General features: G+C 37.3%; 3 protein-coding genes across 3 annotated transcripts; 1 reads left to right on the top strand and 2 right to left on the bottom strand.

Annotated features, from left to right (window-relative positions):
• The first annotated feature begins 17,531 nt into the window (after positions 1-17,531).
• Positions 17,532-23,388, top strand: LOC130220693 (galactose-3-O-sulfotransferase 3). The gene is made up of 3 exons (XM_056452916.1): positions 17,532-17,650; positions 18,358-18,636; positions 22,479-23,388. The coding sequence occupies exons 1-3, from the start codon at positions 17,550-17,552 to the stop codon at positions 23,386-23,388; spliced, it is 1,290 nt and encodes a 429-aa protein (XP_056308891.1). The 5' UTR covers positions 17,532-17,549.
• A 3,215-nt stretch (positions 23,389-26,603) lies between these two features.
• atg4db (autophagy related 4D, cysteine peptidase b) lies at positions 26,604-47,348 on the bottom strand. The gene is made up of 11 exons (XM_056452915.1): positions 47,234-47,348; positions 44,362-44,650; positions 41,602-41,685; positions 39,214-39,387; positions 38,659-38,938; positions 36,114-36,175; positions 35,876-36,024; positions 35,723-35,801; positions 34,846-34,922; positions 31,779-31,898; positions 26,604-30,600 (listed from the first exon to the last, which is right to left on the bottom strand). Exons 2-11 carry the CDS (start codon positions 44,549-44,551, stop codon positions 30,433-30,435), a joined length of 1,383 nt encoding a protein of 460 aa, XP_056308890.1. The 5' UTR covers positions 44,552-44,650; positions 47,234-47,348; the 3' UTR covers positions 26,604-30,432.
• A 3,746-nt stretch (positions 47,349-51,094) lies between these two features.
• Positions 51,095-138,799, bottom strand: mast1b (microtubule associated serine/threonine kinase 1b). The gene is made up of 27 exons (XM_056452914.1): positions 138,657-138,799; positions 110,657-110,685; positions 96,413-96,498; positions 92,867-92,942; positions 91,087-91,156; positions 87,798-87,958; positions 86,976-87,051; positions 82,793-83,002; positions 80,448-80,549; positions 78,361-78,493; positions 78,191-78,258; positions 77,727-77,803; positions 77,386-77,594; positions 75,587-75,725; positions 75,026-75,158; positions 74,180-74,345; positions 73,918-74,019; positions 71,476-71,598; positions 71,283-71,392; positions 69,031-69,185; positions 66,959-67,203; positions 63,819-64,025; positions 63,394-63,623; positions 63,139-63,261; positions 62,079-62,215; positions 54,594-54,781; positions 51,095-54,101 (listed from the first exon to the last, which is right to left on the bottom strand). Exons 1-27 carry the CDS (start codon positions 138,693-138,695, stop codon positions 52,585-52,587), a joined length of 4,911 nt encoding a protein of 1,636 aa, XP_056308889.1. The 5' UTR covers positions 138,696-138,799; the 3' UTR covers positions 51,095-52,584.
• Between the last annotated feature and the right edge of the window lie 5,380 nt (positions 138,800-144,179).

The raw sequence follows: 144,179 nt of genomic DNA, 5'->3' as shown, positions 1-144,179 counted from the left end.
AGTTACAACCAACTATATAATTAACACAGCGTTCTAATTACTATGGTTACCATGGTAACACAACAATTAGTATAAATAATATGCTGTGGTAATTTTATATTAATCTGCTTCAATAATAACCTTATATCAGTAAAATCCAGTTCATATAACATTTAAAAACAGAAAGTCATTACCATACGCGTAAAGTCGCGCAAATATACTACAATCAGACAGAAACATCATCTAGTTTATGAACATCTGATCACGCCTGCTGTTTTTGTCTCCAGATGTCCTCAATGCTAATGCTCACAAACACTGAGGAACTGTTTTTTCTGTCATCCAGGACTAAACACACAGCATATGTAAAAAAAAGTGCAAAAACAAACAAGTTCAACACACCTGGGGGAAAATAAAAGTACAACAGAATCCAAAGGCTTAAACTTTATTTGAAGGTGTACAGTTGAACTATTAATTTAACTAGAGAGTAATATCAATTAATCACATGCTCTTACTATACGGTTAGGCTCACAATGTGGGTTAGGTTTAGTTGCATGTAATTACGCACAATTAATTGTAATCACTACAGTAAATACGAGGAACTTGTGTAACAAGGACATCTTTAAATAAGGTGTTACCCACTAAAGATTTTACGAACTTGTCAATTTTGCTTTAGAATCAGAATCAGAATCAGAATCGGTTTTATTGCCAAGTGTGCTTCACACACACAAGAAATTTGTTTTGGCTACAGAAGCTTCCAGTGTACATAAAGTGACAAGTGACAACACAAAATAATCTGAAAAAATAAAATAATAATAATAAAAAATGATGAACATTAAACAGATGCGGTTAGTGAAGAAACCTGGATGTTGAGTTGTATGTACAGATTGTTAAAAATATACAGGTTATAAGGTGCTGTGTACAAGTGCGAATGTAGAAAGTATTGCATTGTATATTGATATAAGGTGCTGTGTACAAGTGCGTATGAGAAAGTATTGCACATATTTATTGCACAGTAGGGGAATATTCAACTGTTCATAAGGTAGACAGCCTGAGGAAAGAAACTTTTCCTGTGTCTGGCTGTTTTTGTGCTCGGTGCTCTGAAGCGCCGACCAGACGGTAACAGTTGGAACAGGTAGTGTGCTGGGTGTGAGGGGTCCAGAGTGATTTTGCGAGCCCTTTTACTCACTCTGGAAGAGTACAGTTCTTGAAGTGTAGGAAGGGTAGTGCCAGTGATTCGTTCAGCAGTCCGGACTATTCGCTGTAGTCTACGGAGGTCAGTTTTGGCAGCTGAGCCGAACCAGACGGTGATTGAAGTGCAGAGGATGGATTGGATGACAGCTGAGTAGAACTGTACGAGCAGCTCCTGTGGCAGGTTGAACTTCCTCAGCTGACGAAGGAAGTACAGTCTCTGCTGGGCTTTCTTCACAATAGAGTCTATATGAATGTCCCACTTCAGATCCTGAGAGATGGTGGTGCCCAGGAACCTGAATGACTCTACTGCAGCCACAGTGCTGTTCATGATGGTGAGTGGGGGGAGTGCAGGGGGGTTTCTCCTGAAGTCCACTATCATCTCCACTGTTTTTAGCGTGTTCAGCTCCAGGTTGTTGTATCTGCACCATAACGCCAGCCGCTCCACCTCCTGTCTGTATGCAGACTCGTCACTGTTCTGGATGAGGCCGATAACAGTAGTGTCGTCTGCAAACTTAATGAGTTTGATGGAGGGGTCTTTTGCAGTGCAGTCGTTGGTGTACAGGGAGAAGAGCAGTGGAGAAAGAACACATCCCTGGGGGGCACCAGTGCTGATGGTGCGGCTGTCGGATGTGATTTTGCCCATTCTGACTAGCTGCTGTCTATCTGTCAGAAAGCTGGTGATCCATTGACAGACAGAGCTAGGAACAGAGAGCTGGGCCAGTTTGTACTCAAGCAGTGATGGGACGATGGTGTTAAAGGCAGAACTGAAGTCCACAAACAGAATCCTTGCGTAGTTCCCTGGTTTGTCCAGATGTTGTAGGGTATAATGCAGTCCCATGTTGACTGCATCATCCACAGACCGTCATGTCATGTCTTTCAGGCTACTGGAGCGGAAACATGCAAAATATTTCAAGCATTTAGGAAAGTTTGTGTCTGCAGGTTTACATTATAGCAAGCAGGATTCCGAGATAAGCATTTCATTCTCTATTTGAGCAGCACTTTAACCAAAATGAATAGGTTTAATCTTTATATTCTGAAGGTATTTACTGATTATTTTAGCCTGATTCAATTATAAAACATATCGTTAAATGCTGTTTTCTTTAAAAAATTGTATAAAAGTACAGCAAACATAGTAATTTTACTTGCGTCTATTTTCTGAACGCTTTTATCGAGAGGCTTGCAAATGTGCAAATTATTCGCGCACCTTTAAAATTGGAATTGTTTATCAGATACTTCCCAAGAGATGTTAAACAGAGCAAGGAGAATTTTTACACATTATTTCCAGCACGATCTCACGAGAAAATGGCTAATTCATATTTCAGTCATACGAAAATGTTCGATTTTAAAAAAGGAGGCGTGGCACCAAACTCACCTCAGAGTAAAATTCACTCAGTTCAGAGAGTATTTCAACCCAGGCTCATTCTGAAAACGTAGTCGCATGGATGTTTCTGGAAACCGCGAAATACGTAGCCGGGGGTACGTATGGCTGCATTTCATTTTTTTAAGCGAACGCTGTGGGGCGGTGTGACGCATTTCCTTTCGGCGCTTGCCGGCCGGCCACTCGCCTCCGTGTGGAGGGCTTTCCCGCCACAACCAGTTTGTCCGGTTAGCTCTTCGTGTACTCTGGCGGACTCGAGGCGCAGAGAGGGGCTGACCATGACAACGACGACTGGGTTCGAGTCCGGGGAAGAGCGGTTCCAGAAATTAGGTAAGAAACGAAAAAATAAATAAATCCCAAAAATAAAGCGAACAAGTTCATCACAAGGTGAGAATGTGGTCAAAATCCGAAAACGTGGTAAAGATCAGACCAGGGCTTTTCTTTTTCTGGATGGCTTTTGTGAATCGTCGTTGGTTGGGTTTAGGGAAGGAGGAGGTCAGCCAATTGGCCGGTCGCACGGTCAATCATTCGGTCAACTAGGCAGACAGGCAGCAGCCTGTCTTCGACAGCAGCCTCTGGCGGGTTTACGTGAGAACGGAGAGACGTTCGAGATGCGGAAAAAGCGCACACAGCAGCCTCTCGCAGATTCGCGAAAACAAAAACCCCAAAAATAGGTGCCTCCCGGGACGTATTTCGCAGTCTCCAGAAACGTCCACGGGACTACGTCCTCAGAATGAGCCTGGGTTGGAGTATTTGGCCCCTCTTTAACTAAAGGCAAACAGGTTGGTAATGAAAAAGCTGCTGTTTGTAGAGTTGCTTAATGATCCTCTGCTGAGATTTTGAGAGATTCAACATATTATATTTCGGCTGATTTCTGCTAAGGCTGTGACTGAAGTCAGTTGTAGTTGTGTGTTTCTGTAGTGTTCATCATCAGTGCTCAATCATCACCTTATTAAACCTTTTATTGTCTCATTAACTTGAGTAACTTGTACTCAATTTAGATAGGGACCAAAGACTATCTAAAGTGAGTACATTTTACTCAGATGAATTTGCTGTGAATGCTCAGAGGAGGACAGGCAAATAGCGTTGGTATTTCCTACTCGATCTTTTCTCTGGAGAAAGAAAGTCTTATTTCTTTTGGTTTGGCTCGAAAAACAAACGGGTTCTTGCACATTTGTAAAAGTCAAATATTTTCACTTATCATGCACTTTCAAACTTATCCAGCACTTCACAAACTGCAGATGTACATCTGAAAATACAGTGTACACGTCATCACATTATTTCTGCTCTTCAGCTCGGTCCCTTTATTTATCAGGGGTCGCCATAGTGGAATGAACCACCAACTATTCTAGCATATGTTTTACGCACCGGATGCTACAACCCAGTACTGGGAAACACCCATACACACTCACATTCACACACACACACACTCATACATTACGGCCAATTTAGCTCAACTAATTCCCCTATAGCGCATGTGTTTGGACTGTGGGGGAAACTGGAGCCCCCGGAGGAAACACACGGCAACACGAGGTGAACATGCAAACTCCACACAGAAATGCCAACTGAACCAGCCGGGACTCGAACCAGCGACCTTCTTGGTGTGAGGCGACAGTGCTAACCACTAATCCCTCATCACATTATATATGTTTGCCCCAAGTTGAGCATTTAATTAAGGTTATTGCACACTGCCTCCGAAAGTTTTGTCCGCATAAAAAATGAATAATGATAAAATAAATAAAAAAATAAAAAAATATATATATAAATAAATTTAAAAAAATAATAATAAAAAAATAATAATAAAAAATAAAAATAAAAATTGAACAGGTTTCGACTTTTTCCCGCTCTTCTCATCTGAAAAAGCCATTTGAGAGGGTTTTTACAAGTTCAGAGCCACCGTACAAGCTAAAAGCCTAATACAGAATGCCGTCATTTGAGCTACAGATAACTTTGACAAACACAGCGCATAAAATAAAGACAGAATGTGGCGGACAGCTGGGAACCCCTATATGCTGAAATCAAGGCTTTCATCGGCCCAATCAGTGCAGATTAGCTTCGCGCTAAGGAGGGGTATACACACACACACACACACACACACACACACAGTTGAAGTCAGAATTTTTAGCCCCCCTTTGAAATTTTTTTCTTATTTAAATATTTCTCAAATAATATTTAACAGAGCAAGGAAATGTTCACAGTATGTCTGATAATATTGTTTCTTCTGGAGAAAGTCTTACTTGTTTTATTTCGGCTAGAATAAAAGCAGTTTTTAATTTTTAAGAGACCATTTTAAGGTCAATATTATTAGCCCCTTTAAGTTATATATTTTTCCGATAGTCTACAGAACAAACCATCATTATACACTGACTTGCCTAATTACCCTAACCTGCCTAGTTAATCTAATTAACCTAGTTAAACCTTTAAATGTCACTTTAAGCTGTATAGAAGTGTCTTGAAGAATATCTAGTCTAATATTATTTACTGTCATCATGGCAAAGATAAAATAAATCAGTTATTAGAGATGAGTTATTAAAACTATTATGATTAAAAATGTGTTAAAGAAATCTGCTCTCTGTTAAACAGAAATTGGGGAAAAAATAAACAGAGGGGCGAATAATTCTGACTTCAACTGTATATATAATATATATAATAGGGACTTTTATTATATTAGCAAAATATTTAGCAGTGTTTGTTATGTCCTATACTGCATATAATTCATTAAAATAGAAGTAAAATTACATTCATTACAAGCTGATTTAAAAAAGCACCTCAATATTTGCCATTTGTGATTGATGTTTTTATATAAAATAGTTTTGCTTTCAACTTCCAAAACAAAACTGGTTTCTACTTGCAAAATTGTTTTCTTCCAACCACTAAAATTATTTTAAAAATTGCCAGGGGAACTTAGTATTTAAAATATTCTTTAAAAACGTGTTTAAAAAATAAATAATAATCACAAGATGCTGGTAACAACCAAATAAATCCATACATGCAAAGAAACCAAAACTAAATAGTTTACAAATGAAGTTCTGTGATGAATGAAAAATGACATGATGCAGAGAAAAAGTACTGAACACATGAAGAAAGGGGTGTGTAGTTTGGCAGGGAAAGCCCAGACAGCAGCTGAAATCTCCCAGTAGTTCTTCAGCAACCCTCTGCCCTTCCTCAGTGTAAATGAATATCAGCGGATTCAGTCCAACATCTACATTAGCAGGAGGATGAAGATGAAACCAGGGTGGACATTTCAGCAAGACAATGATCCAAAACACAGCCAAGGACACTCTCAAATGCTTTCAGAGAAAGAAAATCAAGCTGTAGAATGGCCCAGCCAATCGCCTGACTTAAATCCAATAGAGAATGCAAAATAAAGCTCAGATTTGATAGACGAGACCCACACAACTATCAAGATTTTGACACTCTGTTGAAGTCTGTGAGAAACTCACACCTGAGCAATGCATGTGACTTTATTCTCCGTATGAGAGGTGTGTTTAAGCTGTCATCACCAAAAAAGCCTGTTGTATACAGTATTAAATACATTTCAGTAGTTCAGCTCTTTCTCCTTCTGTCATCTCATTGGTATTTACACAGAACTCATTTTCCAGATTTATTTGTTTTGTTTTATTTTTATGTTTGTATTGTTTGGGTTTTTACCAAAATCTGCTTCAATTCCATGTCAACAGCTCCTTTAGAATTATTATTCCCAGGAAAAAACATGACAGTGTGTTCAAGACTTATTTTCCCTACAGTATTCATGCCTGAACTGTCAAAACTAAACTAGTTTCTATTGTTTTCTTCCAAACATTAAAACAAAATAATGTTTGACATTTGCATTCTCGTATTCGCAAGACAGACGTTGATGATTATTAAAGCGCTTCAGCGTCTGTCATCACAGTGACATTCATTATCAGCAAAAACCAACACACTTGAGTCTGAGGAATGCAGAGCTGCGAGTGTGCTGGAGGTGAAAGCGTGTAATAACATCCACAATAAAAAGTTATCGGCGATGCATTTGTGCGCATTTATCAGCAGAAAAGCGACTGATCTTTTATGACAAGAGGGTGGCGTTTCTCGAACTTATCAGCGCTTCAGATCTTGTCACTTTTAGTGTAAGCAAAGTCTGAAACACACCTTTCGGGCTCTGATCAGACAGGACCGGTTTCAGCGTTCCTCGCATATTTCCTGACGGCATTTACTATGGTACATGCAGATGCCTCACCCTGCAACTCCAGCGCAAGCTAAGAGGGAGAATCTCCAGAAAAACTGGCTGGTATTTAACGTGTAATCACAGAAAGAAGGAGAGGTTGCATTTTTGCATAACTCTGAAAACAAAGGCAAGAAGAGGTGGAAACGATTGAGCTCAAGTGAAAATGACATTACTATTTAAAAAATGAAGAGTGAGTAGAGTAAAAGTGTTAGATGGGAACTATATCATGGTTTATGGAAGTGATTTTTGGGAGAAAGTTCTGAGTTTTCTCCATGGTATTGAAGGAGAATGTTCCCAAAATGTTCAAATATTTTTCCTGCATTTTGTGATTCATGATTATATTTTTAATTTTCCCTGTTTATTTCGGCTTTGGAACTGCATTGTGGGATCTTGATCTTTCTTCCAACAACTCTTAACCTTAAAAAAGTGACTTCTATGAACATGTTTAATAGTTTGCAGTGCTGTATTTTCTGGGTTGGTGTTGGATATTACGCTGCAAACACCTTGTGATAAACTTTCAGTACATTTTCTGTTATTTTACAGACTTATTTCTCTAGATACTATTATACATCATATTATTATTTCAAACTACAACCTCAAATTAGAAAAAGACAGTATGGAAAACGCAAATAAAATAAAAAAGTGGTGATTTCTAGATTTACTTTGACTTGTATTTCACTGCAGACAATAAGAGGACAATATTTCGTGTGTTGTCTGGTCAACTTCCTTTGATTTCTAAACATACATCATTTCCTGTCATTCAGAGCTGCAACACACTCCAAAAACAGTTGTGGCAGGATCAGTTTAGGGCTAGTAATCTGGTAAATATAATGATGTGAAGTGAAGCAGGTGATGTTAACAGGTGATTGTAACTATGATTTGGTACAAAAGCAGCATCCAAAAAAGGTCTAGTCCTTTAAGAGCAAAGATGGGCTGAGGATCACCAGTTTGCCAACAAATATGTGAGAAATTTATTGAGATATATAAAACAATGTTCCTTAAAGAAAGATAGTAAGACATTTGGATATTTCACCTTTAACAGTGCTGAACATCATAAAAAAATTCAATTTATCTGGAGGAATTTCAGTGCGTAAAGGACAAGGGCGCAAGCCTAAGCTGAACAACCGTGATCTCCGATCCCTCAGGCGGCGCTACATCAAGAATCCTCATTCATCTATAAGCCATATCACCACGTTGGCTCAGGACTACTGCAGCATACCTTTATTAAGTGCCACAATACATAGTTATGTCCACAAATGACAGTTAAAACTGTACTGTGCCAAAAGGAAGCCCTATGTTAACAGTGTCCAGAAGCGCTGTCAACTTCTCTGGGCTCAAAGGCATCTGAAATGGACCATCACACAGTAGAAACGTGTGGTCAGATGAATCAGTATTTCAGGTATTTTTTTGGGGAGAAATGGATGCCGTTTGCTCCAGTCCAAAAGCCAGGGTCTGTCATGGTATGGGGTTGTGTCAGTGCCTTTGGCAAAGGTAACTTTTTGGAGCTGCCTTCTTTTCCAGGGACGCCCATGCAGATTTCAACAAGACAATGCAAAACCACATTCTGCACACATTACAAAGTCCTGCTGCGGAGGAAGAGGATACAGGCACTTGACTGGTCTGCCTGCAGTCCCGACCTGTCTCCAATAGAGAATGTGTAGTGGATTTTGAAGAGCAAAATGCAACAATAAAGACCCTGTACTGGTGACCACCTTAAGACTTGTTTGCAGGAAGAATGGGACACATTTACACCTGAAACACTTCATCACTTGGTGTCTTCAGTCCCTAAACGTCTTTTAAGTGTTGTGAAATGGAATAGCAACATTACAGAGTGGGAAATGCTTCACTGTTCCTATTTATTTTGAAATGTGTTGCAAGAACCAAAACTGGAATAAGTGTATATAATTGATAAACATCATGAGGAACGTGTTAAATATTGTTTGTTGTTTTGTCTACAATGAAATAAAAGTCAAAGTAAATGTAAAAATCACTACTCTCTTTTTTTATTTGAGTTTTCCATTCTGTCCCAACTTTTTCGGATTTGGGGTTGTACTAAAATGTCAATAAAAGTCTCTTTGTTTAACTCTAGAGTTGTATTTTTAACATCAAAATCCGACAGAGCAGAGATTAACATCCCATAATGCAATTCCCAACCATAAATAAACAGATAACGCACAAAACACTGAAACTGTTCATTAACAGATATATTTTATACAGCGTACAGAAAGAATGCGTTGCTCATTGTGTGTGTAAAGAGGTGTGATTATGCAGTGGTTTCTCTCGTGTCAGATATGATGAGTGTGTTCAGATGCCGGGGTGAAGTTCAGCCATGAGGTGTGGAGTCTGTGCTGATGAACGACACATTCATGCATGAAAGACGGACAAAAAAACGAAGCTTTACAATCCTTTCACTCACACATGCTGAGAATTCTGACCTTTAGAGGTGGCATGAGCTGTCACCAGTGCATGAGTCAATCTGCTCTCGTAGTAAACTACAATAGTAAAGCACGCATGAATGGCGGAGTCTTATCAAACTATTGTAAAGTCTCTTTTTTGCACGTGATTTTGAGGTGAAATCCAGCACATCCACGTTCTTAACAGGTCAACTGCTATCAAATAATATTGTTGCGTTGTTTGTTCAAATGACTTCTTTATAATGAGACAATTCTTTTCATTCATTTTCCTTCAGCTTCTTTTATTTATCAGGGGTCGCCACAGCGCAATGAACCGCCAACTATTCCAGAATATGTTTTACGCAGCGGATGCCCTTCCAGCCGCGACCCAGTACTGGGAAACATCCACACACACTCATACACTAAGGCCAATTTAGCTTATACAACTCCCCTAGAGCATGTGCTTGAACAGTGGGGGAACCGGAGCACCTGGAGGAAACCCACACTAACACAAGGAGAACATGCAAACTCCACACAGAAATGCCAACTGGTCCAGCCGAGACTCGAACCAGTGACCTAGCTGTGAGGCGACAGTGCTACCCACTGAGCCACCCCGACTTGAGGCCATACATATGATTATTGAGTATTACAGTCACGGAGATTGTTATCGTGCTAAAATATTATGAAAACAACTCAAAATGGGTCAAAATAGCTTTAAACACTATGTGAAATATGTTCTTTTACTCTGGGGTGAAAAACGCTGCCTTTAATATGTTCTTCAGAGGTAATAATTAGCCAGAAACGCTAAAAGACCTGGATTTCATCATCAAAGTCCACTGAATGGAGCTGGAATTCGGTTTCGACTGAAAGCCTTATTATGAAGCATCTGAATAATAGCCGTTTCAACGTCTTAATATGCATATATGCGCACTTGGCAGATAATTAGCTTATGTAATGACTGAGAGGAATGTGTGGCATGAGACCTGCCGTTCCTACTTTACAAAATAAACATGCACAGACTGAAAACAAAAGCGAATCATTAAGTGACTGATGGAGAGGAGAATGGAAATACTGTCACTCACCGCTAGAGGGCGCCCCCCATTAATATTCATCATGCTGGAGTCAATCAGAGATGCTTCTTTATGGCTGGTTTCCAGTCCACAAATTCACACACAATCATTCTGGAGATTTAAAATGATAGAAATAATCATGTATATGCAAGGAAAACTTAATTAAACACAATCACTATGCAAAGTATAGGGAAAAAAGATCTATTGGAACTATTCAATATGCAAATATTTGTATTGACATCACAAATTCACTCGTAATGCAGGAGATTCTGAAGTTATACACCAATAACATGAAAACTTGATATAAATATAAATATATAGCATAAATAGATAAAATAATAATATTAATAACAATAGTTTTTGTATCCATGGTTTAAACATAAAAATATAATTAAATCAATGAATTAAAATTGTATTCAAGAGTTCACACTTAGCTGATGATTGATTATAAAGTGTGTTTGGCATGCTTTCCCGGGGGAGAGCCCTGAGCTCATAAGATTCGAGCACGGGGCTCCCTCCCATTTGCAGGACAAGAGGGGAGTTTGAGCTTAGGTCTCGAGAACTCCCCCCTTTGTTAAGAGCAGATGACAGATTATAAATTGCTATATCTTGATATACACTGCTGGTTAAGAGCTCGACTATAGTGCTAATTTAGATTGATCAATTCACTTATGTCTCATGTTTTTGGACTGTGGGAGGAAACCGCAGAACCTAGGGGAAACCCACGCGAGCACGAGGAGAACATGTAAACTCCGCACAGAAAAGACAACTGGTTTTGAACTAGTGACGTTCTTGCTGTGGAGCAACAGTGCTAACCACTGGGCCACTGTGCCGCCCTATAGAGGGAAAGGTGGAGGAGTAGGGGTGGAAGAGGGCATTCTTCAGGTGAGGATAACTAAAGTAAGAAACTCTGGTTATTTATAGTGAGTTAGGAATGGTCTGATTGGTGAATCATGCATTAGTTAATGCAGGACCAGCCGTGTCCAATCACAATCACGTGCTCCTCTCGAAATTAGTTTATAAATAAACTTCACTCAATGTAATACGTGTGTAATCGGCACAAAATAACAGAGTTAAAACAAAACAAACAGCCAAATCTGTTTAAATCAGCCAAAAGGGGGAAGAAAATGCTTCAGCTATGCCATCAATTATGGGAAATTGTGGGAATTTTTTTGAGGGGGGTATTTATACAGTTGAAGTCAGAATTATTAGCCCCCCCGTTTATTTTTTTCCCCAATTCTTGTTTAACAGAGAGCAGATTTTCTCAACACATTTCTGATCATAATAGTTTTAATAACTCATTTCTAATAACTGATTCATTTTATCTTCGTCATGATGACAGTAAATAATATTTGACTAGATATTCTTCAAGACACTTCTATACAGCTTAAAGTGACATTTAAAGGCTTAACTAGGTTAATTAGGCAGGTTAGGGTAAATAGGCAAGTTATTGTATAGCAATGGTTTAAGTGGGCTAATAATATTGACCTTAAAATGGTTTCTAAAAAATGAAAAACTGCTTTTATTCTGGCCGAATTAAAACAAGTAAGACTTTCTCCAGAGGAAAAAATATTATCAGACATACTGTGAACATTTCCTTGCTCTGTTCAACATAGTTTGGGAAATATTTAAAAAAAGAAAGAAAAATAAATAAAATTCAAAGGGGGGGGCTAATAATTCTGACTTAAACTTATCAAATTTGTTAAAATGTGGCTTAAGGGCAGCAAAGTCAATGTTTTGGAGTGGCCATCCCAAAGTCCTGATCTCAATCCTATAGAGTATTTGTGGGCATACTGAAAAAGCATGTGCGAGCAAGGAAGCCTACAAATCTGACTCAGTTACACCAATTCTGTCAGGAGGAATGAGTAAAAATTCCAGCAAACTATTGTGAGAAGCTTGTGGAAGGATACCCAAAACGTTTATCCCAAGTTATACAGTTTAAAGGCAAAGCTACATAATACCAAGGAAATATATTTAAACTTTTGACTGAAAGTAATAATAAAAGCGATAAAAAAAGTAATAAAAAAAATTGAGAGTATTAAAAAAAATGTCTCAATAAAAAAAAAATGTAAAAAAATCTCATTATTCTGGCATTCAGCAATTATAAATAATTTAGGTAATCCTAACAGACCTAAAAGAGAAAATATTTAGCATGATTTCACATCAGACATTTAAACAAAATGTGCCTTTTTTGCATGTATGTAAACGTCTGGTTTCAACTGTATATATAAAAAATATGACCAACACTGATTAAAATAACTGATATATTTCTATTTTATTAGGCATTTTTGTAACAGACATGGGAGAAACGTAGAAAAAAAGTTGCAAATAAATTCAGCGATGGTTGTAAATTGTTACTAATTTTCAATATGTCTTCAGTGTTTGGACTCTCAGTAGTGATTATTAAACCACACTGAACTGAGCTCAACTGAACTGAACTTAAACACTACAAACTGAACTACACTGTTCCTATTTACTACGATCTTTTATGTGAAGCTGCTTTGACACAATCTACATTGTAAAAGCGCTATACAAATAAAGGGGAATTGAATTGAACTAATGTAATAATTACTGTAATACTTTAAGATAAAATAAAACGTACTGCTTATTATTTTCAGGTATTTAAATAGTCAATTATGATGTACTTGCCTTAAATACTGTACATCAATTCAGCAACTCCAAGAAATCAAACAAATTCAGTTCAGAGAAGCAGATTAATTGTATTATTTTGTTATACAAACATCTTGTGCAGAATAATTCAACTAAACAAGGTCACAGTTATCACGCTGAGGAATTGAATTGATGAAACTGATGACAATAAACGGTGTCATGTTTTATATTTGATGAACTTAAGTATTGCTTTCTTAATAAAGCTAAAGACCACGTTTTGACTCAAATGTAAAGAATAAAAAGAGCTTCGTTACCTTTGCACTTTGATTTATAAGGCTTGTATTGTTGCACAGTCAAATGATCACATCATTCAATTACTTTCAGACAAACTCATTTAATTACAGCTTCATTCAGTCATTTCCTTCCGCTTAGTCCCTTAATTCATCAAAGGACACCACAGCGGAATGAACCGCCAACATATCCAGCATATGTTTTACAGTGGATGTCCTTACAGCCGCAACCCAGTACTGGGAAACACCCATACCCACTCATTCACACACAAGCACACATACACACACAACGACCAATTTAGCTTATTCAATTCACCTATAGTGCATGTGCTTTGACTGTGGGGTAGAGCTCTGCACGGGCCTTAAATCTAAGCCCTAGCCCAGGCCTGGCCCAAGACGCACAGGTTGTAGACCTGTCCTTGTCCAACAGCTCATCAACATTTTTGGCCCGAGTTTGCCTTGAAGCCAGTCTTTTTTCCCGCCAAACAGCTTATCATGTTACAGCCTTTAAAATAGACCCGATTTGGATTGAATCTTAAGTTTTTCATTTCGTTTTGCTTCATCAGAATAATTGAGAGAAATGTTTGCAGTTTTGTTTGTTTGTTTGTTTGTTTTTAAATGTAAACTAAGATTTCTTAGTGGCATCAGTATCTAAGTGGTATGTGGTCCACAGTGAGTTTACTGAACTTACAAGTTGTGCATTGTGCATAACCAGTTGGCTCCTCATTTAAAGTCGTCACCATTTGAAAAGTTGAGCAGAAGTTTGGCTTTCCTCAAGCGTTTTTCACAGTTTTAATTCACCATTGCCAATTTTTCTCTTTATGTTCTCTATTGCATGTGGCTGGAAATCTCTTTGGGCAAGTTAGGCATCACCGAATCGCATGCATTAGATCTCATTAAACTGTTTTTAAAAAGTTTCTCTAAAGCAGGCCCGAAGCCCGATATGCGAGCTAACCATGACGTGTAAATGATCCCAAAGCCTGGCTCTAGAGGCATTAAAAAAAGTTGGGCTCTGACAGGCTCAGGCTCAAATGCAGAGCTCTACTGTGAGGGAAACCAGAGCACCCAGACGAAACCCACAGCAACACAGGGAGAACATGCAAACTTCACACATAAATGACCACTGGTCCAGCCGAGACTCGAACCAGCGACATTCTTGCTGTGAGGCGACGGTGCTAACCACTGAACCATCATGTCACCCAATTCTATTATTTTGTTATACAAATAATATTATGCTGCATAATTCTATTTATTTACTAAACAAGGTCTCGTTTATCAAGTTGATGAATTGAAATAATGAACTGAGGGAGAAAATCCTGACTACATTAAACATGTTTCATATTGTGATACATATAATAATTAACTTTAATAATAATACTTTAGTGTTCGTCTGCAAATAATTCACAAAGCAAAATCTAAATATGCTGTAAAACCAGTTGAGCTGAAATAAACATCTAACAAGAACTGAACTGTGGGAAATATCAGAGATACAGTCAGAATTATTGGCCCCCTTTGCATTATTTTCTCTTTCTTTTTTTAAATATTTCCCAAATGATGTTTAACAGAGCAAGGAAATGTTCACAGTATGTCTGATAATATTTTTTCTTCTGGAGAAAGTCTTATTTGTTTTATTTCAGCTAGAATAAAAGTAGTTTTGAATTTTTTAGAGACCACTTTAAGGTCAATATTATTAGCCCCTTTAAGCTATATATTTTCTCGATAGTCTACAGAACAAACCATCCTTATACAATAACTTGCCTAATTACCCTAACCTGCCTAGTTAACCTAATTAACCCAGTTTAGCCTTTAAATGTCACTTTAAGCTGTATAGAAGTGTCTTGAAGAATATCTAGTCTAATATTATTTACTGTCATCATGACAAAGATAAAATAAATCAGTTATTAGAAATGAGTTATTAAAACTATTATGTTTAGAAATGTGTTGTAGAAATCTGCTCTCCGCTAAACAGAAATTGGGGGGAAAATAAACAGGGGGGCTAATAATTCTGACCTCAACTACATCAGTTAAAAGATCATCAGAAATCAAAGATACATCAGTTTCAGTGTGTTATCATGTGTGATTAATGGTAAAGATGTATTAAATCTGTTGTTCTATAGAGGATGATTATATTCGCAGACATTTCCACACAATTGTTTAAACCCTTTATTGATAATCTATGCAGAAAAGGTCAATTATTTAATGGTATCATAAAAATAAGCAGTTGAAGTCAGAATTATTAGGCCCCCCAGTTCTGTTAAAAAGAAAGATGTTTTCCACACATTTCTAAACATAATAGTTTTAAAGGGCCATGAAACCCCCCGTCTCAGCAGGGTGTTTTCACACCTCTAGTTTGAAAAAAGTCAGGAAAGTGGGTGAGTCCAGCTCTGTTTTGGTGGGAGTGTCAGGGGAAGGAAAGAGGGAAGGGATTGCATGAAAAAGGGAGTTTCAGTACATGCACGTGCTGATTTTCACAGCAAGACTCAGAGGAGAAAGACACTGACTATGTTTACATGGACATCAGTGATCAAATTATTTGCCTTAATCCGAATAAGACAATAATATGATGAAGGGGTTTACATGAGTTGCTTTTTTAATGTTCCTTTCATGATCCTGTCTTACACGTTTTAGCACATAACTCGACACAGCGCTATCCACATTTCCTCAGGAGTTTCATGTAATTTCAGGTGTTTCATTCTTAATTTGTCGACTTTAACTGCAGTTTGGCACTTTCACTTTCATTCAGGAACATTTCATGCATGCCCCCCCTGACAAACGAGATATTAGATGCAAGGAACTGCTGCAAGAGTGTTGTTTTAATGCAATGTTTGATACCGCACACTGTATAGGAAAAAAAACTCTGCATTTCTCGGTAACTTAGATGCCCTCGGTATAGCGTCACAAAATGCGGTGAAAATCCAACACGATGGTAATAGTTTGATTAAGGTGTTTACATTCGGAGAGCAGCATTTACAGCAGATCTTTCAGTCTATAATATTGTTGTGATATTAACGTACTGTAAACTTACTAACTAAATCATTTTGGCTAAGGTATATCTTTAAAAACTGAAAAAGAACTGTGGAAACTGCGGCAGATTTATAAGTGCAACACTGACGATCCAATGTCTCGGAGCAATTCTTCTTCTTCCACTTATTTTACTTACGGTTGGCAACACAACGTGTTTACATTAGGATCTAATCGCTGTGACGCAGCTTCAAAATTCCTTTTTAAACCGGAAGAAGGAATTTGCTGGAAATGACGCAAAAACAATCAATTTTCCCTTTTTAGCTAAATATATGTGTCCCAACAGTGTTTTTAGCAGCGTGGGACAAAAATTAACGAAGTTGCACCTCATTCACAAAAGAGCGCGCTGATTGGTTCGAACCAGACTTTTTTTGGCGTAGTGGAAAGTGCACAGACACATGCACTCTGGTGTTCACGGCGACCCGAGTTCGATTCCCGCCTTGAGGTCCTATATGCCGATCCTTACCCTCTCTCTGCTCCCCCCACTTTCCTGTCAATTCTCTCTATGGTCCTGTCAAATAAAGGTGAAAACCCCTAAAAATAATTATAAAAAAAATAAGGAAAACTTAAAGTCACTTTGTACCCGCCGGTACAGACATCCAGTCTACATGCTGGAATTGACATAAGGATCTAATCGCCGTGACGCAGCTTCAAAATTTCTTTTCAAACCGGAAGAGCGAATTTGCTGGAAATGACGCAAAAACAACCAATTTTCACTTTTTAGCTAAATATATGTGTCCTAACAGTGTTTTTAGCAGCGCGAGACACTTATATGACTGTCAACAGCTCAAAACATGTGTTTTGGTGTCTCATGACCCTTTAACTACTCATTTCTAATAATTGATTTCTTTTATCTTTGCCCTGATGACAGCACAAAATATTTGACTAGATATTCTTCAAGATGCTAGTATTCAGCTTAAAGAGACATTTAAAGGCTTAACTAAGTTAATTAGACAAGTTAGGTTAATTAGGCAAGTCATTGTATAACAGGGGTTTGTTCTGGAGACAATCCAAGGGGCTAATAATTTTGACCTTAAAATGGTTTAAAAAAAATTAAAACCTGCTTTTATTCTGGCCGAAATAAAACAAATAAGACTTTCTCCAGAAGAAAAAATATTAGAGGAAACACTGAAAAATCCTTGCTCTGTTAAACACCATTTGGGAAACATTTGAAAAAGAAAAATTCACAGCAGGGTGAAAAATTTAGTTCAATTTGTCGCATTTTGAGAATCTACGAATCTCAGTGTGCAGATGGTGAGGAACAGAGTGTGTAGGAGTGTGTGTGTGTGTGTGTGTGTGTGTGTGTGTGTTACCTCCTGATCCAGCAGGATTAAACGCAGGTCATTGGAGGCCGTGAGACGCTCCTGAATCCCCAGACAGAGACTGGGACGGCGTTGGGTTCAGACTGGGGAAATGCGCTGGTTATGGAGACACAGAGTGACGGCTTTACTGGCGGTGCTGGTGATCTTACTGCTGCTGACGCTACTGGCCACACACTCACTGCACAACAACAGGTCAGACAATCAACTCAGCAAGCATTTTTTTTGTTTGTTTGTTTTAAAGGATGTCTAATCGTAGTCGTCTTGGCTAAAACAAGGCAAAACTTGGGCTGTCAGTGAAAATCTAATAGACGTTTAATAATAGGCCAAAACTAGACTATCAAATAAACAGAAATGAAAGACTACACATATAAAGTCTGTCTAATCTGTCTATTAGTCTGTTTTGGGCTATTCTTGGGCTGTCAGTGAAAATCTAGTAGACATCCAAGTTTAATAATGTTTTCTCCAAGCTGTTAACCTTTAGACGTCTATTAGACATCTATTAAACAAAACGGTTTGCTGGGAACTGTGTAAAAATATCCGTAAATTATTATTTTGTGATTCATTTTATTGTTTTATATGCTTAACCTTAAAAAGTGACTTTTAGGAACATGTTTAATCATTTAATTTGACATGTTGTCTGTGTTGGTGTTGTATATTACGCTACTAAAACCTTGTAATAAACTGCAGCACATTAAAATTAATTTACAGACTCGTTTCTCTAGATATACTTTATTATACATTGCATTATTATTTCAAACGACTAAAAGGTCAATAAAAGTCACTTTGTTAAACTGTAGAGTTGAATTTTCAACATCAAAAGTCAGATTTTTCCAATATCAGTGAGCCACACAAAAAACAAATAGTTATGACCAGAATTAACTTTTAATTTGCCCCTCCAGAACTCACGAACAGAGACCGACGGCGGACAGAAGAAACCAGAGAAGATCTGCGGAGAAACACACACACACTCCTCCGCACACACAGCATCCACTAAAACCCACACACGCTCCTCCACACACACCGCATCCCCCCAGGAGAGCACACCCACCCGTGGTCTTCCTGAAAACACACCGCACCGGCAGCAGCTCCGTGCAGAATATACTGTTTCGACTCGGGGAAAGAGAGAGCGCCACCTTCGCCTTTCCCTCTCGCACTTACCAGTTCAACTACCCACACAGGTACCTGCACACACACTTTAATGTGGCTTAGAAGAATAGTTCACCCAAAGATTTAAATAATCTCACGCTGTGAAATTTACAATAACTTAACCCTTGTGTGCTGTTGGGTTGTTTTCATCCACTCTGGGGTGATTTTGAGTCTTTATTTGCCCTCAACTTACTCTGTGTTTCAGCAAATAGATTGATTTTGGTGACAAATCTTATTTTGACACATATTTTGGGAAACACTGACAATTTTCAATAATTCAATACACTCTGGGCAAATTGACTACCCTTTCGTTATGTTTGGGATCGTTTTTGCCCCACTGATTTCCATTATAATGACATATTTTGATTGCAATGCCATGACAGCATATAATCATGCGTTCCTGATTGTTGCTGGTTTGGATGCGCCCAGTCAGTATCTGGATGGGAGACCACATGGAAAAGTAGGTTGTGGGTCCTAACGCCCCAGTATAGTGAAGTGGACGCTATACTGCTCAGTGATGAGACGTTAAACTGAGGTCGTAACTCTCCATGGTCATAAAAAAATCCCAGGATGTGCTTCGAAAAGGGCTAACCCCGGTATCCTGGCTAAATTTGCTCACTCACCTAGGCCATTTTCTATGGTGGCCTCCTAACCATCCCCATAACGTAATCGTCTCCTCTCCACCAATAAGCTGTTGTGGTGTGCGGTCTGGCGCAATATGGCTGCTGTCGCGTCATCCAGGTGGATGCTGCACCCTGGTGGTGGATTTTCGTATATAATTTTGTAATAAATATTTGACTTTTTAAATTATATGACTTGCAGCAGCGCATGACGTAATAACAATATTAATAATTTGTATACATCAGTCACGTGACATGGGATGTTTCTCAATATCCATTCTTTGGGTTTCTTTCGTCCTCGTGTTCAGTTACAAGATTCAAGACCACAAGAACGGAGGATGCGTGAAAGTTCCCGGGTTTGTGTTCTTGACATCAAAGATGCATCAATGCAGCACAGTACTCACTCCAGAAGTCCCAGAAGTCATTGCGGCTGAATAAAGGGAGTCATAAACATTTACATTAGATGTCGTTGAAGGAATGCGTCATTAGAGCTGCCATTTTAGTAGCGCTCATTTGAAATCAATGTGGGACCAAGAAGTAGTGGAGAACCGGCCATCTGGAGCTATGATATATACAACAGTTGTCTCGTTCTTTAATCTGATAGGCTGATAGCCGTGCGATATTCTGCAAATAGCAGCCCTCGTCCAGCCTCTTCACCTTTCACCCTTGTGTATTACTCCACCCACATACAGCAACAAGCAGAGGACACTCTACAGTTTGACGTTATTGCTGCTGTTGGGCAATATAATGTACTTTTGAGCCCTTTTTAGTCAAGAATGTAGTTGTTTAGATTGCGACTATGCAGTTTATTTACAAGTATAGTGCCTATTTTAAAATATTTATAATTTCTGAGAGACAGCACGTCGGCGGGCATTAGCTCGTCTTTGAGTTAATACGATTGACGATGTTCATCTACTAGATGGCGACAGAGATGCATAATAGGCCCTAAGAGAAAAACAACTTCATTTTCTACTGCTGATCAAATAATTATTGAACAAGTAAATGACTAAGTCGATCTCTCTTTTGTATGTTGTAGTGCTTTATTTATACCATAGTAACATTGCGATTTGCTGATTGCAATACTGGGAAATCACGTTGTTTTTCTAGACTGATGACATTTCAGGCCGTTCAGCCACATAATCTTAAAATGTGAGCCAAACCCCCTGTTTTGTAATCACTTTAGACATTACGCTAGAGAATCATTTAAATACTATAGCTCTAAAATGACGTTGGTGAAGTAACAGCGATTTCTGAATCAGCTGTAGATGTGAATCAGTGGCGGAAGAAAGTAGTTCCTGTCACAAAAAGATTTGAGAGACACTCAGTGTTTGATTTAGTTTTTTTATACACACCATTATCAAACTGTTGTATAAACGCAATATGCTTTCCATAGCAGTGCGATGTGGCTATATATCGTCACTGGTGGGACACTAAGACACGCATATTTTGCTTATATATTTATAAACATATATTTATGATTAAGAGTCTTTCCGGGGGTCAGGAAGCAAATAATAAACTATGAATTTAAATCACTTTTCTACATCGATGGATGAGTGACCGCATTTATTATTGAATGCTGACAAAGAGCGTGGGTTTGTGTTTAATTTGATCTAAACCATGTCCTGAAACACACCTCCTCCTGCTTTCACTTTCATTCTAACGGAGGGAGCGATTCGTTTGTGAATGAATCTCCATTATGAATGACTCGTGTGAATCATCGATATTGCTGCGTCTAAATGTGCATATCCACCTTTCTGATCTAAACGGTATATAACATTTGTAATATTTACTAAATTAGGGTGGACAGTATGCACATTGAGGCGAAGGCACGGTTATGTTATTGGGCACTCCTATAGGTTACTTCAAAAACTAGCATTCGTAAACTTAGCCGACAATAATACACATTTCTGGCACCGCAGCGTCTTGTCATATTTCATTAACATTGTTTGCTGTATATATTTAACAAAACTAGCTTAAACCTAGTATTTAGAGCGAGTTGGCGCTACTTTGCCTTCTGGTGAATGCAGTAAGTGACTGTATCATCATCAATAATGTTAGTTGCTTAGCACAAAAGTTAACAAGCATACAAAATTTGTAACATACAAAATCTTAATTCAATGCTGTTCCAAGACTGAGCCCTGAGCTTAGAATATCGTCGAGCCAGGGGCTCCCTCCCGTTTGAAGGGAGTTTGAGCTCAGGTAATCTCGAGAACTCCCCTGTTTGTGAATGTGTTAGGAATAGCTGAGATCTAGATGGCTAAGAGTTTGTCTTAAGATGCTACTTTGGAGTAGTCAATTTACTTAAGATGTATGTTTATGGACGGTAAGAGGAACCTGGGGAAAACCCACACGAGCACGAGGAGAACATACAAACTCTGCACAGAAATGCCAACTGGCCCGGTGAGGCGTCAAACCAGTGGCATTCTTGCTTTAAGGAAACAGTGCTAACCACTGGGTCGCCATGCTATATGCGCCGCTATATGCAGAGCTCACGTGGGACCAGCTGTGATCAATCATGAGCATGTGATCCTCTTGAAATTAGTTTATTACTAAAGCACGCAAAACGAAATCTTACCTATGAAATGTTCTGCCTTTATGCTTTGTTTTCTTTGTTTGCTCATTACTACACCCGGACGCATCCCTAAAGTCCAGCATCTTCAGATTGGCTTTGGTCTTGGACTAGTGCAGTTGAGTGACTTTTGTCCTGGGAGTACTGTAGCGTCACTATTAACACATGCTCAGGGTCCGTATGTGATATCCAGTGTATATATCTATGAAAGGGAGTAAGGAGGTGGGCTGCATTTTCATTATTAATGTTCAGATATAGCAGGAACGGTCCCCTCAATAACACAAGTCCGTTCTCTGCGTTCTTGGAATTTAGATACAGCCATGGCTGCAACCGAAAGTCATTGATTTGAGTCATGAGAGGGGAGTCAAACCCCTCTCATATGACCATTACGCAACTATTAAAGCCATGGTCACAATGCACTTTTCAACCAATTGACTTCCAGTCATATGCATGCGAATGTCCCTGAATGAAATACAGGCTTGCGTAGCAAGTTTCGCAAGTCACTGTGTTACATAGTTCAAGCTTGGTTAACTGACCTGTCAATTGGTTCCATGTGAATATGAAGAAATCAATTTTTTTATCAGTCTCACATCTTCTTGTATTATAATCCACCCATTTTTGCAACACTGTCTGTCAAGTATGAAAATGAAACTGAAATCGCAGTCTCTCTCTCCCTTTCTTTCAGATTCAGAGCGTCATCAGTGGACGAGCTGCCTGAGGGTTCATCTCAGTTTGACCTGCTGTGCAGTCATATGCGTTTGGACCTGCGGCAGGTGAGGAAGGTGATGCCCCAGAACACAGTCTTCATCACACTGCTGCGAGACCCAATCAAAACCTTCGAATCAGTCTTCAGATACCACACCTCCACAGTTCCAGCATTCCTCAGCGCACACCGAGCCTCCAGCAACATGGGCAAACCTGCACTCTCAGTCTTCCTGGAGTCTCCGGAGACCTTCTGGGACCCAATGGAGCCGTGGAACGGTCTTGCCAAAAATCCCATGAGCTTCGACATGGGGCTGAACAATCAGAAGTGGAACAGCTCCTGGCCTGAAGACCTGGCGCAACTGGAGGAGGCGTTTCACCTGGTGATGATCGCTGAACACTTTGACGAGTCGCTAATTCTCCTGGGATCTCTTCTCGGACTTGATTACGAAGATTTGGCTTATCTTCGACTCAATTCTCGTGCTAGCAACAGCAAAACAGAGCTAACTGAGAATATTCAAGCGAAACTGCGATCCTGGAACGTCCTGGACACGCTTCTCTATGACTTCTTCGTGCAGGTTTTCTGGGAGAAGGCGGCTCAGTTTGGGATGGAGAGGTTGAAAGCGGAGACTGCACGTCTTCGGGAATCTACAGAGAGTATTCTGCGGAAATGTGTCTCGAGGGCTGCAGTGCCCCCTGGTGAGCTGGAGGACCTGCTGCGACCGTGGCAGACGGAGACGGTCACCATTGTGGGATATGAGGTAAAGGGAAATCTCTCGCTGCAGGATCAGGGCTTCTGCGTGCGGATGATGTTGCCTGAGCTTCAGTATCACTCGCACTTGTATTTCAGGCAATACGGGAGAGATATGAGAGCCGCTTCAGCTGAACTCTGAAATGTGGAAATCATAACAGACTGGTGTTGGCCAATGGTGTCTTGGTTCCGGCCTTTCTACTCATTAATCAAGCTCAGTCTGGAGGTTTTCAATACCATTCATTAATTTTCCTTCGGCTTAGTCCCTTAAATAATCAGAGGTCACCACAGTGGAATAAACCGCCAACTATTCCAACATATGTTTTACACAGCAGATGACCTTGCAGCCACAAGCCAGTACTGGGAAACATCCACACTCTCTCATTCACACACACACACTCTTACATTAGGGCCAATTTACTTCATCCAATTCCCCTATAGCGCATGTGTTTGGACTGTGGGGGAAACCGGAGCACCCGGAGAAAACCCACAACAACTTGGGGAGAACATGCAAACTCCACACAGAAATGCCAACTGGTCCAGTCGGGACTTGAACCAGCAAGCTTCTTGCTGTGAGGTGCAGTGCTGACTACTGAGCCACCGTTTTCAATACCAGATAGACTTTATTGAGTACTTTACAATAAAGTCGAGAAGGTCCAGGGCAATCTGAAGTGTCTGTACACGTCTTTATACAGTTTCCCTCTCCCATCATCATGTCCTTCAAATCTGGATGATGTTTTTCTCTTTACTGAGATGTCCAGTATACAGTGCATCTACAGGTATGCATGACTGGTGTTCAGAGTCATGTTACACTATATACTTTAAGAGAAAAATAAATAAAATCGGGCACACTTTACAATAAGATTCATTAGGTAATGTTATTTAATGCATTTAATAACATGAACAAACACGAACAATACATTTACTGCAGTATTTGTTCATGTTAGTTAATGAAAACACAGTTGTTCATTGTTAGTTCACGGTGTATTAACTAATGTTAACAAGCATGGTCTGGGATGTTAATAATACATTAGTAAATGTTCAATTATGATTAATAAATGCTGTACAAGTGTTGTTCATGATTAGTTCATGTTAGTACAGGCATTAACTAAGGAGTCTTACTGTAAAGTGTTACCAAAAAATCTTCTTCAAGTAGATGAGTTCTCAGAAGCTGAACCAGGATGGACCAACTGCAGCATCAGCCCAGTATTATAAAGAAGAGAAACACTGCCTAATGTCTCCTGTATCATCAAAATTTAACATCTCGTTAATAAACAAAATGGAACTGAAGTGAGTGTGCAAAACCCGCAAAATGGCAGACATGGAAAAATGCACTGAAAATGCACTTTTTTTGGTTATAAGTCATAAGCATAATTTTATATGCACATTTCTAGAATTTTTGGCACATCTTGCCGTTTCCATCCAAGGTTATTTTAGGCATAATCAAAAACGGTTAAACAATACTTCTTTTTACATAATTGCACATTTTTAATGCACATTTCCATCCAGTGTTCTTTTATGTAATGCTTAACGGTGTGCATAATATTTTAATATTTCTAATGCACATTTTTTGGGTCTTCATCTACTGTTAGTTATGCAAAAACATTTTTAAGAATGCTCTTTTTACACAATTGCACTTTTTTTAATGCACATTTCCATTCAAAGTTCTTTAACCTAATGTCACAACATGCTTAAGAAAATAGGTGAAAGGAAAGATACCAAGCAATGACTTAAGCATGTAGATTATATTCACAGGAATCAGAGAGTGAAATTCAATACCTTTCAAGACCTTTTTAAGACTGTTTCCAAACATTTTAAGACCTCATAACCACTTTAGGTTTCAACTGGAAACACTGGCAAGATTTTAACAAAGTATTTTTACTAAATATTAATTGTAAAAAACTAATCCAAAACTAAAACATTATTCATATACTGAACACAAATCTGATAAATCTAGCTACTTCAGCAGGTTGGCGCCTTTAGAAATGCAGGAATAACGGTGTTGCCTTTGTTGATGCAAGAAACAAAGCAGCATGATGTCCAATGTAGCAGGATTTCATTAATTTTCCATAAACTACACAGAATCCTGATATTCGCAGATTTAATTCAGGCAAACTTTAGCATTCAACCAATCATTGCATAATCAAAAATTATATAAAATTTAAATCTCTTGCAAATTAGCATTTAAGACTTTTTAAATAATTTTTAAAGGCCTTAAATTTCTCTACATTGATTAATCAACTTTTAATACATTTTAAGAGCTCGTGGACACCCTGATGTACAAGGCTAGGCCATTTTTTTATGGAAAAGGACGCTGGAGGGGAGGAGATAAGATCAGAAAGGATTTGTGATTTCAGATGAAGAGAGGCAGGGGATTGTTTTGAACATTTTGCTGACAGGTTATGAAAATATAATATAAGATAAAAATGAGTTTGTCACTTGTGTACACAAACTCCAGGTTCAAGAGGGAGCTGTGAGGGAAATAGGGGTTTCAGCATCAATATCGCAATGTGATCATTCGCAATAGTTACATCACAGGATATGAAATGTTGAGTCTGGATTCCAGTTTATTATTTACATGTGTTTTTGAGGCATTTTATAACCATCCAAGCATAAAAAAATATAATTTCTAACTTTAATAAAGGTTATTTATATTGAATTATTCACTCAAAGACTACGCAGTATTATTTTATTTGTAAATTGTTTATTATATTTCATGCATAATTCACTCCCCTACAGAATCATAGATCTAAAATGATCATTCTTATTATTATATTAAAGTTATCTGGTCAAATTGTATTCATACCGCGATATATTTCACAGAAAAAATAAATATCACAATGCTCACTAAAAGAGAATCTTGAGTGGATTAAAAAGGTTTGGTTAAACTAGTTACTTAAATCATAAAAATGTGAAATTAAAATAAGAAAAAATCTAAATGTTTTGTGTTTTAAAATATAAAATTTGTATACATTTATAAATATTTAGTTATTCATATAGTTAATGCATTAACTATGCATCTCATTTGACCATTAATGCCAATTAAATGTGTCGGTAAATTCTTGATATCCTAACCAAAAAATATTAAATATTTAATTTATCTGCGTGTCACGTGACTATTAAAGCCAAACAAATGCGTTGCTGCATTTCTGAAGTATTAACCATAATAATAAAAGGTTACAAATTTAAATGTTTTTTCAAATAAATACCAGAAAAAACGGAGCAGAAAAGTAAACTGAGAATGAATGAATGAAATAGATACTGCCAATGAAAACAATTCAATTTATATCAGTTAAGATGCAACAGTGCTTATGACAATTTCACAATGCTTTAAAAAAACAAAAGTGTAATGTGACCCACACCCGTGTTTCTACATCACACCAAAACACTTTACACCCACATCATCATATGATGCTTTAACAGAACAAACAGTAACATACTATAAAGGTAACATTAAAGGGACAGTTCACCCTATAATGAAAATGTCCACATTATTTACTGCAAACTAAATATCTTTCTTCTGTTCAACACCAAACAAGATACTTTAAAGAGAAAACAGCCAGTGACTTTCATATTAGGAACAAAATAAATAAATACTATGAAAGTCAATGGTTTTCCAGTATTCTTCAGTATATCCTCATCTGTGTTCAACAGAAGAAACTATAAATAATAATAAAAGCTCATTTTACAGCTTCCCTAGAGTTAAAGAGCAGAGTTTTACCATTTTTGTAAATCAATTCTGTCTATGTCCAGGTCTGGAAGAAGCAGGTTTAGCTTAGCTTAGCATAAATAATTGAATCAGATTAGACCATTAGCATCTCAAAAATAATTAGATAGTTTTTCTAGCTTGACTCTTCTGTAGTTACACTGTGCACTTAGACCAAAAGAAAATAAAAAGGTGCTGTTTTCTAACTATACTTTTATTCTGGCATAATAATCGAGGAACTTTGCTGCCGTACCACGATATTACACATAGGTTATCTTGCTAACTATCTATTTTCAGGAATTGTATAACATAATTGTGTTCATTTTCAGTCTTAGTGCACAGTGTGGCCATTTCTCAGATGCTAATGGTCTAACCTGATTCAATGAATTATGCTAAGCTAAAGAAGCTCCGCCAGACTCTGAGATCAGCTGAATGGAGTCAAAAATGGTAAAACTCACACTCTAAGGAGCTGTAAAATTAACCTATTTCCCAAAAACAGTTTGAGGGGAAAACTCTTGTTTACATAATCAAAACAGCAAAAGCGGTCACATGTACTAGCATAAAACATTGTCAGATTTTCTAATCCCTCCTTAAATGAACACTCCACTTTTTGTTTTTGAATAAAAGCTCATTTTACAGCTTCCCTAGAGTTAAAGAGTTGAGTTTTACCATTTTAAAAAAAATCAATTCACTCAATCCCCAGGTCTGGAAGCAGTTTTAGCTTAGCATAGATCATTGAATCCGATTAGACCATTAGCATCTCAAAGATTACCAGTTTTGATGATTTTCCTGTTTGACTCTTCTTTAGTTACACTGTCCACGAAGACCAAAAGAAAATTAAAAGGTGTTATTTTGTAGACTGATATGGCTAGAAACTATACGTAATACTCAAGGAACTCCGCTGCTGTACCATGGTGTTACACAGCAGTTATCTAGGCCTGTTTCCAGGTTTACTCAAGTGGGTCCAAACTAAATATCTTTCTTCTGTTGAACACTAAAGATGATATTTTGAAGGAAAATCAGCCACTGACTTCCACATTAGGAACAAAAATAAATTACTACACAAGTCAATGGCTGTTTTTTTTCAGCATTCTTCGGTATATATTACTTTGAGTTCAACAGAAGAAAGAAACTCAAGACGTGTTTGGAACAAATGAGTAAATGATGACTGAAGTGTCATTTTTCAGAGGGAACTGTCCCTTTAAGACTAAATCACAGTGTTTAAACCAACCAAAATTTACCTAAAAATGAAAATATCATTTACTCAAGTATTTCCTTCTTTCTTCTGTTGAACACTAAACAAGATATTTTGAAGAATGTTAGAGAAGGCAGAATTAACTTCCATATTAGGGACATAATAAATAAATACTATTGAAGCCAATGGCTGTTTTTCCAGCATTCTTCAGTATATTCTCATTTGTGTTCAATAGATGAGAGAAACTCAAACAGGAGTTTTTGCACCAAATAAGTACGTGATGACTGAGGTTTCACTTTTTTGGGGTGAACTATCCCTTTAAGACTGAATCACAGCGTTTAAAGCAACCAGATCTCATGTTTGCCTGTCAAAGAGTAGCGTCTGCACGTCTGGTCTGTCTGAGATCCTCACTGTCTGCAGCCATTATCATCACAGCAAACGCATCCGCCATAATCTGCTTAGCCACCTGCTCAGCAAACACACACACACATAGAGCTCAGTGTGTTTACACTACAGAAACACAAGACAACAACAGCAGTTTGAGGGGAAAACTCATGCTTACATAATCTAACAGCAAAAGCTGCCATATGTCCTAGCATAAAACATTGTCAGATTTTCTAATGTCTGCTTCTCTTCACTTTGTTTTTTTAGAAACTGGCTTGTTTTATAAGGTCACCTAAAGTTAAACAGTTGAGCTTTACCCTTTTATCATCAATTCAGCTGATCTCAAAGTATGGTCGGAGCACTTTTAGCTTAGCTTAGCATAAATCATTGAATTGGATTAGACCATTAGCATCTCAAAAATGATCGCAGTTTTTCTAGCGTGATTCTTCTGTGCATTAAGAAACAAAAAGAAATTAAAAGTTGATATTTTAAAGACCAATATGTTTAGAAACTATACTCACATTCTGGCATAATAATAAAAGCTTTGCTGCCATACCACGATTTTACATAGCGGTTATCTAGCAAACTAGCTATTTTCATGAATTAAATAGATATAATATAGTATATATAGTAATATAAAATAGTATAATATAATTGGGTTCATTTTCAGTCTTAGTGCACAGAAGAGTCAAGTTGTCGATAGAAAAATGATCAAAGCTCTTTGGTCATTTCTCAAATGCTAACGGTCTAATCTGATTCAACAAATTATGCTAAGTTAAGCTAAACGTGATCCTGCCAGACCTAGAGATTGACTGAATGAAGTCAAAAATTATAAAGCTCACCTATTTCACTCTGAGGAGCTGAAAAACAGCAGTTTGAGGTGAAAACTCATGTTTACATACCCAAATGGCAAATGCTGCCACATGTTCTAGCATAAAACACTGTCAGATTTTCTAATACCTGCTTAAATATACTTTTTTTTAGTTTTTTAGAAATAGACTTATTTTATGAGTCACCTAGAGTTAAACAGTTGAGTTTTACCATTTTTATTAATCAATTCAGCTAATCTCTGCATCTGGAAGAAGCAGATTTAGCTTAGCTTAGCATAAATCATTGAATCAGATTAGACCATTAGCATTTTAAAAATGATCCGTTTTTCTAGCTCGACTCTTCTGTAGTTACACTGTGCACTAAGACCAAAAGAAAATAAAAAGGTGGCATTTTCTAGACTGATATGGCTAGAAACTATATTTTACTGCTGTACCATGATATTACGCAGTGGTTATCTAGCTGGCTAGCAGAGGACTATCTTCAGGTATTGTATAATATTATTGAGTTCATTTTCAGTTGTAGTGTACACTGCGACTACAGAAGAGTCAAGTTGTGTATAGAAAAATTATCAAAACTCTTTGGTCATTTCTGAGATGCTAATGGTCTAATCTGATTCAATGAATTAGCTATGAAGTTAGGCTAAAAGACGCAGAGATGAGCTGAATGGAGTCAAAAATGGTAAAACTCACCTGTTTTACTCTGGGGGAACTATAAAACTAGCTTTTTTTTTAAAGGAGAGTTCACCCCTTTATTCATCGCATGATTCTAAACTAAATTTCTGTCTACTGTTGAACACAAAACAAGATAATCTGAAGAATGTTGGCTAAAAGCTGCCATTCACATACTAAAACCAAAAACTCTATGGAAGCCAATGTTAGTTTTTCCAACATCCTTCAAAATATCTTCATTCGTGTTCAACAGAAGAAAGAACCTCAAACTGGTTTTGAATGATGACAGAATTTTCATTTTTGACCAAAATGTCCCTTCAAAATGCGCCTAATATGTGATTGCGGAGTCCTTGACCACATGACTCCGATTGGAGGAAGTAAACAGGAAACGGTCATGGTGAGTCACAGGAGCACAAATTCCTCCGTGCTGCTCCTCTTTTGATTTCGACTCAGTTTGTTTTTGGTTTTTGTGTATGTGATGTCCATGTCTGATGTAGAGCCGCTCTGACCCTCACTGTGACCCTCCACAAAGGTGAAGACGGGATATTTCTCCTCGGATGATGACAGAGCCTGTTCGTTAAAGAGGAAAGTAGGGAGAAAGTTAAAAATTACAAAATGCAAACCTGACTTTAAAAATTAAAGTTTAAAATGTGGTTTTAAAGTTATTCTAGCATAAGAATACAGAAAAAACTATAAACTCACCCAAATATTAATACATTAAGTATTATAATTATTTAAAGAAGTGTTTTATTAAATTATAAATATGGAGTCGATGGATGGATGGATGGATGGATGGATGGATACACACATACACACACACACACAGTTGAAGTCACAATTATTAGCCCCCCTTTGATTGTTTTTTTTATTCTTATTTAAATATTTCCAAATGAAGTTTAACAGAGGAAGGAAATTTTCACAGTATGTCTGATGATATTTTTTCTTCTGCATAAAGTCTTATTTGTATTATTTCGGCTAGAATAAAAGCAGTTTTTAATTTTTTAAACACCATTTTAAGGTCAACATTATTAGCCCCTTTAAGCTATATTTGTTTCATAGTCTACAGAACAAACCATCGTTATACAATAACTTGCCTAATTACTCTAACCTGCCTAGTTAACCTAATTAACCTAGTTAAGCCTTTAAATGTCACTAAGCTGTATAGAAGTGTCTTGAAAAGTATATTATTTACAATCATCATGGCAAAGATGAAATAAATTATTATTTAGTTATTAGAAAGGAGTTGTTCAAACTATTATGTTTCGAAATGTGCTGAAATAAAGCTGCTCTCTGTTAAACAGAAATTGAGAAAAAATAAACAGAGGCTAATAGTTCTGACTTCTACTGTGTATATATACACTGGTGCTGTCAAAATTAGCACGTTAACACATGCAAATAACTTGAAATATTTAACGCGTTTAAAAAAATTATGCAATTAACGTGGTTGCAGTTTTTTATTTCCTGTTGAAGCCGACGTGTGTTCAACGTGCAAAGAGATGTGCATAATACCAAGGCAGGACTTTTAGACGGAAAGCTTCAGTATAAAACACTTAACATTGCGTGAAGTCATTTTGGGTGTTTCATTTAAATTTTATTAATATCAGATAATAAATATTTACTTTGACAGGAAGTTAAAGCACAGGAAGAAGGTGTTTGTAAATCATTTTAAGACAGAGAGCACTCAATCACAGCTCACAGCTGTTGATGAGGAGACTGAAATGTTTTAGGGAGCGCTTGTTTTTCCTCACCTTACTGACGTCTGAACACAGACTGTGGAAATCTGCTCTGCTTCTGGCATAAAAGCCCACCGTACAGCTGGGGTCCATGCGGCTAAACGCCATCTTCCTGACTGTTTTACAGTGAAATGACTGTGTACGAAGACAGACACACACACACACACACACACACACACACACACACACACACACACACATACACACACACGTCAGTATTTTTATTGCATTTTGACAATAAAGTGGTTCAAATTGACATGACAGAAAATAAATGTCGTTACATCAAGTTTTTATTCATGTTTTGATATTTTGTCATTTTATTTTTGACATTTCATTAATGTTTTACGTAAGGGCTGCACAATAGATAAATTCAGCATTGATATCACAGTGACCACATTGTAATTCAGCATCGATATCAAAATATTCACACAATAGTCTCATTGAGCAGGAGCTACAGAACCGCATTTAATCACTGTATTGACATGGAGTTTATTTGATCCATGCAAAAAGCATTTCTTACTTGGTATTTTCGTCTCGTTTCTAGTCCAAATATCTACATTTCAAAGCAAAAACAAGATTATTTCACGTACTACACTGGCAGATACTTTCCTCAAAACAAACTATTTTTCCCTAATTTCATCTGATGGTGAAAACAAAACAATATTTTTCTTGGTCTAAGATTTTTTTTTAATATTTGGACTAGAAATTAGACAAAAACAGAGTTAAAAAAAAGCTATTTTTCAGTTTGATTATACAATTTCTGTACGCAAATACTGTTAGACTCCACAGAAAACAGTCAAATAGAATAATTAAAGGTTCATGAAACCCTCGAGTACTTTTTTTTTTGAGATGTTAACAGGTTTGTGTGTGTGTTAAGCATTAGTTAAGACAATGTTAGCACCTGTAAGCTGTAATTGTGGGGAAACCTGAATAATTTTGAGCTTTTGTCAGCTAATTTCATCTTCTGGGTTTAAAATGATTTTTGGGGCGGGATCACAATCGGTGACGTAGCACAGAACTGCAAGTGCAAAGATGATGCGTCAGTTTCTCATTATTATTCATAGCGGAGTTTTCTTATCCTATGAGAAGAGCCTGCTTCTTAATTATTCATAACTGTGAGTGGTGCTTTCTGAAGGCAAGACAGACCTGCCTGTGCCAAGCTGTGAGACCCTACTTTAATGACTGGGTGAGACCGTGTCCACAGACCCATGGCACACAGTATTTAGCTGTTAATGAAGGGTCGTATGTGTTTGTTTCCATGATCCACTGGGTTTGTTGCATGTTTTCCCCTCGATGCTGTCAGGGCCGGTACAGCAAAGCTGTGTGTGTGCAGCAAGCCTTTATGTCGGGAGAGCAGTACGAGATTTGGAGAATGGTGGACGTTGTCTTTTATCAGGAGTTCGTTCACATTTAGACACATCGCCGTGCTGCTTTGTTCGCCTAAATCCTCCAGATTACCAGCAGGGCTAATGGTTAAAACAGACAGGGCAAGTCAAGAGACCTGCTGCACTGAGTCTGCATTCAGACCCGGGGATTGTGGGAAAAGTCCTCATTGTGTTTATAAGAACACGATTATCTTTATAATGATATAACAAATTGTGGTTGTGTGTGTATGAAATGACAAACGTAGCAGGACATTAAATTACTGTTTATTTTTTTGCATTTTAACTTTGTAAACTATAAAATCATTGCGTCTCCTCACGGTTTGTGTCTCATTTTGTGAGCTGACTGACAACAGTTGTTCGCTCCCCTCCTTCTCCCCTGCTCTGCTGGCCACGCCCACTCCTGCTCTTTGCTCGCGGAGCTCCACGCCCATTATGATGCATCGTTTGAAAAAATTCTGAGGTAGACTTGAACCGGTCAAGAGGGTGTCATGGCCCTTTAAAACCATCTTCTGAAACTGTATGCATAAATCGCAGTATTTCTCACAGAAAAGTAAAATATCACAATATCAGATTTTTCCAATATCGTGCAGCGCTATTTGACATTTATACAGCTTTAGTTTAAAAACTTCAATGAAAAAAATGAAGTGTTTTCTGTTAATTATTAAAAATGACAAATACGTAAAAAGCAACATTTTAATTTCAGATATTAATTTAGTTATCAAAGTCTATAAAGTCAAACTAAATGATTTTCTTCGAGTGAAGGTAATTTTCAGGTGCTTAATAATAATAATAATAATAATAACAACAATTATAACAACAATAATAATAATAATAATAATAATAATAATAATAATAACAACAATTATAACAATAATAATAATAATAATAATAATAATAATAATAATAATAATAACAACAATTATAACAACAATAATAATAATAATAACAACAACTACAACAACAACAACGATGATAAAATAATAATAATAATTATAACAATAATAATAATAACAATAACAATAATAATAATAATATAATAACAATGATAAAATAATAATAATAATAATAATAATAATAATAATATAATAACAATGATAAAATAATAATAATAATAATAATAATAATAATAATAATAATAATAATAATACTTTACATTTATATAGCGCTTTTCTGGACACTCAAAGCACTTTACACATATTTTGGGGGGGCACCAGTGTGCTGCATCCACCTGGATAACGCGTCAGCAGCCATATTGTGCCAGACAGCACACCAGCTGATAGAGTGATGGAGACAGAGTGATGAAGCCAATTATTATATGGGGATGGTTAGGAGGCCATGATGGACGGAGGCCAGTGGGTAAATTTAGCCAGGATGCCAGGATTAAACCCCTACCCCTTTTTCGAAGGACATCCTGGAATTTTTAATGACCACAGAGAGTCAGGACCTCTGTTTGATGTCTCATCCGAAAGACGGCGCTCACTGAGCAGTATAGAGTCCCCATCAATATACTGGGGCATTATACAGACCACAGGTTGAGCTCCCCCTGCTGGCCTCACTAACACCACTTCCAGCAGCAACCTAGCTTTCCCATGTGGTCTCCCAAGCAGATACAGATCAGACGCATCCCTGCTTAGTGTCAGTGGGCGACCATGTGAGAGTTGCAGAGAGCTAGCTGCTGGCATAAAGCGTTCGCTCACCTCTAAAGGGAAGTGATCCTGCTGGACGTCCACAGCAGACTGACAGCAATGAGGATCCAAATAGATCAGCTGATCATCTGCATCACACACACACAAAGAATGAGTCACACACACACACACACACACACACACACACACACACACACACACACACAGATGTAAAGTGGCACACACACACACACACAAAAACACAGGAGAAAACCCACACACACAGAAATGACACACACAGAAAATTAAACTGCAAATGAGAAAAACATCTCACACACACACACACACACACACACACACACACACACAATGAGATGCTAAGTGATGTTAAGTGACACACACAAACAACACAGATAAAAACCACACACACAGAAGTGACACACACACACACACACACACAGTAAATCACACTGAGAATGTAAAACACACACACTTTTTTCCACCAGAGAGAACACACACACACACACAGATGTTAAGTGACACACACACACACACACACACACAAATAACACCGATAAAACCACACACACAGAAGTTAAGTGACACACACGCACACACACGCACGCACACACACGCACACACACACGCACACACAGAAAAAAAACAAATAAAATCACACAGAGAATGAATAAAACACACACATGCAAAGATAATACCACACGAATGTTGAGCAACACACACTCTCTTTAACACACGATCACACACAGATATGAGCCACACAAAACACTTGTTCACACACCTTTTCCATGTACACAAACACTGTCACTCACACACACTCACAAATACGCTCCATCATCCACACACTCTCACAAACAAACACATACATCCATAAACACAAATAAACAAGTGCGCACACACACACACACACACACACACGCCCGTGACTCACTCTGGTATCCCACAAAGTAGAGTGAGTGCTTGGGTTTTCCTCCAATGATTCCCAAACAGCAGCGCAGCTCCAGCAGCCTCTGCAGACACACAAAACATCACAACACCTGTGTTGTGTGTGTGTGTGTGTGTGTGTACATGTGTTTGAACTCACCTTCACACACCCAGTGTAAACAGGATTCAACCCATCCGAGCCCAAACGCACTGGAACCAGCAGAACTAGTGACTTCCAGCCAGACGTGCTCCTCCATGACAGATCTGTGCGGGGCGTCCTGCACAGGTTTACCACGTCTCCAGTGTACACTATACACACACACACAGATTTACTGTGGTAAATAACACAATGCAGCTGAACGATCCACAAATACAGGTTTTGTTCAAATTTGACTGACCTGTGCAGTCCTGAGCCACGTACACCACCAGATCGGACAACTCTGACGCCGACACGGCCTTCCTGATCACACACACACACACACACACACACACACACACACACACACACACACACACACACACACACACACACACACACACACACACACACACACACACCAACAACCATCAGGTATTAACAACTCATCATTTATATAATATAATAATTACATGATAGAAATTATTTACAGCTGAAGTCAGAATTATTAGCCCCCCTTTGAATTTTTTTCTTCTTTATATATTTCCCAAATGATGTTTAACAGAGCAAGGAAATGTTCACAGTATGTCTGATAATATTTTTTCTTCTGGAGAAAGTCTTATTTGTTTTATTTCGGCTAGAATAAAAGCAGTTTTTAATTTTTTAAACAACATTTTAAGGTCAATATTATTAGCCCCTTTAAGCTATATATTTTTTTCGATAGTCTACAGAACAAACCATCGTTATACAATAACTTGCCTAATTACCCTAACCTGCCTAGTTAACCTAATTAACCAAGTTAAGCCTTTAAATGTCACTTTAAGCTGTACAGAAGTGTCTTGAAAAACTCTTATGTTTAGAAATGTGTTGAACAAATCTCTCCGTTAAACAGAAATTGGGGAAAAAATAAACAGGGGGCTTATAATTCAGGAGGGGCCAATAATTCTGACTTCAACTGAATATATATTGATTTATTTATGTGTTTTTTAGTTTTCAGTAGCTCCATCAGAAAAGGACAACTTTAATAGCTACTGACCTGATCACGATTCAGCAAACACTTATACACCAACATACAAGCATGCTCTCGACCTGAACAGTGCAGTGGCTTACTTTATATCCAGAGAAAAGTCATTTGGGAGAGTCACTAATTTACTTTAATTATTTAGCCTGACAAATTTACTGTTTCAAAACATTAATATACAAGGTGCTGTATGCAATTTTTTACCATTTTAAATACTATAATGTCTGCAGATATTTCAGAAACATGCTCAGTGAACATTCTTGTTTATCTGAAAAACAATGCTGCAGTCAGATATTCTGCTTTGAAAATGTGTTTTCCATGCCAGAACTTCTGTCTTTGTTTTGGGGTTTTTAACCCGCCCAATGCCTGTTTAGCCAATTATATTTCAGCACCCCGGGTTGCCTTGGTGGAAAACCGCGTATTTCATTCATTCAGTCATGAAGGCTCTTAAAGTATGTGTCCACGACTGAAAATGAGATGCAGATTCAGGAGTTCCACATGAGGTTATTAATTAGCAAATAATATCAATATTACGAGCGTAAACATTAGGCGAGCAGGTTGCATTGTAACACTGTGTCCTAACAACACGCTACGTGACCAGATTTGCAGTGATAAGCAATTTAGCTGTTTGCACCAGACGAAACATGACAGAAATTTAAATACAGCCATTCAGAAGCACAGAATAGTGCACTCACTGCACTCCAGTGACACTGTAATGCTTTGTTCACACCAGACGCGGAAGAAGCGTCAAGTGCGAGTGATTTACATGTTAAATCCATGCAAATGCGCGAAAAGACATCCTGCGGCGTGAAAGACGTGAATTGCGTGTTGCGAATGGTGCGGTTCAAATTGAGCGTTTGATGCGCTTAAAGCACGTTTCACGTGAATTGCTCGAGTTCGAAAATCTGAACTTCAGCGAACATTCGCGCGGCATTAACCAATTAGGAGCTTGCTCTTGTGGGGGTGTGATTGTGACGTAGTGCCTGTTGTTCGTGTCCCGTGGCATAAGGTTTATAATCTAATTAATACATATTAAATCTCTTTAACATTATTAAATGAAGATGCTGAATCGCTGATATGTGTTGGTTTGCACTGAGTCACAGTTTTAAAGTTCAGTTCCAATCGGTTTATTTTATTTTCCAGATCTGAGGTGAACTATCTGCTGCTGCTTTCAGTATGGCAATATATGTCATGTAAAACCCCATTCAAACTCACATTATTAGCATTTAACACTGAATAAAGCACATGAGGTGTACCTGAGGTGATCACTGTCAGTTTATCCTGTTGTTCACCTGTGACAAAAAGAAGCCATTTCTAATATATAAATTTCAGGTGTTGGTTAGGACAAAAACTCCTTTTAATATGGATTTTAATATCTGGTGCCGTTGCTTTTAAATAGGAGTTAAATCAGCATTTAGATAGTCTTGATAGTCAGGCTCACTTCTGTTGGTGTCATCAATCTGGCAACCTGCGCTTGCGTGTGTTTTGAAGCAGGAGTGCAATACCTAGTTCAACCACTGGGTGTTAATCTTGCATACTGCACCTTTAAACGCTTTTAATATAAAATATAGTGTTCAACGGCAGAAAATTTGTTGCTGTTATTTCTTTGTACCCACTCACTTAAAAAGAACATCACAATACCGTGAAACTGTGATTTTTTTTTAATCAACGGTTTTCGTACCGTCAGAATCTTAAACCTGCCCATGCCTAAGTCACACATTTTTTTTTTATTTCCTCATGTTTTCTACTCAAAAAAAAAAAATAAAACATTGAGCTGATCACTCACTGCAGTATGTGAGCAGCGATGGCGGGTCCGTACCAGTCACCCGCCCGTTTCCCAGAAGCCCTGCCCAGCTCCACCAGCCGGTGCAGGCCAAATGGAGCAGACGGCAGATCCCCAAACCAGGAGACGATCCTCCGGTGCGACCTCTCCTCGTGACTCTCACCGTCTAACGCGGAGCCTAAACTGCATCTGCGAGACTTTTCTGAGTGTCTGAGGGAACCGTGAGCGTCCAGCACCTCCAGGTCATCTTTGGTCTGATGATGCGTCGCAGGCCACGTCCAGCCTGAGGAGACAAAACACATTTTTGTTTGCTTGTGTGTATGATTATATGTGTGAATCCCTTTGTTTGTTTGTCTGTTTGTGGACGTATTCGTCTTTTAATTTGTTTGTATTTGCTTGTTTGTGTGTGGATTTGTTTGTTTGTTTGTTTTTAATGTCTGTGTGTGCATTTGTCAGGGGCTTTATTCCAGTTTTGCGCATGAATTTAATTTGCATCTTTGGACGGAAACATGGCTTGTGTTTGCTTGTTTGTATGCGTGCGTGCATTTGTGTGTGTACCGGTGGGCATGATGTGCAGCAGCAGCCCCTGAGCGAGCAGCATCTGTGCGCTGCGAAGCATGCAGCCCCATCCCGCATCAGACGAGAGCGTGGAGCCGTCCAGCGGCGGGAATCCTCTCCTGTAGCTCATCCACAGCAGAGAGGAGAACACTCGCCGAAAACTCTCCCGCACCCCTGACACAAAACACACACACACACACACAATTATAACAACAAGCAGATTTATTTTTTTAATCTCCATCTATTTATATTATTCTTTTACTATTAATCTTATTCTCGACGTACGAGTGGGCGCAGCCATTGGAATCTTGTTGGCTCATTGACTTCCATTGATTTCTAGACGTTAAAAACAGCCTGTTATCCTCCTTGATGTTGCAAACTGATATATACTTATGGTGTTATTCTACTTTGCCTGTATAGTCATGAACACACTTGTCTGTAGAGCAAGCAGTTTGACTGTTTTTCTGCAGTTCATTATTCCTAGTCATTTCAACCATAGGCCACTGAAGTGGAAGTTCTAAAACAATCGCGAAAACGAGCGCACTTCAGCGTCGCACAATACGGTCAATGCTAATTTGTATTTATTAACTTACAGTGGCTATAGAAAAATCATCATACCCTGTGAAAATCTATAGCTTTACTCACATTAGACCTCGCTTTTAAAAAAGATCTTTGGGAAAAGGTTGTAGAAAGGGAGAGGTTAGAAGACGAAAAACATTTCAAACAAAAAGTTATTTGGAATGTGATTTGATTTCGGGCTGTTTGACAAAACTACTAATTACTTCAAAGGGGTATGACGATATTCTAAAGGCAATTTATTTGTTGAATTATTCGATCATTTATTTGTTATTACACTACCTGAGAAAAGACTTGTCGCCTATCCAAGTTTTAGGAACAAGAAATAATCCCAGAGTTCATCAAGATTATCTGGATTCATCTTCAATGCCTCCTCCATCTTACCCCTGACATGCTCAACAATGTTCATATCTAGTGACTGGGCTGGCCAATCCTGGAGCACCTTGACCTTCTTTGCTTTCAGGATCTTTGATGTGGAGGCTGAAGTATGAGAAGGAGCGCAATCCTGCTGAAGAATTTGCCCTCTCCTGTGCTTTGTAATGTAATGGGCAGCACAAATGTCTTGATACCTCAGGCTGTTGATGTTGCCATCCACTCTGCAGATCTCTCCATACTGAATGTAACCCCAAACCATGATTTTTACTTCACCAAACTTGACTGATTTCTATGAGAATCTTGGTTCTATGCAGGTTCCAGTAGGTCTTCTGCAGTATGTGATGATTGGGATGCAGTTCAACAGATGATTAATCAGAAAATTCGACCTTCTGACACTTTTCCGAATGGTCAAGTAGAAGTTATTATATGTTGCTCTTATAACTGGGATTGATGCCAAGACTTTTGTCAGGTAGTGTATTTTACAGTGAGCGATAGTTGAGAATGACCACTACCGTTGTAGGACAAAGGGAACAGTAGGATGTGCTTTACGTGTAACAGCAGTTTGTAACCCTGCTATCAGGGGGCACAAAGGGACGGGATGCGAACAGACAAATATATAGTAATAAATATACTGTAAATACCCTGCTACTTGTGAATGAGGACAACAAAACAAAGCAGAATAATTCCTTCATAAGTTATTATTAATTTGTTAACAAGCTGTATTATCATTGTAAATTTGTTAAGTACAATGAGGATTCATTTTGGAACCCGAAATAAGACAACTAAAATGAAAGTACAAACAAAATCATAAACAAACAAAGCAGTGCTGTAGCCTAAACATAGACAGACGTACAGTATTTGTTATTTTAAAGTGATAGGACTAGGAAAAAGCCAATAAACAAGCTTTTACTCTTACGTTTTCTTTGTTGATTATATGAGCTAGATGCATTCATTTACACCAATTAAGGAATGTGATTTTGTAGTCCAATTTTGAACTACATAACCCACGTCACCACATCTTAAAATTGATCTTTTAGTCGACTGTGTTTCTGAAAGCACTTTGTACTACTGTATATGACAGAACAAAATACTGCAACGTTAGATTTTCCATTTATCGTGCAGCCCTACTATCTATCTATCTATCTATCTATCTATCTATCTATCTATCTATCTATCTATCTATCTATCTATCTATCTATCTTCAATTTGCATTTATTTACTTATTTGGTAAATTATCAGTTCATTTATTTGTTATTATTATTAGTTATGATCTGATTTTTGTAGTCCATTATTGGACTATATAACCCATGTCATAATGTCTTTAAATTGAGCTTTTATTTGAATGTGTTTTTGAAAGCACAATGCACATTCATCCTGATCATGTTAAATATACATGGCATAAAAAAAAAAGAAAGAAATGTGTGTTGTTCTGCTCACCGGTGGAGCTCAGCTGATAGGACTGACCCAGCAGACACACAGGACTGCTCTTACTGAGCCGTGGTTTACTCTTCAGAGACCAGCCTGAGGGAAACACAGATGTGCGAGTGTGAACATAAGTGGAAAGTGTGTGTGTGTGTGTGTGTGTGTGTGTGTGTGTGTGTGTGTGTGTGTGTGTGTGTGTGTGTGTGTGTGGTAGAGTGCATGTTTAAAATCTGGGTTGACACTACAGAAAAAAAAATTTTTTTTACTGTTTCTAGTCCAAATATACAAAAATTCTTAGAATCAAGATGCATTTTGTGGACAAGTAAGTGTTTTCAGAATTAGTGTCAAATTTAAAAGTGAGTTTTACCTTAAAACAAACAAAATAATTTGACAATGGGGTAAACTAAATAATCTTATTTCAAAACAAATACAAGATTATATAGCTTAGCCCATTGGCAGATTATTTTGCTTGTTCTAAAGGAAAAACTCAACTTTATTTTCTGCTTGTCTAGAAAATGCTTCTTGATTTTAGAGTTTTCAGATATTTGGACATGAAACAAGACAAAAGCTCCAAGTAAGAAAAGCATTTTTGCAGTGTAGTGAACAAAGAGGAAGGTCAAAACAGCAGGATGTACTACCAGAAATCTTGCAGATACAGTGGTGTGAAAAAGTGTCTCCACTGTTTCACGTGTTTGACATTTGTGGATAATGGCTCTCACTGTGGTTCACTGCAGACCCAAAGCTTTATGAATGGCTTTAGAACCTTTTCCAGACTGAAAGATCTCAATTTTCTCTCATTTGTCAATTCTGTTCAAATCTCGACCTGATGTCTAGCTTTTGAGGATCTTTTGGTCTACTTCACTTTGTCAGGCAGGTCCAATTTAAGTGATTTCTTGATTGCGAACAGGTGTTGCAGTAATCAGGCCTGAGTGTGGCTACAGAAATTTAACTTGGGTGTGAAAAACCAGTAATGTTTTAACAGGGGGGCAAACACTTCTTTAAACAGGGCTATGAGGTTTTGGATTTAGCTTTCCCTTAATAATAAAATCCTTTATTTAAAAACTGCATGATGTTTGTTTTATCTTTGACTAATATTTAAATTTGTTTGATGATGTAAAACATTAAAATGACAAACAAAAAAAAAAATCAGTAAAGGGGCAAATACTTTTTCACATCACTGTATTAAATACAAAAAGCACACACCAACAACAAAATGTTTAAGTTTGAGTACATATCATGACTTTAATACTCAGCAAGGATGCATTTAATTAAAAGCAACACAGTTAATTAATTTATAACGTAACAAAAGATTATTATGTCAAATGTTGCTCTTTTGAATGTTCGATTCAGCAAAGAATGCTTAAAAATAGATGTTAGAGCTGAAGATCTTTGCCTGAACCCGAAGGAACCCAACGGGTTCGGGCCTAATTTCTATCACTTCAGACGTGGTGAGGCCAGGCTCGGGCTTGCGCAGTAAATGAACAGTCATGTGATGCATTTCGATTAAAGCGAAAAAGTAATCAAATCGTTTGTTACTACATTAAAAGCCATCCCTGCAAAGGTGAAACAAATGATGACGGAGAAGTCAAAAAGAGCTAATTTTGCAGACTGGGAAAATGTACAGCAAGCTGACAGGGAAGATGACCAGGTCACTCGATATACCGCTATCATGTAAAATGAAATGGATGTTCTTGGCTGGTGGAAGATGAACAAATGTTATGGCTAAGTGTATGTACCCAGGTCTATTTAGAGTGCTAAGAAGTTACGATGTTACAGAGGACGTATTTTATTTCTTTGTTCCAACTTCTAAGTGGCCTATAGCCTACGTTTTTTTTATGAATGAATGAATTACGATAAAACACGCATAACAGACTCATTTTTGATTCTTGAATAAAGCAAAAGAGCTACATTTTAAGGCCCGATTACAGCTCTAGAAGATGTATGTATGTGTGTGTGTGTGTGTGTGTGTGTGAGAGAGAGTCTCAGTGTCTCAAAAAAAATGCTACTGAAAGCATGGAAATGTGCGGTAGAAAAAAAAAGTCAGATATCAAGATTTATTTTAATATTAAGCGCATAGTAAAAAAAAAAAGGATTACTTAATTTAATATAATAATTTAATATAATAATTTAATATTTCGACAAAACAACAAGACTTACAGGGAAGGTGAGAGTAGTCTTGCTGTTTTCAAAGTATTAAATAATATGAATATCAAATAATTTAAAAATATTTTAGGCATTTTATTAAATAGTTTTTATTAATTTCAATTTAAAAAAATTAAATGAGTCCAAAATATTATACTGTAGCATTTAAGCTAAAATTACCATGATAAAGTTAAACCACATTATTCTTGCGCAGACATCAAAAATAATTGTTTAAATTTTTAATGCTCATGACATTTTTTATGTTTCACCTGGTATTTATTGAACTACTGCTCAAAGGTTTTCACTTTTAAAACATTTGTTCCCTTATTAAGCAGACGTATAAAAATAAGCATCTAAATGAACTGTCAATGAAGAGACAATATCACCAAAACAATGTTTGACCAAATGATCATCTTTTAAGAGTTTTCTTCATCAAACAATTCTTGAAAAATAAAACTGACCATGGCTGCAACAAAAATATAAAGCAGCAGAAGTGTTTTTCTAATCTAAAATATAACAAAAATTCAACTAAATAAAGTACTTCCTGAAAAAAAAGTTAAGTATGCAAGTAGAAAAAATAATAGAACAAATAGCTGAAAGCCAACATAAACATGTTATAACTTAAACAAGTACCTCTATATCTGACATTATGCCATGCTGACATGAGTTTGGTTTTGAGTTTGGTCTTCTCCTTTGACCCCTGGACGTCTGCGCTGAAGTCCAGCAGACCCGGGTTCGACATATTCACCACCTCGAAGGACGCCAGGTCATCTGCAGACTCCATCTCTCCATTAAACTCATCGCTCGCGTCACTCACATCCATCACAGGAGGGAAACTGCTGCCATGGCGTCTAGAGAAGTTAAATCCCACCGTCCATTCAGAGGAGGGACGCGAAAGGTTCAGCTCCAGGTGAAAGCTCAGCTGTGGGACAGCGAGGTAAAGGTTAATAATGAATAAACCACCAGAGGAAATACACAGCTCAGTTAAGCACTTTCTCTGGGAAACACTGAGAATCATGTGACACACGTGACTAAAGGACACTTGTTAATGTGAAGGCCCACAAATAAAAAACATCATTTTGAGCACATCATTGTGTATTTACTTATGTAAAGGTGCATAAAATTATATTTATTCAGTTTTTATATTAATTTCAGTAATATTATTGAATAATGTGCTAATATTTACATGATTTAAGTAATATTCTCTGTCTTTTAGTTGATATATAATGTGAGTGACTTACTGTAGCTTTGCTTATTAAACTGATCTAATAGGATTTGCATTGTAAACCATAAATAAAAGTTAAAAAGGTATTATTGTTGGTATTTCAAGTGTTAAGTTTAGTTTCTATACTGTTTGCACACGTTTATACAGTTTTTTTGTTGTTGTAAAAATAGCAAAAACAGTAGTCAGATTCTGACTGGCCCAAACAAAAGTTCATCAACAAACTAATCAAAATTTCATTACAGATCTTACATGAATTATTATCAATGAGTATTAGTTAGTCATAAACTAAATATACACCGCTATCTACCATTGAGGGTTTCTGCAGGTTTCACAAAGTGTAAAACTTGAAGACATTTTTAAGACCATCATGAATAAAATTTTAGACTCATACAGGGCTAAATGCTAGAGTTTTTCGAATGGTCCAGATGGAAAATATTTTTGTTTGCCCTATCAAACGATGATTGTAATTTAATAAATGTAATAATATAATCTTAATTAATAATAAAAAATATATATATTTTTGATATCTCTTAGCAAAATATTGTAAAAATTGTGTAAAAACAAGCAAGCTCCAGTTGTAAACATACACTTTTTTTCAGCATAAAACTTTCAATAAAATAAAAAAAAAGACAAAAGTTTTAAAAATGATAATAAACTAAATGTATGCACAACAGTCGATCCCTGATCAGCTATTCTGAACCTGAAAACTCTTGAGTTTTTAATCTCTCGGTAAATAAACTCAGAGTTCAAGTTGAAACTTCGAGTTGGTTGAACCTCCCTACTGAAACAGGCCCCAGGTTAGCTTCCTCAGTAGTAATTACATTGAGAACTTTTAAACAAATGTTATTATAAGGAAAACCTGTCATCTAGCTCCTGTTTATCTTACCAATCTTCTGTCTCGCTACAATCCAACTCGCTCTTTAAGATCTCAAAACTCAGGTCTTCTGATAGTACCTAGAATAGCAAAGTCGAGTAAAGGAGGTCGAGCCTTCTCATTTATAGCTCCTAAACTCTGGAATAGCCTTCCTGATAACGTCCGAGGCTCAGACACACTCTCCCAATTCAAAACTAGATTAAAGACCTATCTGTTCAGTAAAGCGTACACTCAGTGCACCACTTAGCGGGCTCCCACACAGGTTTCTGCATCTGGTTTATATACACTATGAACAGCAGCTACGCTAATTATCTTCTTTATTCTCCATTTCCACCTGGGGATACTCTTCCCGAGGCCCTCAGACTGTGCAGAGTCACTGATTCGATGCAAGACCAACGATGAGATGATCCCAAGGTTTCCATATCCTGGACCAGGCCGTATCCTGAGCAGCTACTGTGGTGGTAATGGAGGAGTGGAGAACATGAGACTGATTCCTGTGACGCTCCAGAGACAAACGAGTCTTCGCTGAGGCCAGCTTCCAGCCTCCGCCACTGAGACTGCAGCTCTGCACAAGACGTTTGGCCAGCGGAGAAATTAAAATAGTCGTGCCCAACTGAGCCTGGTTTCTCTCAAGGTTTTTTTTCTTCACTTCCGCCATTAAGTGAAGTTTTTTTTCCCTCTCTGCTGTCGCCACTGGCTTGCATGGTTCAGGATCTGTAGAGCTGCGCATCGTTGGATTTGCTCTTCAGTATTTGGACTCTCAGTAGTGATTATTAAACCACACTGAACTGAGCTAAACTGAACTGAACTTAAACACTACAAACTGAACTACACTGTTCCAATATACTATGACCCTTTATGTGAAGCTGCTTTGACACAATCTACATTGTAAAAACGCTATACAAATAAAGGGGAATTGAATTGAATACCATTACGGTAAATAGAGTCAAAAATTACATTTTTAAATAAAAAGGTTGGATTGTTGGTGATTGTATGGGTGTTATTGGACAGATTGGGTAGTTATACACAAACAAAGGAAAATTAACCTGTTTAAACATTTTAAGACTTTTTAAAACCCCGCAGATACCCTGACCATGGTGAGTGTAATGTTTATATAACTAACGTTTAGTATTTATATAGCAGCACAGCAGAGCACATTATCATACTGTGGTATTAAGTCGTATATGATAAAAAAATGAACAAATAAGGCACCAGGTGAAAATGTAGAGATCATAAACTACATTTCAGCTGTGATAGTGACTTTAACGTTAACATTTCAGCTTAACGTAACGCGGAAATCACGTTCATACAACTTGTGAAGTAACGTTAAGTTACATGTTCACAAACAAACAAGGCACTTTCTGACACGAGGCGATTATATTCTCATTAAGTCATACAGTACTTACCTAACAGGAGGATTAAACTGTCACGCCATTGTATATCGGAGGATTTCAGCTGTAAACTTTCCAAAATACAAACATTACGACGCCACTTGATTTCACTGCCTGACTGATCATTCGTCTTCCCCTCCTTCATGTGGCAACGAAACTCGTATCTTTCCTCTGATTGGCTGTGCGGTTCTCACGCGCTCTCTGATTGGTCAGTTGAGTAACTACGCAAGAAGGGCAGTACCAGGAACGTCCCGAAAACCATTGGGTTTTCATTTCGCGTTTGAGGTAACAGGAAAATGTGTACTGTCCACATGACAATACAAGTATATTAGTACATTTTAGTCAATAATGTAGTGTTATTTAAAAGTACTAAAGTAAAAAAAGTTGAATTAATCAGTTATGGTTATTCTATAGACGCTGTGGTAATATAAACAAATCTGACAACATGTTTCTACAATTATATAGTGTATAATCTTATATTACATCAGTTTACTAAAAAAATATAAAGTATACTACAGTATTCATTACAGTTTATTAGTTCACTATAGTTAATACTAATTTATGAATATATGTCTAAAATCTATAAACTACTGCTAAGTTTATAGATATACACTCAATGGTCACTTTATTAGGTACAGTTTACTAGTACTGGGTTGGACCCCCTTTTGCCTTCAGAACTGCCGTAATTGATATATTGACATGATAGCATCAGGCATTTGCTGCAGATTTGTCAGCTGCACATCCATGATGCGAATCTCCCGTTCCACTACATCCCAAATTTGAGGATGACACACCATAAGGTGCTCTATTGGATTGAGTTCTGATGACTGTTGAGGCCATTTGAGCACAGCAATCTCATTGTCATGTTCAAGAAACCAGTCTGAGATGATTCACCCTTTATGACATGGTGTGTTATCCTGCTGGAAGTAGCCATCAGAAGATAGCTGCATTGTGGTCATAAAGGGATGGACATGGTCACAGGTCACAGGCTGTGGTGTTGACACGATGCTCAAAAGTGTGCCAAGAAAATATCCCCCTCACCATTACACCACCAGCTTGAACTGTTGATACAAGGCAGGCTGGATCCATGCTTTCATGTTGTTGATGCCAAATTCTGACCCGACCATCCAAATGTCCCAACAGAAATGGAGACTCATCAGACCAGGCAACATTTCTCCAATCTTCTGTTGTCCAATTTTGGTGAGCCTGTGTGAGTTGTAGCCTCAGTTTCCTGTTCTTAGCTGACAGGAGTGGCACCTGGGGTGTGGTAACCCATCCGCCTCAAGGTTGGACGTATTGTGTGTTCAGAGATGCTCTTCTGCAGACCTCAGTTGTAACGAGTGCTTATTTGAGTTACTGATGCCTTTCTGTCAGCTGGAACCAGTCTGGCCATTCTCCTCTGACCTCTGGCATCAACAAGGCATTTGCGCCCACAGAACTGCCGCTCACTGGATATTTTCTAGATAATCGTTTGCGTTAACGAGGAGTCGGACAGGTGTACCTAATAAAGTGGCCAGTGAGTGTAGCTTAACATTAATTTGTCCTGGTTGGAAAATCCAAGCAAAAACATGCGTATAATACAGCTTCGAACTTAAAAAAATGGTGTGCTTGTGATCGGTGTTAACTTCCAAATCCTTTCTCATTTGAACAAACACACGCAAGACAGACGACACAAAGCAAAACATGCTATCAGCTTCTTTATTATTACTGCACTTTATTATTATTTTTAAATTGCATTAGTTTATAACATTGCCTGAGGTGAGAAATCATAAAAAAACTGTAAATAAACAATGATATAAGAAGTCAATGTACAAAAAATCCAACAGTTTGAGGAAGATTTATGCAAAGCAGCTTAGTTACAAAGGGCCACATACAACTTCCCATTGTAATAATCAAACAGGGCAACAAAAAATCATTCAAATCAAGTTATAAATAAATTATATAAACACAAAGAGAGATCAATAAAATCATTAAAGTGCATTCAATTGCTTGTACTCATTGCACGAGTAACTGTCTCAGGCAAACGCTATGCCTACAGAATCTAAACACATTGACGCACAACTGACACAATCTATCCTACACACACATTACAGCACAAATCGATCTAAAAACATGTCATAAAGGAATATACACCCTACCCAAATATTGTTAAAAAATTCACCAAGTACTGTGGTAATAGTAAAGTGATGGTGATATTTATAGTATAGTAGCAAATATCTACCATTTTCATGTATATTTAGAGAAGTACCATGGTAAATGTCCAGATGGCATCATCTAAATCCATTTTAAAACCACTGTACTTTTTTGCGATCAGTTTAGTTTTCACCTCTAAAGGTTAATATTTGGGTAAAGTATAAATTCCTACATTGGCAAAAGGATCAGTTAATTTGGAAGATAATCATTGCGCTAACGTGGCACAAAAAACACTCCTAAAACATCGCTAGATTTACTACACACAGAGTCCCCGAAGGACGTTCACATAAACGTGAGAGTAACTGTGTGAATTAAAGTGTAAACAGATTCAATTAAGTCCACAAATAACATCATTTCGTCTCTCGCAAACCACACAGACGTTTACATGTCAACTTACTGCGTCATAAATTCCTATAAAAGCTGGACGTAAAGATCACCATGTAGCAAAAAGTGAATTAAAAGCCCTGAATGGATTCAAAAGAAACACGTCTACACACGAACCACCTCACACTTCACAAACTCTTCTGCATATACTAAAGAATAATTCAGGCTTCGTCAGATTAGTAAGAATTCAAGTGTATAACCCACAGTGCATTTACTGGCCTATAATATAATCTAACAGGATGACATCATCATAGAGACCTATTTTCTTCATAGAGTTCATCTAATAATCTCAATATAATTTCATAACAATGACAATTCTTGAGGTTTTCCCTTCAATCTCAAGTTTTTAAACTATATTAACTCTCCGTACTTCGTTCCCAGACATTTAAAAGTCAACAAGTCTGTTACACGTTTTACTTTCATAATGTGCACGCTTTTATTTCAGAAATCTTGCTACTTTGCAGATGAAATAGTGCAATCCTCTCACAACCTTGTTTTAATTTCAGTTCGAAGTAAAATATGGTGCTAGCTACCCTGATTAAGGTCTTTTAGTTAAATAATTTGCACGGCCAAGGTGATGCTATCTGAAAAAGCTTTGCACTGATGAATTTAGCAAGGTGACCTAGCAGTTGGAGATGGAGAGGCTGGAGAGTCTTTGACTGCTTCGAGGCGACATCTTTCCTCTTGAGGGCCTCTAGTTGACCCTGTTGGAGTTTGAGCCCGTTCTTGAATGCTTTTAGACTGGCTTGGAACTGCTTGAGATTTTAGGTGTACCAATAGAACCAGATCCAGTCCACTCAATATTTAAAGGTCCTTTACTTGACCTGCTTGCCTCTGGAGTCTTCGTCAATTGGGTTTTCTCTTTTACTGGGGTCTTTCCAATGTTTTTGCCATTCTCCAGCCCTTTAGGGTTAATGGTGCTAGCTACCCTGATTAAGGTCTTTTGGTTAAACAGTTTGCATGGCCAAGGTGGTGCTATCTGAAAAAGCTTTGCACTGATGAATTGTGTGGAGTGAGAATATTATGAATGCTTAGAAGAGTTTTTTGATGCCTTTTCAGGCTTTGCTGATGATCTAGGCCAGGCCAAGTTCAATCCTCGGTGACCCCCAGATGAGGCCTCGGACTTTCCCAATGTAGCGGCTCGTTTGTCCTCATATGTCTTGGAGCTGTCCTTGGCCTTCCCCCATCCTGGGAGCCCAACTTCATCGGCCCAAGCACAGTTTTAGCCACACTGGTCAGCTGGGTCACAAAGCTGGACCAGTCACCAGGAGAAATGGCCCGTGACTTGCTTGTGCAAGGTGACCTAGCAGTTGGAGATGGAGAGGCTGGAGAGTCTTTGACTGCTTCAAGGTGACATCTTTCCTCTTGAGGGCCTTGAGTTGACCCTGTTGGAGTTTGAGCCTATTCTTGAATGATTTTAGACTAGCTTGGAACTGCTTCTGAGATTTTAGGTGTACCAATAGAACCAGATCCAGTCCCCTCAACATTTAAAGGTCCCTTACTTGACTTGCTTGCCTCTGGAGTCTTTGACAATTGGGTTTTCTCTTTCAGTGGGGTCTTTACAATTTCTTTGCCATTCTCCAGCCCTTTAGGAGTAATGGTGCTAGCTACCCTGATTAAGGTCTTCTGGTTAAACAATTTGCACGGCCAAGGTGGTGCTATCTGAAAAAGCTTTGCACTGTTGAATCGTGTGGAGTGCGCACATCAAAAAAGTAAAAAATGTAGATTTCATGTTGACTTTTGCTGGGAATTTCCAGTGCAAATGTAATTAAGACAGGATAAACGAGCATATATACACATGGTTCTGTCCTTGTGCAACAATCATTTCCCATTTCCACTAGTTAAACACCCCTAAACATTCCGCCGTTTCTAGTATCGAGCTACTGTTGGCAGTTTAACAGTATAGCTGAGGTACTGGAATGAGATTGTTTGGATCTATCGTGTCGATCACTAGGTAAACAGTTTAACTACTTCTCACATCTAAGTCTGACAAATTGGTTGATTGATATGGTGATGGCTGACAGGTCATGCCCTCTATAGAGCGGGCAGGAATGATTGAATGTGCAGTGTTCACTAGCATTAGGTCTTCATTTTTCATATCTTATTTTTTGACTCTTCTATTCACAATATACATATAACATGCATCTAAAGACATAAGCTGCATCCGAAATCGCATAGTACTAGTGTAGGTACTACATTTGAATTTGAGTTTACTTCACAACTCTTAGAAAAGTGTGTTCAATACAGTATGAATGTGAGTAGTATGAATGGAATTCAGACGTACTACATCCTCCATCTTATCATTATCACATGACCTATCAATGTCAGTTGCGTCGCTTCACCCCATTCATAAATGCTCTCACATAGTCTGAAGGGTAAGTTAAGTGTCCATTGGATACACACTTCATAATCTCACCAGAAGTAGTAGGTCATCCAGGTACATCTCACCTATTGTTTATCCAATACTATTAATTCAAACATGCTACTTGGCTCACACGCTATTTTTCACATATTATATAGTAGGGAAGTATGCAATTTCGGACGCAGCTATACTGTTTTTTTGTGTGTCTACATCCACATATGATGGTGCATATATATTTATGGCATATGCACAAACAAACATGTTTGACAACGATCATTTTGAAGCACCTTTTCTTGTTTACGATTTTTTTCTCGTAGATATCTTGGTTTGATGGCTGTAGAGTCTTTTTTAAACTTGGTCTGCATTTGGACATCTACTGGCAATGCATCCCATATAAAGTTCCCAATAGTATATTTCAATGAGAATATTATGAATGCTTGGAAGAGCTCTTTGATGCCTTTTCAGGCTTTGATGATGACCCAGGGCCAGGCCAAGTTCCCGTCAATCCTCTGCGACCCCCAGATGAGGCCTCGGACTTTCCCAGCGTGGCGGCTCGTTTGTCCTCATTAGTCTTGGAGCTGTCCTTGGCCTTCCCCCCATCCTGGGAGCCCAACTTCATCGGCCCAAGCACAGTTTTAGCCACACTGGTCAGCTGGGTCACAAAGCTGGACCTGTCACCAGGAGAAATGGCGCGTGATTTGCTTGTGCAAGGTGACCTAGCGATTGGAGATGGAGAGGCTGGAGAGTCTTCGACTGCTTCGAGGCGACATCTTTCCTCTTGAGGGCCTCTAGTTGACCCTGATGGAGTTTGAGCCCATTCTTGAATGCTTTTAGACTGGCTTGGAACTGCTTCTGAGATTTTAGGTGTACCAATAGAACCAGATCCAGTCCCCTCAACATTTAAAGGTCCTTTACTTGACTTGCTTGCCTCTGGAGTCTTTGTCAATTGGGTTTTCTCTTTGACTGGGATCTTTCCAATGTCTTTGCCATTCTCCAGCCCTTTAGGACTCTCGGTTTGAAGGCTATGAGGTTTGAGTTCCTGAACTCCCGAGCACTGGACAACTGGTGTCCGATCCAGGATCTTGGGGCCAGTTACCAAAGTACTAGAAGATTCTATCTTTCCCACATCCTTGGCTACATCCTTTCCCATTGAGGCAACTGAAACTTGGGAAGACTCAAACTTAGAGGCTACTTTATCCTTCTGGGTTGTTTCACCCAACGGGGTTGATTTAAGATCTACGATGATTGCTACTGGTTCAGTTTTTGATGCAGTCTTCAAAACTGCTTCACTTGAGTCAGCCTGCTTCGATTTCCCTTCGAACTCTCTATCCATTATTGAGTCTTGCCTCCCAAGTTGCCTTGCTGGACTTAGCATGTGCTGGACAGGCATGTGCGTGGGTGTTTGATCAGGTGGAGAGGGCAGAGCGCCGGGCGTGTTTTCTCCCTCTATTTCCATCAAGCTCTGGAGGGCATGCTCACAGTGAAAGGACTCCCGGCGGTATTCGGCATGCACAACATCCAAACCATGCTTTCTAATGCCAAGCCCTCCTTTCCTATCCGAAGATGAGGAGGATGGTGGAGAAGATGGACCGAGCTTCTCGGCAGACTGCACCCTTTGGAGAAGAGGAGATCGGGGTGGTTCTGCACTTTTAGGCCGTGGACGTGTTATTGGAGGGGAGGCGTGAAGCTTGGCAGGGAAGGCCTGGGTGGTGTTGGAGCTGCCAACGATGTGTCCTGCTATGGGTGGTGGAGAGGATGATGTCGGGGATGGTGTGTGAGCCAATGGGGACAGAGGAATATTCCCGGCAGATTTGCAGCGTGCAGAACGATACTGGCGGTGGAGTTTCGGTGAGAGGCCATAAAGAGAGCTTGGGCGCATGTGCTGGGATGTAGCAGGCGAGTTTGGTGTGCTGGATGCGGGAGAGCTGCTCTGAGATGACGTGCCTGAGAGGACAAAAATAGAGCAAGTCAGAACCTCAAAGAAACAGGAAAAGGGCACACAAGGATCACGCAAATACTGACTGAAGCCAAATATCAAAGGCTAATTAAGTTCAGTTTAGCGCAAGTCAGATGGAAAGGAAAGAAGTATCATATTTAATATAAATGTCATCTTCAGTAGGTCAAATATCACTCAAGGTCATACTGTGAGGCGTCAAGTTTTGATTTAAATTTAGTATTAAAAGGCAAAAGTTTGCCTTTTGTTCTTGAGGAAGTAATTTTTTACCACATTTTCCAACTCAGAAACTCAAAGGCCCAAATCACACTCTTGTGTGTCAAGCATTACATGTAAAATAAGATGCAAGACATTGAAATACTTTGAATTCTACATGACACATCATTTTCAGGATATCCTGGTGTATCCTGGTGTATATACATGTACATGCAAGTCACCAACATATAATACATAAAGTGTGTGGGAGTGGGAGGAGCTCTGACCGAGGTAGGTGGAGTCTGGCGGAGAGCGGTACGTCTGTGTCGGAGAGCGGGCAGACAGGTTATGTGTAGGAGATCCAGGCAGACTGTCTCCAGATGACAGCGAGCGATTCAGAGAAGACAGACTACGACTGGTGTGAAGAAGGTTTGACTGCTTAGTGATCTTACGAAAGAGAGAGCTGCGCTTCTTACTGCGGACAGACAGAGAGTACAACAGAAGGTTATTTAATAAAATACTATTCGTTAACTGAAATAAAATAAAATATTCATAATAATAAAAACAAACAATAAAACACACTAAAATGTATTAATTATTAGCAAAAAGAACAACCATTTTATTAATAAGCACTCATTTTTTGATGGACCTGTAAGTACATTTAGGTGCAGTTTTACAGTTAAATACATCAAGCACAGGTTTATATCCAAAAACATATTCTCTTTATCAGTGTTTCCCAACCCTGTTCCTGGAGGCACACCAACAGTACATATTTTGGATGTCTCCCTTATCTGACCCATTAACTTCAGGTTTTGAAGTCCCTTCTAACGTTTTGATGAGTTGATTCAGATGTGTTTGATTAGGAAGAGGTTGACAATAGCCACTTTTACACAGTGATACCGGTAAATATCAGGAAAATTTCCGAAACAATGGTTTCCGAAAGTGCTGTTCACCAGAGATGTATAGTAACGAAGTAGAACTACTTCACTACTGTACTTAAGTACTAAAAGGCAGTATCTGTACTTTACTGGAGTATTGTTTTTTCTCCTACTTCCACTTTTACTTAAGTACAGATTTTCGATGAGTTTAATCCTTTTACTCCGATAGATTTTTTATGAGCTGTATCGTTACTCGTTACTAGAGGTGTCAAAATGGTCGATATCGGTTCAGTAATAGATCATAACCGGTTATTACGTACTGACATCATTTATCTACTATGTGCGGTGTCGCAATACTATGGCGAAGGACGGAGGCGCGAGGGCGAGTGAAGGCGGCACAGCACACGAGCCGCTATTTCACTACTACTGAGAAATGTTGTGAGACTCAACTGTTTATCTCCTCTTGGCTGTTAAAGCGATACTTGTGGATCCAGACCTGGGCGTGTATAAGGTGCAAGTTTTCTCCACTGTGTCTATTATAGATTACCTGTAATAACCGCGTATTATACATACATAGACTGTAACCGCGGCTGTTCTTCCCGCCATCAGTGAACAACGCTTTCATTTCTAAAGCCGATAGCAGCCCTTTCTGTTGAGAAGGTGGAGACAATAACTAATCAAAGGGGTGTAAGACCTTGCCTGTCAGCGTTTAAAAAGCAGGCGGGAGAATATTTACATTAGTTTATTTGCTATAAATGCTCATGCTGTCTTCTGTGCATGAGTTTTGTTTGATACATTCAGAAAGAGTGTTTTCTTTGAGCGGGTCAAATTAAGGGTACAGTTCATATATATTACTGCTGTATTAAAGGACACAATTGTATTACAAGTTACCATTTAACTGTCACACCAAGAAAACAACCAATAGAATTTATTATTTATTGCATTTCTTAACTCCTAATGTCGCTAGCTAACACAGTCAATACATTTTCCCCCAACACATCCCATAATTTCTAAAATATCAGCCTCTACCAAATGGTTGAGATGTTGGTTTATGGTAAAAGTACCAGAATGAATAAATATACTATAAAAACATGAAGTTTAAGACCAATTTAATTAAAACATAATCAAAATGAAACATTTTTGAATACTAAATCATAGCCATAAGCCATAAAATATTTCAGATTTTCATTTAATACAGTAATATACACGTTTTCTTTTTTTTACAATAAAATCAAAATCAAGTGAATTAGAACGTTCGTTTACAGCATTTACAACCAGTAATTTGTGCTCCGAAAATGGGTTTCAATAGCGTTTTGAGTGGATTATGGACTGTTTTTGTGACACACAACTTTGAAAGGTGTGTGTTAAAGCTGTTATAATCGGTCAGATCTGTGGTTCAAGCGTGAGAGAAAAACAGTATTGTAAGTCATGTTTCTTTTCGTTCTGCTTAATGACGTGCCCCCAAAAAAGAGATTTAAAATAAACAAAACAATATGATGTCTTTTGACTGCATTCTTTAATAACTACATTACACAATACTTGTACTTTTACTTTCAGTACTTGAGTAGTAAATTTTGAAATAAACTACTTGCAATACTTAAGTACAAAAAATGTTGAATACTTTAGTACTTCCACTTAAGTATGGTGCTTAAAGAGCACTTTTACTTCTACTCAAGTCACTTTTTGATAGAGTACTTGTACTTTTACTTAAGTCTGGGTCTCTAGTACTTTATACATCTCTGCTGTTCACACAGGTGAGGATGTTACGGAATTTTTCCAGAAAAGACCATTCGCACATTCATTCCAAAATAGTGCTAAATTCTGACATCATTAACCAGAAATGAGCTCTAAACGGCTGCGCTTGTAATAGCAAACATTTGACTACATTACAAACTCTGTCGATAGACAGGTATTGTGAACAACTTCGACCAAAACATATGGAGGAACACTTTAGCATGTCGAGATGTACATAATATGTGTGTGTGTTGGCGTTTACCAGCTGCTTCATGTGCACACGTGTCAGAGCTTGAAGGTAAACAATAACGGCTTATCATAAGCATTTTATCCATAATTATTTACACTGTTGGCATTAAGAAGGAACATAGAAACGTTATCTGACTAACATCCAGCAGCTAAATGTGTCTGGAAAAAATATTCAAAGGTTTTTATTTTCATAAACAGCACGGACATGAATGCGTCTGACTGTTCTGATTGGCTGGAATAGACAGCACGTTCTAGACATGAACGCACTCTTTCCGGCAATCTTCCTGCCGTTTACACAGCGAAGCATTCCAGCAAATTACAGCTAATGTTACAACTTCACTTTCCCGAAAATAGCCAGAACGAATTTTTTTTTTTGATTGTATATTTTTTATTTGTTTTTCAAAAGTTAACAATACAAAACATCAAAACTAAGCAACAAACAAACTGAAGTAAAACACAAACAGTGTATAAAATAAAATAAATAAGTCAAATAAAAACAAATAAATAAAAAGGGAGGAGATACAGTATAAATCAGTGGAAAAAACTATTTAGTCAAATCAAATCATGTGGTGCTGTTTTAATATAATTCAAAAATGGTTTCCAAATCTTTTTAAATAATTCACCCTTTCCTCTCAAAGAGTATGTGATCTTCTCCAATGGTATACAGTTGCAAACTTCTGAGATCCACAGTCCAATCGGTACATCACTGTCTGTTTTCCATTTCAAAGCAATGCATTTTTAGCTATTGTCAGCAACATTTCAGTAAGTTTAATAGCATAATTATGCTGGAGATTAGAATTTGTATAATTGCCCAATAAACATATCTCTGGATCCAATGGGAAATCAATTCCATGAATCTGTGTTATGATATTGCACACTTGTACCCACAACACTTTCACTTTAGAGCACAGCCATGTAGAATGCAAAAATGTACCTTCTTCTATACCACATCTGAAGCCAGAACGAATTTACTGGTATTTTCAAAGAGAGCCTGTTCACACATACAGACCTTTCCGGAAAATTGCCGGTATTTTTCCGAAAAGGTCTATATGTGTGAAAGGGGCTATTGTGTACTGTTGTTGTGCCTTCAGGAACAGGATTGGGAAACAGTCCTCTAAATAAACATAAAACTTTTCTTATTGACCCAAAAATATAAGCTAGGCATTATATAACTGCATATATGATCTTTAATATGAAGACGTTTGTCTGAATTCTTCATCATTTTTACTTTTGTTTGTTTTACTTTCGTTTTGTTCTACTTGCTTAGTTTCATGTATGATTTTGGGTTCAGTGTTTGTTCCTATATTTATTGGTTTGCGCAAGAGTTACTGTAAGCCTTGCAAACACTAAACTTTGCTTTGGTTGACACTGGACGTGTTCTCTTAACTTTGATAAACTAAAACACATTACAGTGGTCCCTCGCCATAACGCAGTTCACCTTTTGCGGATTTTTGTTTGTGCAATTTGACATGCTTTTTTACACTGCACATTGTATTCTGCATCCTGATTGGCTGATTGTCAATCAATCTCCTCAGTGTCTTCTGTACAGTACAGAATGCATTCAGCTTGCCAAATTAACACAAATCTTTGATCGCTAGCAGTGTGAGTTTCAACAAGGTTGCAAAAAGGGTTGTAACTGTCCGAGGCAAGACCATCGTAAAGGGGGTCGCACAACAGATGCGTCGCATCACGCATTTTAGAATTGTAAACATAGGTTTATATCAGGGTACGCACACCGGCGCCGCAGGTCAATGGCTGTATGAGGTGCTCAGCTACGACTCAGGACACTATTCATATTTCTGCAGTGCCACAAATCGCCATCTGAATAATTTCATGTGATAAATAATAATAACAAGTGAATGAAATTGAGGTTTTTCCTTAATAAATTGTCCTTACATTTGGGTAAAACTGAATTTATTTTATTTGGTTCAGCTGCGAAACTAAAAAAATGTGTTGGGTCAGAGATAAAAGTAGGGGATCAAATTATTACTCCAAAACATGCAGTGAAATATTTAGGTTGCCTTTTAGATAGTCATTTTACAGGCGAAAATATGATTTTGTAAAAGATGAAAAGTTATAATCTATTCAAAAATTTGTTCTAAAATTGAGTTTTTAGCAAGACAGGCAGAGCTCCTAGATACCCAAACTTTAAAAATATTAGCTAGTGCATTAGTGGAGCCATACTTTGACTATGCTGCAGCTTTTTGGTACAGCGATAGTTCTAATAAAATGAAAAATAAATTGCAGACGGCCCAAAATAAGTTGTGTAGAATTGTTATGAAAGTACCTCCACTGACACATTTAAATAATGAACATTATAGCCAAAGTCATTTTTGAAAAGTTGATGAAAGGGTCAAATTTCTTAAATGAGTGATGGTGTTTAAGATTTGAAAGAAAATGGTGCCAAAATATTTTCTTAATTATTATGTTTTAGTTAGTGAATAACACTGTCAATCTACAAGAGCGCGTAGCAGGGATATTTATCCTTAAAAGTGAATCAGGTAGATTCTTTTCTGTGTACTAGCTCTGCTGCTTGGAATGTCTTGCCTACGATTTTTAAAGAGATTCAATTTGAGGGTGTTTTTACAAGGGAAAATTAAAAAGTGGTTGTTTTACAGTTGAAGTTGGGTTAGGGTTAGGGTTAGGGTTAGGGTTAGGATTTTGGATTTTGTTGTGCCGAGTTGCTGAGCTGATGATGTTTGCACTCCATTTATGATTTGCTCTTTAATTTTTTAAGAATATCGAGAACCACAATGGAAATTTTCAATTCAATTCATCTTTATTTGCAGTGTTGGGCAAGCTACTTGAAAAATGTAGTGAGCTAAGCTATTAGCTATTCTACTTAAAATGTAGCTTAACTACACTAAAAGCTACCCCCTGGGAAATGTAGCAGGCTAAGCTAAAAGCTACATGATAAAAGTAGCTTAGCTACATCTAAGCAATTTTTACAATTTTCATTTTTAAATCGAAGCAACTTAAATCCAAGTCAATCATATCTTAGTGATCACTAAAACTGTCAATGAAACATCTGAGGCAGAATTCAGTTCAGTTATTTACTGTAAATAATATGCTGTACTAAACAGAAACACATTATAGTATATAACAGCAAAAACAAAAAATCCAATAAAACCAGCTGTTACACATTTAAAATACTATAGTCATTTATAGTAAAGGGAAATATTTTGACATAAGCATTATGAATATTATATATATATTCACAACTTTTCATTGATAAATTACACTACATAATGCAGTAATTTATAGTAGTACTTACTATAAATTACTAAAGTATTTTTTGAGCACAGCATCAGGAATTAAGTTATTGCATCCTAACATGTACTTCTCAAGGTATGGTCACGAGGAATCCTGCTTCAGAAATAACTCCTCTCCCTCAGTCATCTTTCCATCAAGCAAGTTTCTCGTGTTAGCCTAATTTGGTTGGCGACATAACCGACCAGAGGTGGCAGTAACGCACCAAAAAGTTTGTTGTCATCCACCGTAAAACAAGAAGAAGAAGAAATCATCATGCTCGCCATCATATGGATTTACTTTTATCAGCTAGACACCGGCCTCACAGCCCTGTGAATGTCAGTGCTGTCACTTATTGATCCGCGACTGGTAAATGTAGCTTTGTAGCTACTGCGCTACTTGACTAATAAAATAGCTTCGCTACTGAAAAGGTATTTGATTTATAAAGTAGCGACGCTACCGCTACGCTACTGTTACGCTACTGAGAAATATAGTTACGCTAGTAGCATCACTACTTATAGCGACACTACTGCCCAACACTGTTTATTTGTATAGCGCTTTTACAATGTAGATTGTGTCAAAGCAGCTTCACATAGAAGATCATAGTCAATTGAAACGGTGTCAGTCCAGTTATCAGTGTTGAAGTTTAGTTGAGCTCAGTTCAGTGTGGTTTAATAATCACTACTGACAGTCCAATCACTAAGGAGCAAATCCATCGATGCGCAGCTCTACAGATCCCAAACCATGCAAGCCAGTGGCGACAGCGGCAAGGAAAAAAAAACTTTACCAATTGGCGAAAGTGAAGAATAAAAAACCTTGAGAGAAACCAGGCTCAGTTGGGCACGACCATTTCTCCTCTGGCCAAACGTCTTGTGCAGAGCTGCAGTCTAGGCGCCGGAGGCTGGAGAGTGCTGGACGTCCACCGTGGAGAGGAAATAAGCTTGTGGCTTTTTTGTGTATTTTATCCTCAACAGTTTTTAAAATGTGTATGAATTAGTCTAACTGGACTTGTTTGTATATTTCTGTTAAAATTGTCAAATAAAATCAATCAATCAATCTGCGCGTCCGGTGTGTGTTACTTCCAACTGTCCACCCTTAGGGATAGAGTCTGCTTTCACTTTGCAGATCAGTGACTGCAGGAAAACTAGCGTTACACTGGATGCCACTATTATCCGCACAAAAGCTAAAAAGCTTTATGAACCTTTTGCTGAACGCCTTTTGCACCTGACAACAGGGTTTGATCTTTGCTGTCTATAATACTGGACTTATTTTTCTACCAAAGTTTGAACTTTGAGTGTTTAAACAAGAGAGGAAAGTGTGAAAATGCCTGAGAAAAGTGTATAAAGTATGTATTGAGGGGTTTTACAGCCTTATAACATCTAAAATAATTGTAAAAAACAAAGCCGACTCCTTCGCAGATTTCACCTATTGCGGATTATTTTTAGGATGTAACTCCTGTGATAAATGAGCGACCACTGTATATAAAAACTAAACAGAAATGATTTCACTAAACTAAAACTAACAAAACCATTCATGAAATCAACTAAAGCCAAACTGAAATTTACAGCTAATGTAAAAATAACGGCGAAATAAAAACTAAAGTATAAAAACCCTGATACAACAATTATTTAAATTTGACGTATATTTTATGTAAAGGCTGACCTCTCTTGTCCATCTTTTGCTGCTGATTTCTTGTTGCGTCTGGCCATCTTGGCTTTGTAGCTCAGCTTCCTGGCGGGACCAATCTTTATGGAGGTGTTTTCGAATGGAGTAGTCGTCACCGTTACTTTGCTGCCACTCTGAAAATTCAAAGCAGCGAATGTTTAACGATAGCGCTGAAATAGGTCAGACACTCTTCTCCTCTCCATATGCACCAGACACCTTCATGACTTGACAAACATTGTGCAATTCTGAGTGTGCTCCACTCAGGTGAGTGGGCTTGACAAACCACCTGTAGGACACACTCTCTTTCTCTCCGTATGCTCAGAGAAAATAAATGAGGATTATAATAATAAATTTTTATTTATAACGCGCTTTTCTAAGACCCAAAGTGCTTACAAGACAGTAAAAACAACAAAGCACAGTAGAACAATAAAACAAATACAATAAATAAACACAGTAAGAATAAAAGCAAATTAAAAACACTCCTAAAAAGATGAATAATATTAAAGGTCCCTTAAAATTAAATTTTTTTTTCGCTGTTAGTTTCAGTCGGTTAGTTTTAAGGATTTCTATAAGCTAGTGCGCTCCAAAACAGTGATCAAATTTGTGTTTAGAAAGCTTGTAGTTTGTCACTTCCACCTAAATGCATCAACGATTTTTTTGACGTCACTTCATACTTTAATTTCTCATCAAATCTTCTGACCAATCAAATGCTTTCCAGTTTATGACATGCCCCGCCCCCCTCTTCTCATTGGCTCTTCATTTGATGCGCTTGAGCTCAATCACTCTCACTGGCAGAGCTGTGAGAAAAACTAAACACTATTGGCTGTTTTTGTAAAAGGGGAGGAGCTTCTCTATGTCCCGCCCTCTCTTAATTTTTCTGTTGAGATTACGTCGAACATAGAATAAAAAATGGCACATTTCACCGGCCCTTTAATAATAACCGCAGCTCTCTGATGTTTAGAAGTACTTCTTTTATCCGCACTTGTAAGTCTGCTTACAATGAGATCATGTTAATGTCAATAACATCGAGCAACAGGTGTGCTTGTGAACGCCGTACCTTCAGAATGAGCTCCACCACCTCTGTGTGCACCAATCCGTGCACAGGCTCTCCATTCACATGGGTGATGAGGTCACCAGCACAAAGCCCCGCCTCCTGGGCCGGCCCACCACATTCTACATGCTGTGATTGGACAAGAGCAATGTCAATGCAGCAAAATATACGAATAGGAAAACTTGTGCGTCCCAAATATTAGTGCAAAGTGTACAAGTGTGTCATTTGGGACCCAACCAATGTTTCAGAATGCGTTCGTACCCAGACCATGTGATGTACGCTATACACGTGACTGTCGCCCATGTAGACTCTGATGGCGCGTAGAGTGAAGCCGTACTTCTTCCCAGAGCGATGGATGGTGATCGGTGAGCGCAGGACATTGACCGTAGGCGAATAATCACGACTCGGAGATGAGTCACGAGATGAGGGATTGGATGAGACGGAGCGAGGAGACATGGGACTGGCCAATGGAGATGTACCATGCTGCTCAACTAAAGACAAAATAAAGAAACAGTAATATTAAGAAAGCTTACAGGCCAAAAACAAGAGTTTGACTTCATTTTAAGGTGTTCACTTTATAGTGTAACTATTAATTCATTTAATTTTATTCATGTAATACCAAAGTGCTGTAACGTTACTGTATGTTGATATTAGTAACGATTATAAAATGGCGTCTAAAGTCTCACCCGCAGGTATAATGACAGACAGCGCCGTGGCGGAGGCCGACTTTATGACCTTTGTGCCGGAGCGAGTGGCGGTTCGTTTCTCACTGTCGCTCGGTATCTGATGATGTCGTGCTCTTCGTAAGACGAGGTCACTTCCTACTCGCGCACTGAAGGGCTCCGGCATGTGCAGAGGAGCTGATGGACATTCAGTAGGACGCAGAAGCTTGTCTGAGAAACGGAAAGATCACACAAGATTAATGGGAGTTTTTGTGTGTGTGTGTGTGTGTGAGTATTGGGGAATAAAGGAAGTGAAATAACTCTGAACACTCTCAGAAATCAGAAAGACACGAGCTAGGTGAAGTGTTAGCTAATTTACTGGGAATAAAAAGATAAACGTTTTGGTCACAAGTTGACTATTGTCAATGCACATGTTGATTTTTTTTACAGTCTACAAATGGATAACATGATCAAACCAGACCAAGCAAAGAGAGCCAATAATAATAATGAATAAATATTAATGAAAGAAATAAAACAAATAATTAATTATAAATAATAAATGTTACAATTAAAATTAAATAATAAAAATTATATAAAGTAATTTAATGAAATCAAATTAAAGGATAAATTATTAAACTCCTCATACAACAACAACAACAACAACAACAACAACAACACAATGAACAACATAATAATGAATAAAAATAAATAATGAAATAAACAGAGAAATATAATAAATAATGAATTTAAAACAATTATTATAGTAAATGTAACAAATAAATAATAATAATAAATTAAAATAATATATATATATATATACATATAGTAATTAAATTAATTAAAACGTTAAAATTAAATAATAAAAATAAAGTAATTTAAATGAAATCAATTCAATTAATAAATTATCAAATTCTAATAATGAATAATTAAAATTCTAAAAATAATAATGAATACAAATAGTACAAAATAATAAATTATATATATATATATATATATATATATATATATATATATATATATACACAAACATTATATATATATATATATATATATATATATATATATATATATATATATATATATATATATACATTATATATATACATTTTATATATATATATATATACACATTATATATATATATATATATTTATATATATATATATATATATAAGCAGAGGACTACAGTTTGACAAATATTGCTGCTGCTGGACAACATAATGTACTTTGAGGCTTTTTAGGCGAGAATATAGATGTTTAGATCGCAACTATGCAGTTTATTTATAAGGATAGTGCCCATTTATTTATATTTATAATTTCTGAGATACAGCGCGTCAGCAGCCATTAGCCTGTCATCGAGCAGAGCAAAGACGGTTGACGTTCCGCCACAAGATGGCGACAGAGACCACATGATAAGTCCTTAGAGGGGAAAACCTGCGTAATTTTAAACAACAGCTGATTTGAATTTCTTTTTTATATACACAATTATGCAGTTGAACTGTTGCATAAACACAATATTACACTTGCATCACTAGTGGGGACACTAAGTCACTTGGCCTATATATATATATATATATATATATATATATATATATATATATATATATATATATATATATATATATATATATATATATATATATATACATACACACAGTTAAAGTCAGAATTATTAGCCCCCCCTTTGAATTTTAATATTTCCCAAAATATCAGACCAAGGAAATTTTCACAGTATGTCTGATAATGTTTTTTCTTCTGGAGAAAGTCTTATTTGTTTTATTTCGGCTACAATAAAAACAGTTTTTATTTTTAAAGCCATTTTAAGGTCAATATTATTAGCCCCCTTAAGCTATATATTTTTGATAGTCTACAGAACAAACCATCGTTATACAATAACTTGCCTAATTACCCTAACCTGCCTAGTTAACCTAATTAACCTAGTTAAGCCTTTAAATGTCACTTTAAGCTGTATAGAAGTGTCTTGAAGAATATCCAGTCTAATATTATTTACTGTCATCATGACAAAGATAAAATAAATCAGTTATTAGAGATGAGTTATTAAAACTATAATAAATAGAAATCTGTTAAAAATTAAACCATTAATTTATCCATTAAACAGAAATTGGGGAAAAAACTGACTTCAACTGTATATATATATATATATATATATATATATATATATATATATAAATAAATAAATAAGAGTAATAAGTAATTAAATGAAATCAAATGAAAGGATACATTATTAAATTCCTCAAACAACAATAACACAATAAACAGCAAACCTCCAAGGTGCTCAAAAAGTCAGTGAAAAAATTAAAAAGGCTTTATTAACATGGCTATTATTTTAAGAATAAATATATATAATATATATATTTTTTTACATTAATGGCCATGTTAATAAACTATGCTGTCCAAACCGTGTCCAGGCACATTTCCCGGTTTGTTTGAGAAGTGCGAGTGCTCTGAATTGGGCTCAGGCGCAGTTCAGTTGTCCAAGTCAGGGCCGACTTGGTTGGAAGAGGAGTGCCAGAGCGTGGTTCACTTGGGCTTCACGCCTGAGCCCGCAACTAAAGATGAGACGTGACTTTTAGTGGACTGCTTCATATGGATTTATTAATCATTCTTACTGTTCAATGAATGTAAACTGTCATAGTTTATTAAAGACGCAAACCCCTCACTGCACAACAGCTGCTCCTTCAGCAAACCTCCTAATTCCTGCAGCACGAGAACTTGATTGTTTATGAGCGCCAAAAGTTGTGTATGTGTTCAGCGAAATATCTGACTGCGTGTCACTGCATCCCAATCGACTGAAACGATATAACTAAAGTTGTGCTGAGCGAGAGTGCTTCTCTTCTGTTAAACTGAACAGCGCATCATAGATGGCGTAAGCGTGCTCAAGTTCGCTAGGTAAAAAATGCAATGTGAGTGTGGGCTGAGGCGGAGAGGAGAAGGGGGACAATCGTGCTTCGGCACAGTTCAAGGCAACTGTACCTTATGTGAGTACACCCTTGGTCTTATGATTTTGCTGTTTATTGTGTAGTAATTGTTTGAGAAATGAATCCCTCATGAATTAACTACCCCTGAATTAACTACCCCTGAAGCACTTGAATTTGTTTGATTCTGAACAACAACGCAAAGTTGTATCATGTAAAGTAAATGACCTCCGGGATGTCCCACTGAGGCGGCAGAGCTGGACTCCACCAGTGAGGAGCTGACGGGAACACTGGCGCCCTCTAGGGACGTCCCTCTGGTTTTGACCGGTGGCTGGCGCGTGTGTGTGTCACTGTCTCCCTCTAGTGGAGAAGCGAAGCGGTGTGTGTCCATCAGCGCTGAGAAACGGCGGCGAGCTCCGGGAGGACTGGAATCTGATTCAGTGAAGGACGACTCCGAACACGACAGACGCTTCCTATAGAGAAAGACAGGAGGAGCAGTAATTAGGGTTCAGTCAATAATGGACAATACAATAGTCAACATTTGAAGTGGATCAAAGTTGTCCCAAAACGATTGAAAAACACCCATTCTTTTCCTGGGATAATTTAGATGAAATACTTTGATTCAGGGTGTCACGGTGGCGCAGTGGGTAGCACAGTCGCCTTATAGCAAGAAAGTCACTGGTTGGAGCCTTGATAGGGTCAGTTGGCATTTCTGTGTAGAGTTTGCATGTTCTCCATGTGTTGGCGTGGGGGGTTCCTCTGGGTGTTCCGGTTTCCCCCACAAGTCCAAAGGCATGCAGTATACGTGAATTGGGTAGGCTAAATTGGCTTTAGTCTATGTGTGTGAATGAGTGTGTATGGGTGTTTCCCAGTGATGGGTTGCAGCTGGAAAGGCAAAACATATGCTGGATAAGTTGGCGGTTCATTCCGTAAAATGATGTAAAATGATACTATTTTTAAAAAAACTAAGTTAAAAACAAAGCGAGATGCTAATGGTCTAATCCGATTAAATGATGTATGCTAAGCTAAGCTAGAAACACATAAAAACCATTTAATGTACTATTTTGTTGGAGCTTTAAAATGATACTATTTCTAAAAAAAGCGAGATGCTAATGGTCTAATCTGATTCATTGATGTATGCTAAGCTAAGCTAAAAACATAAAAACCATTTAATGTACTATTTTGTTGCAGCTGTAAAATGATACTATTTCTAAAACAACAAAAACAAAGTAAAAAAAAAAGCGAGATGCTAATGGTCTAATCCGATTCAATAATTTATGCTACGCTAAGCTACAAACGCATAAAAACCATTTGATATACTATTTTGTTGCAGCTGTAAAATGATACTACTTCTAAAACAACAACACAAAGTCAAAATCAAAGCAAGATGCTAATGGTCTAATCCGATTCAATAATTTATGCTAAGCTAAGCTAAAACTGCATAAAAACCATTTAACATACTATTTTGTTGCAGCTGTAAAATGATACTACTTCTAAAACAACAAAACAAAGTCAAAAACAAAGCGAGATGCTAATGGTCTAATCCGATTCAATAATTTATGCTAAGCTAAAACTGCATAAAAACCATTTAATATACTATTTTGTTGCAGCTGTAAAATGATACTACTTCTAAAACAACAACACAAAGTCAAAATCAAAGCAAGATGCTAATGGTCTAATCCGATTCAATAATTTATGCTACGCTAAGCTAAAAACGCATAAAAACCATTGTTGGAGATGTAAAATGATACTATTTCTATAACAACAAAACAAAGTCAAAAACAAAGCGAGATGCTAATGGTCTAATCCGATTAAATGATGTATGCTAAGCTAAGCTAGAAACACATAAAAACCATTTAATGTACCATTTTGGTTGAGCTTTAAAATGATACTATTTCTAAAAAAAAGCGAGATGCTAATGGTCTAATCTGATTCATTGATTTATGCTAAGCTAAGCTAAAAACATAAAAACCATTTAATATACTATTTTGTTGCAGCTGTAAAATGATACTATTTCTAAAACAACAAAAACAAAGTCAAAAACAAAGTGAGATGCTAATGGTCTAATCCGGTTAAATGATGTATGCTAAGCTAAGCTACAAGCAAATAAAAACATTTAACATGCCATTGTAAAATTATTCTATTTCTTTAAAAAAAACAAAGTCATCCTTTAAATGTGTGGTTTTTAAATGTGTTCTGGGTAGATAAGTGCATTTGGGGCAGTTTTTCTAAATGTACTGCTATCGGTTTGCTAACATGTTGATGGGTTATTCTACAAGGTTGTTTTGTTGTTGTCTTACATCTCCGGGGATCCGGTCCTCCACGTCTTGTCTCGGAGGGTCAGGCTGCCCATGCTCTCTCTCTTGGCTCGGTCTTGTCTGTGAGGTTTGGGCTCTCGGCGGGTCACCACAGGCTTGTGCTCCAGCTGGGACAGATGCTCCATGCTGCTGTACACCTGCGATCCAAACACATTTACATGAGTCTCAGAATATAATAATAATGACCTGTATTATCCTGATTTATTTAAGTGTATGGTTGAGTTATACTAACATAGTTATTTGATCAAAATAACACAAAATGAACGTGTTTTGGGTAGTTACTTACTAAAATAGATATAATTGTCAAACTGACAGTATGCATTAAAAATGGCATTAGCTTTCAGCTTACGCTACATTTTTTCATGTCAATATGGGTTTTTATTGTGGCTTGAAATAAATTTTGGTTTATATTAGTTAATATTGTCACGATTCGGGTAGGGGTAAAAAGGGGCGAGGACCCAAGTGCAGGATAAATAAGAATTTATTCATAATAAAATAAAATAAAAGGCAAAAACAGCAAAACAAACTACCCCGAGGGGGAAATCATGAATAATAAAGCAAAAACAAACTTGACTGGGTTGGCTGGACAAAGTAGGGCTAGACACAACAGGACAAGGAAATATCGACGACGAACTGGCACAGGACAGCAGACATGAGGAGAATATAAGCAGGAGTAAAACACACAAACAGATGAACATAATTAACTAATAATGGGTTAACAAGGAGGGTGGGACTAGACGATAGAGCACCTGACACAAGGAGACAACACAAGCCAGGTGCTCACATTAAACAAGACTAGAACACGCAGCCAATGAGAGAACTCATTAACCGCATGTTCGTATGACAAGACAAACAACACTGAAGCACACAACAAAAGCACGCGACCAATGTAAACACAGAGCCATGTGCTTTGACAACAGATACAAGACACAAGCACACGATAAGTGAACACCTTACCGTGCGCTCACACAAATGCAACGCGCATGTTTCATCTCAGCGCCAACCAAAAGCGAAACCAACTAGACGGAGAGGCTGAGAATGAAACAGCGCGATGCTGACGAAACAAAACACAAACACGAGTACAAGAGCGCGCGTCCCAAGGACACGTAGACCCCGCGCGCCCGCATCAAGCGAGAGCGCGCACGGTCCGCCCGCACCTTTGACGACGCGCACCCAGACAATGACAAAACAAGTGCTCGACCCAAGAAAACTCGAGCCGAGCACTGGACAGGACAAGACAGAGCTAGTGTCCGGACTCTGCCACAAAACAAGAATTAACAAGACCAGAGTGGCAGAACCCTGACAAATATAAACATAATTTGTTTTTATTTTACACAGAAATTAACAGAATATTAAGCAGAATATGAATCTATGTTGAATTTGTATTGACAATTAGCTACACTAGTGGGTTCTGTGGTTGTCTTTAAACTAATCTATTAAAATATTTTCACAACCATTATTAATTCAATTATATATAGGTATACGTATAAATATATATATATATATATATATATATATATATATATATATATATATAATATATATATATATATATATATATATATATATAAATATATATATATATATATATATATATATATATATATATATATATATATATATATATATATATATATATACACACACAATAAGAACTGGAGCAGTTCAGAGAGAGCATCAGAATGGGGAAGAAAGGGGATTTAAGTGACTTTGAACGTGGCATGGTTGTTGGTGCCAGACGGGCTGGTCTGAGTATTTCAGAAACTGCTGATCTACTGGGATTTTCACGCACAACCATCTCTAGGGTTTACAGAGAATGGTCTGAAAAAGAGGAAATATCCAGTGAGCGGCAGTTCTGTGAGCGCAAATGCCTTGTTGATGCCAGAGGTCAGAGGAGAATGGCCTGACTGGTTCCAGCTGATAGAAAGGCAACAGTAACTCAAATAAGCACTCGTTACAACCGAGGTCTGCAGAAGAGCATCTCTGAACACACAACACGTCCAACCTTGAGGCAGGTGGGCTACAGCAGCAGAAGACCACACCGGGTGCCACTCCTGTCAGCTAAGAACAGGAAACTGAGGCTACAATTCAGCGTCGTGATATGGAGCTGTAATGCGTTCGAAACCTGCCGGAACTACTTTAACTGTGCGCTTACCTAAAAATCATATCCATTGGCCAATCAGAATCAAGCATTCGGCAATCCCACAATATAAGTGTGTTCATCAGAAACTGACCTTGCTGAATCGTGGCGAGCAGGAGGAGAAGCGGTGAATCTCCACAGGCTCGTCATCATTGGTGTCGTCTTCATCGTACGAGTGAACGTGATGATATCGCTCTGATCGTGCTGAAACAGACAGATGAGTTACTCAATGATACACACTCTTAACAGACAACAACACAAACACACACAGTCCCTGCATCACTCACTGTCGAAGTAGCTGGTGTCTTCTTCAGACTCCAGATGAGGGATGAACTCAGCTTTCTGGCGGAGTAAACTGCTCCAGTCCAGATCGCAGAAGAACGGATGCTGCTTCACCTCAAACGCTCCGCCTGTGCACAAACACATAATAAAAAATGATGGTTCAGGGTGTTTTAGTGCTCACTAGGTAGTTGTTATTGATGGTTGCTGACTTCTAAAGAGTAGAGCTGCACAATATAATAAAACAAACTATGAGGCAATCTGTTTATCTGCTATATATATTGCAATATGAATACCATTCACCAGATGAGTCCAACATTTTCATCCATCACTAAAACATTCAGATCGGGTTTGATTTTCTATGTTTTGCATCTGTTGAAATAATTTTGAGAGTGCTTGGGCAATTCAGAATAGTTTAAGAGGTGTTTGGAACAATTTGCAATATTGCTATGTGTTTACTAAGGTGTTTGAAACTACTGTATTTTAGAATGTTACTATGTGGTTGCTGGGGTGTTTGGAACACTTTAGAATGTTGCTATGCGGTTGCTGAGGTGTTTGGAACACTTTAGAATGTTGCTATGCGGTTGCTGCGGTGTTTGAAACTGTTTAGAATGTTGCTATGTGGTTGCTTGGGTGTTTGGAACACTTTAGAATGTTGCTATGCGGTTGCTGAGGTGTTTGGAACACTTTAGAATGTTGCTATGTGGTTGCTGGGGTGCATTAAAAACACTTTAGAATGTTGCTATGCGGTTGCTGAGGTGTTTGGAACACTTTAGAATGTTGCTATGTGGTTGCTGGGGTGCATTAAAAACACTTTAGAATGTTGCTATGCGGTTGCTGAGGTGTTTGTAACTGTTTATAACGTTGCTATGTGGTTGCTGGGGTGTTTGGAACACTTTATAATGTTGCTATGCGGTTGCTGAGGTGTTTGTAATGGTTTATAACATTGCTATGCGGTTGCTGAGGCGTTTGGATCACTTTAGAATGTTGCTATGTGGTTGCTGAGGTGCTTGGAGAACTTTACAATGTTGCTATGCGTTGCTGAGGTGTTTAGAACACTTTTTGGAATGTTGCTATGTGGTTACTAAGGTGTTTGGAACACTTTTTAGAACGTTGCTATGCCGTTGCTGAGGTGTTTGGACCGCTTTTTGCAGTGTTGCTTTGTGGTTTCTAAGGTGTTTGGAACACCTTTTACACAGTTGCTATACAGTTACTGGGGTGTTTGAAACACTTTTTAGAATGTTGCTATGTGGTCGCTGCATCGTTTGGAACACATTTTAGAATATTGGTACAGTATGTGGTTACAGTTACTGGGTTGTTTGGAACACTGTTTAGAATGTTGCTAATTGGTTGCTGAGGTGTTTGGACATTATTTTGGAATGTTGCTATGTGGTTGCTGAGGTGTTTGTAACTGTTTAGAATGTTGCTATGTGGTTGCTGAGGTGTTTGTAACTGTTTAGAATGTTGCTATGTGGTTGCTGGGATGTTTGGACCACTTTAGAACGTTGCTATGCGGTTGCTAAGGTGTTTTGAACACTTTTTGGAATGTTGCTATGTGGTTGCTTAGGTGTTTGTAACTGTTTAGAACGTTGCTATGCAGTTGCTGGGGTGTTTGGACCACTTTTTGAAATGTTGCTATGTGGTTGCTAAGGTGTTTGGAAAACATTTTACACCGTTGCTATGCAGTTGCTGGGGTGTTTGAAACACTGTTGAGAATGTTGCTAATTGGTTGCTAAGGTGTTTGGAACACTTTTTGGAATGTTGCTATGTGGTTGCTGACGTGTTTGGAACACTTTTTAGAATGTTGCTATGTGGTTGCTAAGGTGTTTGGAACACTTTTTAGAATATTGGTACAGTATGTGGTTGCTGGGTTGTTTGAAACACTTTTTAGATTGTTGCTGTGTGGTTTCTGAGGTGTTTTGAACACTGTTTAGAATGTTGCTACGTGGTTGCTGACGTGTTTGGAACACTTTTTAGAATGTTGCTATGTGGTTGCTAAGGTGTTTGGAACACTTTTAGAATATTGGTACAGTATGTGGTTGCTGGGTTGTTTGGAACACTTTTTAGAATATTGGTACAGTATGTGGTTGCTGGGTTGTTTGAAACACTTTTTAGATTGTTGCTGTGTGGTTTCTGAGGTGTTTTGAACACTGTTTAAAACGTTGCTATGCGGTTGCTGGGGTGTTTGGACCACTTTTTGGAATGTTGCTATGTGGTTGCTGAGGTGTTTGTAACTGTTTAGATCGTTGCTATGCAGTTGCTGGGGTGTTTGGAACACTTTAGAATGTTGCTATGCAGTTTCTGAGGTGTTGGGAACACTTTTTAGAATATTGGTACAGTATGCGGTTGCTGATGTGTTTGGAGCAGTTTTCAGTATGTTGTGTTTGGAGGTGTGTGTGTGTGTGTGTGTGTGTGTGTGCGTGTGTGTGTGTGTGTGTGTGTGTCGTCACCTGTGCCTAGTCTGAGAAGTGGGCTGGTCTGAAGTAAAGATGAGATCAGGTGCTGTGCGTCAGGAGGAAGTGCGTCATCATCCTCGGGCCACACAATATCATCTACAAAACACACACACTAGATGAAGTATAGATGTTCCATTTCAAATATATCCTACTCTATACGTGCATTTCTGCATAAAGGTGTTAGATGATGTTTAAACTTACATTTTCATGAGTCGTTTTATAAAATGTAACAGTGTGGAATATTTGATAGCATTACCTGAGATCACCTGACCGAACAGCTCCTCTGGAGTGTCGCCGAAGAACGGCACGCAGCCCACCAGGAACTCATAGAGGATGATGCCCATCGCCCACCAGTCCACCGGCTTCCCGTAGCCCTGCCGCAGGATCACCTCCGGGGCGATGTACTCCGGTGTGCCACAAACCTGAGGGCAAACGTCAAGCCACTGAAGAGGACTGACATGATTCTTGTTTCATGAAATAAAGATTTGACTGTGCTACAATGAGACTAGCGATGATAAAATAATCATGATAATACTGATTACATAGGAATAGTTTTTAATACGTTCTCACGCAGTTGCTAGGATGTTTAAAATACCTGTAACCTTGTTGCTAAATAAAGCGACACTTGGCATGTTTTGGCATTGTTTTTAGTATTTTTCTTGATATGTGGTTTCGTAGTGTCGTAATGCAGTAACCATGCTATTTATTTACCTTGAAACCTCATTTGTACTACAAAAGCTATGGCTAGCATTGTAAAATCATGGTCAATTTGTTATTACCATAGCTGACCATAGCTACCACAAATCCACCAGTTTTGCAACACTAAACATAGTCTAACCCTGGTATTTGTAGTAAAACTGTGGTTAAACATTTTAAAGCCATTTTCAGCAGTCTTAGCTAGTCGCCAACATGTTGGATTGCTTTTTTAGCAAGTTGCTATTCAGATTCAGGAACATTTAAATCCTAAATTATGCTCTGAGGTGTCTGAAATCATGCGTTTCATCTTTAAACACAGTTGCTAAGGTGTTTGTAATTGCTATTAGCATGTAGCATAAGAGGGTTTATCAGACAGTGACACTTTTAAACGCTGTTTTCCTCATACCTGTTTATCCAGGAACTCCCTGGTGTCCTTCTCGATGTGTCCTTCATACAGGTTTGTGGTGAGACTCATGAGGCCCATTTTGGACAAACCGAAATCGGTGAGTTTAATGTGACCCATTGACGTGATGAGCAGACTGATGAGAGAGAGAGAGAGAGAGAGACAGAGATGATTTGAGACGGCACATCTGACATGTGTTTAATTACATAACACAGTCTGTCCAAATGAAACCATTCGCACTAATCTCACACAGGAAGTGCTCATCATCATCATCATCCAGCAGATGGGAAACCAATCCCTGCAATCGTTTAATTGATTGTGCATGGTGATTTAGTAAATTACATTCCCGCTGCCATTATCATTAAACAAAAATCATTCAGAAGACAAAATTAGTCACCCTCATGTGAAACTATTATGTTCAAAAATGTATTGACAAAAATCTTCTCCCTGTTAAACATCACTTGGAAAATGTTTAAAATATATATATTTATTTTACAGGAGGGCGAATAATTGGGTCTTCAACGCCTATATTCTGATGTCTTCGTGCACTAGGTGGCGTCTTACTTGTCAGGTTTGAGATCTCGATGCACGATGCCGTAGTTGTGGATGTACTCGAGAGCCAGGACAGTTTCCGCAAAGTACATTCGGGCCATTTCCACAGGCAGCGCTCCGATGTTTTTGAGCAGTGTGGCACAATCACCTCCTGAAGAAAAAACACAGAAAAATCTCATCAACATATCAAGAATAAAGATAAAAAAATATATATAAAGAACAATGTCTCTAGTTCTTAGAATGTTCATAGAATGTTAGAATGTCACTTAGGTGTTTGAAACAGTTTAAGAATGTTGCAATGTGGTTGCTAAGGTGTGTGGAATGCTTTTTATAAATGTTGCTATGTGGTTGCTAAAGTGTTCAGAACACTTTATCGAATGTTGTCACAATAAGTGGTTGCTAAGGTGTTTGGAACACTTTTTAGAATGTTGCTATGCGGTTGCTGGGGTGTTTGGAACACTTTTTAGAATGTTACTATGTGGTTGCTAAGGTGTTTAGAACACTTTTTAGAATGTTGCTATGTGGTTGCTGAGGTGTTTTGAACCATTTTAGAATATTGCCATGTGGTTGCTGAGGTGTTTGGAACATTTTTAGAATGTTGCTATGCGGCTGCTAGGGTGTTCAGAACACTTTTGAAATCTTACTATGCGGTTACTAAGGTGTTCAGAACACTTTTTATAATGTTGTCACAATATGTGGTTGCTAATGTGTTTGGAACACTTTTTAGAATGTTGCTATGTGGTTGCTAAGGTGTTTGGAACACTTTTTAGAATGTTACTATGCAGTTGCTAAGGTGTTAACACTTTTCAGAATGTCACAATATGCGGTTGCTAAGATGTTTGGAACACTTTTTAGAATGTTACTATGCAGTTGCTAAGGTGTTTGGAACACTTTTTAGAATGTAACTATGTGGTTGCTGGGGTGTTTGAAACACTTTTTAGTATGTTGTCAAAATATGTGGTTGCTAAGGTATTTGGAACACTTTTTAGAATGTTACTATGTGGTTGCTGGGGTGTTTAGAACACTTTTTAGAATGTTACTATGTGGTTGCTGGGGTGCTTGGAACACTTTTTAGAATGTTGTCAAAATATGTGGTTGCTAAGGTATTTGGAACACTTTTTAGAATGGTACTATGCGGTTGCTAAGGTGTTAACACTTTTCAGAATGTTGTCACAATATGGGGTTGCTAAGATATTTGGAACACTTTTTAGAATGTTACTATGCAGTTGCTAAGGTGTTTGGAACACTTTTTAGAATGTAACTATGTGGTTGCTGGGGTGTTTGAAACACTTTTTAGAATGTTGTCAAAATATGTGGTTACTAAGGTATTTGGAACACTTTTGGAATGGTACTATGTGGTTGCTAAGGTGTTAACACTTTTCAGAATGTTGTCACAATATGTGGTTGCTAAGGTGTTTAAAACAGTTTTTAGAATGTTGCTATGTGGCGCTAAGGTGTTAAGAACACTTTTTAGAATGTTGCTATGCAGTTGCTGAGGTGTTTGGAACTGTTTTAGAATGTTGCTATGTGGTTGCTAAGGTGTTCAGAACACTTTTTAGAATGCTATTATGCAGTTGCTGGGGTGTTTGGAATAGTTTCTAGAACAGGGGTGGGGCAAACTCGGTCCTGCACAGTTTAGCTCAAACTCTAATCACACACACCTGCTTATAGATTTCTAGTGATCTTGAACACACTGATTAGCATGTTCAGGTGTGTTTGATTAGTGCTGCAGCTAAACTATGCAGGACACCGGCCCTCCAGGACCGAGTTTGCCCACCCCTGTTCTGGAATGATGCTATGCTGCGTCTCACCCTCCACATACTCCATGACCATACACAGGTGTCTTCTGGTCTCAAAGGAGCAGAACATGCTGACCACGAACGGGTTCTCAGCAAAGGTCAGGATGTCTCGCTCCACAAACGCCTGCTGGATTTGGTTCCTCAGAATCAGGTTCTGCTTGTTGATTTTCTTCATCGCGAAGCGCTGTCGGGTCTCCAGATGACGGACCAGATACACCTCGCTACAAAACACAAAGCAACTTCTGTCATGTGTACAGTCTCTACACACAACTGTACAAATGTAAATAAACTGGGGTGCTGGGGTGTTTGGAATTGGACACAATATACAGTCTGTACAGTGTGTGTTAGTTTACCCGTAGGCTCCATTGCTGATGAGTTTGATGGTCTGGAAATCTGCCTCTCCTGGTGGCTTCATGGGTTTTATTTTTCCCTGGAAAAGAAAAAATCCCTTCAAAATCCCATCACACTCTCTTGCACATCATCATTATACTCTTGTAACCTAATTTCTCTGACATATCATCATTTTCAGATATCCTGGGGCAGAGTGAGAGTGTGTGTGTGCATGTATTCCCAAATGTCCCCACAAGTATAGCATTATCAGTACATTTTGATCTTGAGGGACCTGTTTTTGGTCCTCATGAAGAGAACGGCTCATAAATCAGACAGAACGAAGTGTTTTGAAAGAGAAAAAGTGTTTGCTGGTTTAGGGGTAGAGTTGGGGAAGAGGACACAATATACAGTCTGTACAGTACCAACAGAAGCATGTCTATGGAAAGTCCCCATAAATATAGCTGTTTAAGTGCATGTGTGTTCAGACCTCTGCAGAATCGTCTGTCTCTGGTGTGACGGGACCCTCGCTGTCATAATGCTCCCGACTGACCATCTCTGAAAAACAGACGTCACAGTCTGTCAGTGATGACCTGACGGCTCCTCTGTGATGACAGCAGTGGTGTGTGTGTGTGTGTGTGTCTGTCTGTGGTCTCTCACCCTCCAGAGGGTCTCGTGTCAGACCCAGCTGACTGATGATGTAGCGCGGGATGTCTGTCTTCATCAGGTGACCTTCTTTAGCGTGATCTTCAGCCGCTTCCAGCAGATGGTAGAACTCTTCAGGGTTAAACTCCTAGACACAGCAGATCAGACACTCATACTGCTGCTACTGTATAATATATCATGGTTGCTAAGGTCTTTTGACTTTTTAGAATGTTGCTATGTGGTTGTTGAGGTGTTTAAAACACTGTTTAGAATGTTACTATGTGGTTGCTGGGGTGTTTGGAACACTGTTTAGAATGTTGCTATGTGGTTGCTGGGGTGTTTGGAACACTGTTTAGAATGTTGCTATGTGGTTGCTGAGGTGTTGAGAACACTGTTTAGAATGTTGCTATGCAGCTGCTAAAGTGTGTGGAACACTGTTTAGAATGTTGCTATGCGGTTGCTGGTGTGTTAGGAACACTGTTTAGAATGTTGCTATGTGGTTGCTGAGGTGTTGAGAACACTGTTTAGAATGTTGCTATGCAGCTGCTAAAGTGTGTGGAACACTGTTTAAAATGTTGCTATGCGGTTGCTGGTGTGTTAGGAGCACTGTTTAGAATGTTGCTATGCGGTTGCTGGTGTGTTAGGAACACTGTTTAGAATGTTGCTATGTGGTTGCTGAGGTGTTTAGAACACTGTTTAGAATGTTGCTATGCGGTTGCTGGTGTGTTAGGAACACTGTTTAGAATGTTGCTATGCGGTTGCTGGTGTGTTAGGAACACTGTTTAGAATGTTGCTATGTAGTTGCTGGTGTGTTAGGAACACTGTTTAGAATGTTGCTATGCGGTTGCTGGTGTGTTAGGAACACTGTTTAGAATGTTGCTATGCGGTTGCTGGTGTGTTAGGAACACTGTCTAGAATGTTGCTATGTGGTTGCTGGGGTGTTTGGAACACTTTTAGAATGTTGCTTTGTGGTTGCTGAGGTGTTTAGAACACTGTTTAGAATGTTGCTATGTGGTTGCTGAGGTGTTTGGAACACTTTTTAGGATGTTGCTATGCAGCTGCTAAAGTGTGTGGAACACTGTTTAGAATGTTGCTATGCGGTTGCTGGTGTGTTAGGAACACTGTTTAGAATGTTGCTATGTGGTTGCTGGGGTGTTAGGAACACTGTTTAGAATGTTGCTATGCGGTTGCTGGGGTGTTAGGAACACTGTTTAGAAAGTTGATATGTGGTTGCTGAGGTGTTTAGAACACTGTTTAGAATGTTGCTATGCGGTTGCTGAGTTGTTTAGAACACTGTTTAGAATGTTGCTGTGTGGTTGTTGGGGTGTTTGGAAACTTTGTTTAGAATGTTGCTATGTGGTTGCTGGGGTGTTAGGAACACTGTTTAGAATGTTACTATGCGGTTGCTGGGGTGTTTGGAACACTGTTTAGAATGTTGTTATGCAGTTGCTGAGGTGTTTGGAACACTTTAGAATGTTGCTATGTGGTTGCTAAGGTGTTTGAAACACTGTTTAGAATGTTGCTATGTGGTTGCTAAGGTGTTTGAAACACTGTTTAGAATGTTGCGATGTGGTTGCTGAGGTGTTTGAAACACTGTTTACACTGTTGCGATGCAGTTGCCGGGGTGTTTATATACTTTTTATGCAGTTGCTACATTATGTGGTTACTAAGGTGACTGGTTTAATAGAGTTCAGTCTAGAAGAGAAGCTGAATTAAACTGAGCATTTGTAATTTGCTGAAGTACATGAACAACAGACGTACTGCGAGGAGCCCATTTTAGAGTGTCTCCGTTTAACAGGGATAATGAATGCTTGAAGTGGTTTAATCCTGCACAGAAACATTTTCAAATGACTGTGTGAGGTTTAGAGGCGGTGGATCACAGAAGGTCAGTGATAACACTAACACACTGCTTCCAATCTAAATGCTAATGCAGCCGCAGGTTCAACTCTCATTCTTTTGTGTGTTTTGCAGTGATTCGTGTTAAAATACTTTTCTGACGTCAGAGTGAAAATGGCAATCGTCAGGCCTGTGTTGTTGGCTTCCAAAGCGGTTAAGACCACCATGTTATATAATTGGGCAATAATAAAGCAAAAATATCTCACCAAACACTCCAGAAGTCGAGCAGGTCGAGCGATGATGAAGAAGATCTTCTTCACCAACTCTGTGACGAAGGTCAACTCTGAGCTCTCTGACCGTTTATACGCCTGACACACACACAGACACAGAGATGCATGATCAGTACTAATATCTAAAATCAAATATATCAATATGCACAAAATGAACATTTATTTCCAGACTAATAATTGTAAGGGATGCACCAATATATCAGCAGACTCTGGATTAATTAACATCTATCAGCATATCAGCAATAATATGAAAAATACAGATAACAATGGTCTATGAATAACATGGAGACAATGATTCAGCATTTGTATGCATGCAAAAAACAAAATATGTGTCATGGGGAAAGCAGCTGATGTGGCTGGTTTGGCTTAAAATGTCTTGGAAAATAAAGAAACCGGCTGCACTTTAGTGAGTTGATCATTTTCTGGAGCACAAAAGCTGATCATTTACATACAACAACAACCCTGGCTTTGTTTGTTAAGTTTATTTATTAAAAATGTTCTATTATATGTCAAATTAAAGAACTGGTTGTTGTTGTTCTTAAAAGAAATATTGAACATTTGAAGACATATTGTATTTTTTTTAAATGCTCAATGGATCTATCCCGGTTTTAGTTAATAACATTGATTTAATGCAGATTTTTAGTTAAAAATCAGTATCTACCCCCAAAAAAATCCAATCAGTGCATCCCTGCTAATTACATTGTTTACAAATGTTGCTATGTTGTCGGTAGAGTGTTCAGAATAGTTTTTATAATGTTGCTATGCAGTTGCAGAGCTGTTTGGAACACTTTAGAAGGTTTGCGGTTTGTGGTTGCTGAGGTGTTAGAAACACTGTTTAGAATGTTGCTATGCAGTTGCTCAGGTACTTGGAACACGTTAGAATGTTGCTATGCGGTTGCTGAGGTACTTGGAACATGTTAGAATGTTGTTATGTGGTTGCTAAGGTACTTGGAGCACGTTAGAATGTTGTTATGCGGTTGTCAAAGTACTTGGAACACATTTGAATGTTGCTATGGGGTTGCTGAGGTAATTTGAACACTGTTTAGAATGTTGCTATGTGGTTGCTGAGGTACTTAAAGCATGTTAGGATGTTGCAATGTGGTTGCTAAGGTACTTGGAACACATTAGAATGGTGCAATACAGATTCTGAGGTGTTTGGAACACTTTAGAATGTTGCTATGCGGTGCCTGAGGTGTTTGGAACACGTTAGAATGTTGCTATGCATTGGCAGAGGTACTTGGAACACGTTAGAATGTTGCTATGTGGTTGCTGAGGTACTATTAACACTGTTTAGAATGTTGCTATGTGGTTGCTGAGGTATGTGGAACACGTTAGAATGTTGCTATGTGGTTGCTGAGGTACTTGGAACACATTAGAATGGTGCAATAAAGATGCTGAGGTGTTTGGAACACTTTAGAATGTTGCTATGCGGTGGCTGAGGTGTTTGGAACATGTTAGAATGTTGCTATGTGGTTGCCGAGGTTCTTGGAACACTGTTTAGAATGTTGCTATGTGGTTGTTGAGGTATGTGGAACACGTTAGAATGTTGCTATGTGGTTGCTGAGGTACTTGGAACATGTTAGAATGTTGCTATGTGGTTGCTGAGGTACTTGGTACACGTTAGAATGATGCTATGTGGTTGCTGAGGTACTTGGAACACGTTAAAATGTTGCTATATGGTTGCTGAGGTACTTGGAACACTGTTTAGAATGTTGCTATGTGGTTGTTGAGGTATGTGGAACACGTCAGAATGTTGCTATATGGTTGCTGAGGTACTTGGAACACTGTTTAGAATGTTGCTATGTGGTTGCTGAGGTACTTGGAACACGTTAGAATGATGCTTTGTGGTTGCCGAGGTACTTGGAACACGTTAGAATGTTGCTATATGGTTGCTGAGGTACTTGGAACACGTTAGAATGTTGCTATATGGTTGCTGAGGTACTTGGAACACTGTTTAGAATGTTGCTATGCGGTAGCTGAGATACTTGGAACACTTTGAAAGGTTGCTATGCAGTTGCCGAGGTGTTTGGAACACATTTTTATCTTAATTTCTGCATCTTATAAAATATTAGACCATTGGATGCTCAACAAATTCAACTCCTTTTTTTGTCAGTAAAATAAATTAAATGTAAAATTTAAAACCAGCTAAAAATTGACCAATATTTGTATAGGACAATTTTGTTTTGTTAAAATCGGTATGAAAAAAATCTTATCTCTGCATCTCTACTGATTATAAAATGTTTCTTATTTCTGTTGTTTATTTCTAGACTATTTATTCATGGCAAACTTCTAGCCAGCACATAGAACAGCACATCACTTACATCATCCAGAAGTTTCTCCAGGTTCTCCTGCAGCTCAAAGAAGTAGACAGATGTGATGAGGCCTTCTCTAGATTTGGTTAGGCAGTCTCTGGACAGCTCGATGATCTGGTGATGGATGAAGCTCAGGACCCCGTCGGCCAGCGGCAGGACGTTCTCAGGACAGTACGAGTGGACAAAATCACACAACCTGCCCTCCATCTGTGCCGTGGCCTGACACCAAGGAACAATCACAGAGATTACTTATGAATATTCAACTCATATTTTGAACATGTTTTTTTCTTAAATCAAAATCCAAATTACTAACATTACAATCACAATCCACAAACTTTACCATTTAAAATCTGGATACAAATTAATAGAACATTAGAATCAATAACATTTTGTAAGTGTGTATAGTGTGTATAGTGTGTGTGTTAACGTCGTCCTCAGTTAACCTGACTCTGCTCTAATGATATAAATGTGTTTGTCTGACACAAAACTGAGACACCAGACACCAGTAAGAGTCTCAGTGCGTGTGTATTAGTGTCAGTTCAGATCACACACACACACACACACACAGCTGCATGTAGTTTAAGTAAAAATCAATACAGTCTCCCCAAAGACGTCTAATGTTAGAAAAAGCTTCACATGACGAGGTCAGCAAAGCACTTCATGACAGCAGCATAGAGAGATTTACTGTAAATATCTCTGATGTTTCTCCTAAAATCCCTTTGGGCTATTAAAAGAGTCACGAGGCATCATTTAGGAAGAGTTTATAGCTCTAATATGAATGTGGAGCAGCTCAGATCATTTGATGGAAAATGACTGATTAATATCAACTTGTTATATGATGTTTGACAGTAAATTTTACAAGGTGTTTAGAGAGTTTAACAAGTTACATTTAAGACTTTTTTAATCCTCTAATTCTCCGATAACACAATAACTATTGCGGGAAGAAACCTTGTTTACACACTCTGGCTCCCTCAGACCGAAGTGCTTTGTCTTTTGTGGTAACATCTTTATTTAAAGGGCACCTACTATGCAAAAATCACTTTTATAAGAGGTTTAAAAACAGCAGCGGTGTCAGCAGTGTGTGAATATAAGCAGCTTCTAATGGTAAACATTGATTAATTCTATTTTGTATAATCAGACTTGATAGAAACAGTCTGCAGAAACACTTTGATTGACATTCTGTCTTTGTACGAGTCATCAAAGGGGGAAAGCCCCGCCCATTAGTGACATCATCGCTCCCTCATTAGCATAGGACTTTAGTCTTGTTTTTGAATGTGCCACTATGCTGACACACAGGCATTTGTAGCTCCGCCCTCTTCTGAAAAGAGCACGATCTCATTTGCATTTAAAGAGACAGTCGCCAAAACGCCACAATTAGGATCAAAGCCTAAAATGGTCATTTCAGAGAGTTATAACACATTATCAGTGTGATATTTTGAGCTGAAACTTCACACACACACACTCTCGGGACATCAGAGACTTATTTAACATCTTGTTTTGAGACAAGATTGTTTATTTTTAAACTTCAAGGACATGCGGCCACACTGATTTTAGTATTATAGCAGAGTTCGATTCACTAGCTGGGTTTCCGTCAGACTGTGTTAATGTGGAATTTGAAGTATCGCATGAGAAACGAGTAATAAATCCTATTCACAAAAAAGAAAATGTTTTTACGCTCGCTTGAGGTGGTTTTGGACTCGTGAAAAAGGGTTATTGTGAATAATGAGAGCTGGAAATGCACGTATTGGTCTCCATTATGTTTGACTTGTTTACTGTTGGTTGCTAGGTTACCAATACCACAGTCAGCCACTCTAAGAAATGGATGATGGAAACGAATCCAATTCAACTTTGGCTTTTTTTTTTTTTGCAACAGTGGCTCAGTGGTTAGCACTGTTGCCTCACAGCAAGAAGGTCACTGGTTCGAGTCCTGGCTGAATGACTGGCATTTCTGTGTGGAGTTTGCATGTTCTCCCCGTGTTGGCGTGGGTCTCCTCCGGGTGCTCCGGTTTCCCCCAGCCCAAACACATGCGATATAGATGTATTGAATAAACTAAATTGACCCTAGTGTGTGTGTATGTGTGAATAAGTGTGTATGGGTGTTTTCCAATACTGGGTTGCAGCTGGAAGGGCATCCGCTGTGTAAAACATATGCTGGATAAGTTGGCGGTTCAGGTGATGCCTGATGAATAAAGAAACTAAGCCGAAGGAAAATGATTGAATGAATACGTTTTTTCGCAAAATTTAATTTGCTTCACATCAGGATACAAAATCCAGCTACTGTTAAGATCTCTTCAGACGGCTGATTTTGTATCTCTAGAATCTTATTTTATGTGCTTTTTAAAGTCATAGACATTCATTTTAACATTACCAATGATTTTCGGAAAAACATCTGAGAAATGTTCCTTATAAAACAGTTTAATCTCATTGCTGTCTTAGGAAAAATGCTCTGGGTTTCTAATACTACCAGTCATTTATCTGTTCTCCATTCTGTCTACTTTTATATGCATGTGTTTATATTGACACATACAATTACTTTGATCTTCTAACTTTAATAATGCCATTTCTATTCTTTTCCCCTCCTTATAGAAATATGTTTCTATCAGTTTCACTATCAATAATTATTTCTAGACTATTTATTAATAATATAATACCCTCCTGAGACCCCGCCCACTGACTTGTGTCCTCTGTAGTGGACATTATGTTTTCATGAATTCTCTTTGAATTTTTTTGAGCTACTCTGTCAAGTCCTGTTGTACTGTTCAGAGGACATCCTGGGCTTTCTAGTGATATGTCATTTGATTGGCTGGCATGCTAGAAACCACTTCTTACACTGCATCCAAATGGCCGACATACAAACAAGCGCATTTTATGGGAAGCAGAGAGGTATGTAAAATTTTGCTTTTTAAATGTTTTTTACTATTATTATTAAATATATATTTGTTTATTAAAGTGTCGGGAACAATACATTTAACTTTCAAAGCTGTTAACTTGTTTCAAAATATCTTCCTTTTTTAAATGTCCACAATAGTGGACACCAGGACCATCTTAATGTAATTAATGACTGCATGTTGTAGGAGGCAGAACTGAAGCAGAGAGGATTCTTTATAGGATATTTGAGGAAGACTCTGATTTAGAGTCTGACAATTAGAGACAATAAGAGAATGACAATCAGTTTTAAATTGTTTTTATGTTGAGTTGGTTTAGGATTAACATCACTTCTTTTTTTAATTAATTTATTTTTATTTTTTTAGTTCGGCTCTCTTTCAGACTAAATTGTTTCAGGAATTTCAATACAAAAGGAAAAAAATGGCTTTTGTTTAGTTTTAGTTACATTAATATTGGATTATTATCCCTTTACAGCCATATCCTGTACAGTTTTGTTGTCTGAGTGGTGGTCGTTTTGAACTAAAATAGTCCTGTGGTTCACTACAGTGGACATGCTGTAGAATTAAAAATAAAAACAAAATGTAAAAACTCGAAATTGTAGAATTTTTTTTAACCCGAAGGATGTAGGAAATGACAGACAAAAAAGAAGAAAAAAGTTTTTCTTTGGCTCTCAGGAAAATAAAATAAAATAAAATAAAATAAAATAAAATAAAATAAAATAAAATAAAATAAAATAAAATAAAATAAAATAAAATAAAATAAATATAATAAAATAAAATAAAATAAAAATAATTTAAAAATTAAATAAAATAAAATATAATAAAATAAAATAAAATAAAATAAAATAAAATAATATCAAATCAAATTAAATCAAATCAAATAAAAATAAAAAATTTTATTAAATATAATAAAATAAAATAAAATAAAAATAATAAAAAAATAAAATAAAATAAAATAAAATAAAATAAAATAAAATAAATAAATAAAAAAAATAAAATAAAATAATAATAAAATAACATTAAATTAAATTAAATTAAAAATAAAATAAAGTAAAATTAAATAAAATAAAAAATATAATAGAATAAAAACAAATAAAAAAATTAAAAAATTTAAATTAAATTAAATTATAAAATAAAATTAAATAAAATAAATTTAACATATGACAATGATGCTGATATTGTAGAGGTGAGAAATCAGGTAGACATATGGTGTAAAAACAGTGTGAGTGTGTGTGCGTGTGTGCGTGCGTGCGTGCGTGCGTGCGTGTGTGTGTGTGTGTGTGTGTGTGTGTGAGTGTGTGTTTTACCTTAGGGAAGCGTTCCCTGTAAACATGATTCATCATGATGATCTCATTGTCGTAGCAGGAGTGAGAGCGACCCGGACTAAACACAACACACAACATGAGAAAGAGTGTGTTAGATGAACTCCTGAAGTAAACACAAGCATGAAGAACATCCCATATAGAGATCTGAAAACTGGCAAAATATACAAATTACATTAATGACATACAAGTTTGGATTTCATATAAATAGAAAAAAATTTATACACATATGCAACATATACAAGGGTTGGAGAATGAAACTGAAACACTGGCCAATGAGTCCACCTTTACTGTCTTTCCCACATCTGGGAGAGTTATGGTGTGGAGAAGCCCCAAAGAAGCATCCCACCCAGACTGCTGCATACCCACAGTGAAGCATGGGGGTGGAGCAGTGATGGTTTAGGCTGCAATATCATTGCATTCCCAAAGCCCAATACTTCTGCTTGATGTGTGTGTGTCACTGCCGAAGACTACCAAACCATTCTGGAGGACAATGTGACCCAATGGGTCAAATATTGTATCCTGAAAGCGGTGCCGTGTATCAGGATGAAAATGCACCAATACATACAGCAAGACTGCTGACAGGGTGGTTTGATGAACATGAAAGTGAAGTTGAACATCTCCCATGGCCTACACAGTCACCTGACCTAAGCATTATTAAGCACTTTGGAGGAGTTTTGGAGGAATGAGTCAGGAAACATTTTTCTCCACCAGCATCACATAGTGACCCGACCACTATTCCTCTAACTACTACATCTTACACCATACTAATCAATTGTGGTCTAAAACCAGGGGGTGTGTGTTCACCTCAGGCTGCGCGAGCGTGGTCTTATGTGAGGTGAGCAGCGTCCTCCATCGTCATCGGTGATGCTCTCTGTGCTGCCAAAGTGTTTGGACAGAAAGTGCAGCTCGTCCATGGTGGGTTGAGACGGCAGCTGATGCAGACGCTCCTGAGATGAGCTGGAAGACTGCAGACACACACACACACACACACACACAATAATTAACTTTGATCAAACTTTACAATAAGATTCCATTAGTTAATGCTAGTTAATGTACTTTCTAACATGAATAGTTGAACAGCATTGATTAATCACAGTTCTACATTTACTAATGCATTATAGAAATGTAAATGCATGCTTGTTATCATTAGTTAATGCACTCTAAGTTAACATGAACTAACAATGAACGTTATTTTCATTAATTAACATTAACAACGATGAGTAAATACTGTAATTAGTGTATTTCTCATTGTTTGTTCATGTTAGTAAATACAATAACTAATACAACCTTGCTGCAAAGTGTTATCTATACTGTACATTCAATAAAAATGTGTCTTTAAGTAAAGGAAAATTGACAGAAAATTGAAGTATTAGAAAACAATGTGCATCTGAAGGGGTGATGCAGCTGTTAAACTTCAGATGTTTATTATTTTCTTATGATTCAACAGACTGGAGTGCATTATTCTGCTTATAATCTGGTTCCTTTATCTAAAGCCAGTGTTCAGGTATTGTATTTGAGACATTTATCAGGTCCTCAAACTGCTCCTATGTGTAGCAAACATCTCAACCAAAGCCTTCTGTTGTGTTTTGATGTGATTTTAATCTTGGTTTTAAGATGTAATCCGCTCAAAACCTGCCGGAACTACTTTAGCTGTGTGTTTATCTGTAAATAACAGAATTACACCTTAAAATGCTCACCAGCCAATCAGAATCAAGCATTCAACAGCCCTGTAGTGTAACTCCTAATCAATACATATGTGTATTTAAAGGGCTCTTGATTATGATTTCACATTTTGAACTTTGGATAGTGTGTAATGCTGCTGTTTGAGCAGAAACAACATCTGCAAAATTACTATACTTAAAGTTTAATGCAAAGTGAGGAACAATATATTACAGGATTGGCATTTATGGTCTTCAACAAACAGCTGGTGGGAATACAAAAACTTTGTGACATCAGTATGGAATAAAATCACTGTCATTAATATTTCGTGCGTAAATAAAATTCACGCATCCGTAATTATAAAATCGTAAAGGAAAACGGAACGTACTCGTAATTTTACGAGGCTACAATTCCAAAATCTGCGATTAGAACAGACACAGATACAACATTTTGTTTTTCTGTTTGTTTATGACTGATAAATTTACGATGGGTGTACTTTACACACACGAATTACAGTTTCTCCACGGACACGAAGTCCTGATTACGAGTACGAATCAAACAGCGAGACTTCACTGTCAAAATTACGTCACCGCTGTCACAGGCATTAATAAACAAGCGAGAGTCATCGATCATAACGGCGCGCCTGCTGGACGTTCGAGTTTACACACACCGTCTCAGATAAGATTTCTGTTATTCCCTCTTTGAGAATTGTCTGCCATGAGCTGTAATAAAGGTTGAGACTCAATGAGGTCCTATTTCGCTGTGTTTCTTGGACATTTTACTGAATCAAAATTAAGAAAGGGCCGAGGATAGAGAGCTAGCATAATGTCAGTTAACATTACAGGCAGCGAGCGCAGAGTCTCTCAGTGAATCACTGGACTATAACATGACATATGTTGATTAAGTCACCTATTTTAACTGTTTAAATATCACTCAAATACTCTAAGATCACCAGAGAACACACATTAAATTAGACAGATTTATCCAGTATAGGTAGATAAAACAAAGAAAAGTTTTACTCTTATCAATTAATTAACTTTAAATAAACCAGAATAAGCAAAATATATTGTGGTAATTGAACAATCACCAATATAGAACAAACACACACGGAAAGAGAGAAACACCGAATAGTATACGGCTAAATGGTAATATAAATGTTTATGGTAATAGTTTATTAATTATAGTAATACAATATAATGTAACTAATAGTTTAATCAAGTAATATAACAAACAGATAATAACAAATAACATAACAAACATTTATATCAATAGTTACTAATACCTTACTTTGTACAAATTTAAAGATAATATAAAAATATATATTTGATCATATCATCTCCTCTCCATACATCAATGAGGAGCTTAATTATTCAGCTTTCAGATGACATACAGGTCTGTTTCAGATGATTGCCCCTCATGTCTGCTTTTGTGGTCCGGGGTCACATATTTAACATTTATTTATTTTGATTCATAGTCTCATAAATGTTTAACGTTACAAACTTCTGGTGAGCACAAACCCTCAAATATTTAAACTGCCTTTTGCTGATATCTTCATTACATAATAGATCAATATTCGATCTGGCTTTAAAAAAGGTGACTTAATCAACAGATGTCCTGTTATAGTTAAACACCGTTCAGTGATTCACTGAGAGACTCTGCGCTCGCTGCCTGTAACGTTAACTGACATTATGCTAGCTCTCTATCCTCGGCCCGTTCTTAATTTTGATTCAGTAAAATGTCCAAGAAACACAGCGAAATAGGACCTCATTAAGTCTCAACCTTTATTAGAGCTCATGACGGACATTTCTCAAAGAGGGAATAACAGAAATCTTACCTGAGACGGTGTGTGTAAGCTCGAACATCCAGCAGGCGCGCCGTTATGATCGATGACTCTCGCTTGTTTATTAATGCCTGTGGAAGCGGTGACGTAATTTTGACAGTGAAGTCTCGCTGTTTGATTCGTACTCGTAATCAGGACTTCGTGTCCGTGGAGAAACTGTAATTCGTGTTTGTAAAGTACACCCATCGTAAATGTATCAGTCATAAACAAACAGAAAAACAAAATGTCGTATCTGTGTCTGTTCTAATCGCAGATTTTAAAAAATTGTAGCCTCGTAAAATTACGAGTACGTTCCGTTTTCCTTTACGATTTTATAATTACGGATGCGTGAATTTTATTTACGCACGAAATATTAATGACAGTGATTTTATTCCATACATCACTCACCAACCCTTTAAATTTACATAAACCCCTCCCCTGAGTGTGACTTTCTATTTACATGCACAAGCTGGTTAGCCAATCAGAACTCACTGGGGCAGCTGTGTATTTCTGAAGGAGGGGCTTTAAAGAACCAGGAAGTCAACAGGCTAGGCAAATATTAATGTTAGAGTGAACAATCAACTCTGAGAAAACAGCTGAGTGAAAGTGATTTACCGTTGAACTGGGTGTGTTGGTTCCATATCCAGAAGATGGAAGAGACGCCAGCGACCAGCGACGCCCATCACTGCACAGACAGACAGATAGACAGATAGATAGATAGATAGATAGATAGATAGATAGATAGATAGATAGATAGATAGATAGATAGATAGATAGATAGATAGATAGATAGATAGATAGGTGTGTTTTTATGTATTGTTAGTGGTTTTGTGTGGTTTGTTGTGTACTTTTGTGTTTAGCTGTACATGTACAGTAAGGTCCATAAACATTTTGACATCGACACAATTCTAACATCTTTCGCTCTATACACCAACACAATGGATTTTAAAATCAAATTAAATGAACAAGATGTGCTTTAACTGCAGACTGTCAGCTTTATTTTGAGGGTATTTATGTCCAAATCAGGTGAACACTGCAGGAATTACAACAGTTTGCATTTGTGCCTCCCACTTGTTAAGGGAACAAAAGTAATTGGACAGAAAAATAATAATAAATCAAAATTTTACTTTTGAATACTTGATTGCAAATCCTGTGCAGTCAATTACAGCCTGAAGTCTGGAACGCATAGACATCAGCAGACGCTGGGTTTCATTTCAGAGCACTACCAGGGCCTCTACAGCAACTGTCTTCAGTTACTGCTTGTTCTTGGGGCAAGCACCCTCCAAAGAGGATTCTGTGAAGCATCGTCCAATGAGTTCTGAAGAATTTGGCTGAATATGAGCAGATAATATTGCCTGAAACACTTCAGAATTCATCCTGCTGCTTTTGTCAGCAGTCACATCATCAATAAATACAAGAGAACCAGTTCCATTGACAGCCATACATGCCCGCGCCATGACACCACCACCACCATGCTTCACTGCTTAGGATCATGAGCAGTTCCTTTCCTTCTCCATAATCTTTTTTTCCCATCACTCTGGTACAAGTTGATCTTGATCTCATCTGTCCATAAGATGTGGTTCCAGCACTGTGAAGGCTTTATTAGGACTCTAATGTGGCCTTTTTGTTTTTGGGGCTCTCCAATGGTTTACATCTTGTGGTGAATCCTGTGTATTCACTCTGGTGGAGTCTTCTCTTGATTGTTGATTTTGACAGACATACACCTGGCCTCCTGGAGAGTGTCCTTGATCTGTCCAACTGTTGTGAAGGGCATTTTCTTCATCAGGGAAAGAATTTTTCGGTCGTCCACCACAGTTGTTTCTGTGGTCTTCCAGGTCTTATAGTGTTGCTGAGCTCACTGGTGCGTTTTTTTTTTAAAGAATGATCCAAACAGTTGTTTTGGCCATGCCTTATGTTTTTGCTATCTCTCTGATGGGTTTGTTTTGTTTGTTTTTTCAGCCTAATGATGGCTTGCTTGACTGATTCTTGGGATCTCATTTTGATCTCTTTGGATCTCATTTTGAGAGGTGACAGTAACAGATTCCAAATCCAAATAGCACACTTGAAATGAACATTGGACCTTTTATCTGCTCATTGTAATTAGGATACTGAGGAAATAACACACCCACCTTGCCATGGAACAACTAAGAAGCCAACTGTCCAGTCACTATTGGTCCCTTAACAAGTGAGAGGCACATATGCAAGCTGTTTTAATTACTACAGCGTTCACCTGATTTGGATGTAAATACCCTCAAATTAAAGCTGACAGTCTTGAATCCATTGTGTTGGTGTATAGAGCTAAAAATGTTAGAATTTTGTCAATGTCCAAATATTTATGAACCTAACTGTATGTGTGTGTGCATAGGTGTGTGTGTGTCTCTGTGGATTTATTTACCGTCTAGAGGAAGCGAAGGAGAAATGTGCAGGGGTGCTGGGAGAGAAGTTACGAGGGCTGTCCAGAGGACTATTTCCTGTGGGGACAGCAACAAACACCACCTTATTTACAGCAAACATCAATCAATGAACACCATCAGGACTCAGTAACACAACAGAAGATGTATAAACTCACTGCCTTAAAGAAATAGTAATTGAGTCATTTTCCCAACCAATTCATTCAAGAATGAATCAAATGCCTGTCTTTATGAATGAGTCATTGAATCAACTCAACTGATTGGTTCAAAAATGCTGAATCATTCAGTAAAAAAGCCCCATTGTGTTAATGGAAGATACCAACAGTTCTGCTCTGATCTAAAGACCCATATACTGTAAATAAAAACTGTTAACGCTGACAATACAGTGTAAAAGAAGTCATTTGATTAATAGGACTCAACTATTTAACTATTATTAATGAAATTATTTTTTTGTACAAACATATTTTTCTAATTAAACCAATTTTAATTTGATGTTTAAGTCAGCTTACAGGTCCCGTGAAGTGCTTTAAAAATACGCACCAAGAAACCAAGAAAATCCGGTGGGGAAAGTAGCAGTTGCTGAATAAACAGAAGATTTAACAGCTTTTATTGATTTAGCGTTACTAATAAACACATGGCTATGCAAGACTCCCACAGAAGGATTTATTTCAAACACTCCACTGTAGTTTTGAGGGGAGTAAAAACATGTTATTGTTATTATATGCTGTAAGTTCACGTGTAGTATTTACTGCAGTCGTAGTTCATCGAGAAGCTGCTGGCATTATTGCAGAACGGTTATCTCGATTTCCTTAGGCACTTTAACACAGGGATATCTGTAAATATCAGGAAAATTTCCAAAATGACTTTATCTGTAAATTCAAAACAGCGCTGTTCACACAGGCGAGGACGTTACGGAATTAGTCCATTCCAAAACAGTGCTAAATTCTGACATCATTAACCAGAAATGATCTCGAAACGGCTGCGCTTGTATTTGTAAACATTTGACTACATTACAAACTCTAATCAATAATTATTTACACAGTTGGCATTTAGAAGGAACATAGAAACGTTATCTGACTAACATCTAGCAGCTAAATGTGTCTGGAAAATTATTCAAAGGCTTTTATATTCATAAACAGCGGGGACATGAATGCGTCTGAGTGTTCTGATTGGCTAAAGTAGACGTCTCAAGACGCACGCGCTCTTTCCGGAAATCTTCCTTCTGCATTCACACAGCGCAGCATTCCAGCAAATTACCGCTAATGTTACAACTTCTCTTTCCAGAAAATAGCCAGAACGAATTTACCGGTGTTTTCAAAAAGGGCCTGTTCACACATACAGACCTTCCCAGAAAATTGCTGGTCATTTTCCGGGAAGGTCTGTATGTGTGAAAGGGGCTATTATTGACATATTAAAATCAAATTCAAATTTAACCTTTATTTTCTGCATAGCTTATCATCAGCGATCTGCTCCATCCAAGCACACATGCTAGAGGTTTGCTAGAACCAGTTTGACTGACAAAATGCGCATGAAAATCACCTCGATTTTACCGCATATTCCTAATCATCATGAAAAACAGGTAAATCTGAAGAGCGCCCCTCCCCCAAAGACCCGATAGTCTGTGAAGATCTTTTATTTATTGTTTTTTTTAATACTTTATTTAAAGTTTTTCGCATTTTAAAGAACAAACCCCCAAACCCACCCCATGCCAGCAAACAATAATAAACATCTCACCTCCATGAACATTTCGTACATGCACACATTTACAAGAGTCCACTCACACATCTACATATATACAGTTGAAGTCAGAATTTTTAGCCCCCTTTTTAACTTTTTTCTTTTTTAAATATTTTCCAAATGATGTTTAACAGAGCAAGGAAATTTTCACAGTATGTCTGATATTTTTTCTTCTGGAGAAAGTCTTATTTGTTTTATTTCGGCTAGAATAAAAGCAGTTTTTTTTAAGCCATTTTAAGGTCAATGTTTTTTATTTTATATTCAATATTTAAGCTATTTTTTTTCCGATAGTCTCCAGAACAAACCATCATTATACAATGACTTGTCTAAATACCCTACCCTGTCTAGTTAACCTAATTAACCTAGTTAAGCCTTTAAATGTCACTTTAAGCAGTAAAGAAGTGTCTTGAAGAATATCTAGTCTAATATTATTTACTGTCATCATGACAAAGAGAAAATAAATGTTAATAGAGATGAGTTATTAAAACTATTGTGTTTAGAAATGTGTTGAAAAAAAAGATGCTCTTTGTTAAACAGAAATTGGGGAAAAAATACTTATCATTGACGGAAATGACGAAAAGAAAGAAAGAGACAGAAAATCAAAAGCTTTTGCCTACACACACACATATATATATATATATTTAAAAAAACAGTCTGTAAAGATTGATGATTGGCTATATTGACTGGGAGGCAGGACTTCTAATGCTAAGATTGTCATAATTAGCATTGCCCTTTTCCTCATTCATACTAATGCAAACAGATTGCCTTTGTACATCTGTCGCCTTTGCTAAAACCCAACCCACCCTGCCTTAAAGGGACAGTACACCCAAAAAAAAAATAATAATTCTGTCATCATTTACTCACCCTTCCCTTGTTCAAAACCCATTTGAGTTTCTTTCTTCTGTTGATCACTAAGGAAGATGTTCTGAAAAATGCTGGTTGCTGGCACCCATTGACATCTATAGTTTTTTACTTTTCTACTAAACAAGTCAATGCCAGTTTCCAGCATTCTTCAGAATATCATCTTTTGTGTTCAACACAAGAAAGAAACTCATAAAGGTTTAAACCCACAAGAGGGAGAGTAAATGATTTTTCTGGGGTGAACTGTCCCTTTAAAACGGAGTTAAAACAGCAGCTACGCTAATTATTCTCTTTATTCTCTATTTCCACCTGGGGATACTCATCCCGAGACCCCCAGAGACTATGCAGCGCCACTGATGCGATCCAAGACCAGCAACGAGATGATCCCAAGGTTTCCATAATCCAGGACCAGGCCGTATCCTGAGCAGCTGCAGTTGCGGTCATGGAGGAGTGGAGAACATGAGACTGATTCCTGTGACGCTGCAGGGACAGACGAGTCTTTGCTGACATCCAACGTTCTCCAGCCTCCAGCGCATTGGCTGCAGCTCTGCACAAGACGTTTGGCCAGAGGAGAAATGGTCGTGCCCAACTGAGCCTGGTTTCTCTCAAGGTTTTTTAATTCTTCACTTTCGCCAATTGGTGAAGTTTTTTCCTCGCCGCTGTCGCCACTGGCTTGCTTGGTTTGGGACTTGTGGAGCTGCGCATCGATGGATTTGCTCTTCAGTGTTTGGACTCTCAGCAGTGATTATTAAACCACACTGAACTGAGCTAAACTTTAACTCTGATAACTGGACTGACACTGTTTCAATTTACTATGATGTTCTATGTGAAGCTGCTTTGACACAATCTACATTGTAAAAGCGCTATACAAATAAAGGTGAGTTGAACTGAATTGAATTAAAATCTGTCTATGAGGAGGCGTGGCCACTCACCTATGTGTCCTGGTAATGGCGAGTGTGGACGGGGCAAAGTCGGGGAGGTGGAGGTCAGAATCAGACTCTTCCGGTTACTGCGGCAACTGCAGAAACAGAGATACAGAGCTTTAATACAGTCAAGAAAACATCATTATAGACCCTTTTTTACTAAACTAAAAGAAATTACAAACAGTATCAAAATGAATACTAAATTGAAAACGTATAAACTGACATATACAGCTGAAATCAGAATTATTAGCCCCCCTGAATTATTAACTAGGTTAATTAGGTTAACTAGGCAGGTTAGGGTAATTAGACAAGTTATTGTATAACGATGGTTTGTTCTGTAGACTATCGAATAAAATATAGCTTAAAGGGGCTAATAATTTTGTCCTCAAAATGGCGATTAAAAAATTAAAAACTGCTTTTATTTTAGCCGAAATAAAACAAATAAGACTTTCTCCAGAAGAAAAAATATTATCAGACATACTGTGAAAATTTCCTTGCTCTGTTAAACATCATTTGGGAAATAATTTTAAAAAAGTAACAAAAATTAAAAAGGGGGGCTAATATTTCTGACTTCAACTGTATATGAGCAATTCCATGCAAATGTCAACCTTGCTATGAAAAGTTTTCACCAAAATAAAGAAACCGTTTCTACATTTTTTGTGTAAGCAATATTTCACAGTACTTTAAAAATACTCAAAAATGTCTCTGTCAGTGTTTTCAATGTATTATATTTGATTTACAAAAGTCACACAAGTGGCAATTTCACATCTGTCACATCCATAACGGAGAGATGTCACATCCATAATGAAGCTTTTCCCTCAGAAATGCAAAAATGTCAAATGAAATAAAATCAATCATGTTTGTTTTAAAGTTAGCCGACTCTTATCCTTTTGATTAGCATTATTACTTTTGGGTTGTGCAGTTTAATTCACAGAATTTCTACAAAGTATGTTGTCTACTGTAAACCCACAGGCCTTTTTTGTCACATCCATAACGCATGTTTATTTTCCTCATTTATAATATAAAAATGTTTACAGACTGATATTTTTCTGCTCGTATAACTCTGTGGTTAGTTGTTTTGCAAAATACAAACAGATGTTTCAATATAATGTTAGCATATACTTTCTATGTGATTTTTGATTTGAGTTTTTACTGCAAATGTCACATCCAAAACGCTGGAATTGCTCATATATATATATATATATATATATATATATATATATATATATATATATATATATATATATATATATATATATATATATATATATATATATATATATATATATATCATATATATATATACATATAAATAAACCTTCAGCTCTTAAAAGTAGCAGGACTGTGGGTGCATGACCATCACTTTTTGTCCAGTGTATTTCAAAGAGAACCAATCGCACCAGCTGCGTTTCCTCTGTAAGAGGCTAAATTATTATATGCATTTGTTTACATGACAAAACATGTATTTTTGACTCAAGAAGGTCCATACTGACTCCAAAGGCAGATACTGATAAGATCAGTGCCTGGTGTGTGGACTTTGGGGGTTTTACGATGTGGTCACATGTTGATTGGTCAGTTTGAATGTCTCAACATTTGGGCTTTAGTCACATAGTCAAGAAAGATACAAAATAGGTGGTAAAACGCTGCTCTGCCTCTTTTCTTTTCCTGGCCTGTCTTTCCTGGTCTGCTTTCCTCCTCTGGTCCTCTCCACCTGCAGTCAGGCTAACTTCTGGGCCTGCTCTCTTTGTCTCTCTCTCCCTCCCCCTGTGTCTCTCCTTCTACCTCTGGTAACTTTAATTTTACATTTAAGCTGGGTACAATTTATATCATATGTTTTATCATGTCATATTTGATCATTTTATACAGTTATTTTGTAACTAATTCAGTTGTAACCATAGAGAATTATTGTCATTAAATCATTTCATTTTCAAGTATTTGTGAATTACTTTTGATTTAACATCAACACTTAATTGCTCCATATTGCAATACAATACAATCACATAATATCAATGCTCTCCCACATTTATAGCTATTAATACTGCCCATTCGGCAGAACTACAGTTCGAACCGCTGTGGTTTTAAAACCCAATCCTACACCTCTAGGCACGGTTGCTTCGCGCAATTAAACAGGAGCGCGCGCGCTTTTTAACAGCATCACATCACCTGTGCGCGCGAATGATCGTCCTGTCATTTCAGCCTGATCTCATGAGAAAACGTAAGTATTTTACGTTTTGTCAGTTTAGTGGCTAATTCGTACAAATTCGTATGAGTTCATTCGTATGAAATTATACGATTTTAAAAAGTAGGCGTGGCACCTAACCCCACCCCTAAACCCAACCGTTATTGGGGGATGAGCAAATCGTACGAAAATGTACGAATTCATACGAATTAGCCACTAAATCAAAAAGTTACGAATTGCCGTGAGATTGTGTTGCATTCAGTATTCACCTGCTTTCTTTAGCTCGCGCGAACAATAATTTTTGTCAGTCGTACTGCTTCTCGACTCTCATATCGCATTTGCACACATATTGGGCCATCCTTATTGTCGAACCCTGCTTTTAAAAAAACTACAACTTAAAAATTATTTCCAACCAGCCAAAGTGGCTAGTGGGAGTGTTTGTCTAACCCGCCACAGCTGAAATCTACCCGCATTTGGTGGGTTGCCCTATATATATATATATATATATCAGAATCGGTTTTATTGCACAGTGTGCTTTACACACACAAGGAATTTGTTTTGGCAACAGAAGCTTCCAGTGTACATAAAGTGACAAGAGACAACAAGAAAATAAATATGAGAAAAGACGACAAACATTAAACAGAGATGCACTTACACAAAACACTGAGAGCTCCACACCATCTTGGATTTTTATATAATTTATAGATGTTTTTTAAGTGTGACTTGTTTTCCAATAGAAGAAATGAGCTTCAGACAGATAAAAAAATGTGTGTGTGTGTGTGTGTGTGTGTGTGTGTGTGTGTGTGTGTGTGTGTGTGTGTGTGTGTGTGTGTGTGTGTGTGTGTGTGTGTGTGTGTGTGCGTGTGTGCGTGCGTGTGTGCTGCAGTAGAACAAGTGTGACAGAAAATTCCATCTCTACCGTCATCAGTGTGAGTCTGTGTGAATCAGAGAGACACTCTGAGGAACAGAGAAAGAGAGAGAGAGAGAGAGAGAGAGAGAGAGAGAGAGAGAGAGAGAGAGAGAGAGAGCTAATGGAGGAGAGAGTAAACTAGAGATACTTGATATGCCTTGAGTGAGTGTATAAGAGCCATTACACACCATTACTGTGTGTGTGTGTGTGTGTGTGTGTGTGTGTGTGTGTCAGGTTTTATCTACATAGTGAGAAGCAAATGTCCCCACAAGCAAAGTAAAAGCTGAAATCAGCAGCAGTGAGCGAAGAGCAGCCAAAGTGCTTCATAAACAGGCTGAATAAAGTCCTGCAGGCTCTCTAAGACTCCCGAATCCAACTCCAGTCAACAACATTTGGGGTAGACTCACAAACTGCTGAAGAATTCATCGAATGATAATAAAAAATGGCAAGAAAACATGGTATTGTGATCAATCTGAGTTGATTTTCCCCCTCCATACTTGCAATAATACTTATATTGAGTATTATATATCAAATATCAGTCATTCATTCATTTTCTTTCAGCTTAGTCCCTCATTCATCAGAGGTTGCCACAGCGGAATGAACCACCAACTATTCCAGCATATGTTTTACACAGCGAATGCCATTCCAGCCGCAACCCAGTACTGGAAAACACCCGTACACACTTATTCACACACACACAGACTCATACACTACGACCAATTGAGTTTATTCAATTCACCAATAGCGCATGTGTTTGAACTGTGGGGGAGCACCCGGAGGAAACCCGCACCAACATGGGGAGAACATCCAAACTCCACACAGAAATGCCAACTGACCCAGCCAGGGCTTAAACCAGCGATCTTCTTGCTGTGAGAGGATTGTGCTACCCACTGTGCCACCAAGCTGCCCCCAAATTAAAATCTATTTTAATAAAAACTTTATTCTGAATTTTCACTAGTAGATTCAATCTAAATCATTCATTCATTCATTTTCTTTTCGACTTATTCCCTTTATTCATCAGGGGTCACCTCAGCGGAATGAACCGCCAATCTTAATAATTTTATTGTTTAATTTTTGTGTAATTCATTCATTCATACTCCTTCAGCTTAGTCCCGCCAACTATTCTAGCATATTTTTTATGCAGCAGATGCCCTTCCAGCAGCAATCCAGTACTGGGAAACACCCGTACACACTCACTCATTCACACACACACTAATACATTAGGGCCAATTTAGTTTATTCAATTCACCTATAGTGCATGTGTTTGGACTGTGGGGGAAACTAGAGCACCTGGAGGAAACCCACGCAGAGTGCAGAGTTTCTGCACTTAAATTCCTTGCCCTCGCCATAATATTCTACCGCAACATAGTGCACATGAGATAAATAACATAAGTACGTAATAACCAGCTATGATCGATTACTGAACCGATACCGAATTGTCACAGAAGAAACAATTGATTTTGGCACCCCTAATGACTTGTAAAGTTAATTTGGTTTAACTTCAAAATGTAAAAGCATCCAGTATTTTTTTTACAGTGTACTGCCTTAAATATTTAAGTTGAACCAAATTTGTAATTTTAACCCTAAAGTTTAACTGACTTAAAAGAGCTTTTACAACTTAAAACTTACTTAAGAGTTAGAAACATGATTAGCTTACTTTAATATGTTATAATAAACAATAAAGCATATGCTGTCAAACGTTACTGATTATATATTGTTTACAGTGTATCTCTCTTAAAGAGACAGTACTTATTAATATCAGCATTAATCATCAACTGTAAGAGTATTATAATTTTTTTAATTTATGCAAAGAGGTACAGAAATTGCATTGAAGCACATAAATAGAGAAAACAAAATAAAAAAACAGTCATTAATCCACTGAGTGGTACGGTACGGTTCGGTGCGCTTTTATGGTCAAAAGGTACCAAAAAGCAAACCGTACTGTACCACTTTTTGGTCACCCTTTGCAAAGGACTAAAGGGTATCAAAAGGCGGAGCTAGATGCGCAGCTGAACCCTATTGGTTTACAGAGATACGTCACTTACACATCCACAAGCAGGAGAATGAAAACAAACGAGCCGCCATTTTAAGAACACAGCTGAGGCATTACACCGTAATACTATATGCATATAGTAATGGATGACCCGAGCTCAATCTAACCTTGTTGTTGTCTTAATGAACAGCCACAAAGCCAAGAAAAACTAAATCTGCTTAGTCCTGTTGTTGTTTTACGAGGCTGTCTAAAAGTGCGAGCAGCTTCACTTTCTCCAGAGGGCTTGCGATCGCTCGCCATGCGTCTATTTGAAATAACGAACTTCTTGAGCTGATGACAATAACGTGTGTGTGATTATTGATGTGCATCTGACATCTGATCCTTTCAGAAACAGACAAAAGCGCGACAAAACAAAAGAGCAAATGATTCTTTCAGCAACCTAAAACGTGAACAAACTGCCATGTTTAACTATTATCATCAGTGTTTGGACTATTATGAACTCAGAATGATGGAATTACTGTCTAACAGAGGCTACATGTGCTGCTGAAGATTACAGACACAGATGAGAGGTTTTCACTGACTGTAGCCTATATGTTGCGTGTTGTTTTTGAACACAAATAAGGACTAAATGTCTGCTGTGTGTAGTTCTTCTGTAATTGGTAACATATCGAAGACTGCAAAAGGTCTGTATGTGTGCTGCATTTATTTATTTATTTATTTAATATAATTACAGACGTTACAGTAGGCTGTTTCGCACTGTCATTGATCTGCAGTTATAATCAACTCATGTTCATTGAAAAGTCAGTAATAAACATTTCTACACAAGTATTTATGTGTATGAAGCATCTGTTTAGTGAGAAGTGCTTCTCGTATGATATGTGAGCGACCCGTAGACATTTCCTCGAGTGAGAATGACGTCGACTGAAACTTTCCATTGGTACCCTTTAGGCAGTGGAAACGCAAGCCTGATAAAGGTGACCCGTACCGACCCGTACCAGTCAGTAGAAACGGGCCACTAGAGGTAGGTGTGTGTTTGTATGTGCATGCATGGGTGTGTGCATGCTAAGGTACTGGGTGGACAAAGTACATAAATAAGATATAACAAAAAATAAAAAATGAATGAATAAATAAATTAATTAATTAATTAATTAATTAATTAATTAATTAATTAATTAATTAATTAATTAATTAATTATATAACAAAGCATTATATTAAAGATCATAAATATCAAAAACTGAAGTGAATAATATTGATACAAATAAAACATTGATCAAAAAAAGAATATTATGAATGTACAAGCTAATATATTAATAAGCTAATATTATTACAAAAGTACAAGCTAACATACAATAAGTCCAATGTATTTAATTAACAAGTAATAATTCAATAACCAATAACCCTATCAATAAGACTATGAAACTAATAACATCAGACTCAAGAAATGAATTAAAACCCTGTTCATTTGGAGCTCGACATTTTATTTTTAGTTAGAAACATGATTAACTTGCATTAAATTTAATCAGTGTATTTCTCTTAAAGAGACAGCGCTTATTATTATCAGCATTGATCATCAGCTGTAAGAATATTACAAAAGCACAAGCTACGTAATATAGTCATTCATTCATTTTCTTTCCGCTTGGTCCTCTTATTCATCAGGGTTCGCCACAGCGGAATAAACCGCCAACTATTCCAGCATATGTTTTACACAGCGGATTCCCCTCCAGCCGCAACCCAGTACTGGGAAACACCCAAACACTCTCACATTCATTTACACACTCATACACTACAGCCAGTTTAGTTCATCAATCCTCCTATAGCGAATGTGTTTGGACTGTGGGGGAAACCGGAGCACCCGGAGGAAACCCAAACCAACACGGAGAACAACTAACTGACCTAGCTGGGACTCAAACCACCAACCTTCGTGCTGTGAGGCGACAGTGCTAACCACTAAGACACCCCACTGCTCAATTAGCAGCTAATATTATAATAATATTACAAAAGCTAATATATAGTAATTCCAATGTGTTAAATAAATCAAGAAGTAATAACTCAATAATCAACAACCCTATCGAGAAGAAGACTATGAAACTAATTAACAACAGACTATATTTAGCAATATTTAGCTGAAACACACAACACAAACAGAACATGAATGGAACCAACGCAACATTGACTACCGTGTTAAATAACGCTAGTTACGACCATGTTATTAATCACCATCTGCAGGTAAACGATGAGCTCAACGACGCGTTCAGGTGTTTTAAATATTATAATTAAAAATCACTTCACCTCTTCGTGCGACGAAACACACCGGCCTGCATGGTCAGAAGACACAAGATGGACGCTCAAAAATATGAACGACACATTAAAAACAACCTGCGAGCGTCACAAACACCATCAGCTGGAGGATATCAGACCGTCTGCGCACTGGAAAACAGACTGCATGGGGAATTGTGGGTAAAATCTCGAGGGCAGGGGATGGGTGATACCAAGACGAGCATTAAAAGAGGGGGAGCAGGTGCGGTACATCCGTTCAGGACATGAGTGTGTGTGTGTGTTTCTAAATTTAAGAGCAATTTGTATTTTCCCAGGGGTCATGGAGGATGATATAACCGAGAAGCACAGGGAAAATAAACGAACAAAGAAATGTTTTACGGAAGACAGGGTAAGAGACAGAGTTAATTTTTATTCAGACATCTATTTTTAACTAAATTATTACTCAGATGAAATAAATGTGTGATTATTTGTTGAAAGAATATAATAAAAGGGTTGCAAAACAAAGAGATTTGTAAATAATACAACACAAAGCTCTTCTGTGACACCATAATCTTTCTAAAGTGTTGACAGTGTTCATAGGAAATCAATTAAAGCCCTGATTTAATCATCACCCTTTGAACATTATATTTCTCTTTAGATTGATCTTGCTCAATTGCATCTCTTCTGCTAATCTAAATATCATCACATTGGCTGGAGAGAGGGATGGAAAGAAAGACTGCAGACAAAACAAACTCTTAAAATATCTATTAAAACATTTAGAGTTATTGACGGATGCCTATTTTAAAGTTTTATTTCAGGTTCGGCATAAACACTGACGTTTTAGAGGCTTTTGATGATTGTTGCACCTTTGAGAAACAGTAACAGTAAAAGTTCTGTGTTTATTTATTTGATTTTGAGTATGTGTGTGACATTTTAGTTCATTATTTATGTTTTTATTTATTGTATAATGTAATTTAGCCTAGAACGCCACCTGCTGCTATAAAATAGCCTAGAGCACTGTTTGCTAAAAACTAGTCTAGAGCGACATCTGCTGTTAAAACTAGTCTAGAGCGACATCTGCTGTTAAAAACAAGTCTAGAGTGACATCTGCTGTTAAAAACTAGCCTAGAACGACATCTGCTGTTAAAAACTAGCCTAGAACGACATCTGCTGTTAAAAACTAGCCTAGAGCAACATCTGCTGTTAAAAACTAGTCTAGAGCAACATCTGCTGTTAAAACTAGTCTAGAGCAACATCTGCTGTTAAAAACTAGCCTAGAGCAAAAATATGCTGTTAAAACTAGTCTAGAGCAACATCTGCTGTTAAAACTAGTCTAGAGCAACATCTGCTGTTAAAAACTAGTCTAGAGCAACATCTGCTGTTAAAAACTAGCCTAGAGCAAAAATATGCTGTTAAAACTAGTCTAGAGCAACATCTGCTGTTAAAAACTAGCCTAGAGCAAAAATATGCTGTTAAAACTAGTCTAGAGCAACATCTGCTGTTAAAAACTAGCCTAGAGCAAAAATATGCTGTTAAAACTAGTCTAGAGCAACATCTGCTGTTAAAAACTAGCCTAGAGCAAAAATATGCTGTTAAAACTAGTCTAGAGCAACATCTGCTGTTAAAAACTAGCCTAGAGCAAAAATATGCTGTTAAAACTAGTCTAGAGCAACATCTGCTGTTAAAAACTAGCCTAGAGCAAAAATATGCTGTTAAAACTAGTCTAGAGCAACATCTGCTGTTAAAAACTAGCCTAGAGCAAAAATATGCTGTTAAAACTAGTCTAGAGCAACATCTGCTGTTAAAAACTAGCCTAGAGCAGTGGTTCTCAAACTTTTAAACCCGCGACCCCCATTGTAAGATCGTCAAGAACTCGCGACCCCCACTACCAAAACATATACAAACAATAAAAATAGCTTTTTTAAGCTGTTCACAATATTTTAACTATATTTACTATAGATTACAGGGCTCGAAATTAACATTTTTGCTTGGTAACACTGGTGCTTCTAACTTTAAAAATGTAGACGCACCAGCCAAAATTTAGTGGCTCCCACCAATTATCGCACTGTTACTACAAGTTTTATAAACAGATTTATTGCATTTGAAAATCAACACTAATCAAAACTAACAAGCAAAAAAATAAATATGCATGCGTGAGGAAAATATGTCTTAATGAAATCCCGTTATCACAAGAAAAGACATTTTTATAACATAATTGAGTGACCAAAAGATACACGGACGGATATCCCAAAAGATATCCCACAGACTTTACAGTGAATGCTAGTCATTTTCATAGCAGACTTGAAGCCAATGGAGGTCTTTTATCCACTCTTCAATAAGTATAGCTGGTGGATTAACATTCAGCACATGATCAGTAATCAGATGTGCCAATATTTGTAGCTTTAGGTGTTTCTAAGACAAAATCTGTCAGTGTTGTTTTCATTCTCTCGTCTTCAGCGCTTTACATTTTCGCGGTTGTAGCTCCTGTCATCTGAAGACAGGAGGCGTTGACTGAGTGATTGACAGCTGATTTTAACCAATCATTCGTGTTCAGTTCTAAGAGCAGTGGGCCAATAAGAAGAGCGCGAAGGCGGGGCAAGCTTTGTTTACTGCGGCAAGTTGACATGACAACAGTTTTAAACTGTTCCTGAGCGCTGCGTTCCAAGTACAAAGATGCATTCTGCCCGAATGTGTCCTAAATACTTTATAAATCAGTAATATCTTTTTAAAAATCTGAAAATATTAGCTTTCACTTGTAATACTGAAAAATATTTATTATAATCACTGAAAATTACACAATTTTTAAATAACTCTCGCGACCCCTTGAAATTATTCTGCGACCCCCGCAGGGGTCGCGACCCCCAGTTTGGGAACCACTGGCCTAGAGCGACATCTGCTGTTGAAAACTAGTCTAGAGCAACATCTGCTGTTAAAAACTAGTCTAGAGCAACATCTGCTGTTAAAAACTAGTCTAGAGTGCCTTCTGCTGTTAAAACTAGTCTAGAGCAACATCTGCTGTTAAAAAACTAGTCTACAGTGACAGCTGCTGTTAAAAACTAGTCTAGAGCGACATCTGCTGTTAAAAACTAGTCTAGAGCGACATCTGCTGTTAAAACTAGTCTAGAGCGACATCTGCTGTTAAAACTAGTCTAGAGCGACATCTGCTGTTAAAAACTAGTCTAGAGCGACATCTGGTGTTAAAACTAGTCTAGAGCGATATCTGCTGTTAAAACTAGTCTAGAGCGACATCTGCTGTTAAAACTAGTCTAGAGCGACATCTGCTGTTAAAAACTAGCCTAGAGCGACATCTGCTGTTAAAAACTAGTCTAGAGCGACATCTGCTGTTAAAAACTAGTCTAGAGCAACATCTGCTGTTAAAAACTAGTCTAGAGCAACATCTGCTGTTAAAAACTAGTCTAGAGTGCCTTCTGCTGTTAAAACTAGTCTAGAGCAACATCTGCTGTTAAAAACTAGTCTACAGCGACAGCTGCTGTTAAAAACTAGTCTAGAGCGACATCTGCTGTTAAAAACTAGCCTAGAGCGACATCTGCTGTTAAAACTAGTCTAGAGCGACATCTGCTGTTAAAACGAGTCTAGAGCAACATCTGCTGTTAAAACTAGTCTAGAGCGACATCTGCTGTTAAAACTAGTCTAGAGCGACATCTGCTGTTAAAAACTAGTCTAGAGCGACATCTGCTGTTAAAACTAGTCTAGAGCGATATCTGCTGTTAAAACTAGTCTAGAGCGACATCTGCTGTTAAAACTAGTCTAGAGCGACATCTGCTGTTAAAAACTAGCCTAGAGCGACATCTGCTGTTAAAAACTAGCCTAGAGCAACATCTGCTGTTAAAAACTAGTCTAGAGCAACATCTGCTGTTAAAAACTAGTCTAGAGCAACATCTGCTGTTAAAAACTAGTCTAGAGCAACATCTGCTGTTAAAAACTAGTCTAGAGTGCCTTCTGCTGTTAAAACTAGTCTAGAGCAACATCTGCGGTTAAAAACTAGTCTAGAGCAACATCTGCTGTTAAAAACTAGCCTAGAGCGACATCTGCTGTTAAAAACTAGTCTAGAGCGACATCTGCTGTTAAAAACTAGTCTAGAGCAACATCTGCTGTTAAAAACTAGTCTAGAGCGACATCTGCTGTTAAAAACTAGTCTAGAGCGACATCTGCTGTTAAAAACTAGTCTAGAGCGACATCTGCTGTTAAAAACTAGTCTAGAGCGACATCTGCTGTTAAAAACTAGTCTAGAGCGCCTTCTGCTGTTAAAAATAGTCTAGAGCAACATCTGCTGTTAAAAACTAGTCTACAGCGACAGCTGCTGTTAAAAACTAGTCTAGAGCGACATCTGCTGTTAAAAACTAGCCTAGAGCGACATCTGCTGTTAAAACTAGTCTAGAGCGACATCTGCTGTTAAAACTAGTCTAGAGCGACATCTGCTGTTAAAAACTAGTCTAGAGCGACATCTGCTGTTAAAACTAGTCTAGAGCGACATCTGCTGTTAAAAATTAGTCTAGAGCGACATCTGCTGTTAAAACTAGTCTAGAGCGACATCTGCTGTTAAAACTAGTCTAGAGCGACATCTGCTGTTAAAAACTAGTCTAGAGCAACATCTGCTTTTAAAAACTAGTCTAGAGCGACATCTGAGGTTAAAACTAGTCTAGAGCGACATCTGCTGTTAAAAACTAGTCTAGAGTGACATCTGCTGTTAAAAACTAATCTAGAGCGACATCTGCTGTTAAAAACTAGTCTAGAGCAACATCTGCTGTTAAAAACTAGCCTAGAGCGACATCTGCTGTTAAAAACTAGTCTAGAGCACCATCTGCTGTTAAAAACTAGTCTAGAGCGACATCTGCTGTTAAAACTAGTCTAGAGCGACATCTGCTGTTAAAAACTAGCCTAGAGCGACATCTGCTGTTAAAAACTAGCCTAGAGCGACATCTGCTGTTAAAAACTAGGCTAGAGCGACATCTGCTGTTAAAAACAAGTTTAGAGCGACATCTGCTGTTAAACACTAGCCTAGAGCGACATCTGCTGTTAAAAACTAGCCTAGAGCGACATCTGCTGTTAAAAACTAGTCTAGAGTGACATCTGCTGTTGAAAACTAGTCTAGAGCGACATCTGCTGTTAAAAACTAGTCTAGAGCGACATCTGCTGTTAAAAACTAGTCTAGAGTGACATCTGCTGTTAAAAACTAGCCTAGAGCGACATCTGCTGATAAAAACTAGTCTAGAGCGACATCTGCTGTTAAAACTAGTCTAGAGTGACATCTGCTGTTAAAAACTAGTGTAGAGCGACATCTGCTGTTAAAAACTAGTCTAGAGCGCCATCAGCTGTTAAAAACTAGCCTAGAGCGCCATCAGCTGTTAAAAACTAACCTAGAGCACCATCTGCTGTTAAAAACTAGCCTAGAGCACCATCTGCTGTTAAAAACTAGCCTAGAGCACCATCTGCTGTTAAAAACTAGCCTAGAGCACCATCTGCTGTTAAAAACTAGTCTAGAGCAACATCTGCTGTTAAAAACTAGTCTAGAGCGACATCTGCTGTTAAAAACTAACCTAGAGCACCGTCTGCTGTTAAAAACTAGTCTAGAGCACCATCTGCTGTTAAAAACTAGTCTAGAGCGACATCTGAGGTTAAAACTAGTCTAGAGCGACATCTGCTGTTAAAAACTAGTCTAGAGCAACATCTGCTGTTAAAAACTAGTCTAGAGCGACATCTGCTGTTAAAACTAGTCTAGAGCGACATCTGCTGTTAAAAACTAGCCTAGAGCGACATCTGCTGTTAAAAACTAGCCTAGAGCGACATCTGCTGTTAAAAACTAGGCTAGAGCGACATCTGCTGTTAAAAACAAGTTTAGAGCGACATCTGCTGTTAAACACTAGCCTAGAGCGACATCTGCTGTTAAAAACTAGCCTAGAGCGACATCTGCTGTTAAAAACTAGTCTAGAGTGACATCTGCTGTTGAAAACTAGTCTAGAGCGACATCTATTGTTAAAAACTAGTCTAGAGCGACATCTGCTGTTAAAAACTAGTCTAGAGTGACATCTGCTGTTAAAAACTAGCCTAGAGCGACATCTGCTGATAAAAACTAGTCTAGAGTGACATCTGCTGTTAAAACTAGTCTAGAGTGACATCTGCTGTTAAAAACTAGTGTAGAGCGACATCTGCTGTTAAAAACTAGTCTAGAGTGCCTTCTGCTTTTAAAAACTAGTCTGGAGCGACATTTGCTGTTAAAAACTAGTCTGGAGCAACATCAGCTGTTAAAAACTAACCTAGAGCACCATCTGCTGTTAAAAACTAGCCTAGAGCACCATCTGCTGTTAAAAACTAGCCTAGAGCACCATCTGCTGTTAAAAACTAGCCTAGAGCACCATCTGCTGTTAAAAACTAGTCTAGAGCAACATCTGCTGTTAAAAACTAGTCTAGAGCGACATCTGCTGTTAAAAACTAACCTAGAGCACCGTCTGCTGTTAAAAACTAGCCTAGAGCACCGTCTGCTGTTAAAAACCAGCCTAGAGCACCGTCTGCTGTTAAAAACTAGCCTAGAGCGACATCTGCTGTTAAAAACCAGCCTAGAGCACCGTCTGCTGTTAAAAACTAGCCTAGAGTACCGTCTGCTGTTAAAAACTAGCCTAGAGTACCGTCTGCTGTTAAAAACTAGCCTAGAGTACCGTCTGCTGTTAAAAACTAGCCTAGAGCACCATCTGCTGTTAAAAACTAGTCTAGAGCGACATCTGCTGTTAAAAACTAGCCTAGAGCACCATCTGCTGTTAAAAACTAGTGTATTTAATGATTTTTTCCTGAAGCTCTAGTAAAGGCAGCATTCATGTTTTCATCATTCATGCACCTAATTGGCATAAAACGATCTATATGAGGATCTATGTTCATATTATCACTGAAAACAGACTCACCTGCTGTTTTTACGGGGCAGTGGAAGATCCTTTTGGGCCAAAGACGACGAGACAGAGAAAAAACAGAGAGAGAGAGAGAAAACAGAGTTTAAAATCAACACAAGACCCTATAAATGTCATTCTGTTAAATACAAAGCGTCCGTAACACTTCATAAAGTTACCAAGGTCCCATTAGTTCACTTTAACATTAACAGTGAGTAGTATTTGTTAATACTGGTTGAAACAAATACATTCAAAGTGTCCTAATATTCTGCTTGAGTCTCTTATAAAAGGTTTAAATGCATCTACTGAAAATGCTTTATATATTAGAATCATTTAGAGATTAATTCAATATGATTCATAAAAACATCCTTAAGCATACATTTGACTGCAAATTCTAGGTAAAGTGTACACTAGGGGGCAGTATGAGGAGAACATCATTCGGTCCTTTTTATACTAATGATACTTACAGGGACATATTAATCATGATTAAAGAGTTATTTTGGTGCAGCTCTTTGCACAAAACCAAATAAAGACCACAAAACAACCTAATATTATGCTTGAGTCTTCTACAATAGATTTAAATGCATCTACAGTCAGAAAACATGGTCATTTTCTCTAAAAATGCTTTTTATAGTAGAATCATTTAGCGATTAATTCAATATGATTCATAAAACATAGTTAAGCATACATTTGACTGCAATTTTTAGGTAAAATTAACACTAGGGGGCAGTATGAGGAGAACAACTTGTGGTCCTTTTTAGATTAATGATCTTTACAGGGATATATTATCCACGAATAAAGAATTATTTTGGTGCAGATCTTTGCACAACACCAAATAAAGACCACAAAACCGCCTAATATTATGCTCAAGTCTTCTACAATAGGTTTCAATGCATCTATGGTCAGATTTTCTCTGAAAACGCTGTTTACATTAGAATCATCCTGTGATGAATTCAATATGATTCATTTGAATCAGTTCAGGGCTTCAGGTCTGTAAGCCCCTCCCCCTTCTATCAGCCAGCTCTACTCTGATTATTGAGCTGGCCAAGTTTTGATTGGTGTTTCCGAGTCAGAAATGGCCATTTCAGAGTCTTCAAATGTCGAAGACCGGGATTATGCAAATGAGTTACATTGATGGCTAAAGAGTTTAAAATATAATGACTCGTTAATGTGATTCAGAGCAGACTCCTTCTTTTGAGAGACAATGTCTGTACTCATTGGCTACTTTTTTGATTAACAACTTTGTAGATTGCTAACTCTGAAAGACAGCTATAGACATCATAAACTAAACTAACAGAAACTAAAGCTAAAGACATCATAAACTGCAAATAAGATATTTTCCAAAAACAATATAACCTGCTCTTTAACCAAAACTACTGTATAACCATTTTAGTTAAATGCTGAAAACAGAGTTAAACTACTCAAAGTGTTGGATTTAAAGTGTGTGAATGTCACTGAGTTTGTCCTGAACAGTTTGCTCAACTGGCACCGTATTTCACAACTGGACGTGATGCAAACAAACCCATCTGTTGGGGTTCTGTGGGCAAAACAATCCCGAACAAACAAGCGAATCGCTCCTGGCACATACAGAGGGAGATACTGATGTTCCCCTTCATCATTTCTCTGGCTGTACGTATGTGATTGAACACGCGACCGACCACATAATATCCTGTCATTTGTCTTCTCGACAGACTCCCTCTCTCTCTCTCTCTCTCTCAGTACAGATGTTCATTCAGACCAACAGAAAGTACAAGTTAAACTGATCTAAACCTCCAAAACAAAGCCTTTAACCCTTTGAGTCAACACAAGCTCATTGGAAACACATGCTTCAGCCTACATTTTTTGTGAACAATCACAAAAAGTACTTAAACATACGTTTGACTGCAGTTTGTAGGTAAAATGAACACTAGGGGGCAGTGTGACGACTGCTTTTGTTCCTTTTCACACTAATGATATTTACAGGCACACATTCTCCACAAATAAAGCATTATTTATGTACAGTTCTTTGCACAACACTAAATAAACACCACAAAACAATCAATTGTGTCTAGGATTTGTAACTGAATATGTTTGCGTTACTTGTCTATCTCTATATGGACAATTTTTTTGTCAGTTTGTTCATTTGCTCACTTTATACAGCGATGTGCTGCAGAGCGCTCGGGTACAAACCAGTGAAGCATGCATCCCCAAAAGAGGTAAAAGCAATGTAAAATCAAGGTAAATCTATGTTGTCGTGGTGCACTTTTCTCTTATGTTTGCTTCTGAAAACACTATTAGTTGGGTTTATTTAATGACTTTACATTTAGTCATTTAGCAGACGCTTTTATCCAAAGCGACTTACAAATGAGGACAAGGAAGCAATTTACACAACTATAAGAGCAGCAGTGAATAAGTGCTATAGACAAGTTTCAGATGTGTAAAGTCTTAAGGTCAATGGACCTTTTCATGGATGTGTGGAAAAAGAATGTGTATGTGAAATGTCCATTAAAAAAAACGTTCCCCAAGTAACATATTTCAGATTCACAAAAATGTAGTTAGCGCCCTCTAGTGGATTTGTCATCTGAAATGTGCAACGAAAACAAACTCATAGCAATGTTTTTTTTAAATTTCGCAAAATAAAAACAAAGCCTTTATCTCTTTGAGTCAACACAAGCTCATTGTAAATACACATTTCAGTCAAGACTTTTTGTGAACAATCACAAAAAGTAGTTAAACATACGTTTGACTGCAGTTTGTAGGTAAAATGAACACTAGGGGGCAGTGTGATGACAACAACTTTAGTTCTTTTTCACACAAATTATATTTAAACGGACATATTCTCCACAAATAAAGGGTTATTTATGTATAGTTCTTTGCACAACACCAAATAAACACCACAAAACAACTTAATAGTGTCTAGGATTTGTAATTGAATATGTTTGCGTTACACATTTATCTCTATATGGACAACTTTTTGTCAGTTTGTTCAGTTGCTCACTTTGGATGGTGTTGTGCTGCAGGGCGCAAGGGTTCAAATCAGAGAAGCACGCATAAACAAAAGAGGTAAAAGCAATGTAAAATCAAGGTAAATCTATGTTGTCGTGATGCACTTTTCTCTTATGTTTGCTTCTGAAAACACTATTGGTTGGGTTTAGGAAATGACTTTAGGTCAATGGACCTTTTCAGGGATGTGTGGAAAAAGAATGTGTATGTGAAATGTTCATTAAAAAAACGTTCCCTAAGTAACATATTTCAGATTCACAAAAATGTAGTTAGCGCCCTCTAGTGGATTTGTCATCTGAAATGTGCAACGAAAACAAACTCATAGCAATGTTTTTTTAAATTTCGCAAAATAAAAACAAAGCCTTTATCTCTTTGAGTCAACACAAGCTCATTGTAAATACACATTTCAGTCAAGACTTTTTGTGAACAATCACAAAAAGTACTTAAACATGCGATCGACTGCAGTTTGTATGTAAAATGAACACTAGGGGGCAGTGTGATGACAACTACTTTAGTTCTTTTTCACACTAATTATATTCACAGGGACATATTCTCCACAAATAAAGGGTTACTTATGTATAGTTCTTTGCACTACACCAAATAAACACCACAAAACAACTTTATAGTGTCTAGGATTTGTAACTGAATATGTTTGCGTTACACATTTATCTCTATATGGACAACTTTTTGTCAGTTTGTTGCAGGGCGCAATGGTTCAAATCAGAGAAGCACGCATAAACAAGAGGTAAAAGCAATGTAAAATCAAGGTAAATCTATGTTGTCGTAGTGCACTTTTCTCTTATGTTTGCTTCTGCTATTGGTTGGGTTTAGAGAAGGGTTTATGTCAATGGACATTCGTCTGGACGTGTACAAGAAGATTGTGTATATAAAATGTACAAAGTAACATATTTCAGATTCACAAAAATGCAGTTAGCGCCCTCTAGTGGATTTGTCATCTGAAATGTGCAACGAAACACACTTATAGCATTGTTCTTTCTACATTTTGCAAAACAAAAACACAGCTTGATCCCTTTGAGTCAATGCAGGCTCATTGGAAATAAGTGCTTCAGCCTACAATCTTTGTGGAAAAAAAAAAAATCACATTTAAACATACTTTTGAATGCAGTTTCTAGATAAAATTAACAGTAGGGGGCAGTGTGATGACAACTTTTGTTTTTTTCACATTAATGATATTTACAGGGACAATAAATAAAGGATTATTTTTGTGCAGTTCTTTAAACAACATCAAAATCACAAAAACGTACTTAGGCATACGTTTTGAATCCAGTTTTTGGGTAAAATGAACACTAGAGGGCAGAAGGAGGACAACAACTTTTATTCCTTTTCACACTAATGATATTTACAGACACGATTTAAGCATTATTTATGTGCAGTTCTTTGCACAACACCAAATAAACACAACAAAACAATCAATGGTGATTTGTTATTGAATGCGTTTGCGTCACCTACCCTGGAGGAGTTCGTTTGTGCTGAGAACATGAACCAACTTTGAATCGGCCCAAATGCAAAAAGTACTTCACTTTTTTGGACTAAACCAGCTGCCGTAGTCAGTTGCGATGTGCATTCTGGGACGAGAAAACCTTTTTTGACCATATTTATGTTGGGTCGCAGGCAAATTTGGAGTTGTGAGGAACTCAATACAGCGTACTGACTTTTCCTTCGCTCTTTGTTTACTTCTTTGCGCACTTGAGTTTCCCGCACATTAATTCTGACTAATCAAAATGCAGCTCAGGATATTCGTCAAGCCAACCACTGATGTGGATGTGGTCATGTGACTGCTATTTGGTGTTTCAACCGGTTTGTTTTGAAGCAGTCGGTCTGGTGTGAAACTGAACAAAATGGCTGAACAACGCTACAATATATCACTTTCAACATTGGTCCGGAGCAAAGAAAACGCACTACATGTGTGAACGCACCCTTAGAGCGTTTTAAAGCTGCTCTGAAGCTGTAGTTTGGAAGATCAAACCACTGAGCATCACTGAAATCCACTATATTGAAAAAAATCCTGCATGTTTTCCTCAGAAACCATCATTTCTTTTTTTCGACTGAATATCAGCTCACAAGAGGATGAATACATTATCAGGAATTTGTCATAGTGGAAGTGAACTAATCCCTAAAAAAGAGCTGATGTGCCTAAAACTTAACATGTAAATCAAAATCAGCATTAGCCATCTTAATTCATAGTGGTTTTTCAGTGCATGCGGAATAGGACCAATCCTATCAATCACACTCTAAGCCCCACCCTTGAAAGACCTATGAGCCAATCAGACGTAAGTAAACCTACCAATTCTGTAAAAGAGTTTTAACCGACAGCTGAACATTTCATAGGAAGCATTTAATGCATGTTATTCAACAGCAGAATTGGCTTGCCGCCGCTTTATCCGACAATCGTCATTATCATTGATTGGCAGACATCACTAATCAATAGAGCATTCAGATGTCCTTGGATTTATTGCTGTGCCTCGGTTTACAGCATCCAGCAGAGGCGTGCAAAACACAATGTAGAGACTAAACCTGTTCAAGCATTTTACAATAGAAAAAGTCATGCTTAAAGACACAGAAGCCATTGATGAAGATGTTTTGTTCAAAATAATGAACATTTTGCCTCCAAATTTACATGATTGTATTACAAAAACACACAAACAACTTCCATGGGAAAATGCCACCCTGAAATTACAAGCTTCTATCTGAATTATGAATAAAATTAAAATTATTGCATTTTCTATACATGTATATTATATCATATTAAAATATAACTTTATTACTTACACTACCTGACAAACGTTATGTCGCCTCTCCAAGTTTTAGCAACAACAACTTGACTTCTTGTTGACCATTTGGTATCAGAAGTGGCTTATATGAAAGACAAAGGCCTCTAGATCACACTTATTTGACCATAATAAAATATGACCATGCCTTGATTTTAACTAATTGGGACAGTAAGGTCTGACTCTGCTTAGACAAAAGTCTTGTCTCTAAACAGAAATAATGTCCAGTATAGAATATAAAGTCATGCTGCAGTGGAAACAGAATGAATATTGTGTCTGACTCCATCATGAGCTTGGAGGACTGCATCCATACATCTCTGCAATGACTCAAATCACTGATTAATAAAGTCATCTGGAATGGCAAAGAAAGCGTTCTTGCAGGACTCCCAGAGTTCATCAAGATTATCTGGATTCATCTACAATGCCTCCTCCATCTTACCCCTGACATGCTCAATAATGTTCATCTCTGGTGACTGGGTTGGCCAATCCTGGAGCACCTTGACCTTCTTTGCTTTCAGGATCTTTGATGTGGAGGCTGAAGTATGAGAAGGAGCGCTATCCTGCTGAAGAATTTGCCCTCTCCTGTGGTTTGTAATGTAATGGGCAGCACAAATGTCTTGATACCTCAGGCTGTTGATGTTGCAGTCCACTCTGCAGATCTCTCTCACGCCCCCATACTGAATGTAACCCCAAACCATGATTTCCCCTTCACCAAACTTGACTTAATTATTTGACTTAATTATAAACCTATTTTATTATTATTATTTATGTATTTATTTTTGTTTATTTATTGTTTGTTTATTTATTTATTTATTTCCTTAGAAGTCAGCATATTGGATATATGTACTTATAAGTGTAATTGTGTATACTTGTACTTATTGTTTTGTTTAGCTCCAATCCTATTGTATGTGTCATTTTGTTTTTCTCCCTCGTCTATTTATATTGCTTTATTTACACAACAACAACAAATATACACAAAGTCAAGCCTGAAATTTTCCATACGCCAGGGGAATTGATAATTTTGGGCATGACTGTATAAATAAATAAATAAATGCTGACAGGAAGAGAGGTTAACAGGTTATCGATGCTACCAAACATGCATTAATCAAATATATTACTTAAAAATATATAATTTTATGAGCAGCTACAAAAAAAATACATTCAGGAAAGCATTTTGGCATCAAAAGCAAACATCTGAATGATCCGGAAGCTCATTTGTGCTGAAAATGACCATCAGCACCAGATTAATAGTTTTTAAAGGGGATCTATTATGCAAAAATCACTTTTATAAGGGGTTTAATCACAGTTGTGTGGCAGCACAAATATAAATATAAGCAGCTTCTAATGCTAAACATGTATCAATTCTATTTGTTATAATCACACCTGGTAGAAACAGTCTGCAGAAACACTTTGATTGACATTCTCCCGCTGTATGTGTCATCAGAGGGGGAAAGCCCCGCCCACTAGTGACATCATCTCTCCCTTATTAGCATAGGACGTTAGTCTTGTTTTTGAATCTGTCACTATGCTGACACACAGGCATTTGTAGCTCCGCCCTCTTCTGAAAAAAAGAGCAGGATCTCATTTGCATTTAAAGTGACAGTCACCAAAACACCACAATTAGGATCAAAGCCTAAAAGGATCAGTTTCAGAGAGTTATAACACATTATCTGTGTGGTATTTTGAGCTGAAACTTCACACAAACACACACTAGAGACATCAGTGACTTATTTTATATGTAGAAAGGGGCATAACAGGTGCCCTTTAAAACATTTCAGAAAAGAGAGATGTCTTTTAGAATGAAATGAAACCCATTGGGAAGTGTTGTATTTTGAGCATTATAATTGACTGCTGAAATCCTCCTCGTCACTGCTCTGCTGTGTGTATCATCAGCTTTATATTGAGCGTGTGTCTCATCATGACTGTGCTGTTAATGGCGTCAATGCTCATCCTGTGGATAATCCCTCCAGAGGCTCTTAAACGCGTCTCTATGGACTGTGTTTAACGCTCGCTGACTGACCCACAGCTAGATGAGCCCAGAGGTCAAACACACTGTAGATCATACACGCGCCGCATTATTGGGATTGTACACACTGAAATGGTTCGTTGGATTTACTCAATTGTTTTTAAGGCAAGTGGTTGCAAACTATTGATAAGGGCTGAATTAAAGTAATGTTCAACTTAATTTGTTTGTTTGAATTCAGCCCATATACAGTTGAATATTTCCCAGATGATGTTTAACAGAGCAAGGAATTGTTCACAGTATTTCCCATAATATTTTTTCTTCTGGAGAAAGTCTGATTCATTTATTTCAGCTAGATTAAAAGCAGCTTTTAATTGTTTTAAACCCATTTTAAGGTCAATATTATTAGCCCCCTTAAGCAATATATATTTTTAGATTGTCTACAGAACAAACCACTGTTAGACAATGGCTTGCCTTATTGCCCTAACATGCCCAATTAACCTAATTAAGCCTTTAAATGTCACTTTGAGGTCATAAGGCAGATTTAAGGTAAATTTTCTGACACCTAATAATGTTTCAATTATTAAAGGTCAATAATCATCATTAAATTACTTTTTTCTGTGTGACGCAGACACAGCATTGTCTAGTGATTACAGAAGATACTCCATATTCATATTTACAGTAATCGAGTGTTTTTATGCAAACAAAATGCTATAAATTAAGGCATTAATTATTGATTTATTAATCATTTATTGCAATTTCATGCCAACTAAAGCTATTATTTGTAGCTTTTTGCAAACCAAAAAATAAAAATAACATATATCCAGCTGGTTTTACTTTAAACTCAAATTAAGTTTCTTGCATTACACATTTATTACAAAATAATTTAGCAACAAAAAGGGTTTCACATGAAATTTAAGGTATTACATCTGATTTAAGTTATAATTTAGGTTCATTTAAGAATATGCAACTTCTTTAGGCAGGATCAATGATAATAAGAAATTATTTGTAACATATTATATGATGTTATATTATATATATATATATTTGTTTTTTTTCTTCAATAAAATCCCCAAAATGTATCGCATGTGTTTGGACTGTGGGGGAAACCGGAACACCCAGAGGAAACCCACGCCAACATGGGGTAAACATACAAACTCCACACAGAAATGCCAACTGACCCAGCCAGAAATCAAACCAGTGACCTTTTTGTTGTGATGCAATCATTCTACCCACTGCGCCACCGTGTCGCCCCAATCTCTGTTTAACGAAAAAGATTTTTCAACATTTCTAAACATAATAATTTTAATAACTCATTTCTAGTAACTGATTTCATTGTTTATTTTCCAGCTGTGGTGGCAGGCCTTTTACAGATCTTCCAACTGCCTATTGCATTATTTCAATGACAAATGTCGTGAGCGCAGTATTACAAGTCGAGATCTCAATCGTGTAATATGAGCATGCGAATCTCTTTGCTCGAGCGTCAATTTGCTCTGTTCGTGCACAAACCTCTTGCACTGCCTCAAATATACACTGCTGAAGTGCGATTTAGTGCGTTTATGTAACGAGTATGTCTCCAACATTTATTAGATCTGCTTGGAATACTTATGAATGTCTCCAATAGACCTACGGAGCGGCATTGATGCGTCCTGAAGTAAAGTAATATGGCCATAAGCTCCAGCAAGATAAAGTCATTGTATGCAGAACTAGACACCTAGACATCTAGGGCTGGGCAACAAAAATCTGTATCAGTATTTATTGACCGAACATCATTCTCAATGTCAATAAAAAAGATTCGGTATGTAAGTTTTGTTATGAAGCGCTATATTTTTATTAAAATGTGGCTGTTGAGCGCACACCTTGGAAGCAGTGCCAATAAGCTTAGGGTGTACGTTTGTCATTTCCAATGGAGGCGTGTGACTTGCACAACGTGCATATGGGAGCGACGCGCACATGGTGTGCAAGCGGCATGCACGTGAAATCCCCTGCATTTTCCAGCCGCTCCCAGTTGAAAACATCTGATCTTTTCCGAATGCCGCGAGAACACTACAATTCGTGTAAGTAGAACTAACCAATCTGCTTCACACTTTGTATGGAGTATACACATTTCAGTAATAACAACAGACTAATAACCTCAGCCAAACACAGCACACACAAACACTGCAGCGCTTTTTACATTTCTCCATAAACTTGTATCAGAGCTGCAGCAACGATTTGTCCGATTGTCATCCTCTGAGGAAACGGTTGATGTTCACCTAGTTACAAGAGACGCCAGGGGAGCGTAAGGGCAAAGTCCATTGTGAATGGTGAAGGAATCCACACGCTGGCACTTGTCACTGTAGGTCAGAATGACAACACACGCGAATATGAGTGCGGTGGCTAGCAGCAGTGAGGAGATTGTAAATAAAAAAGGATGTAAGGATGTCGCCCAAGTGGCTTTTTGGTTCCTTTTCTTGTGCATACCAGCCACTAGCTCCCCATCATTCAGCTTCACAATTTATAATGTTTAGTGTGTATTTAAATAATGATGGCTGGCTTATCATAATTTGTTTTGTTGACAGGGTTTGAGGTTTACTGTATCATTATTATTCACACCTTAAAATTTGCTTTGATTGTTTAGTATTTATGCTTTACCATACCACGTTTAGGTTTATTTTATTATAAAGAGATGTGATATTTAGTTTAAATATTTTAGTTTTTGACTATTAAAACTACTTGCCTTAGTAATGTTGGTAAATTAAAATAAAGTGGTTAAATAACTAAAAAATCCTAATATTTTTAAATGGATTATTAAAAATATTCAATAATTATCGATATCGAATGATACAGTATGAAACATGATCTCATGATAATTTTTTTGCAATATCGCCCAGCCCTACCTTTATCTATAAATAAAGTATAATTATGAAAACTGTGTTCATCATAACTGAAAGCTACGTCGTGTTTGTTGACCTCATGTATCGCGCAGCCCAGTCAGTCAGTCAGCATGTCATTTTAAAGGGTTAAACAAATAACACACAGCACTAATACGATTACAGAAAAGTTCGCTCTGCTAAAATTCACTTACTTTTTAACGCATTTGGTGCAATTATAAGCCGCTATAAAAAAACACAGCAACATCTGAAGGTTTTGAATGAGAACCTGTAATGTGGTGGGAATGGATTTTGGTGTGGCGCCATGGAAGAATGAATGTAGCAGAAACCATGGACTGGTCCATTGGTCTTTGCCATGATGACAGCACATAATATTTGACTAGATATTTTTCAAGACACTTTTATACAGCTTAAAGTGACATTTAAAGGCTTAACTAGGTTAATTAGGCAAATTAGGGTAATTAGGCAAGTCACTGTATAATGATCGTTTGTTCTGTAGACTTTACAAAACAAATATTGCTTAAAGGGGCTAATAATATTGACCTTAAAATGGGTTTAAAACATTAAAAACTGCTTTTATTCTAGCCGAAATAAAACAAATAAGACTTTCTCTAGAATAAAAAATATTATAGGAAATACTGTGAAAAATTCCTTGCTCTGTTAAACATCATTTAGGAAATAATTGAAAAAGAAAAAACATTGCATAGGAGGGCTAATTATTTTATCCTCAACTGTATGTGAACTGTTTTTCTGAAGAAACGCACAGTGTTCGCTCTCTCTGTTTGTCTCTCCGTGACCCACGTGTTTAATTTGAGACAGTAATTGAGTTTTCCGTCCTTAAATGCTGTAAAAGCTTCCCAGAAAGCCTGCGGAGACGAGACGCCAGGCAGACTCATGAGGACAGATGGAGGAGGACGAGAACACACTGCCAAACACTGAGCACAGATCAGCTGAGCAAAACACTTCAGCTGCTGATTAAACACCCCAGCACACACACGCAGAGAGACGTTCACACACAGACTGTTTGGTGCTGTATTGCAACTAAATAATAATAATAATAATAATAATAAATAGTAATATAAATTAATATTGAACTGGAGCTATTATGCACCTTTTTACAAGATGTAAAATAAGTATCTGATGTTCCTGGAGTGAGTGTATGTAAAGTTTCAGCTCAAAATACCACACTAATAATATTTAAAACACTCTGAAACTGACCCTTTTAAACTTTGATCCTAATTGTGGTGTTTTGGTGACTGTCTCCTTAAATGCAAATGAGCTGTGCTCTTTCAAAAGAAGGCGGAGCTACAGATGCATGTGTGTCAGCATAGTGGCAGATTCAAAAACAAAACTAACATCCTATGCTAATGAGGGAGATATGATGTCACTAAAGGGCGGGGTTTTCCCCCTCTGATGACACTTACAAATGGAGACTGTCAATCAAAGCGTCTTCATTGTGCGAATAATTAAATACAATTAAATGAAATTCATTAAAGTTACAAACGGTTCAATTTTTATTGTTCCTAAATGCTTTAAATCTATTGAAATAAAAACGTTTTGCTCATTGCGATATCGATGCTGAAACAATATATTGTGAATGAACAGACTATATTATCACCTAGCAACCACCTGTCACCGCCCTAACAACCATTTAGAACATCTTAGCAACATGCTGACAGCCACAAAGAACAACATGTGACTGCGAGTTTAAGCAACACTCACATTTCCTTTCTTTTTTTAGGTCTTCTCTTTATTTTATAGTGGTGTTTTTGGTGACTGTTGCTTTAAATGCAAATGAGATTGTGCTCTTTTAAAAAAAGGCGGAGCTACAAATGCTTGTGTGTCAGCATAGCGGCAGATTCAAAAACAAAACTAACATCCTATGCTAATGAGGGAGATATGATGTCACTAAAGGGCGGGGTTTTCCTCCTCTGATGACTCGTACAAATGGAGACTGTCAATCAAAGTGTCTTCATTGTGCGAATAATTAAATACAATTAAATTAAATTCATTAAAGTTATAAACGGTTCCATTTTTATTGTTCCTAAATGCTTTAAATCTATTGAAATAAAAACGTTTTGCTCATTGAGATATCGATGCTGAAACCATATATTGTGAATGAACAGACCATATTATCAACTAGCAACCATTTAGAGCATCTTAGCAACATGCTGATTGTGAGTATAAGCAACACACACATTTTGTTTATTTTTTTAGGTCTTCTCTTTATTTTATAGTGCCGTTTTTGGTGACTGTTTTAAATGCAAATGAGATTGTGCTCTTTTCAAAAAAAAGGCGGAGCTACAAATGCTTGTGCATCAGCATAGCGGCAGATTCAAAAACAAAACTAACATCCTATGCTAAAGAGGGAGATATGATGTCACTAAAGGGTGGGGTTTTCCACCTCTGATGACTCGTACAAATGGAGACTGTCAATCAAAGTGTCTTCATTGTACGAATAAATTAAATTCATTAAAGTTACAAACGGTTAAATTTTTATTCTTCCTAAATGCTTTAAATCTATTGGAATAAAAACGTTTTGCTCATTGAGATATCAAAACCATATATTGTGAATGAACAGACCATATTATCAACTAGCAACCAGCAGTCACCACCCTAACAACCCTTTAGAGCATCTTAGCAACATGCTGATTGCGAGTTTAAGCAACACACACGTTTTCTTTATTTTTTTAAGGTCTTCTCTTTATTTTATAGTGCCGTTTTTGGTGACTGTCGCTTTAAATGCAAATGAGATTATGCTCTTTTCAAAAAAGGGCGGAGCTACAAATGCATGTGTGTCAGCATAGTGGCAGATTCAATAACGTGACTAACATCATTTGCTGATGAGGGAGAGATGATATCAGTGGTGGGCGGGGCTTTCCCCCTCTGATGATGCGTACAAAGGGAAAATGTCAATCAAAGCGTCTTCATTGTGCGAATAATTAAATACAATTAAATTAAATTCATTAAAGTTACAAACGGTTCAATTTTTATTGTTCCTGAATGCTTTAAATCTACTAAAATAAAAACGTTTTGCTCATTGCGATATCGATGCTGAATAATATGTGAATAAACAGACCATATTATCACCTGGCAACCACCTGTCACCGCCTTAACAACCATTTAGAACATCTTAGCAACATGCTGACAGCCACAAAGAACAACATGTGATTGCTAGTTTAAGCAACACTCACATTTCCTTTCTTTTTTTAAGGTCTTCTCTTTATTTTATAGTGCCGTTTTTGGTGACTGTTGCTTTAAATGCAAATGACATTGTGCTCTTTTCAAAAAAGGGCGGAGCTACAAATGCTTGTGCGTCAGCATAGTGGCAGATTCAAAAACAAAACTAACATCCTATGCTAATGAGGGAGATATGTCACTAAAGGGCGGGGTTTTCCCCCTCTGATGACTCGTACAAATGGAGACTGTCAATCAAAGTGTCTTCATTGTACGAATAAATTAAATTCATTAAAGTTATAAACGGTTCAATTTTTATTGTGCCTGAATGTCTATTGAAATAAAAACGTTTTGCTCATTGCGATATCGATGCTAAAACAATATATTGTGAATAAACAGACCATATTATCACCTAGCAACCACCTGTCACCACCCTAACAACCATTTAGAACATCTTAGCAACATGCTGACAGCCACAAAGAACAACATGCGACTGCGAGTTCAAGCCACACTCACATTTTCTTCCCTTTTTCTAAGTCTTCTCTTTATTTACTGAATCATCATCGATTCTCCTTCCTCATGATCCACCGAATGACGTCGGGAATGCTGAATGCTGTCTGAGCTTTAATGAAATGGCACACTCCGGGCGTCCTGCCCGCCGTTTGGTGCAAACCCATCATTTACCGCGCCAACCCTATAATCTGAGCGTCATTAACCTAAGAGCGTCCCGTGCCAACAGAAGCCACCCGTCCGCAAAAACAGCCTGTGAGTTATCGCTGCGCCTTCTGCCGGGGATTTTTCAGGATTTCCTCCAACTGTTTTTGTTAATGGCTTTCTGCATCAGGAGGAAATGTGCATCAGATGCCTTCAGTAATTAAAAAAGTGCACAGACTTCCGGAAATCTGATGAAATCTAGCTGCAAAGCTGCGACAATCATTAAGGTCCTTCATTGGAAGAGATGTAATAGGGTTGCACGATATTGGAAAAATATGAAATTGCAATATTTTTGTATATTTTCAATATTGACCTTCTCTTTTTGCATTTATTTGACTTCCCCTTGGTCATAATATTCAGAAAAACAACTTTTCTCATTTATATGCTGAAGCAAATATACATCTATAACCAGTGTTAGGGGATAACACGTTCTAAGTAACGTGCATTACGTAATAATATTACTTTTCCAAAGTAACGAGTAAAGTAACGCATACTTTAAAAAATCAGTAATATTATTTGAGTTACTTTTTACCGTGCTTAATTGGCTTTTACAAAATATATTGAGGAATAAAAAGACCTTAGGTTGAATCCCAAACTCAATGAGAGAGCATGCTGGGAGGCAACAGACAGTCGACTCGCACTCATCATCATCATCATCAGGTCATTTTTTTCACAGCAGATGAGTCAGTGTACTGTTCTACTAACTGAATCTACTAACTGACTAACTGTTCTACTAACTGATATGGGTTTATGTCGAGTTAGAAGGGGTATCCGGTATGTTAGTATGGTGTAAAGCAGGGGTGTCCAAACTACGGCCATCTGCGGCCCGCAATCAGTTTTGTGGCGGCCCACGAGGCTTTTTATAAATATCAATAGAATCTGGCCCACTATACAAAAATGAACGTAATTCAATAAATAACCACCGGGCGTCGCTATCACATGCCTTCAATTAGGCAGCAGTTCCTGTTATGAAGTAAAACGAACCGAACAAACTGATGGAAACATGATTCAGGGCTCGACAGACTGCCCGATGTTCCGGGGCCAGCGTGCGAGACGCTCAGGCCAGTGTACAGAATGTTACTGGCCTGATTGGGCCAGTGCTGCCTTGTCACAAAAGTTTGTATATATATGCATGTCTGTGTGATGTATGTAAAATTTGGCCCGGGACAATGTTTTTTTTTTTTACATTTGGCCCTCGGCCCAAAAAGTTTGGACACCCCTGGGTGTAAAGTAACTAATTACTAATACTCAAATGACTGGAATTGAGTAGTTTTTCTCAGGAATTGTAATTTACTAAGTAGTTTTAATAATGTGTACTTTTATTTTCCCTTGAGCACATTTTTAGTGCTGTATCTGCACTTTTACTCCACTACTTTCCTTCAACCTGCAGTTGTAACGGACGCCAGCTATTAAGTGCTATGCGGGTAAACCTCACTCCTCTGACCTCTAGAGGTGCTCTAGCGACAGACGCTAGAGGCCATGGTCGAGCACCCGACTCCCATTCGGAAGGTTGTCAGTTCGATACCAGCTCGGAACGGGTTGGGTGGCATAGGAGAGATGGGGTTATATTGGTGCCGTGACCCGGATGGGAGTGAGGTTTAGGGGGGTGAGTGTAACGGAGGCCAGCTAGTAAGTGCTGTGCAGGTAAACCTCACTCCTCTGACCTCTAAAGGTGCTCTAGCGACAGATGCTAGAGGCCATGGTCTTTAGCCTCCTTGGTAGAGCACACAACTCTCATGCGGAAGGTTACCGGTTCGATACCAGCTCGGAGCGGGTTGGTTGGCGTAGGACCGGCGGAGTTATACAGTCACTACTTTACTTCTTATCTATGGGGATTGAAAAATCAGTCATGTGATTCCTGTCCAATCAAACTGCACATACAAGGCAAATCGCATCATAATGAACTACCTCAAGACAGAGACAATTTATAATTGCAGCAAACTGTTTGGACGCATTCAAGATGTCCAAAATCTTTACACGTATTGACCCAAACACTGTTTAGATGCATGTCACTGATGAGAAGATGACGGATGTTTACTGTATGATGACTGAAATTGCCCTGAACACCCAGCAGGTACAAGATGTCAACATGACGTCAGATTGACGTTGTACCCCAACATTGTGGGGACGTCGCATTTTGTTTGGAAATAAAAGTCGGTTTGACGTCAGAACTCAATGTCAGGCCTATGTCAATTTCCAACGTCCAACCTGAAATCAACCAAAATAATGACTTGACGTTGACGCTTGACGCTCCCCAACACTGTCTATAATTGTTCTCATGGCATTAAATGCTTGCTGGCCAGGGATTTCCAACAGCTGAACAGTGATAAAAATGAATTGTTCTTAAAGGCGTAATATGTCATTTTCACCACTAGATGGTGCGCATTCACAACAAACAAAGGTGTATTTTTTATTTTTTTTGGATGACTTTGTGACTGTGGAATCATGGAATTTTATCAGACTGAATACATTTTAGGCTTCAGTTATAATGCTGCTCTGTGGAGACAAATAAAACACACAACATATTGAAGTCTCGCTGCTGTTTCCCTGTTTTATAGAAAACCAAACTTGAAACTGAGAGTGTGAGACGTCATTAGCATGAACACATACACACACGCACTTTATCTCACCAGTTAAAATTGCTTATTTCTCTGATTCTTCTACATGTTTGGGATACTGCAAGTATATAAGTCAGCTACAGTGCTCAGCATAAATGCGTACAGACCTTTTTGAATATTTTTTATCCATTCCTCGGTGAGTATAGGCAATGTATTTTGATGCATTCAAAGAAAACAGATTTATTAAACAGATATATTTATTAAAATAATATTTTTGTCAGCAAACATATTTTGAAATTGAAAGACAATACAATTAAATTCAAGAAAATATTGGAAAAACAAATCACAACTTACAAAATTTCAAATAAATATTTCCATTTTTTTGCTTCTCTTGATTTTATTACCTCCATTTAGTTCCTCATTCACATTTTAGAGCTTTCCCAGCAGCTGCTCTTCCATATCACATCTTACTCTTCATACTTCTGCTTATTTAAAGACCCAGATTTATTCTCTACACCAGTGGTCACCAAACTTGTTCCTGGAGGGCCGGTGTCCTGCAGATTTTAGCTCCAACCCTAATCAAACACACCTGAACAAGCTAATCAAGGTCTTACTAGGTATACTTGAAACATCCAGGCAGGTGTGTTGAGGCAAGTTGGAGCTAAACCCTGCAGGGACACCGGCCCTCCTGGACCGAGATTGGTGACCCCTGCTCTACACTGTTGATAATGTCCTGTAGGATCTACCTAAGTTCGCCAGTAACTTACCATAAATCAATTACATTCAAAATACTGTATCGATATTTACAGCACAATTTATCTTCCTGTACTTACAGTATTGTACATCTTTACTGTAAAATATACAGTAATTTTCACAATGCAGCTGTAAAATACAGTAACACACTACAAAACTCTCCTACAGTAAAATACAGCTCATATTACAGTTAAAATACTGTGTAATTTACAATTGTAAACAGTGTATGCTTTAATTTCAAATCATTAAATTATGTCTATGTCTGTTTAAGAAATTGTTTAATACTACACATTACCAATTTGGCTTCTGTTATTCTTACACATGCCTTGCAAATAAATAAACTAAACTAAGCTAAGTTTATGCTACTCGGATTACTCAGATAATTTAATGAGATTAACATATTATACTATAGTAATTCATAGTAAATACTATGCTGTTTTCTAAAAATACTATAGTAATGTGTATTATATATATTTTAGTACTAACAACTCTTTATTAAAGCAGAATGCTTCAGAATACTGTAGCAATAATGACTGTACTGATAAACTGTAATAAATTCAGTGGTAAACATTAGTTTTTACTACAGTAAACTATTTGGAACTAAGATTCGTATGACTAAGAATATTAAGAATTAACAGATTATTTGAGGTACTGAAATAGTATAGGATGGTTGAAAAACACTATAGTGTTTACTTTAAGAGTTACTACAGTATCTTCATGTGTTTAAATATGTGTACTATATAACAAGTTAAATAAATCTTGTGTTATTAAAGTGGATAATTTAATTGTTAAAACAAATATATATATATATATATATATATATATATATATATATATATATATATATATATATATATATATATATATAAACATGCATCTATATATATATATATATATATATATATATATATATATATATATATATATATATATATATATACACAATTTAAGTGCTTGCAAATCACTACTATGATATATTGATTCTTGAATTGAATATTAATGTTTTTTTGAGTAAATGATATCTTTGCTGTTGGCGGTTCATTCCGCTGTGGCGACCCCTGAAAAATAATGGACTAAGCTGAAGGAAAATTAATAAAAGAATGATTATCTTTGCGTTTGGTTTTTGATAAACCTGTAACAGGGTGGCATGGGTGCTCAGTGGATAGCACTGTCACCTTACAGCAAGAAGGTCGCTGGTTCGAACCTCGGCTGGGCCAGTTGGCGTTTCTGTGTGGAGTTTGCATGTTCTCCCCGTGTTGGTGTGGGTTTCCTCCAGCTGCTCCGGTTTCCCCACAGTCCAAACACATGCGCTATAGGAGAATTGAATCAACTAAATTGGCTGTAGTGTGTGTGTGTGTGTGAATGTGAGAATGTATGGGTATTTCCCAGTACTGGGTTGCAGCTGGAAAGGCATCCGCTGAGTAAAACATATCAGAATCAGAATTAGAATCAGAAAGAGCTTTATTGCCAGGTATGTTCACACATACGAGGAATTTGTTTTGGTGACAGAGCTTCTACAGTGCAACAGGATAACAGAGACAGGACAATAAACAGATAATAAATATATTTTGGAATAATAATAGTTGGCGGTTCGACCCCTGATGAGTCAGGGACTAAGCCGAAGGAAAATGAATGAACTAAACTTGCTAAAAATGTCTAAAATGATGAAGACTAAGTCCGCATGAGCCACATGAACGCACCTAAAACCTTCACACTCCAGTTTCTAATCTGCATGCGACACCCTGCTGCATGATGGGATTGACCCTTGACCTCTGTAACGGTGTGTTGCACCATATGGCAGCAACAGTGCAGCGGGCGGGGGGTGTTAACTGAATAACCAACATAATGAGTGTGTGTGTGTGTGTGATGCACAGGGCAAACCCGAGGGACACAGGAGTAAACGCTAGAGGACAATTATTCTCACACACCGAGTTAAACGTATGTCAGATGTCTGAAAAAAACACAATGGCAACCAATTATATTTAGCATACATGAAGCCCGTTTTAGCATCATTTAAAGCTTATTTTGGATTGTGACGTTATTTTATGACAATTAAACATTCATTCATGTTCCTTCAGCTTAATCTTTATTTCAGAGGTCACCACAGAGAAATGAACCACCAACTATTCCAGCACATGTTTTACGCAGCGGATGCCCTTCCAGCTGCAACTCAGTTCTGGTAAGCACCCATACACTACGGTCAATTTACCTTATCCAATTCCCCTATAGCGCATGTGTTTGGACTGTGGGGGAAACCGGAGCACCCGGAGGAAACCCATGTCAACACGAGGAGAGCAAGCAAACTCCACACAGAAATGCCAACTGACCCAGCCGAGACTCAAACCAGCGACTTTCTTGCTGTGAGATGACAGTGCTAACCACTGAGCCACTGTGACACCCAAACATTTAATGTCCAATCCTCATTACTGTAAACGTCATTAATCACTGATAATAATAATAATAATAAATGTTTGTTTTATGAAGATTAATGGGTGTGTGGTAATTAAATTAATTAGCTTGCTTTATTATCTGTTATTGTTGCACTCAAACAATTATTTTGCTGTTCGTTTATCTACTTATTTAAAATGAGCTGAAATAACATGATTATTGAGATTTTTTTGGGGGAAACTTCATTATTTTATAGTTCAACCAACTTAAATTTGTTCTGACCCATTTCCACCGAGTGGTACGGTTTCGGTACGCTTTTATGGCCGCTTCCAACCACTTTTTGGGTACCCTTTCGGAAGGGTACCTAGCACAACAAAAGGCTACCAAAAGGCACAGCTGAACACTATTGGTTTACAGAGATACATCACTAGCGCGTACACAAGCAGGAGAATGAAAACAAAGGGAAGCTCCATTTTTAAATACACAGCCGAGACATTACACCGTAATAATATATACATATTATAACAAGCAATGGTCGCCCCAAGCTTAACCAAAGCTTCTCGTTGTCTTGATGAACAGCCACAAAGCCAAGAAGAAAAGCAGAATCTACCTTGTGCCTCATAGTTGTTTACAAGGCCGTCTAAAGAGTAATTGGTTTCACTTTCTCCAGAGAGTTCCGCCCAATCCCAATTCTACCCCTTAGACCTTATACCCCTCGTTTTGCGTACTCACGTCAAGGGGTAGGGGTGTCCCAATTCTCGTTAGCTTGAAGGCGCAGGGCTAAGGGGAAGGGGCGAACAGACCTTCGAACAACGATTTTTCAGGACCACTCGAAACCAAGGGGTAAGAAAAAGTCAATAATAACGTTTATTGTTAAATGTAACAGTAAAAAAAATTACTTGTTTAGATTAAATTTGTCATTTATATGGTATAAAATTAATAATTAAATATGTTTGACATTTTTTAAAGCAAAAGGTGAAGTCAGAATCGCAATTTTACCTGCGAATAAAATAAATAATAATAATAATAATAATGGGCGGAGCGGTGGCACAGTGGTTATCACTGTGGGCTCACAGGAAGAAGGTTGCTGGTTCGAGTCCTGACTGGACAAGTTGTCATTTCTGTGTGGAGTTTGCATGTTCTCCCTGGGCGTAGTGTATGTGTGCTACTGAGTGTGTGTGTGGAAGTTTCCCAGTACTGGGTTGTGGCTGGAAGGGCGTCCGCTGCGTAAAACATGCTGGAATAGTTAATAAAAGGACTAAGCAGAAGGAAAAGTAATGAATGAATAATATAAATCATACTATACCATTTTACCTGTAAAGTGTGTGTGCACTGTCACAGTATTTATTGAGTATTATTGACTATTTTGTACAAAAATAAGGTTCATATTAGGGCGATACTGAAAAAATCTGACAATGCGCTATTTTATTTTACTGCAATTTATATCGCATTATATTTCAGCAGATGACTTAACTAGCTCTATTTGGAATAAATTCATTAATTTTGATTGGAATAATCTTGTAGAGGAGTGAATCAAAGAAACTCAAGGAATAAATCAATAAGAGCAAAGATGAAAGTGAAATAAGTAGTCAGATACTCAGGTACAGTAATACGATACGATATTATCATGATATATTTGCCTCGATAACGATCACTGTATCAGCAGAGAAAGCCATCAACAATATAACATGATATCTGTAAATGAAGAGGGAAAAATGCATCAAAATGATATGTATTTCTTAAATCTGCAACATTGATATGTGTATGATCCGCCAATACGAGAAGCATGCGTATCGCAATTTTGTCCAGCCGCTATTGATTAATCAAATGTAATGTAAAATGTAAACACTGTACATTCTTCATTGCTGATCAACAATAATAATCCCAACTCCGCATTACAGATGCTGCGATGTGACGATTGCGAGTGCACACATTGCGATATCGGTGCTGAAACGATATATTGTGCAGCCCTATCTACATTTTTAGCAAACAGATTTTCTTTTGCGTTACAGAAATAACATTTTAATGGTTAAATGTGCTTAATCTCAAGCAAATAATATATAAATGAATGCAACACAAAATAAAATGAATCCTTATGTCTTAAAATAGGTATATAACAGCTCACTGCTGTGTTTTTACGGCTCATTTAAGATTGAATTATGAGCTGGACGTGTTATTGATTGTTTTGAGGATTCACTGTACTCAGATAACACACACACAGAGCGTCCGTCTCGCTCTCTGATCACGTCTCAGACCCATGAATGACTCCACTGATTACTGTGTGTGTGTGTGTGTGTGTGTGAGTGTGTGAGAGCGTGTCATAGCAGATCAGATCACATCACACTGTTTAACTCATTGCGAAACTCTATATAGAGAAGCAGTTGCAGAAGTAAAGCTCACTGAACACACACACACACACACACACACACACACAGATTGCATTACTGTACTGTATAGGGTACTGTATATACTGTAACACTGCGGCTGAATGAAAACCATGTTCATTTTGCACCCAATGCTTAAAAAACATAGTATACTATAATATTAATACATAAAACACACAAATACCATGATACTGAATGATTACGGTGTACATTTACCATGGTATTCTAAGAAATGTTGCTTGCTGTTATTAAACTATCCTTATATGGTAATATTAGATTTTTATATAGTAAAAATAAAAAGATTTACTATGTTTATATACCATATTATTTCAAAAAATACCTTGGTACCAAATAGATGGGTAAAAAAACACAGTATTACCATAGTACAGGTGCAGAAAACATGGTTTTACCATAGCATGTTGATGTATACTTTCTAAATTGTAAAAATGAATAAACATGGTATGGTATAACAAGTAATACCACTTTCTGTTTGCTTGACTATTCATTACGGTCAAATCAGAGTATCAGATAATTTTACTATGGTATTTCTGGCAAAATTTACCATGTTTTCAAAGGATATCACCATAAAGGATACCAAAAACTACAGTATTATACCATGTTAAATGTTCAAAAATTGTTAGATCGGTTTATACTGTCTTTATATGGTGCAGTATTACCATGGTAAATTTGATATATACCATAGTAGTACATTTTTACAATACTCAAATACCAATTTACTTCAAGGTTGTTGACGGTATTGCCACTATACATGGACAAAACCCACGATATCAATACAGTACTTCTCCAGAAAACATTGGTACTCTTATAGTATGTTGAAAAAATACACTACGGTAATACCATGGTACTGTTGCATATTAATTAATACCACTTTCTGTTTGCTTGACTATTCATTTATTGTCAAATCAGAGTATCTGATAATTTTACTATGGTATTTCTGACAGCATTTTAATTTACCATGCTGTTTTTTGAAAGGATGCCACCATATTATCCCATACATGACCAAAAACTACAGTATTATACCATGATACATGTTCCAAAATGGTTAGCTTTGTTTGACTGTCATAATATGGTGCAGTATTACCATAGTAAATTTGATATATACCATAGTAATACATTTTTACAATACTCATATGACGATTTACTTTAAGGTTCTTCATGGTACTACCACTATACACATAAAACCCACAATATTACCACAGCATTTCTCCAGAAAACATGGTACTCTTATAGTATGTTAAAAAAAACACTACGGTAATACCATGGTACTGAGGTATTACTATAGCATGTTGATGTATCACTGTATTAAAATTGAAAAATGAATAAACATGGTATGATACAACAAGTAATACCACTTTCTGTTTGCTTGAGTGTTAATTTATGGTCAAATCAGAGTATCAAATCAGAGATAATTTTACTATGGTATTTCTGACAGCATTTTCATTTACCATGTTTCCTCAGGGTTTTTTTTAAAAGGATATCACCAAAAACTACAGTATTATACCATGGTAAATGTTCAAAAATCGTTTTAATTGGTTTAAACTGTCTTTATACAGTGCAGTATTACCATGGTAAATTTGATATATACCATAGTAATACATTTTTACATTCCAATACCATTTAACTTCAAGGTTTTTCAAAGAAAACCAAGCTACATCCACTATACGTAGACAAAATCCACAATATTACTACAGTATTTCTCCAGAAAACATGGTACTATTATAGCATGTTCAAAAATATACTACTGTGATACCATGGTACTGCGGCATAGTAAAAAATACCGCTTTCTGTTTGCTTGACTATTCATTTATGGTCAAATCAGAGTATCGGATCATTTTACTATGGTATTTCTGACAGCATTTTCATTTACCATGCTGTTTCTCAAGGTTTTTTTTTAAGGATACCACTAAACATGACCAAAACCTACAGTATTATACCATAGTAAATGTTCAAAAATGGTCAGATCGGTTTATACTGTCTTTATATGGTCTAGTTTTACCATGGTAAATTTGATATATTCAATAGTAATAGATTTTTACAATACTCAAATACCAATTTACCTAAAGGTTCTTCATGGTATTGCCGTTATACATAGACAAAACCCACAATATTACTACAGTATTTCTCCAGAAAACATGGTACTCTTATAGTGTGTTAAATAAATACACTACTGTAATACTAAGGTACTGGATTATTACCATAGTACTTTTCATGATATTGCAAAGACTACCACTCAATATAGGGTAGTTTTTTTACTAATGTTTCAGAGTAAAATACTATGGTATTTTTTCATATATACACCACAATACTAAAATGTTACCCTGTTTAAATACTTATTCAAGGTAATTAAAAAATACCATGGTACATCTAGACCATACATAGCCAACAACTACAATACTGCCATGGTAAATGTCTAGAAATTGCTAACAGTTAATATTACAGTATATGTTCGTAAAACTCCTTAATACCATAGTAATGAAATACTCATTCATTAGGGTTTTACCATAGTATTTTTAATATTCATCTAGTATTTAATGTTTACCACATTCATCTACCCTTTTACTTCAAGGTATTTCAAAGATGGCACTACACCCATGTGTGACACACATATACTCAATACATACTACATTACTCAATATATACTACGTTACAGAGTAATTACGATTTAAAATTACCATAGTATTCAATGAATACCACTGACAATTGGTTAGACTGTCCTTATATGATCTGGTATTATTATGGTATTTCTGAAATATACCATAGTATTATGAGTTTAATTTTCAAACACCAAACTATTTTGAGGTCATTCAAAAAATACCATGGTGCTACTCAATACAAAACACATCATTGCCATGACACATGTCTGATAAAACACAGTAATACCACGGTTTTCAGAAAATCCATTAATTCCATGGCACTGAATGATTACCACATGGGTTTACCATGTTTTTTCAAAGAATACCATCAGTTATACGTCTATCAAAAAGTATTACTACGAACTTTACCATGTTCATATGCCATGTAACTTCAATGTATTTCTAAGATGGCACTTCTAAACCTATATGAGACCAAATAATACAATTAAAATTACAAATAACACAATAATACCTCAGTATATACTATGATACTTAAAAACTACCATATTATTTTACCATGGTATTTTAAGGAATACCATTGTTCATTAGTTAGAATGTCTGAATAAGATGCTATTGTGATATTAGTTGGCATTACTGTTTTTATTTATTATACATCAAATAATAATAACATAACACTAATATAATACTACCTCAATGTATACCATGGTACTAAATGATCATAATATTTATTTACCACAGTATTCCAAAGAATACCGCTCCTCATTGGTTGGACAATGCTTTTATAGTCATGTAAAAAATAATACAGAGTATAGAGTAGTTTTTATATAGCCTACCAGAGTTTACCATAATCGCATGCTATATTTTACCACAAAATACCATGGTATTGTCAATAATCTTGTCCGAACCATAGTGTAAGCATAGTAAATGATTAATAAACACTACAACTGCATCTATATGAGACCAAATAAGGTAATATTACATGACAGAAAACACAAATATACAATGCTACCTCAATATATACCATGGTACTGAAAGATTACAGTATTAATTTACCATAGAATACCACTCCTCAATGGTTGCACTATGCTTTTATAGTCATGTCCAAAAAATAATCTACAGTATAAAGTAGTTTTTATATATAGTCTACCAAAGCAGTCAACGTTTACCATATTCACATGCCATATTTTATCACAAAATACTATGGTATTATCAATAAACGTGTCCAAACTGTAGTGTAAACATGGTAAATGACTAAAAAACACTACAACTGCATCTATATGAGGCCAAATAAGGTAATATTACATGGCAGAAAACTAAAAAAATACAATGTTACCCCAATATATACCATGGTACTGAATGATTACAGTATTTTACCACAGTATTCCAAAAAATTCCACTCCTCAATGGTTGGACTATGCTTTTATGGTCATGTGAAAAAAATTATATACAGTATAAAGTAGTTATTATATATAGCCTACCAAAGCAGTCAACGTTTACCCTATTCGCATGCCATATTTTACCTCAAAATACCATGGTATTATGAATAAATGTGTCCAAACAGTAGTGTAAACATGGTAAATGACTAAAAAACAATACAACTGCATCTATATGAGGTCAAATAAGGTAATATTACATGGCAAAAAAAAAAATAAAAATACATTGTTACCCCAATATATACCATGGTACTGAATGATTACAGTATTTTACCACAGTATTCCAAAAAATTCCACTCCTCAATGGTTGGACTATGCTTTTATGGTCATGTGAAAAAAATTATATACAGTATAAAGTAGTTTTTATATATAGTCTACCAAAGCAGTCAACGTTTACCATATTCACATGCCATATTTAACCTCAAAATACCATAGTATTATCAATAAATGTGTCCAAACTGTAGTGTAAACTTGGTATTTGACTAAAAAACTATACAATTGCATCTATATGAGACCAAATAAGGTAATATTACATGACAGAAAACATAAAAATACAATGTTACCCCAATATATACTATGGTACTGAATGATTACAGTATTTTACCACAGTATTCCAAAAAATACCACTCCTCATTGGTTGGACTATGCTTTTTTGGTCATGTGAAAAAAATCATATACAGTATAAAGTAGTTATTATATATAGTCTACCAAATCAGTCAACGTTTACCATATTCACATGCCACATTTAACCTCAAAATACCATGGTATTATCAATAAACGTGTCCAAACTGTAGTGTAAACATGGTAAATGACTAAAAAACAATACAACTGCATCTATATGAGGCCAAATAGGGTAATATTACATGGCAGAAAACATAAAAATACAATGTTACCCCAATATATACCATGGTACTGAATGATTACAGTATTTTACCACAGTATTCCAAAAAATACCACTCCTTTTTGGTTGGACTATGCTTTTATGGTCATGTGAAAAAAATTATATACAGTATAAAGTAGTTATTATATATAGCCTACCAAAGCAGTCAACGTTTACCCTATTCACATGCCACATTTTACCTCAAAATACCATGGTATTATCAATAAACGTGTCCAAACCGTAGTGTAAGCACAGTAAATGACTAATGAACACTACAACTGCATCTATATGAGACCAAATAACGCAATATTACATGACAGAAAACATAAAAATACAATGCTACCTCAATATATACCATAGTACTGAATTATTAGTGTTAATTTACCACAGTATTCCATAGAATACCACTCCCCAATGGTTCATACTATAGTATTGTCAATAAACATGTCCAAACCTTTGTGTTAGCATGGTAAATGGCTAAAAAACACGGTATGCGGTGTAAATCTGACCTGCAGCCGCCTGCGTCTGATTATCCCCGAATCATCCATGTTTTGTCGGCTCGAGATGCTGTTTTTGTGCGGGTCAGTGGAGCCTCGGCGGGTCTCTTGGGTTTCTTTCCTCAATCCGACTCATATCGAGCATCTGAAGGGGTCTTCGCGACAACCGCATCCCGCAGGAGCCCGATAGAAAATAAATAAATAAATAAATGGATAACTGGAAAACCGAGCGCGTGAAGCAACGCACGCTCGTGACGTCATAAAAGAACGTGCGCGAGATCAGCGCGAGTGAGCGCGCGCGAGTCCTCTGCTTTTAGCATCAGCATCTCCTGTTCTCTCTCTCTCTCTGTGTTCGTCCAGTTTTGTTCATTCATTTCTCTTCCTCCCTCTCTATAAGGATAACGATGATGCTGAACGGCTCCTCCTCCGCGTCTCCACACCGCGTGATCTGCATGACGAGCGCTTTCTTATTATTATTATGAATATTCATTGTAATATTACTATTTATTTATTTATTTATTTATTGTTTATTTGTGGTAGAGCAGCATATTTTTGTCTATTTCAAGACATTTTTTAAATGTTAAATAGCTATTTGCGGGTGTTGGATTTCATGGAGAGAAAAAAATATGCATTTTTGATGCATATCAGTATTTTGTATACCACATGAACAGATTCATTCATTCATTCATTGTTTATTTATTATTTTATTTATTTGCTGTTATATTTATTTGTTTGGTTAATTATAGTATTTATTTTTATTTTTTTATTTTTATATTTATTTGTTTGCTTATTTATCCTATTTATTTATTGTTTATTTTTATTTATTTGCTTTTATACTTATTTGTTTGCTTATTTATACTATTTATTTATTGTTTATTTTTATTTGTTCGCCATTCTATTTATTTGTTTGCTTATACTATTTATTTATTTGCCATTAGATTTATTTGCTTGGTTATTTTTACTATTTATTTATTGTTTTGTTTTTTAAATTGCTGTTATATTTATTTGGCTATTTATAGTATTTATTTATTGTTTATTTTTATTTATTTGCCGTTATATTTGTTTGGTTATTTATAGTATTTATTTATTTTTTATTCAATTTATTTGTTGTTATATTTATTTGGTTATTCATAGTATTTATTTTTTTATTTTTTTATTTATTTATTGTTATATTTATTTGTTTGGTTATTTATACTATTTATTTATTTGCCGTTACATTTATTTGTTTGCTCATTTATACTATTTTTTATTTGCCGTTATATTTGTTTGGTTATTTATAGTATTTATTTATTTTTATTTATTTGTTGTTATATTTATTTGTTTAGTTGTTTATACTATTTATTTATTGTTTATTTTTATTTATTTGTTGTTATATTTATTTGTTTGTTTATTTAGACTATTTATTATTTATTTTGTTGTTTATTTGTTTAGGCTATTCATCAATTTATTCAGTTGTTTCTTTGCTTATGCCATTTATTAACTTATTTTTATTTGTTTATTTAGGTTTTTCATTATTTGTTTGTTTAAAGTATGTCTCTTAATTTACAAACATTTTGTTTGTTTGCTTATTTGTTTTTTTACTTCATCCGTTCATTTAATTGTTTGTTTAGGCTTTTCAATTTATTTGTTTGTTTGTTTAAATGGGGTGGCACAATGGCTCATCTCTGTGTGAAGTTTGCATGTTCTCCCCGTGTTGGCGTGGGTTTCCTCCAGGTGCTCCGGTTTCCCCTACATTCCAAACACATGCACTATTGGGGAATCGATAAACAAAATTGGCTGTAGTGTATGTGTGTGTGTATGGGTGTTTCCCAGAACTGGGTTGCGGCAAAAAGGACATCTGCTGCGTGAAACATATGCTGGAATAGTTGGCAGTTCATTCCGCTGTGGTGACCTCTAAAATAGAGACTAAGACAAAGGAAAATGAATGAATGTTTGCTTAAGTACTTAGGCTTTTCAGTCATTGATTTATTTGTTTAATTAAACATAATTTCTCTTAAATATGAATTTTATTTTCTTTCTTATAAATTTTTTAAAGTTTGTTTTCTATGTATTTTTCTTGTTTGTTTAAGCTATTCGTTTATAGTGTCACGAACGAAAGTGAAGAAGGTTGGGGAGTCGCAGAGGAAAGTGAAGAGCGTGGAGGGGGGTGTGCATGTGAGGAGGGGTATCAGTAAAAATGACAGATCTAAAACAGTAGGGATTAAGCCAAAGGAAAGACGTATAACTCTTATTTTTATCCACGATCTTTCTTTCTCTCACACATTTCACTCTCCGGAGCATCCGACATTATGTACCTCACTCAGGACATGTGTAATCCATGTCCCCTACCGTAATACACCTAAAACACAGATTGCTGTAAAACTTGTCAACGACAGGGAAGCATTTTCTCTTGTTAAATGCAGGAAAAGAGTTAAATAAACCTAATTTATCGATTTTATGCACATCATAATAGCAGCCATACATGTAAAACACAAATAATGTCCTTCAATTCAGTCACATCCAGCGACCGTTATCCTTGAACCAACCTCCATCATTGTAAGCTGCTTGCTGTTCTGTCTGTTCCATTGCTCCATTTGTTTGATGTTTCCCACTTTCTTTTGCAGTCTGAAGTGAGTCAAACGCACAAAACGGCCAATTCGCACCACAGGATGTCTAATCCCATCTTTGCATTGACTTCACATGTAAATCACTCGCGCTTCATCCGCATCTGCTTACTGCAAAACATTTTCCCCCACTCTCATGTAACGTAATGATTGTGGCGCAGGTGACATGTCCTTTTTCGAGAGACACTCAAATAAATCACGTGCGCTGCGTTTGCAACGTTTAGAAGTCACGTAAAACAATAAATTGCAAACTGAAATAAATATAATTAGATTGTATGGTTTAGAATTGGATGTTTTATGAGATTATTTACATTTTTTGTGATTTTTTTGCGTTTAAATTAAGAAGCAGGATCACACACAAAAAAACTAGGGGGTCTGTGTAATGCTACAGGGTAAACTAGACTCAGCACTGTGTGTGTAAGTGTGATGTATAAATAGCCCAGGATATCAGTCCATGATTAGTTACCATCAGTGTGTGTAATCAGTGGAAAATGAGGAACTGGTGTGTGCGAGGTGCATACTGGGAGTTGTAGTTTAGTAACTCCATGGCAGAATTTTAGTTCTCAAGTGATCTGCAGCCACTAGATTCCTGGTGATCATAACAAGTACAGAAAGCTCTCTTATAAAGATAATCAATGATATCTGCCTAAATACAGATTCATGTAAACTAACAGTGCTGGTACTGCTCGATCTCAGTGCTGCATTTGACTCTGTCGATCACAGCATACTTCTGGATAGGCTGGAAAACTGGGTTGGGCTGTCTGGGACGGTTCTCAAATGGTTCAGATCTTACCTTGAAGGGAGAGGTTACTATGTCAGTATAGGTGACCATAGGTCGAGGTGGACACCCATGACATGTGGAGTCCCACAAGGCTCGATTCTGGCACCTCTCCTGTTCAACCTTTATATGCTCCCTCTGAGCCAAATAATGAGAGAGAACCAAATCTCCTACCACAGCTATGCTGATGACACTCAGATCTACCTAGCCTTACTGCCTAATGACTACAGCCCCATTGACACCCTCTGCCAGTGCATTGATGAAATTAACAATTGGATGTGCCAAAACTTTCTTCAGTTAAACAAAGAGAAAACTGGATTTGCTATTGCAGCACATTATCATTATCATTTACATTTAAAGGCAGAAGAGCAGAATTAAACAGTCTGATTCTCGTAATCTCCTCATATTGTGACTCTGGGATGTCTGAGTATTGCATAATGTTGAGCAGCGGAGGATTGTCTGCTTTTTACATAACACACAGTCAGATCAGCAGCGCTCTCTCTCGCTCTCTCAGTCTCTACCGCATTAAAACTGCTCTGAAGTCAGCATTATAGTCCTGATCTGAGGGATATCATTCACTCCAGATGCTGCGGTTTACTCAATGCTAAATCATGAACCACAAAAACTGCAATTGATAACTGGTTTAGGTTTTACCAGCAGTAAATGTACATGCTAAAATAATCACAGTGTTGACTGTTGGAGATATTAAGTTTTATTTTATTTTTACTTTAGACGTTTCATTTAGTTGAATCTGTTTTTAATCATTGTTGATTTTGTTGTATATCTTATACTTGTATTTTAGGTTTCTTTTATTCAGTGCTGTGATTCCCGTCCAATCGAATCGCACATAGAAGATAAATCATAATGAACTACCTCAAGACATGGGCGATTTATAAATGCAGCAAACTATTTGGAAGCATTAAAAGTGTCCAAGAAGATGTGCAAAATCTTTACACGCATTGACCTAGAGACTGTTTAGATGAATGTCACTGATGAGAGGATGACAGATGTTTACTGTATGATGACCGAAATGGCCTTAAACAGGCACAAACAGGCACAAGATGTCAACATGTACCCCAACGTCATGGCGACATTGCATTTTGTTTGGAAATGAAAATCAAGTTGACGTCAGAACTTAACGTCAGGATGACGTCAATGTCCAACATCCTAGCTAAAATCAACCAAATATCAACGTCTAATGATGTTCCAGCTTGGCGTTGTGTGGACGTTACCACTATGACGTCTATCAGATGTTGGATTTTGGTACCTGCCGAATAAATGTCAGTGTTTGACTGCAATATAATGTTAGCTTAAGATGTTGGCTCGACTTTAAATTTTGGTCACTTTCCAACATAACCTAAAATCAACCAAACATCAACGTCATTTGATGTCATTACTGGACATCAAAATAACATTGTCCTTAGACGCTGGCTAGACATTGAATTTTGGTCACCTGACATCACAACCTAAATCTAACCTAATATTAACGCCTAATGATGTTGTATGCCTGCTGGGCAATCACTAAATGCACTACAGAATGTTACGTTTACACACACATGCACAAATTACATGTAAATGCATCAGCTTTTCACACCGTAATACTCACTACTCTCTACTCGATTAGTTTTAAAGGTCTACTTTTACTCATACTTTGAGTAATATTCACAACAGATACTTTTACTCTACTCGCACTACATTTTTAGGCAAGTAATGCTACTTTTACTTGAGTATGATTTTTCAGAATTACCATTGTGTATGAAATGTGCTACAGAAATAACCTGTCTTGCCTTATACTGTATTATGTTTTATTTTAATTTTAATTAACTGTTTTAGTAATTGTATATTTAACTGTATTATGATATTTTATATTTTGTGTAAAATATTCTTATTTTCTTTCTGTTATATACATTATAAGCTGAGAAAATATTGTATGCTATTCCTTCTATGCTAATGAAGGACTACTGAGATATTCCAAGCATGAGATGAGTCCTCCTTGCCTGGCAGAGTTCCTCACAGCTCCAATACACATCTCTGTCATTTGTGTTACAGTAACCATGTGCTTTTCACCATACACAAATCATCTGCCCGTGCTCTTCCTTCATATAACTTTACCATGTTTGGTGTCATTTGACAGTTTATGACCTCAGCGTATTT

This window comes from Danio aesculapii, chromosome 3 (assembly GCF_903798145.1).
Source record: "Danio aesculapii chromosome 3, fDanAes4.1, whole genome shotgun sequence".
NCBI lineage: Eukaryota > Metazoa > Chordata > Actinopteri > Cypriniformes > Danionidae > Danio > Danio aesculapii.
This window is presented reverse-complemented; position numbering and strand designations above follow the sequence as displayed.

What these genes read in the sequence shown, in the direction of transcription:
- LOC130220693 (XM_056452916.1), top strand. Translation starts at nt 17,550, where the DNA reads ATGCGCTGGTTATGGAGACACAGAGTGACGGCTTTACTGGCGGTGCTG. An exon ending in CACTCACTGCACAACAACAG is followed by an intron (nt 17,651 to 18,357) that starts GTCAGACAATCA and finishes TTGCCCCTCCAG; the next exon opens with AACTCACGAACAGAGACCGA. An exon ending in CAGTTCAACTACCCACACAG is followed by an intron (nt 18,637 to 22,478) that starts GTACCTGCACAC and finishes CCTTTCTTTCAG; the next exon opens with ATTCAGAGCGTCATCAGTGG.
- atg4db (XM_056452915.1), bottom strand. Translation starts at nt 44,551, where the DNA reads ATGGATGTGAGTGACGCGAGCGATGAGTTTAATGGAGAGATGGAGTCT. An exon ending in GCATAATGTCAGATATAGAG is followed by an intron (nt 41,686 to 44,361) that starts GTACTTGTTTAA and finishes TGTTTCCCTCAG; the next exon opens with GCTGGTCTCTGAAGAGTAAA. An exon ending in CTACTTTGTGGGATACCAGA is followed by an intron (nt 34,923 to 35,722) that starts GTGAGTCACGGG and finishes TGTGTGATGCAG; the next exon opens with ATGATCAGCTGATCTATTTG.
- mast1b (XM_056452914.1), bottom strand. Translation starts at nt 138,695, where the DNA reads ATGGATGATTCGGGGATAATCAGACGCAGGCGGCTGCAG. An exon ending in GTTCGGTCAGGTGATCTCAG is followed by an intron (nt 74,020 to 74,179) that starts GTAATGCTATCA and finishes TGTGTTTTGTAG; the next exon opens with ATGATATTGTGTGGCCCGAG. An exon ending in AGGACCGGATCCCCGGAGAT is followed by an intron (nt 67,204 to 69,030) that starts GTAAGACAACAA and finishes CTTTCTCTATAG; the next exon opens with GAAGCGTCTGTCGTGTTCGG.